Source organism: Nymphaea colorata, chromosome 6, assembly GCF_008831285.2.
Source record: "Nymphaea colorata isolate Beijing-Zhang1983 chromosome 6, ASM883128v2, whole genome shotgun sequence".
Lineage (NCBI taxonomy): Eukaryota > Viridiplantae > Streptophyta > Magnoliopsida > Nymphaeales > Nymphaeaceae > Nymphaea > Nymphaea colorata.
In genome coordinates, this window is record NC_045143.1 from 19,527,197 (window position 1) to 19,671,375 (window position 144,179).

Consider the following 144,179-nt stretch of genomic DNA (forward strand, 5'->3'; position numbering starts at 1 on the left):
GACATTACTTGTTTATGCTTGTAAAATAGTTAAAAAAATATGAAATTGGGGGAATTAAACAGGGAGCTACTTTCTCAAATCTTGAGCCTAGAAGTTCCCTTTGACTTCATTTTCAAGCAAAACATTCAAATACAACTTTTCTCAAATACAACATTCCTTCTTCTCTGTCTCTTTATACCTTTTAATTCATGCACTCATTCTTTCAAAATATTCATCGTCTATTTCGACGACCAGTACCACGTGAACCTAGCTGGCGCACACTTATTTATAATTAAAGGAGAAAGAGAAGAAAAACAAAAAATGGAAAGACGATCAATAATACGAAAAGCCAACAACAAGCTTTTGAAAAAGAAATCAAGAAAGCATCCCTCTGTAATCTATAAATTAAAACATTTCATCTTTGAACCTCCTTCGATAATACCACCGCAAGGGTTGTTCTATGTTAGAGGCACATGCTTTATCCTACCAAATCTTAATAGAGCAGTTTTCCAAACAAATCTAGCAATAGAGCATGTAAAGAACACATGCGCCTCATTTTCCACAGCAGCATTAGACAGATAACATCTTGAGCTCATTGAAATACCCTGCCTTTGCGTACAGCGCTCAAGGGGGAGGCGACCTCCACATTGAACGAACGAAGCTGGTTATGTGCACATTCCTTTCCTGTGCATGAAAAGAACAAAATATCTCCATTAAAATATAAAAAGAAACTTTTTTATAAGGGTAAAAATAGGATCTCAAGTAGTCTAAAAAATACCCCTACCCCCTTTTGAAGCATACACAGAGGTGTGCCCGCACTTCTCCAGCTTTCTTGATAGACTTGTTTTCCCATCCTTTGCGGCCCCTCATATCGAGGACGGACCAGAGGCCGATCTTGCCAAAGAGGGGAGTCACATTTCCGTTCCCATCTCGCAGATTGACCACTCTAATTAGAAAAAGGTTGTTTTCTTCCATTAGTTTTTCATCATTCAGTTGAGAGTGCGCTGCATCAAGTGAAACTGGTTTGGTGGAAAGGTAGTCGAACGGACGTCTCATGAGTATTTTTCACCTAGGCTAATCCAACCGCTCTAGTGAGTGAAGAGTGAAGGCTGAAGCTCTACCCTCTTTCCCCTCATCCCTCGAGGAGGGTCTGGGGCAACTTTGTGGTGCCTGGAGGCTGTAGGCGCTCTGCTATATATTATTTGCATATTGGTGTCCCCTTTTGCAACAAAGAGGGTAGACTAAAGATCAAAACAAAAACTGGCCGCCTACCATATCAGGCATGGGCAGTTGCACCAACTCCGTTGGGGATATCTTATTAATATTTAATTGCGAAGAAATAGAATTGATGACAATGGGAGGTTTCCAAAGCTTTCCAATGCATACACGTTTTAGGCAATGAGAAACCATAGTCTGCTTTTATGGAAGCATCCTAGTGGCTCAATAAGGTGGTCCTTGTGGAAATTGTTAAATAATTAAATGTTATCGGGTAAGGGCATTTGAAATTTATCAAAATACTGTAAAGTGAAAAACAAACATTTGTGGAAATTAACAAAGTTATATCCATCAACGTTAACATCCGAGCATTCTGCTCATGGTACCATAATGACAGTTTCGTTTTTATACCTCTATCTTGAAATCATACACATCTCATTGTGCCTGGATTATAACCGTTTGGAGGCATCGAGCTTGAAGTTGTTCTCCGCTCACTTATAGAACATGAATTTTTCAAAAAGCTATATATATATATATATTGGTGAAAGTCATCAGGAATAAAAACCAAACTCTTTAATTTTGATGTTTAAAATGTTTTTTTTTGCAATCTAATCTTACTGATATGATCTTAATAATAGATTGTTGCAAAACATATATTAAGTTGATCATTTGTTGGACTTTAATAGTGTTTTTATAATAAGAAAAAAAATGAATGGCATCCCATAGCATCAACATTTTGATAATAAAAAAATCCATGTTTTTCATACAAAAAACTTGAATCAAAGCATGTTTTATATCAAGTTATCTTATATAATTATATTAAGATGTTTATATTTTATTTAAAATAAATTTATAGCAAAAAAATCAGTTCTTATCCCTTACTTAAGCATGTGTGTGCGCGTGTATATATATATATATCTGTCTTTTAGTTATTAATTCTTTTTCTGTCATTAAGCAATAGTAAATTCATGAGCATCTGATCTTGTGTTTGGTTAGTAACAAAGTAATGGGAATATTATCAATAGTATAAATTATGACCTGAAGAGTGAATACCTTACAAAACGCTATGAAGTCGACCACTGGTATATATGATACATATCTCTTCGAATTCTTGTACATAAAACCCCACTTTTTAGACTTCATGTCTAAGTGTTGCACCGATCATAAACTCTTAACACTGACTGCATCTGCAATGTTCCAGTCGGGCGGAGACCAGCCCCAACAAACAATTTCATAATAATTCGGGCACACAAGAGGCTGCAAACTGGGCAATGGGTAGTATGATACATGAATACGAAAAAAGGGGAAACCCACAAGAATGCAAGCATTAAAAGCAAAATCATTGGTGCAGTCTCCGATGTGTGCTCCAAATTTAAAATTTTTGTCTTTTTCTTAAAAAAATGTTAAATGGAAAAAAACATGAAAACACATTTTTTTCCTTTTTATTTTATTCATTTTCTTACATTTTTTTGATGCCAATCTTTTTTTTAAAAAAATTATTTGTTGCAAACTTTTTTATGTTTGTGTTATTAGTTTTTATTTTATTTTTTTTAATTTCTAAAAAATTTACCATAATATTATTTTTTAAGATGATAGTATAATACGGAAGAAAAACCTGAATCACATAAAGTTTTTTGTGACTATAAATCTTAGAAGCAGAAAAAGGGAAAAAAAAAGGCAATTAAAACAACAGGATATACACATAGGATATACACATGTAAGACATCATAACGTCGCAAAAGATGGTGCACAGAGAGAGAGAGAGAGAGAGATTCCTTGATAATCTTTGGCTGTGGACATGACTCTGTCAAGATTACCATTCCCTCTATTATTTGATACACGAGGTCTTTTCCATTCTTCCTCATTCCCTCCATCATGCTTCCACTTAAGTCGATTTCCGGGTGGATTGCTGTTCACCATTGTCCTGTTCCCCTCCACCAGCAATGTCCGATCTCGAGCCAACAGCAGAAGCAGCAGCCGCAGTTGTTGCTAATGCCTTTCTTTCTTCCTTCTTGTAGCGGATCCCACAAGCGTTACATAGACACTGAAACAAGATCGCAAAATGAATATATATATATATCGAGAAAGAGAGAGAGAGATTGTTACATGGCCAGTAGAAGTAATTCTTTGATAAACAACAAGCATCCTAAGGCACATGTCTCACGGATGAATGCACTTCACAATAACGACGCGCACACACATCAGGCAAAGGGCTTCACCCTTGCGACTCACGGCGAGGGATTGGAACACTTTGGGTTGTACACTTCCTCAAAGCACATTCCACTAATAACATTGGTTGAATAACATGACTGATAAACTAACTCACCCTGCTATTTTACAGTTGCACTCGAGTCACAGTCGGGTGCGTACCAAACATACGTGCGGCTCTGACTTACACCCGAGCCCAGCTAAAATGTCATATTACTAAATTACTTATATAATATGTGTTGTTATGATATTTTTCTATGCAATACAATTATTTTGTATACATTAATAACAAAATTATAATAATAATATATACATGTGTATTCTATTATATATATAATAAATAATAATAATAATAAAATACTCTCACCGTAGTGCGGCACTAAAATTTTTTGGAATGTGTAACTTCGACACCTACACTCCTGCACTCAAGTGACATAGCTGATGTAGGAATGATAGATTTAGTGTTTTTTTTCCCCTCAAGGTTGTGTTTGATAGCCTCACACCCCATCCAAGTTTGTCTTACAAAGTGTGTTTTGGGAGATCCTCAATCTAGCATGGATTTTAAATCTCAGCTACATATTAAAAACTATGAGTTTAAGAACAGTTTGGAAAGAGAGGGGTCTGAATTTAAGATCCGTGATAAAAGGAACACAACATAAATAAAAACAGGAGCAACCATTTAACAACATGCGCCTAGACAACATACAACTAATCAGGCAAGCTGATCTCACTACTCAAGAGGATGGCATAACCTCTCTACCTTTAAAGTCTATATATATTGCATCTATCTTCCACACTGTCAGGGTTCAATTTCCAAGAATATGTAGCTTGAGATAGCCCGAAAGCAGGAGGTGTATCAAATACGATGAGGAGTTATCTGGTTCAAGAGGGGTTTCAAGCGTAGGTGAGCAAGCCTCTAGCTATCGTCAACTAAGACAACTGTGTCAACTACTGGCATGAAGAAGAATACTCCAGAAGTCAGGTTAAAACGATAGAATTTATAAGGACTCCAAGATTCATGACTGTGAAGCGTGTTTACCTTGGCGCCTTTTGGGCCATTCCTCCATAGCGGTGTTGATGTGGTTTGACAAAAGCAACATCTTCTCGTAGTAGTTATTCCCTCTCTTCTTCCGTCACCAACATTCTCTTTGCTATGTAAAAAGCTGCTGTCCTGCGTATTTTTCAGAACAAAGTTTGGGATGACATGGAAATTTGCATAGGCAGCAACGGTATCTGATGTTGGCACGCGACCTGAATGTCCAGTCCAACTGGAGCTCCCAATCCCAGTTGTTACCTGTCAATCAGTCGGGTTTTAACGTTAATATAAGCTCAATTTCATTACTCAATGGAGTAATGGAGTTGGGTAGGAGATTGGGCTCTCTGCTGTTTGGTAGGTTTTCCTGCTCACTTGAAAATAAAAGGGAGAAGAAAACAGAAGCTGCAGTGAACAAGACAGTGAGCTCCATGATTCAAGCAATCTTATGACGATGGTAACAGGCTTATCACTTCTCATCACAATAGGAACCAAAAAAAAAAAAAAGTTGCTACATTACTATAATTAATACAACTTGGCAGGTTATGTATATGCCAATCAAAATAATTCGTTCAAAGCATAACAAAATACGAAATATTCCTCTAATCCATGAGTTTGGATATTAATACATGGATCCTTTACATTCTGAACAACATATATTTAAGGTTCATACTAAAAACAAACTAATACTCTAAACAACACTTTGACCACAAAAGCATTTCCATAAGCACTCTGCATTAGATATATTTTAGATACGAGTATGCTCTTGCTGTCATGCATCAATCTTGCCAAGTTGGAGAGAAGTTGCTTCCAACGAATTTTAAGAACATTATGGTAGACAATTAATCAAAATGGAAAAGACAGATAGTTATGCAGAAGAAGTGAATATCGGTAGACTCAAGGTGACCCCAAAGTTTACAATACGACACATTTAAAGGAAATGTCAGAGATCATCATCATCATAATGGACAAAATTTTTCTCTCCCCTCAGTTGAATCAGTCTCACTGTTGGTTTCACTTAATTTGCTCTTGACTATCGGCTTCTTTGACAGTTTTTGCTAAGTAGGTTTGCTTACCATGGGTAGGGCAATTAAAGCAATGAACAGATGACCTGCTTGACAGTTTTTCTTTCAAGGTTTTCTCCATATTCAATGCATAACTACTTGATTGATATAACGGGACTACTATATATAATGCAATTAAATTCATGACCCAAACTTAAAACACACCTCCTGATCTGCCGTCACTCAACTTCTACAATTTTCACCTTCAATGATAGAATTGATGAAATTCTTTTAGTGTATTCAATGACGATCTTCAAATCTACGGGAGATTTAAATATTCTTTATACGCTTGCTCTTCATGGTAAGAAGGGATGCACTTAGCCTCCATTAGCCATTGCATTTCATCTCAAGTCTGTATTGGTCTTTGTCCTTTCCATTCATAAGACTTCTGCAGCACGAACCATTTTGATTTGCTGCTTACTGATAATGGAAGAAGAACTGAACTTCATAAGCCCAATCAAAGAGTTCCTCTACATATTTCAAAAGGGCATATGTTGTTGTCCTCTACTGACAATGGTCAATGGTGTTGGTCTGCATCTCAGAAATCGTTGTCGTCCAACTCGTCTGAACCAATTGGATCACCATCTCGATGTATGATCTGTCCAGTCGATGTGGCTATACTAGTGGTGTCGGTTGCTCGTGCATTTTGATTTGGAAATGGATATGGGTTTGGATATCGGATTTGGATTTGGTATGAGTGTGGGGATATGGATAATTTTGGTTTGGTTTTGTACTTTTTGAGTGTGAGTTCGGGTTAATTTTTTTAGATGCGAATATGGATTTCATTTGAGTTTGAGTCGCAGTTTGGGTAAGAATCTGGATTTGGATTTTTTATGTGGACATGGAGGTGGATATAAATTTGGATACATATATAACACTTGGGCTTGGGAATATATTTGAATATCGGTTTTGGCTTTGGTATGGATTTGAATATGGTTGGGGTGTGTCAGTTTGGACATGGGTCTTGGTTTGCCTTTGGTTTGTAATTTGGTTTGGGGGTTAAATTCAGCTGCAGTTTTTGGTTAGGATCCAAATAGGTAGAGGATTTTGGTTGAAATTTTTTTACTAGATCTGGTTTAGAGTGGCCCCAGATTGGATCTGAATATTTTCTCTGGGATCCTCGATTCCAGTCCTAGAAAAGATCCAGAAATTTCAAAAACTATATGCTTTGGACCTATGAACCGCACAGAAATGAGTCCGACCTGAATCAGTTTTCCTAAGAAGCCAACTCGGGCCATTGGGCTCGATTGGCCATCACCACCTCCCCAGTCACCTGCTTTCTCGCTACTCCCACAGTTGCCTAAATACGGCCCTGCGCGGGTCTTCTCCTCCTACACTTGCTATGCTGAGAAGTGAAGGGTGGGTCGGTGCAAAGGCTAGAGCGAGAAATTGTTTATTAAAAGAAATATAATTTTTAAAAGTATTTATATAAGATAGATAAAATTTTGTTAAAATTTTCATGCAACTTTTAAGGCCCCTGTGATTAAGCCTCAGCAAGCCCAATTTGGCATGGTTAACATTTTTAATTTGTTATTATTTTTATTTTAATAATAATATATATTTTATTATTAAAACTATATTTTATATTAAAAAACTTTTATTTCATATTTTAAAAAAAAATTTTATTTTAATCGGCCCAAGCGAACCCACGCTTGGGTATTGAGCATAGGGCCCGGGCGCTAGTGTATCGGGTGTCGAGCCAGGTCTACTGGCGGCCCCTAACTCCACACCTGGTTGGCATCCTGCTGAGCCCAATTCACTTGCATGCTTTGATGCTTGGCTCAATTTCATATGCAGCAACCTTGCCTCGAGGTCCTCCAGGCAGACTAAATGTTCGTCTAACGATGAAGCAAGAGACTTTTGGTTAAGGGGCACTTAAAATTTAAATTTTACGTTTTGAAGGTCCATCATATGTAAATAAGTAAAAATTTAAAAGGTACTAATATATGAATATGACAACAATTGTTTGTGGGTTGGTGTGGGCAATTGCACACACTAGCTTATATGTGGTTCCTTTATTTTGTTCGATCAATCTATGTGCATGATCAACCGACCTTTGTTTGTACATATTTGTCTATTCTTTAATCATGTTCATTGGCCTTTTACTCAATACTTGACAGGTACTTTTGCTTATATATATAGCAACATCTCAACCATGCACTTTTGAATTCCATTTGTGCATGTTTCCACAACAGCATTTCCTATCTCTTCTTGTGCCATCGATGGATAAACTTACTCTGATACCAATTGGTGCAGCCATTTAGTTTTTTTGGATCTTAATCCTATATAATTTTTTTTTTTTTGAGATCAACTCTACTTAACAAAGTAACTGAAACAAGACTGAATTAACCGACAGAGTAACACATAATTAGACACCCTCAAAATGATGTTCATGTGCCTATAGAGAGGAGGGATGGACGATATATATTAAATTATATTCAAAATATATCTTTTATTCTAAACAGGATAACCTAGGATCGTCAAGGAGGCAAGAAACCATCAAGAAAAGGAAGAAAAAAACTATCATGGTCCTACCAATAGCTTCTTTTAGCAGAACATAGTTTCGTGTGTCGCTGAAAGCCATTATGGTTGGAAGCATAGGAGCTTCATTTCATTTCATAAAGAGAAAAAAGAAAAGAAGAAGAAGAAGAAGAAGAAGAAGAAGAGCGCCATTTTATATTTCTATACATGGAAAGTGGCCACACCCTTATCATGCTTATCATCATCATAACCGTGGAAGAAAAAGAATATGCAGGAAATATGGCAAAACTAGACGCAGTAGTGTCGACCAAAAGGGAGAGAAAAAACTTGACAGAAAAAAATAAAAGGATAACTATAATACCTGTGGACTATTGCTGTGACAGTTGGTGGGCACGTCGAGAACGGAACCAGTGCGCAGTCTGAGCCCAGACGGCGCAAGGGTGAGTGCGCAGTCGAGAACGGAACCAGAATCACCATCGCTGCTTTCCTTCTCCTCGAGTTGCTTGATCAGATCTTGTTCCTTAAGCTCTACATTGCCGCAGTCTCCGTCGTCATGGAAATTGATTGTCTGCAGGTCGTTGATCTCTGATGAAATGCCATCATGTTGGTCTTTCATGAAGAAATCCATTTCTCAGTTCTCACCCGAGAGAGAGAGAGAGAGAGAGAGAGAGAGAGAGAGATCCAATGGTTTCGTTTAGAAGAGCCGCGGATATTGGTCTATTCCGAAGGAATTAGGCAGCGTGAAACGTATATATACATGTATAGAAAATTTGCTTCTGCCCCTGTCACTTTGTGAAAATCTCCTTGACTGGTATGGGGCAATGAATTAATTACAAGCTTCATTTGCAGGGCGACCTTCTTCATTAATCACATTTACTAAAACTCCATTAATATCAGTGTGATCATCGAATGCACGGGCTAAGGAACACTCATATATAACTGAGAAAAAGTATCGTCATTTTTTATTGAATTATGTGGACAATTGCCCACACCTGCTCAGCAAGTGTGGGTGTGTGTTGTTGGGCAAAGTTCGCAAACGGTAATATGATCTCAAATTTCAAGTAGGCAATCGGGAAAGTCCAGATTATTTGGATCCATGATCTAGGGTAGTGTCCAACAGTATCGTTCTCGTTTAATGTTAGAGCCGGCCGCATATGGATATAAATTTACAGGTACTAACTAAATTTGGTGATTGGTTCAGATCCCGAGAGGTGGAGATCGGGATCCGTGGAGAATTGGATCCCAGTAATAAACATGAGGCATGCAGTTAGCCGCTGCATCATGATCGACACGGGCGCACAGATCACTGCTCTGTGGACATCTGCTCCTTGGATCGAGCAATGGGCAGCCTACCACCGTCCATCAAACCCTGGATCGATATGCTAATTGATCCAACATCGTTTTGAGAAATTCGACCCGCCAAATGTAACGGCTACAATTTGAAATGTTCCAAGTTTGGAGGTTTCCCAATGAATGGCAATCAATGTGAGGTGCTGCTTGGCGTGGCCCTCGCGAACGAAACATTCATCTTTTGAGCCGCTGTGAGTAATTGCTGTTGGTTGGGAGTCGTCTCTCTCTCTCTCTCTCTCGACGCCCTCGCTCCTGACCACTGGGGACGTTTCCTCCTCGTGACTCTCGTGTTTTAACTAGGGTTGCGCCGACCGGTGGCTTTTTCTCTTGGTTTTTTGTAGAAATATTTGAACAGATACAGTTGTATACGTGTATGTGTGTAACACTCTGAAGATAACTATAGATCTGATCCACTTGTTAGCGATAGAGAACATGCGTTACGTATAATTTTATGAAGGACAACTTGTGCATGATCAAATTAAGTTGATGAGATGACTTAACTATTACTGGATCCCGAATTATTTGTATTTATTTATTTATTTATCTCTCTCCTCATCAATTCTTTAATAATTATAATTGAATACAAAAAAAAAATAAAGGGAAAAGACATCAAAGTCGCTCTAAAAAACTGTTGTTGAAAGTATCCTAAAAGGTAATAGTTAAAAGTACCATGAATCACCGTTGCACCATAAACCATAGCTAATGCTCGTATAGCTATGTATTAATTTTTAGTAATAGATTTTTTATTTTGTAACAATCTGATAAAATATCAAACAATTTTGAATCTATATATGGATATGCTAGATGTTGGACATTATAAAACTTAAAAATCCGTTGTAAAAAAAAAGTCACCACAGGAGAATGAGAGGCATATGGTTTATAGTGCAGCACAACAACTGTTCATGGTGCTTTTTAGCAACAATTTATGATTCTTTAAACGAGCGATTTTTAATTTTGAGTTATTCGGAATTTGATACATTCAATCCTCTCTCTCTCTCTCTCTCTCCACACACACACACACACACACACACATATATATATATATATTAAATGGTGATTTTTGCTTTTTAGAGTCACCCAGCCATCTAACTAGAACTATCAAATTTATCATGGTTAAAAGTTGATGGGTAATTTTTGTCATCTAGTATTACTTTACTTTTTTCTACGTACTTTTCTTTTTATCATCCATTTATTTTATATGGACGGCCTTGGTTAGATGGTTGGGTGATTCTAAATAGCCAAAATCATCATTCACATACACACACACACAAAAAAAAAGACCCATAGGTGCTAGACCTATCAGGAATCATTTTCACTATTGATTTTTTGAAAATGGATGGTTGAGAAAAAATCAAAGAAAAAAAGACATAGGATGAGTTCATAATGTTGTGTTGCTTCACAATTTTACCATTGAGTGAGGTCAAATTTGTAGGATTCTATGCATAATATGTAGCAAAGCTAGGACTCTGCAAGTCAGATGGGACAAAAGGAGCCTTGAACATAGGAAAGATGGGTAAGAGAGCTGCTCAGGCTTCTTGTTATAATGGAAATAGTTTCTTCTAAGATTATATGTTTCTGGCTACCTTTTCATGAAGATTCTTGTAATTTACTTGTTTGTGGAGTATTGCTTAAATTATCTGTCAGGCCAAGGCCTTAGTACACATCTAGCACACATCTAGTTATGGATTTACATATCATTTCAGGACCTTGTAGGTCAAAACCAGTAGCACTTGTCATGGTGAATGTTCTTGAAATTCAAGAAGCTTTAACCTTAGAATTTTATATGTTGGAGATGCCATCATGGATACGATAGGTTAACCAGCTTGGCAGCCTGTTCCTTCAACTTGGAGTTTCTTGTCCATGAACTGAAGAAAAAACAAAGAGATGAATATTAGTGGCCTATAGAGTACAATGTGATAATGCATAAAACACATTATATTTGATACATTAATTGCACACACTTATCTGTATTTAAGTACTTTAATACCTATTTTTGTGATGAATTGGGAATGAAGGAAGGCCAGTTCAAACTCCATCAAAATCATGGATATGCAAAACAATGGATTCATAGCTTGAACCAGGTAATCGAGTGGTCCAAGGGTAAAACCATCTAAACTATGTAATTCTAGGACTGCGGTCAAGCCAAGAAAAACATCCATACCCTAAACCAAGGTGAAAGCATCAGTCCTCTCTAGATGGCACCATTGTAGAATTGAAAGTAGATTACAATTGTGATAGGGTTTGAATCCGTGTCTAACCCAGGTACTAGTTAGGAAATGGTGTAAATCAGCTAATCATAAATTGAAGTAAAATTAATCTCATATGGGAGACATATGATGCATTTCTTTCCTCTCTAAAACTCACACTTAGCCTTATTTTCCCTCTTCAATTTTTACCTTATTTCCCAAATTGATGAATTCTCGTCCCTTGAACCCAATCATCCCTCCCTAGTGAATATTCCATTCTCAACTAGTCAAGTGCTGTTTTTATTTTTTAGGCTTTTATGTTTTTGGGTTGTATTTTGTGCTTAAGGATGAGGAGATCACTCTTCTTCAACTCAGTATGGTATAAATGTCCAAGGGTAGTCTTTCTTAGTATGAGGCACTAGCAAAGCTATATGTAGGCTCGTAGGATACTGTCTAAACCAGCCCGTCAAAAAGTCACACTGTGAATGAAATTGGACGTAGGTCCAGCTACATCTAGAACCCACATCAAACTTAGGATGGTGACTCAAGTGCCCCTAAGCCAAAAAATCCTAGCAGTGCCGGTAGCATGATGCATCATGCATTTCAAAAATAGCTGTATTTCATGCATAACTTCTTTATCAAGTGTGTCTCCAATTTTCTAGCAGTATGTATTGTGCATATGTTAGCACACTATAAATTCATTTTTCATTGCAATTAGATTTGAATTTGAGATTCAAAGTCACTTTTGAGAAATAGAACCCAGTGACAACAACCTTGCTCTTATCCATTGTCTAGAAAAGATTGTCAAAATTTATCTTGTGTTTATTCTGGGTTTGACTTTCTTAATTGGTATTTGGGAATGTGAAACAACTTTTAGTTTCTTTGCAATGTGAAAGAAAAGGGAAAAGGTTGGTCAATAGTTCTCCATCATCAATTTTAGGTTGGCTTTCATTTTCTAGGGTTAAATTTTGTCTTTATTGCTATTCAAAATCCATTTATGTAGGGATATTGTTGAACTATGAGTTTAGTTGCATATACATTTCTTTTTTTTATCTTCTCTATTGAGGTATGTTAGACAACATAAGTTCGACGTGAAAACATCAACTCGTCTCAAGGTGGGTTACCAATGCTTCTTGCTTGTTTGTGGTCCTATAGGTCAAAATTAAATGTATTAGAGGTTTGTTAATGTGAAGAGAATTTAAAGATAAGAGAAGGGATAGGCTAACACAAGAACACAAAGTATAAGTTGACACAAATTTAACAGATGAAGAATGCCTCTCCTTTGCATGTATACACATCATGGTTATGCAAATAACTCTAGAGAGTTACGATGACCTAATTTGTTAAAGATGTTTGGCTTACTACTGCAGCCTATATAATAAATTCTAATGGAAAATGGACATGGTAAGGACAAAGTAACTTATATGCTAATGAAGAGTTCTTGTTAATTCTTATGACTTTGTTAACATCCCCCTCAAACCGGAGCATACATATCCTAAATGCCTAGTTTGGCCTTCAAGGTTTGAAATTGATCTTTACTTAAAACTTTAATAAACTGATCAACTACTTGATGATGAGTAGACATGTGAGTAATTTTAGTCATGCATGCTACTACAATCAATCTTGATGTGCTTAGTGCTAATGGAGAATGGGATTAGCCACAGTATGCAAAGATATGTTGCCATCATAGTAGAAGCAAACTACTGAAATATGAAGCACTTGTAGATTTGCCAACTTCTAATCTTATCATCAGCATCACGTTTAGCTTGATAAACCCATTTTATCACTATCAGCACTATATCATGGAGTACGCCGTTAGTCCACTAGTTTGCAAGTTTTGTTCTTCTCTACCAATAAAATTTCTTTTTTCATTGAATTTATTAATTCTATGCTTTAACATGTATCATCATGATGATCTAAATGCAAAAAAGCAAAATAACAATTTTTGTATATGTCTTTGAGGGACTTTACATTTCTTAGAGGTGAGTCTAAATCAAGTATGCGTTCAAACATTTTCCTTGATGGACTGCTTGTAGAAGGCACATCCTTTGATGCTTCTCCCTCCAATTCATCAAACAACACGACTAACTTCATCATTCTCCCATATCTAGCAACTTTTTCATTAAAAATCACATTTTTTCTAATAATTAATTTCTTAGTTACTGGATTATAAAAGTCTATATCATTTATCTTCGGAGCTATAGCCAATAGATATACACTTCTCATCACTCTTCTTTTCTAACTTGATCGTTTGGAAGTATCAATGAAGACATCATACATCCATGCATGTAAATAACTTACACGAAGCCTGCAGTTCCACCATGCTTGATATGGTACCATATTTCAAACTATTTTTGTAGATACACAAATGTTGCTATTAGGGGCGGGACCACAATTTTTTTCAGGGGTAGGCCAAACGGTCCAATGACACATTTAATAATGAACATGAAGCGCGACCTATCCTACGACACATTTAATAATTGCTTTAATAATTGCTTGTAGAAAATGCATTAAAACATTCTTATTAGTGTTCATGGTGTTAAACTAGCAGTATGGATGAACTACAAAGAAGTTATTATATTGCACTGTTTCCATGTAAGGTTGAATATGGATCCATCAATATAGACAATCCTGAGACAACTGACAGTAACTTACCACACACAAGCATTGAAACAAATACTTATGGGCTGAGCAATTCAGCTGTAGAAAGAACGAAGAATGGAATTTTCATGCCTTTGATATCAGAGAAAGATGGCTACATTAGTATCTATGATGCTATCAAGTATGGAGCTCACACAGACTCCAGAGATGCCCAAGGAAGAACTGCTGCTCTCCATATTGCAGTTTTTACAAAGAACATAGAGATGAACAAGTTACTGCTAGAGTGTGGAGCAAATATGGACAAACCAGATGCCAATGGGAAAACACCAATGATGTTGGCTAATGAGCAAGGCAATAAAGACATTCAAACTCTCTTCAAGAAGTATAGGAACCTGGACCAAAGGAAACTACAGACAGCAGGGGAAGAGGGAAGGGAAGACATGATGGCCCATAAATAGCTACAAATAAGTGGAGGCTTCAGGACAGCGACTCAATGCCTGACACGGTTGGTGGCCCTTCAATTCCAAATAATAGCAGCAGAATTGGTACAGAAACCTTGAGAATTTTCAAGAAAAGGGCTTCCATTCATATGCACAGGGAGATGACAGAGACTTCAAGACAACATGGAAAACTAATAAATCTACCCGATACTTTGGAAGAACTTCTCGAAGTTGGTCGTAAGTATTACTGTTGGCACCAAAAGCAAGAAAGTTTATACTGAATTCTTCATGTCATTTTTTAAGATTCTGCTCATAGCATACAATTTTAATTAACAGAAACTGTGAACCTGAGAATAGAGCCAAAATCATGTACAAGTCCCATTAGACTGACAAGGAATTGTTACACAAAAATTGAATGAAGCCAAAGCCACAGAAGAGCAACCAAAAGCAGCCGCTTGAGTCCACAAGCAGTGGTAGCCAAAAATGCAATGACTATGGCTGAAAAACTCGTGAGCCTGTGTGCAATGGCTATGGCTGAAAAACTCGTGAGCCTGTGTGCAACTGCTAACATGTGCAAAATAATTCTTCAGATGATTTCATCCATCTGTTGTACATAGATCACAACAATGCCATTCAGGGACCTTGCAGCAAATGAGGAAGAATCCTGTGTGTTATCTATAACTGGAATGCAGCCAGATGCCTCATTAACATGATATATCGTAAGTAGAAACATCATCCGAGTTTTGCTGTCCAGTTGATTGGAAGAGGATGAGCTTCTGTATTGAAAACAAACCCGTCCAAAGGTAGGACATTGTCATTCCCAAATAGCAGATATAGATACGTCAATGTTTCTCGGAGGAAGAAGGTTTCCATCTTATCTCTCCTATGACTTATGAGAAAAATAACTAGGCAAAATTCAATAACTTGGCTTTTAAAATTTTTAGTTTCTACAATTTATAAGACTATAAATTAACAAAAGAAGTTGGGAAAACTGAAATTCCTTGAAATGCTCAATAAAAGGGCAGAGATTTGTGAGAGAGAACCAACCTAAAACAAAATAACCTAGAAGAGAATAGTTTCTGCCAGGAATTCTCACGATTCGCCTGTGCTGAGAGCGGGCGTGAGAGAGAGGGCCTCTGTGGCTGTGCTGTGGGACAGGGAGGGAGCGAGCGAGGGAGAGGACGTGAGAGAGAGGGCCCTGGCGAAATAGGGTAGGGCCAGAGAGGGAGGGAGCAAGCGAGGCGAGAGAGAGGTGCGAAATAGGGTAGGGCCAGAGAGGGAGGGAGCGAGAGAGAGAGGGCGGGGCCGGCGAGTGGCGGGTCGGCCCAAGACTATCGGCGAGCGGGTCAAGACGAACAGCCGGTCTGGCTAGTGCCTAGGCGGCCCCTCCCCTGGTTGCTATAGTTACTTTTCAAAAATGATATAGCAAGCCTTTCTTTCTCAAGAAGCGTGCCACATTGTGTATGTATTATATTTTCTTTGCAAAGAAGTTTAAACGCATTAGAAACACATTCACCTTTTCTATGAATACAAATTGTTTTCATTGGTAGACCGCTTTTTTAAACTAGCACTTTGAATTCTTTGAATTTGTCAAACGCATCAGATTTTTTGAGCTAGAAAATAGACCCAATTTATATTGTATAATCATCTTCTTCATTGAATTATAAATATCAACATGAACATGATCAAATGGTCTCCTATCTCCCCATGCTTTTCCTATTAAAAATGGATTTCGTTGTGGTTTTCCAAAAACACAACATTCACAAACTTTAACAGCAATAAAAATAAATGGCAAACCATGCACTATATTCTTTTGATTTAATAATTTCAAAACAATATAATCCAAATGCCCTAATAGTAGGTGCCACAATTTTAACTGATTGTCGACACTAACCAATAATGAATATGTGTCCATAATTGCAACTTCAAGTGGAAATAACCTATTTTGTGGCATGGGAGTTTTTACTATTATGATGCCAGCCCTCTTATTATTTATTTCATCATAAAAATAAACCAAATATTTTTTTGGATTAGCTGACGACAAGCTGGATATGAAATAAATATCTTGCATAAATATTTCTTTATGTGATTTTATTTTTACAACAATAGGACTTTTTCTTTCTACTTTTAGTTATCATCATCTAAGCTGGCCTTTAGCTTTACTGATTCATGAAACTTTTTAAAAAACTCTATCTTTGATGTCATGTGATTGCTGCAACCAATGAATAAAAACCAAGCCTCTTTTTTGCAATTGACAACACTTGTAAGAAACAAATTAGTATCATCCTCTACAATACTTGTATGTTGCTTATTTTTCTTAAACCGATTTGCCTTGATATGCTCAAATTTCTCGCAATGAAAACACTGCTTTGCTTTATAGTTTGGTCTATATGTATTTAGTTCCTCAGAGAATTCTGCATCGTGCCTTCCATGTTCTAGAGAGAGAGAGAGAGAGAGAGAGATGAGTCATCCAATTTTTTCATATTAGAATATATATATATATGACTTGGATTTTTTCAGCCAGTCAGATGCTCTGACCTTTCATGAATGCAGTTCAATGCAACTAAATGCAGGTGGATGCATTGCATCGACCTGCGGCGGGGGTAAGGAGGAATGAGTCCTTGCTTGATTATGGCTTTGAAGGATAGAACGACAAAGGTTTATTTTTTATGTTGGTGCCATGGCAAACTTATGCTTTGAGATTTTGTAAGTTGTTTCAGTTGCATTTGTGCGCCCAATCTATCGCAAAGCTATTTGAAGGCCTTTGGTGCTATGTTAATGGAGCCATTATGGAACCCAAGCTCAAGCTTACAAAGTTTGAAAATGGTGAAGTCAAAGTTCTTGAAGGCCACGAAAGATGGTAGAACAGCATAAACAATCCTCAAAGAGTGATAACAATTTTGCAAAAAAATTGGGTATCAAACTTTAAGCATCACTCTAACCTTCACATGTAATACAGTACAAGTATAACCCATCAGCAATCCTTTATCTCTATAGGATGCACAAGATATGTCTTTACAATTTCAAGACTTACAAGGTTCTATGCGAAAATTTTGCTTTTAAGACATTATGAAATTGTAATTCACATTTAACTGCAGAAGCAGCTTTAGCTACATGCACTTCTAGTACTGCCAACAAGTGAACACCTTCAGGATCTATAGCTGATCCTTTATTCCATCAAATCTATCCTTCCTGTCATCCAAGTATAGACAACTGAGATTCCTCTTTCCAACCAGTGCTGTTAATTTCCATTGTCTTGTTCCCTTGCTCAAACCATAGGCAAGAGGATAGACTCCAGGAAGAGTCGATGTGCATTTTTAGTTTCAAGTTTGGGAATTGCTCATGGACACACATAACTTGATCAGATTAATCTTTAATTCTTTTCTGACATCATACAATATACTGACAGTACTCCATTTATGGTGATCCAATTGAACCTTTACGCCTTCCTCTTGCATTCTTCCAAAAAGAGAGAAAGATCTTCCACCTTGGCCATGGACAACACCTGAAATTATTGAATTCCATATCACACTGTGAACAGCAGACTCAATGCAGTAACATTGTGATTGTGGCATGTTAAACTGAACTTAAACAAATATATTCCTCTCATAGGTTCCGTTGAAAATTTTTATTGAAAACTTGCACACATACCATGAAATGATTTTCCAACTTTTGGAGCATCAACTAGGAAGTATACTTTCAAAGTACATGTTATGGTGATATTTCCAAACGTTTCAATTTCAAGGATAGGATTAGAGCATGTCTAAACTTTTCAGAATTGACATAGCCTTCAATAAAGTCACCATAAATATCAACTTGCATGTTACTGTCAGACTTGTTCACTGTCCATGTTTTGTTGTCATATGCACATAAGGAGTACTTTATTAAGCTGATGAAAGGATATGTTTTTCTCATGTATTAGCAGATGATGAATTTACTGCTGAAGTTTCATTCAACATACTTAATTAACCATTCCCCCTCTTAGCCACTAGAGATTAGCATTCTTTTTTGGGCAGGTCATGTTTGATATGTTTCCAGAACAATGGATGGTAACCTCTTGCTCTACAATGTGGATGTAGACCACTGCAACTATTACTGACAATCTTAAGCTGATAACATCCACCAAATTATGAACATTTTTTGTACACATTTAGTTGATATAACTAAGCTGTGGACCATTTGGGCCTCACACCTGCTCTATGCTCACCTAATTATCCATTCATTATGACTGTCCATTTTAATATAATCTCATGATCAATTTTAAACTGATGTTTAGTATAGCTGTTTGAGCAAAGAAGAGAATACTTCATTTTGTCTGGAAGTTTAAACATGCCTGTATGTGGTTCTAATCTATGAACCCAGTTTTGGCTTTTCAATTTTTAGCTATACAGATCGTGACCTATGGCCTTATTCATGTGAATGATGTGAAATATTGCTTTAACAATAAATACACATGCACCTTACACTTTACAGTAGAGTCATGCTTTCTCCCTTCCCTATAACATCTACCAAAGTTACACACACGCACACACACATCTGCTATTTATATATATGGTTCTCACACCTAACTGGAGGCTTTTAAGTTAAAATTAGGAAGTAACTTTAGTAAAACAAGTTACACACATTCTTCAAGACACTTCTTATCAAAAAACATCCTCATTGTTCATGATTCTAACATAAGAGGCACTTGCCAGGATTTGGAAGTCTCTCGATTGAAGGATCCCAAGAGCATCCAAACCTTCAAAGGGACCTTTTTGACAAATTTGAACATATCTTTTTCTAAATGCACTAGGATGGCTGTGGTTCACTAACCGTGTCAACATGTTTACTCAGCAGTCAGCATCAATCCATTATAAGATTTAAATTATAGCGTCATGAAAATTGCACAGCTTGCAATTCATAAATATGGGTGCTGGGAAATTCAATATAGAAAAAACTTTGGGTTCAACACTGAAAATAACTAAACAAACAATATTAAACGTGACATGACTTAGTTTCCTTACTGTGAATATCTTAAGAAAAACAAGGGCATACAACCATAAATTAGATACTGACAGCCACAAGTACTATGTTTGTCTCTGTCATTTTCATCCTCTTCTCCCCTTAATGAAAGAAGAAAAAAAAATGAAAAGTCATGATTGTGGATAGTTAGGATCATGTGCTTACATGTGCATCTATGAAACATGGGTACAGCTACAACGACCAAGTACTTGTGTCGACATGGGTTAACAAGGGTGCGGGTACGGGTGCAGGCCTGGACACTACAACCTTAATTTTTTATTTTTTATTTTTTTTGAGTACCTTTTGTGTATATTTTAGCAATCTTCATTCAGTAATATATTTTTTATGAATATAACCAATGAATTTATGTGTTTATTTAGGTAAAATTTTATTATTATACATATAAATATGCAAGAGATCCTCGGCTAGCAAGGTGGACTCGCATCACAAGGGCACATCAAAACTTGGTTGATGGTTTACAAGGCATTACATATAAGGTTAACTTTTTAACTGGAAGGACAAGTTGCCGTTCACCTTTTGAACAAAATAAATGTACAAAAGCAGCTTATGAACCATCAATCAATTGAAAGAGAGCTTACACACACGCAACATACATGCTTTTCCTAAAACTTTCTGAAGCTAGTTGTACAAAATTAAACACCAGAACTTGGCATGTCAAACTTCACACCTAATGCCAGTATTTGAAACTCTGGACCTGTTTTGTATATAAACACAAGGTTATAGTGAGCAATGTGTATATTTTTATTGATTATTGACTATTGTGGGAGAAAGAACATGTGCAGCAGTAACATGAATATTCGTCATGTTAAAAAAAAAATCTAGAGCTATAACATATTTGGCACATTTGCATTAGGATTTTATCATGTACAATCAGGAAATTATCAAATCAAAACGATTTCTTAGCAGAAACAAATTCAAATATTAAAAGATTCATTCCAGAAGAAGTATATGAATCTCTTAACTGCATGCATTAGAAAAATGTTGAAGCAAAGGCGATCAACTTCTCAAGAAACTCCAAGGTCCACTTGCTGTGCCAATCCTGCATAGAAGGTATAAATATTGTTAAATTTATCTGTTAAAAGCTATCTCTAAGAAGCAAGACGTTATATGTACATACACGCATAGTCACAGATGCAACTCTGTATGTGTGTGCACTTCCCTCATGGATGTGCACTTCCCTCATGGACCCATAACCTGTTATTTTTCAAGTTTATTTCCCAAAAAACACATTGATGAATTTTATCTTTCAGTTCCAAATCACAGAAGTTAATGAAGAAACATGCTTTTAGATGTGCACTTAGGATTTACAAACCAAAAGGTTGAAACTCTGTGCAAAACCCTAAACCTATCATTGTAAAATTTGAATCTACAATAAAAAGAATATTTGATCTTTTTGATTTTTAGATTTCTGATAGAAGGATGCACTTGTACATTAGACTGCACTCCCTACAGCATAAAATCCTGGGGCTAGTGACATTGGCATTGCCTCTAGGGTGTATGCCTGCTTAGGCTTAACCCCAGAGGGTCTTTAACTATTTTCCTGACAGCCAAAGCTTAATCCTCTGCACCAACTCCATTCAGGCTATAATTGTTTTTCTGTTGATTCCTAGGTTTTCAAATACTTGTATGAATAAGGTCAGCTTGTCCTAAACCTATTAGGGTAGAAAAGTTTTTTTTCATGTACATATACATAAATATATAAAGCTAAACAACAGACAGTCCTTCAGAAGTCAAGCATGTTTTTGTGTGAAATGTTCCTATTTGTACTCAATACACGCCCACACCCACATAGATGTGCATATGCATGAGTATATGTATGTACATATTGGAGAGAAAGAGAGAGAGAGAAAGGGAGGAATTTATAAACCTCCACAATCCAGCAAACATTCGAAGAGTCATGTAAATTGTCAATCCAATCCAGATGCCAACAAAACCATGTGTCGCTGACAAAATCAGTAAAGCAAAGATGCTGAAAACGGCAACCAAAACCTGGAAAAAGAGAATGCCAGCTGTTTTAGTTTGTCACTATACGAGGCAGTAAGTAAAACAAGTTAGACAATGGAATCCTTAGAACATATTTTAAATTGCATTTGCAAAACTTTTTCGCATAAATATGTGAACGTCCAAGCCTTTTGATATTTACCCAAGACCATAAAATGCATCCTCAAGTCCATTGTTGGTACATTACCAAAATAAACAAAAGTATCCATGCTCACCATAGAGTATGCTGAATAAGCAAAATCGGATGCTCCAAAATTGATTCCATCGAACACAAAGGCGATTGAGTTAATAGGTTGAGTGACAGCAACAAACTGATCATTGCAAGCAGTTAGTGTACAGCCCAATGTTGGAACAGTAAATGAAAAATATGCATATAGTAAGTTTAGATTTCCAGATACTATTTGGTGGCTAGATATGGGCAGCCAGTCTGCCACATAAGGCCACAGTTTGAGGCATTGACAGGTTCCAAGCTACATAATGAGCCTGTTACTTAAGAGGGGGATGAAATCCCCAAAACTTGTGGAAGCTTTTGCGAAAAAGAATATAGCTAAGCTTCAGGCCATGAGGCTGCCCCAATGTGGATTCAATCCCGAACCATGTGCAAGGCAGAAAACATGTCCACTACAGGATAATCAAAGCTCTGATTCCAATCAGTCATTACTCAAAATACAAGATAACTGACATCACATACTATGCACATACCGGGATTCCAATATGCATAAGCTGTATAACATTAGGATCCTTTGTAAATAATCTTGACGCATACTGCAAGCCAACTCCAAGAACTACTGAAAGAATCAGCCCAAGTACAAAACCAAGCTGCAGAATTTGTGATGATTAGCAGTCAGCATTCAGATATAAAGTTTCCTAATTAACACCTCTAACTTTAATTATTTGCTAGAAATTCAATATCTCCATCGATTTGTAAGCAAATTTCTACGATGCAGCTACCCAACTCAATTCTCAATTTAGTCCAATTAAAAAAGAAAAGGTTTCATTCTTAGAAGTGGCAGTCAGTCCCTATAAAGAACACTCAATCTAGTTGCAACTTATACACAACTTAAAAAATTTCAATTGAGAATTTCAAGAATAAGTTGTTAAAACCAATGGTGAACCATTGCAGAGAACAATTGAAAAACTACAGTTTTGATGTTTCGAAAGAGTACAAAGTGCCTCTCCAAGAGGCACCCACCTAGTTGCTCATAAAGGCATCAACAGTCCTGGATGGAAGGTTAGCACTTAGAAAACCATGTTGTTGATGCTTTCAGTAACAAAGGAAAGAACAAGTGGCATGTCCAGAAACCGATACTTCATATTTTCCATTTTTCCCTTTCGAATGCATTCCTCGTTTACCTATGAGATACCTGTTTCAACTATTTTCTCTGTAACTGTAGTAGATAGAAATATATTCAAGGATGACTAATTTCATACTTTTTTCCTGTGATGAATGAAGAAATAGAAGAACCCATTCTTAAGGTCTCTATCACATATGTAGATATAGGCCTCGCATGCATGTTAATGTACTTAATAGGACGCAGCTATTTTCTCGAAATAGAATGCAATCAGATGGCTATCTATCATGCATCTCTATACAACATACATGCATATATACGTGTATACAAATGCTTAATAATCTATTTCACATGGGTACATGTAAAAGGTCACCATATGTGTCAGTATGCCAAAACTGGGACGCAGGTGCAGCGACATAGGTGGGATGTTTTGGATAGGGTTTGGGTTACACCCAATACAAAATGTAAAACGTTAGAAACTTAAGCATCACAACATCCCTGTTCAACACTCTCTAACACTTTCCCCACCTTTCAGTTCACAATCAACATGACAATTATGACTGGCCGCAAAAGAAATGGTAAACAACCAGTGACAACTGGTGATGTGCAGCAACAGATGCCAGCAGCCAGAATTACAATTTGACTGGTTTCCAGTGGCCACATAGATGCTGAAAAATCTGGTTAGGGTCTGCCTAACCCCATCTTACCAATCAACAGAGATTAAGAGAGAGGTTATTGGCGAGAGGAAGACCAGCCAGATGGTCACAAACCAAAGAATGTTCCAGCTGGTAGGCAAGCAGCAAGAGAGAGGTAGAGGATCAGCACATATGAGAGACATTGGGGGGAACAAGGATTTCACTTGTGCATTTCTTGTCATATTTTCCTTTTGTCTCATTACACATTGTAAATAAAACAATTACCAAAACATGCTCAATTTTGCCCATGCTACAAACAAGTGTTATCTTTTACAGGCATTTGGTTTATTTCACATACATATATTTCCAATATACTTCAAATACTAAATGGCGCTCACTGACACTAAATTTCACATATATTTCAAATGCAAAATATATTGATTGGTGCATTATACATACATACATATATATATATATATATATATATATACACGTTGGAGCATAGAGCCTGATCCATACTTGATAGCCTTCCCTAATTTCTGTAAAGGCATTTATGTCTTTTTTTTCTTTGCGGGTTTTGCCTTAATCTCATGTTTATGAGGGAACCGTTTTGGCTTGTATAATTTTCATGATAGTGAAAACTGCTCTGTGTAGCGGCTGTGGATGTAGGAGAACATTGCCTCCAAACCACGTAAAATCTTTGTGTTTCTTTCTCTCTTTCTCTTCTTCTGATTTGATTCTCTTGGTGCATAAAGAGAGTGTGAGAGAGCCGAGTTCCTAACAACTAGTATCAGAGCTTGGTTTGTGCTTGAGAGGAACAGTGGGAGCAATGGCGAAGGAAGAATGAAAGGTGAAGATCGAGAAGTTCGATGGCAAAGATTTTGGATTCTGGAGGATGCAGATCAAAGACTATTTACATCAGAAGAAACTACATCAGCCCCTCATCGTAGTGAAGCTGACAGCAATGCCGTTGGATGATTGGCAGTTGCTAGATAGACAGGCGCTTGGAGTCGTTTGCTTAATACTGGCCAAGAATGTCACCTTCAATATCGTCAATGAGAAGACCACCGCAGGCTTAATGAAGGCGCTATCATATATGTATGAAAAACCCTCTGCTTCTAATAAGGTTTATCTGATGCATCATTTATTTAATTTGAAGATGGCTGAGGGTGCTTCTGTCAATGATCACATAAATGAGTTTAATGTTGTCACGTCTCAATTGAGTTCTGTGGACATTAAATTTAATGATGAAGTTCAAGCCTTGATTCTTTTGTCATCGCTGCCTGAGGTTGGTGTGCGACTGTGACTGCAGTGAGTAGTTCTCACGGGTCTAATAAGTTGAAATTTAGCAGTGTTGGAGACCTAATATTGAGTGAAGATGTTCGTAGAAAAAACCAAGAGAAACTTTTGCTTTTGCCCTGAACATGCAATGTAGGGGAAGGATGAACCAATGCAGTCAAGAAAGAGGCAGATGTAAATCGAAAGGAAGAAGTCAATCCAAACCTCGAGGAGAAGGATGTTGGGGCTGTGGAAAACCGGGTCACCAAAAAAGGGATTGCAGATTACTGAAAAGGGAAAACCAAAGGTAGGAAGAGAAAACTGCAAATGCTGCCACAAAGGGCATACATGATGCTCTAGCCTTGAATCTGCATAGCTCCATTGAATCTTGGATTCTAGATTCTGGTGCATTTTTTCACTCCACTTTATGTAAGGAAAGTATGCAAAATTACATTGCAGGCAACTTTAGAAAGGCCTATCTTGCAGATGATGAACCACTAGATATTATGGGGAAGGGCGATGTCCACATAGGAATGCAAAATGAGCATGTGTGGAAACTGAAGGATGTCAAACATGTTCTAGGTCTAAGGAGAAATCTGAATTCTGTACGTTAGACTATGAGGGGTATGTCACTATGTTTGTTGGAGGATGTGGGAAGATAACCAAAGGTGCAATGGTTATAGCATGGAGCACAAACTAGGTACTTTGCACATGACTGCAGACATTAAGGACACAGTGGTTGTAACAAAATGCGATGACAACTCATTACTATGGCATTACAGACCTGGACATATGAGTGAAAAAGGAATGAAAATTATGATGACAAAGAACAAGTTGTATGATCTGGAATCTATAGAAGTTGGGCTTCGCGAGGACTGTATCTTCGGGAAGCAGAAAAGAGTTAGTTTCTCCAAAGTCGGGCGACCACCGAAGAAGGAGAAGTTGGAGTTAGTGCATATAGATGTTTGGGGACCAGCCCCTATTCGTTCCCTTTGAGCATCCCTTTATTATGTCACATTTATTAATCACAACACCCAAAAGTTATGGGTTTATTTTTTGAAAAATAAATCTAATGTCTTTGATACTTTTAAAAGGTGGAAAGCTGAGGTTGAAAATCAAACTGGCAAGAAAGTGATATGTCTACGAACAAATAATGGAGGTGAATATGACAACAACAACTTCAAAAACTTTTGAGCAAACAATGAGATTTGAATGCTGAAAACAATTCCGAAGAAATCAAAACAAAATGGAGTTGTTGAACACATGAATAGGATTTTGAATGAAAGGGTTACGTGCATGAGATTTCAGTATGGTCTGCCCAAATACTTTCAAACTGATGCCATTACTACTGCTTCAAATCTGATCAATCGTGGACCCTCTGTTCCCTTGAATTACAGAATACCTGAAGAAGTCTAGACAAAAAAGGAGGTAAACCTTTCACACTTACGAACCTTTGCTTGTGTTTCTTGTGTGCATGTTGACTCTAATGACAAAGATAAGTTACATCCAAAGTCGAAGAAATGCGATTTCATTGGTTATGACAATGATGAATTTGGTTATCGCTTCTGAGATGATGAAAAAAGAAAAATCATCAAATAGAAGGATGTAATCTTCAATGAAACAAACACTTTACAAAAACAAGGACACTACTGTGTTAAAATATAAATCCTCACCAGCACATTGAAGAGGAGTCTCTTAGGATTCCACCTCCTTGTAGAATGTGTTAAGATATTTAATGTCCTTGTAACATGTGAAGAGTCTCCTAGGATTCTATGTTGTAGTTAATATCCTTGTTATATGTGAAGTCTCCTAGGATTCTATGTTGTAGTTAATATCCTTGTAATATGTGAAGTCTCTTAGGTTTCTATGATGTAATTAATGTCCTTGGAGCTTGTGAAATCTCATAAGATTCTACGATTGGAGACTCTTAGAATTCTGAAAATGAGATTATAAATAGAGGCCGTGCAAACCATTTTGGCTACGGCTTCTTCTCCTCAGTTTCTTCTTGTTTTCATTCTCTCTCTCTCTCTCTATCTCTATCTTCCTGCGTGAGTACTGTTTTCTGGTTACAGATATTGGTGCTAGATTTCTATCATGGTATCAGAGCGCCAGGTTACGTTATCTCTACCAAACGAAATGCCCAAACAGGTCTGATCTGGTTAGAACTCTTTTCTCATCTTGTCTCTATCCTGAATTTACTTTTCTCTTGCGCAATTCTTGTTCCTTTTTCTTCTTGCTTACCTAACGACACATCTTGTTATATCGTGTCTTCTTTCCCTCTCATCTTCTACCTATATACCATTCCTTTCTGCTGTCATGGAAAACCTTTCACATTCTGGCATATCCTCAAGTTTTCTTCCTCACCTTATTACTGAAAAACTCAACCATGAGAATTATCTAATCTGGAAAAGGCAAATCATGCATTTCATAAGAAGTCAAGGCCTCTTTGGACATCTCGATGGTTCAACAAAGGCTCCACCAATATTCGTTTTACAGGAAATAAAAAATGAGGCAGGAGAAGTTATTGCTGTTCATGAAGACAGCAATCCTGAACATGCTATGTGGATGAGACGTGACCAAAGTCTGGTTGCGTATATTTTGTCCACTTTATCTCAACAAGTGTTACTTTCAGTTTCTGATGATTGTACTGCAGAAGAATTATGGGAAACCCTTGCTGATACCTTTTCCCAAATATCAGAAGCTCGAATTATGTACTTAAAGAAAGAATTTCAGAATTTGAGCAAAGGTTCAACGTCTATCATGGATTATTTGGGGCATATTAAGGCCGTCGCAGACCAACTTGCTGCCTCAGGGAATAACATTTCTGATAAGGAAAAGGTGCAACAAACCTTGAATGGCGTGGGAAGTGAGTAGATACATGTCCAATCCGAAGAGAAAGCATTGGGAAGCTGTTAAGCAGATTCTGATATACTTAAAGGGAACTTCAGGTATGTCACTTTGTTTCAAGAAGAATGATTTATCTTTACAAAGCTTTGTGGATGCAGATTTAGGAGCAACATTGACAGTAGGAGTATTACTAGATATGTTTACACCTTCGGTGGAACATATGTTAGTTAGGTATCTCAACTTCAGAAGATCGTTGCATTATCCGCCACTGAGACAAAGTATGTTGCCATTACAAAAGCAAGTAAGGAAATGATTTGGCTAAAGAACCTTCTAAAGGAGTTGGACATAAAAGTAGATGGAAGTGTTCTTTTCTGTGATAGCCAAAGTGCTATTCATTTGGCAAAAAATCCAGTGCTCCATGCAAGGACAAAATACATACAGCTGAAGTATCACTTTATTCTTGACTTGTTGGAAGGTAATGTGTTGTCACTTGAGAATATTTATGGAACAGAGAATCTAGCAAACATGTTGACAAAGTCTGTGATTGCTGAGAAACTGAGGCTATGTATGACCTCAGTTGGCCTCCAAGGTTAATTGTTGAAGAGGTGCCACACAGATGATTTGAAGGATGAGTACAAGGCTTGAATGCCACAAAGTGGGAGATTGTTAGAGTGTGAAGCCTGATCTATGTTTGATAGCCTTCCCTAATTTTTATAAGGCAATTTATGTCTTTTTTTTTTGCTTTGGGGGGTTTTTCCCTAATCTCATGTGGGCGTTGTTTTGGCTTGCATTCAATAATTTTCGTGATAGTGAAAACTGCTCTATGTGGCGGCTATGGACGTAGGAGAACATTGTCTCCGAACCACGTAAAATCTTTGTGTGTTCTTTCTCTCTTTTGCTTCTTCTGATTCGATTCTCTTGGTGCGTTAAGAGAGTGTGAGAGAGCCAAGTTCCTAACAATGTATATATATGTGTGCGTGTGTGTGTATATAGGAGACAAAAATTGAAATATGTAGGCAACTGAATGTTGCCATATGGCTAAAAAATCCCAAAAGCGGCTGTTGAAAGCCCTTAAAAAACCAAGGCTTAATAAAAACTAGTGCTAATGCACCCATTACAATGGTTTTTGGCAACTGGATTTTTATATAAAAATCCATTTGGCAACACTCAACAACTGGCACATTTCAATTCCTTCATATATATTATATTATATTATATTATATATACACCCTGCCATACCCCTATACTGGGTTTGTCAAAAATGCCTTGTCCAAATCTACACCCTTAACCACACTCATGCAATATAACTTAAAACTCAGTTAGTGTATTGGACGAGATTTTGTTACCAATTGTTTTTTGACAGAAAAAATGATGTGTAACTTGTTATTTAAACATAAAAAGTGAATGCAGTGATTAGAGTGTTAGCTCTGATCCCCATGAAGAGGGGGCACCAAAGAAGAACAAAAGTAAAAGCAAATGCACAAAAATTGCAAGGAATTCAATAGCAACAGGAAAATAAGGTTCTTCTTAATCTCCAGTTAGTTTGAAACAAAAGATAAGAGCCCCTTTTAAGAGGATCAAACCCTGTATCTGAATTGGATCTCCAATCCCCCAAACAATAGGTCCAAACCCAATCGGATGAATAATACCATAATAAGGTAATATAAAAATTGGCCTACGATCCCAAATGGATCCAAATCTGTAAACCAGTCTGCTAAGCCATGTTTGCATCAATCTCCCTGGGCTGAAAACTCCAGCTCCTGTTGAACATGAGTGCAAGAATCAGCTGGAGAATAGTGACGGGGAAGACCGCCCTTGACTTGCCTTGAGTATATACATAGAGGAATCTTTCCTTGTTGGGGACGAACTGCAAGAGAATCAATAATCTTGGGTACACTGCTTACTCTTGTGATCCTCCTGTATATGACTAGTCTTGATTGGCTGCTTGTTATCTGAAGATTCATTTGCATCATGGTAGAGGTATAAATCAGCTACATTGAAGATTGGAGAAATATTCCAATCTTTGGGAAGCTCTAAAGGTAGGCATTGTTCCCTAAGCACTGAAGGGTCTGGTAAGGGACATACTTACGGGGACTCAGCTTTTCATAGATACGAACAGAGAAATGCTTTAGATGTAATAGCTCCAGATAAGCTGACCCACCTCAAAATTGACCTCCCTCCTACCCTACTCAACATATGCTTTGTAAGATTCATAGCTTTCCTACAACTTATGTCAGATCTGCTGTTGTATGTCATGCATGAAAGCTACAATATCCAGGAGTTGAAGGTCAATATCGATAGGATAGGACACAAGTTAAGTCAAGTAGGAGATTGGCCATACACAATTTGGAAGATAGATTTGCTAGTAGAACGGGTAACCATACTGTTATATACAAATTCAGCCTAACACAGCACCAAATCCCACGTCTTGACAAGGTCACCAACCAGCAAAATGGATTCTCTAGAGTATAATTGCGCACTTCAGTCTGATTGTCAGTCTGAGGGTGGTGTCGGTCTGAGGGTGGTAGGCACTACTAAACTGAAACTTAGTTTTGGGCAGTGTACATAAAGACTTCCAGAAATGACTGATGAACCCGAGTATCATGAGTAGAAGTGATGCTTTGCAGGAGACTATGGAAACAGGCAACATCCTGAAAATAGAACGATGCCACTAAAGGCGGATCAATGGTACACCTACATGGGGATAAAGATTGCCATCTTGAAGAATCAGTCTACAATTAGTATAATGAAATTGAATCCACACATTGTCCTGGGAGCCCTACAATAAAATCCATTGAGACATTATCCCAAGGCTGGTCTGGAATGGCTAAAGGAGTATACAACCCGCTATTTTGATGCTGGCCTTTGGCCATTTGATAGACTCAATAGCTATTCACATGCTTGACTACATATTTCAGCAACTTGGGCCAATAATGACGCTCTTCCAGTGAGGCAAGGATCTTATCATGACCAAAATGCCCCAACATACTACTCCCATGAAGTTCAAAAATCAGTTGTAAACTTAGGGAGAAACTGGGAATACACAACTTATTACCTCAAAAAAGAAATTCATTATGAATGGAAAAAAGAGTGTTTGAAGCATTTTCCTTGAAAGTCAGGGTCTTTTGCATATAGCTCCTTACAACCTTCAAATCCAATAATGTTGATTGGTATGATTATTAGGAGGCTATTTTTTCCTACTAAGAGTATCAACAATTTTATTAAAAGTCCGATTGATGCTTAAGAGAGAAAATATATTATTGCAGGAAACTGACCCATACGGCATGTCAGATGCTAAGCTTCTTTGGACTATTTAAAAACTTCATATTTTGTGATCTGTTTATAAAACAAACTCTTAGATATCAAACAATGATGCTAATAGCCCAAGGCAAGTACTATGGCATAGAACTCCATATTATAGGTAGAGTAATGGCACTTGGCTTGAGAAAGCTTTTCATTGTACAATGCGACCAGTTTTCTATTCTAGATCAGGACTGCACTAATACCTGCATTTGAAGCATCGCATTCAACTTCAGAAACTTTTGAAAAATCTGGCAACGTTAACACTACGCAGAGGTCATTCTCTTTGATAAATTGGAATATCTTCTCAGCCACAGGGCTCCACACAAAGCTAGCACTCTTAAGACACTCCGTGATGGGCATCATAATTGTGCTAAAACTTCGTATGAATCATCGATAGAAAGAAGCCAATCCTGGAAACTGCAGATTTCTCCCAGAATTCAAGGAGTAGGCCAATCGAAAATTCACTGCACTTTCAAAGGATTTGCTTTGACCCCTTTCAACAGAAGCAATAAAACCCAAGAAAGTTAAACTATCAGTAAGAAATTCATACTTTTTAACATTGGCAAATAGTTTTTTGCTCTTTCAGAATGCCTAAAACATCTCGAAGATGAATGATGTGGTAAAAAACAAACTGACTAAGAATGAGAATGTCATCAAAGTAAACAACTACAAACTTACCTAAACAGGGAGTCAAGGACGCAACACTTGGATCATGACATTCATGAAGATACTTGGGGCATTTCAGAGCCCAAAATATAGGTCCAGCCACTCGTATAGCCCATCACAAGGCTTGAATGTTGTTTTCCACTCATCCCCTTTTGAACCTGAATCCGGTGGTACCACTTTCTAAATCAATTTTGGAAAATATACAAACACCTGCTGACATGTCAGGCATGTCATTGAGGCGAAGAATTGGAAAGTTTGACTGTGATTCTATTAATTGCCTAACTATCTACATACATTCACTTGGATCCATCCTTCTTGAGTGTTAGCAGGGTAGGGACTGCACGAAGACTGACTCTCACGAATGTAAACCTTTCGTAGTAGTTCCCCCACTTATCGCGACAATTCGCCGTGATCATCGGAGTGGGTAAGTTGGGTAGACTCGACCCAAGAATTAAATCAATAGCATGCTAAGTTGCTGTCTTAGGAGATAAACCATAAAGGAGTTACTCTCGCATGACGGCCTAAACTCATACAATAATGGGGCTACTTCCTCAGGTCCAAGAGATAGGGAGGCTGACATGGGTTTGGCCACTAGAACATAATAGTATCCCGTGTCCTGACACTCATCAAGGAACTCCTTATATGACAATCTAACCAACCCCAACACTTTCTCAAACTTCGCACCTACAAAAGAATGGTTTCTCTATTGGTGGTAGAACAATCAACTTCCCATTAGGGCTGCACAACGAGTCGAGCCAACTCGGGCTCGACTCGAACTCGCTTGCAAAAGCTCGGATCGAGCTCGACTCATTTATAAACGAGTCGAGTTCAAGCTGAAAGTTAAACTCGAATCAATAAAATAGTCGAGTTCGAGTTGCAAGAACTCGAATCAATAAACGAGTCGAGTTCGAGTTGCAAGAACTCGAATCAATAAACGAGTCGAGTTCGAGTTGCAAAAACTCGACTCGACTCGTTATATTAAATCAATTAGCTGAAAGTTAAACTCGTTTTTAAATTTTCTAATTTCCCTCCTTTTTTCCCTCTCTTCACCCTTTTAAATTTTCTAATTTCCCTCCTTTTTTTCCCTCTCTTCACCCACGTTTCTCTTTCCTCACCACTCATTAATTTTTTTCTTCCCTTTTTTCTCTTTTCCCAACACGCTTCCTCCTCCCCCCATCGTTATTTCCTTTTTTTCTCTTTTCCCAACACGCCCATTTTTCTCCTTTTCTCCTCCCCACGTCTTCATTTCCTTCCCTTTTTCTCTTTTCCATATACGCTCTCCTCCCCAGTCCCCACGTCGTCCCATGCATAGCCAGCTAAAAAGGAAGGCATTGTCAATAAACGAGCAGCTCGAGCCGAGCTTGAGCTTGAAGACAGTCACTCGAGTCGAGCTCGAGCTGACTAAACATGAGTCGAGCCGAGCTCGAGCTCGACTCGGCTCGTGTGCAGCCCTACTTCCCATTGAATTTGAATGAACAAGTGTTCTTATGGTGTGATGAATAGCCTTTCTGTCGTACTATCAGGGTCGTCCCAACAAGATATTGGCAGGCGGTCATCAGGGCGACATCACACCACACTTTGTCCTGGTAAAAATTCTCCAACGAGATTTTCAAAAGATACTTGTGGGTGATTGGGACCTAATTTCCTTTTTTGAACCACGAACCTTGGAGGGATGGACTCACTTCTCCATCTTAAAGTTCAGGGTTTTTGACAGTGTTTTGGGAACTGACCTTCACAATAACATCGGATTTCAAAATGTTGTTTTGTAGCCATTTAGGATATGACATGGTCTTAGACATGACACATGGTTAACAAATTTTCACTAGCGTCAGTCATAGAAGACCGTCTCCTTTTCCCCACTAGACTCATTCGTACTGGTCATTGACTCACTATGGCTCTCCTCTCGTTCTAGATTGGACTCCTCATTGAGTTCTACACAGGCAAACTCTTAGTTAGGGTGGGACATTCGGATTGAACATGTCCAACCTCCTGGCACCTAAAAAACAGATGTGGACCCTATTACGGGTTTTGGACCTAGTATTATAAGTCAGTCCTGTCTTGTCAAATTGTGATGTGGACATGGATTTAGCCCCAGAATTTGAACTTTCCAACTTTATGGAGCGTGCTCCCCGGATTGAAAAACTCCACCAAGTCTTGTAGGACACCTCGATTCTAGATATTTAGGTCTCATATTTCCTCTTTTAAGGTCGCTTCTACCCTCATGCATAATGACTAGTCCTATACAGAGATTTCACTGTGACACAATTGAAAGCATCATAAATAGCATAACGGAGGCTAGAAATATACCGGTGACATGTTGGCTCTCAGTCTCCACGAGCTGAATACACAAAGATGGATGGTGGAACTCAATTGTAGACTCTAATACAGTCCTCGATTCCTGACGAAGTTTAAGGTGTGCTTTGTATGCCCTCTCAACAAAGTCTAAAGGGACGAACTTATCCTGCATCAACTGTTGCATCTCTATCCACGTGTGAACTCTATCCTTTCCTTGCCACACCCTAGCATTCTGTTACTCAACCCACCAAGTTTGTGAGGCCTCTCAGTCTAATAGAAGCTAAGAGAACTTATTGGTGCTTCTGCTTCGGGACATCATGTTAACCAAAGGCGAACTGGATTGTGTACGTCCAATGGAAGAGTGACTCTGCATCAAATTTGCTTATGAACTGAGGCAAATCCAACTTGAGGCGATAAGTAGAAGGTTTCTCCTATGCACACCCTGGTCATGGGTCACTGTCTACTGGCGCTGGTGGATGCTCGCCAAAAGGCGTCATCCTTAGATCTACAAACTCTGACATGTGTCCACCACGGATGGCATGCTGTTGAGGGTGCCGACCTCTATCCTTGCCTGTGGGCGCTCTTCATGTTCCCACCTATGTTGTAGTTGGTTGAACTCCTTGGAGCAGCCCGTGTAGGTCTCGCTGAAGGGGAGGAAGAGTCATGAATCTGGTGCGGGGCAGAACTTAGGACTTGGTAAGCAATGAGTAGCTATCAGGGTTCAGCGGAGAGCATGCATTTAAGGCATCACAGATATCGTGAGTTTGGATAGGCAATGAGTGGGTATGAAGGTTCAGTGGAGCACATGGGTTTAAGGCATTGTACACAACTTCAAAAATCTCACGATATTTAGGAGAAAAACAAGTAAAACAAAAATGTTGAGAAAATCTGGCGAAATTTTGAAAATCTTGATACTGAACATCTCACGATTTCTCCTGATTTTTTCACTTTTTTCACTAGTTTCTTGTTTATTTTATTTTTCTAACTTTTAAGATTTTTTAAAATTTGCCAAGATTTTTTCAAAATTTTCTCTTCTACAAAGAATATTTTAAAAAAACCATTGTCAATATTTTCCCAAAACAATATTTGTGAGAATGGTTTAAGGTTTGTAGCACATGTGGAAATGGGGCTTGGCCTAATTGGTCTTAGGTCCAAATTGAGATAGGAGGGACCCTGAACTGAGCTTTGGGGTACACAGCCAAGGCTCAGCTCGATCCACAGTCCAGAAGTGCAAGGGCTTGGTCTTGACCCGGTTTAAAGTGAAGCAAAGGTGCCGTTTAGATCAAATTTCGGCCTGGGATGGTTTGGGAGAGCGCAGTGGGACCGATCCGCCCAGGTTGACCAAAGTGAAAGGGCTCGAATCCGAATCCAATGTCAGACCCAAAAATCAGTCTTTGACAGAGCCCGACGAGCCTCGTCGGGGCAAGCACTGATGCCCGACGGCACCTGCCTAAGCGGCGGTTGCTCCCCGCCTTCACGACAAGGAGATGACAGCAGTCGCCACCCGGTCGGTGCCGGTCCCACCGGTGTGGGTCCTGGCAGCACGACGACTGACGTCGGCAACAGTGGGGCAAGCCGGAGATGGTGGTGGGCAGAAACAGGGATGCCTCCGGTGAGTACCCCTTCAAACCCAAACAATTGAATTTTGATGAACACAGTTTACTGGCGGGTTTGACAATGCCCTCGTAACCTTGTTCATGATTTTGCTGCGCCCTTTCTTTTGATGTCCTCGTTGAGTTTCTAGTCTTTGAATTTCAGTCGATTGTTAGTGCTTTATCCTTTCTCAATCGACTGCTCATCCCTTTTCTTCACCTGATCAACAAAGTCATCCGCTCCCTTTGCTAAGCCAACGAGTTCTTTGTTCATCTGCATCATGCTGTGTTACAGTTGAGTAATCATGCAAAACAACTTCATCATGTGATTTTCATTGTTTTTCTGGTTTGTCTCCTTTTCGATTTCTTTGAGACCTCATCTAACACTAAATCGTTCCTCGAATTTCCAACCATCGCAGAAGTCGATGCCCTTTGATATCAATATGACACAGGGAAGGGCATCAAAGAAGAACGAAGATGAAAGAAAATGCACAAAAATCGCAAGGAATTCATAGAGCAATAGAAAAAGTGGGTTTTTCTTAGTCTCAAGGTAAGAGCTCCTTTTGCGAGGGACAAAACCCTATTTCCGAATTGGACCTCGGATCTCCCAAACAATAGGTCCAAACTCAATTGGATTAATAACACCATAATAAGGTAAAATAAACTCTAGCCTAAGATCCCAAATGGATCCAAATCTGGAATCAAGTCCACTAAGCCACGCTGCGTCAAAAAAGGTTGTAGAATAACCAGATTACTTGTATAGTTTATAAACGTACAGTTATGACCAAGTTACATTTACTTATTTTAGCTAGAAACCAGACAAGCTACTCTAGCTGCATAATTCAACATAATTGAGCATCAACATGTCAATGAAGAAAACAACTCAACAAAAAATAAGCATTAAAGTGAAGATGACATCTATCACCAAATTTTGAGTAAGTCAAACGAGATAGGGGTGAGCAGGCAAGTTGACTTGGCGAATCACAAGAGTTTTGGGCAAGTTTCCCAAAGTTACTACAGTTCTGGCTACTTCGTTGACCCATTAGAGTGCCGAGCCATGTTAAGTCAGTCGACTCAACAAGTTGACTCGGCGAGTTTGTAAACATCTGTGAGTGTGTCCTCACCAACTCCAATATTAAATATCAAAGCGAGAGACAGTTGGAGATGTGAGAAACATCATACTACCAAGATTTTTATACTTCAAGAAACAAAACAAGAAAAATATCTCTTTTCATGCAATGAAGCAGGCAATTCAGAAATCAGAAGTGCAAATGAGTGTTAACTGTTAAATATTGGTAGTTTTGAGATCCTTAGTGCTCCAAACTAAGAACTAGAATTGTACACAGAAATGGCTGGCTGGAAAAGAATCTTTCAAGGTATAACAACAGACTTCGAGTTTATTTAAACATAGTTTTATGACTCAATGAATCAGGCTTGGATGTCGTTTGATAGATTATGCTTCATGAATATGAAGAGGTAAAAATAAACAAGTTGAACTAAATTACCTGCAAGACTCTCGATGCAGTTGCTCTCGCCTTATTATGTTCTTCTTTGGCAAATGCGCCTGCAAGTATTGCCTGAGATTAAAATGAAAGCAGGTATTAGTTTCAACATGTGGAGAAAAGCACTAGCAACTAAAATTCGAAAGTATTGTAAGATGATGTGAAAGAAGAAAGAATAACAGCAGCTGACATCTAAAACTATGGCAATGCCATGTAGCTGACAGCAATATTTTGCTCACAAGGAGTATAGGAGAGCTCATGGAGGTTTGCAAATGCCAGGAGACACACAAAGACAAACATACACATGCACACAGTCCTGACAAACTTTTTAATGAGATTCTTTATTCCCATTCGAGACGTGATAAAGCACAAGTTTCTTTGGAATCAACTTGTAACTGCTGAATAATAAATATTTTAGCCCTCGAAATCCTTAAAAATTTAAACAGTATCGTCTAGAACTGGTCTTCTAATTAATAAACTATGTACATCATGTATTTTTTTTGGGCGTCCAATCATTCAATGGAATAGTCCATGATGGCAAATGCAGTTGAAATAAAAATGGAATAATTAAAGAACAGAAATATGATTGACATGATATCAGAAGGCTAGGTTGTAGGGACATGCCAAACAATAGTAGTGGATTAGAGTAGTCCTACAAATAACATAGCGTATGTTCCAGTACATTAAATTATGTAATGTAACTACAAAGGCAAACGATACAATACACCCCTAAAACTAGTTTCAGAGATGCAATTACACCATATTGGATGCAACTCATGGTAGACCTCGTGTATCATATGTCATAGTAAGATATAGGATGTAACTTATGATAAGTTTGATATGGAAAACATCCTTAGACATAAAAGTAAAATTTAAGGTTATTTGATGCAAAAAACAAAAAAAACAAAAAACAAATATGGGGCTTTCATTGTCTTTTTTATAAGACACCTTTTTTTTTTTCAAAAAGGCCTTTTTCCTTTGAACCATAATTCTTGAACAAAGCAGAATAATTTACCTGCCCAGCCACTGCTAAACCATCAGCTAGAAGTGAAGTTGCTAACCATACTTGCAAGCAGATCTGAAATGCTGCCATCGGTATTGATCCTTGACGTGCAGCTAAGGAGGCAGATAGTGTTACACAAAATGTTGCTGCTATGACTCTAGCAAGTAGCAGAAAACCTACCAATGGAATAGAAAAACAAAATTAACAAAAAAGTTTTCAAAGTACAGGATGAAGAGTTCCTTAGATAATTTGAAGCTCCGCAAAATGTAAAGACAGGGCAAAGAAGGATGGTGCTATTTTTACTTCTCTAAAGCAAAAACCTAGGAGAGCAAAGTCCTATGTTCCGTAGGAGATACATGCCATAGAAGAGATGAAGACCCCCCTTCTCACACAAGTAAAGACATGCAAATATGCAACATGATTGTAGGTGAGTACACAAGGCCAGTTACTTGACTCTATAGGCTATAGGTTGTGTGCATAAGCTTTTCTGTTTGTTGGGGAACGTAGGATGTGCAGCCTTTTCCAGTGTCCACAACAACCGTCCAGGTCATGAAAAGGCTACATAAATACTAACATTTTAAGAAACAGTATGTGCTAAGTTGCTAACTGCTTATATGGTCAAGGTGAAGAACAAGGATTAAATATGGTTTGTTGATGCAATCATGAACTCAAAAATAGGATAGGCATTGCATAATACATAAATGGTTTGATGTCAGATGTAATTCATACATAGATTTCTTATTTAAAAAGACAAAATCTTGCTGTCACTCTAATTGAATTTGCAAATTTTTTGACAGTTTACACTCCAAATGTATAAAGTTTTAAGAAAGATAGGTGGGAAAGAAAATTGTGACTTTCACCATCAAGGAAAGAGAAAAACCAAACCATGAACAGTTATCTTCTTACCACTTTTCAGAAATCTGTCAACTCTTAGTTCTTTGATGCTACTTGGCAAAAGTTGAACTTGAGTGCTTAATTTCCACAACAATATGAAGACAATCAAGTATCTGTTAGACAAACACATTGAAATAAATCATATAAGCATTCATTAGTATAACCAGAAATTTCAACAACACATAACAGGCAATACTTACTGAGAAGTAACATGAGCAATTGCAGCACCAGTAACACCTAACTTAAATATGAACATGAGAATGGGATCTAAAATAATATTTGTTGCATCTCCAACCACTAGAAAATGAAAATGAGTTAGCAACAAAGTAGTACACCAAAAAAATAAGAGGAAAGAAAATGGATCCATTTGGAAAATTTGAACATGGCTTAAGCAAAAAATTAAACTACAACACATTACATCCTTGCCATCTACTGATTTTTGTAAGCAATAGTGAAGGTCCAGCAAGCAATTTCATATTATAGGAAATTTGAGCAAGAAAACAAGAAAAAAAAAGGCAGCATGAAGTGGAAAGCACATGCTCAAGAGCATCAGAGAATTGTAAATTGCAACACAATGGCCTGAAGGGATTGCATCAATGCCCGATTAAAGAGCAGGAAGGATAAAATACCTTGCATTTATTATTTCAGGAAAGAGATATACTGAAATAAAAATTAAAGGCAGAAACTTTTAGGCCCATTTGTGTCAGTCGCAGGACAATAAGAGAAGAAGCAGGAAAAACTCCTGGTAATAGATTGGATCTCAAAAAAAAACAATGACAGACAGGAGGATGGGATTAAGCTTTACCAAAAAAATCACAAGCATGAAATAGCTTCCAAGTAACTTCTAGTTAAGTTTGGGTGCCTCATATTCTCCTTGCTGTGCCACTTGCCACACTCAACCCATAAGTTTGTTATTTTGCTGGCCAAGCATCCTATTTTGGCAATAATTTTTTGAAACAAATAGGCCTTTAAAGAATTCTATTTCCTAATGAGGAATAGTGGCAAATTTAGAAATCTAAAATATGAGCAAGTCGCTTTTGGCTCTTTAGTAAATTAGTGCCCAATATTGGTCTTGACTTAAAATTTCTTATTGTGTGCAATTTAAGGCTTTAGCCTTCATTCTTATAATCTTATTGTAAGCTATTTCAGCACAAATGAGAAGATGATATTTTAACAGGCATCGTCTCTTAATCTATTTGAAGTTACTTTAGTAGAGAAAAATAAATAGGGAGATGAAGAGGATTCAGTGAACAAGATATTCAAGCTAATGACAGTTAACACTTGTAAACAAACATTGTTGCAAGTTGCAACACTGCTATTCACAACACAGATAAAGCTGATCTTAACATTCTCTGTGATTTCTTCATGTGTTGTGAAACTTACACTACATCTAGAGAATGCAAACCCTAAGGTCATAATTGAATTTTTTCTTAATTATTTTACAACAGAATGTCACTTAACTTTATAAAATCATCAATGATGAAGTCATAGTTTGTCAATACGCACATAGTTAACTAATAAGTGATATGACCGATGTATGGTGAACTCTTATGTCCCAAACATATGAAGTAGGCATATATAACTTGTAATTAATTAAGAACGTTTTAAATTAGAACACAATGACGTACATTTTCTCTGTCTCGCACACACACACATAGTAGGAAACATAAAACTTAAGGGGGACCCAAGTATCTATGACCAGCACACATGCATGCGCACTCACACACACACACACACACACACACACACACACATATATAGAGAGAGATGGGGGTTTAAAGGGGACCAACAAATAGATCATTCAATCTCCTTTTGAACGTTTTCTAAAAGGGGCTTATTAATTTAATTAGGACTATTGAGGCATGTTATTTTCTCAAACATGGGGAAGGCTAGCATATTTATGAATTTCAGGAGTGCGGTTTTCCTGAGAAATTTGTAAGTATAGATTCTTAGTTTTGAATCCAAAGGTGCCAAGGCCCCTCTGTCTGGTTCCACCCTATGTTTGTCTGCTTAGGAGTAATTCAAATATAACTTACATTTTAATGGAAGTCTGTTTACCAATGCAATTTTTGTCCATGAATGACCTTTCTGTTCTATGAAAAACAAAAAATAAGGACATGAAAACACTAAAAAAGAAATACTAACGTTCAAAAGATATATATTGTGTGTGTACTTATATGCATATACAGTTGCCACAGATATCACAATATTTTAGAAAATGCTATCAAAATATCATGAAATAGAGTAACATAGAAAAATGGCAAAATATCACCACTCTGAAAAATATATCCAAAAAATATATCATGCCATCACAATATTTTCCCTTTTCAAAAGGCCTATTTTTAATATAAATTCTTGTTTCGTTGAAAATTGTGAAAACTATTTTGAATCTTTATCAATGTTATCGTAGGAAAAATAGAAAAAAAAACTCATTATTTCATACTTTTTTTATTAATTACCATTTTTATACATTCTTTAGTTTTTTGAATTTCCAAAATTTTCTCTAGATCTTGTCAAGTAAAAAAAAGGACTATCTAATAAATTTCCAGAAATATTTGTGACAGTGGCACGTACATAAAGGTGGGAAGAGAAAGGTTGTTGTGATAGGCCCTAATTGTTTGACAACACAGGAGCGAGAGAAAGAGAGAGAAGTTTAATTAAATGCTTTGAGCAACCTCCAGTAGTCCACCTTCTTTTTTCTACTTTTCTGATTAATTCAAAACAGATACACCTACTTTAATGACGTGAGATTCATTCTGTACAAAAGTCCAGCTGGGTCATGTTCCAATCTCCTGCAAGACCCATAACTGAATCGTGCCTTTATGATTAATTCAAAACAGTAACATCTCACTCGTGCCATTTAATAAAGCCTAAAACAACAGTGTCCCTGTCGCATGGATAAAACTGCAATCCCAGCTGGGTCATTTTTATGATTAATTCAAAACAGTTCCAGCTCACTCATGTCATTTGTATTTAAACTTTAAAGCCCGAAACAACAGTGTCCCTAAGGCATGGATAATTCATTTTAGGCATTTTACGAACTTATGGACTGACCATTAGGTTAAGTTTAGCTCCTGAGTGAGAACCTCTCAACCAAAACCATGACTTTCAAGCCCTTTATCTTAATTCTTAAAAGTGAAGCAAAAGTTGTAATCACTTTTGTATTTCTCATTTAAAAACTAAGAGCCTTGTCAGTGTGATTTTATTTGCATTGTCGCTCTGCATGTTATTTAAAAAAAAAAAAAGCAACATCCCAGCAAAAAAAGGTGACCATTTTAAGTAAAATATTCCAAAATATAAGGCTTTCCATAGACTTTCAAATTACCAGTGGCATAGAGAGGAGTCTTGGTGTCCTTAAATCCACGAAATACCCCTTGGCTGGCCAAAGACAAAAGAACTGCAGGAGCACCAAGGGACCTCAAGGTCAGGTATTTTAGTGCTGGAGGCAACATAGGAGATTCCTGTCATCAGGAGAAAAGGAATAAGTATCATTTTCCATGCCAATTACACCAAGTTGTACTATTGAGTATTGACAACATGAACAAAATAAAAAAGAAACTTAGCTAATATTTAAATTTATTCACACGTACACTATACAAGAAGTCGGCCTGGTAGAATGAGATTAAGGAGAAGAAAGAATTCATGATGCAGAGGGAAGGTGACACTGAACAGGAAGAATTACGGCCCGATCACATGAGAGGGCAACTTTTGGAACACAAACAGCAGGGTGGTACCCCGTTCAAGCTCAGGTTTTTCAAATTTTCCCGGTCAAGACCCTTTAAGCTGGGGATGCAGGCTGAACTTTATTTTTTGAGTGAAGGGATCCCTGCAGATCAGAGTGGCACATGCTGCTATCAATTTGGAGGGAGATGCAATCAGGTGGTTTCACTGGGTACAACATCAACAATGGCATCCCTGGGAGTCATGCGTGCAGGTCCTAATGGAATGCGTAAGAGCATCACTGTATCTAAAATACAACCTAGAATTTTCCCGAGTTAAACAAAAAAGGATCATTAACAAAATACCGAGTCAAACTGCCAGACCTTGACCCTGATGGAGTGCAACCAATTGGCCATGGTAGCAGAAGAGAACGGTGTGTTAACTCAGATAAACATGAGGATAAGGGGCAAACACCAGTCCATCTAAAACAGGGCAATAAGATGGTAATCCTAAAGAGTAAGGACACTGGAGCAGACAAACACGCTATAGTGATTAAGAACATCAAGAAAATATCAGCACAGCAGATGAGGAAGCGAACGAAGAAATGTCTGTACTATGATTGTGATGAGAAGTGGATGCCAGGACATACATTGAGACAGTTGCACATGTAGAAGAATCCAATTAGGAGTATGAAGAAGCATATGACCAATTACAGCAGGAACGAATTAGCAGTCAGCCAAAAATCCATAGCAATGGTCCAAAAGGCGCCAGCTTGCCCCATGAAATTAGAATTCCAGGTACTGAATGCGAGAAAGGTCATCCACCTAATAGAGACGGGGTCAAGCACTTATAAAACAGTTAGATGTGTAATGGATACATAAGATGATTTTAGGTTGTTACAGGTGATGGAAGCACATTGAGAGCGAAGGGAGATGTGGGGCAGTTCCGCTCAAATTGCAAGAAGCACGATCCATAGTGGATCTGTATGTATTCCCAATGAGGGAAGCTGATGTAGTATTAGGATTTAGGAATACAATTGTCGAGATCCTTTGGAAAGTCACATGGGACTTTGTGGAAATGATAATGCCAGCTCACTTAAGATCAATCCAAACTATCAGAGAAGAAAATGTGCAGACACAGAAGCAGCCATTAACATGAGAGAGTCAGATGGCATTCTTACTGCAGTTGCAAGCAAAAGCATGCTCAAGTATGGATGGTATAGGGAACTGAAATTTCCTTACTGACCCACTATTAGAGGAACTTTTGGATGGATATACAGAAGACTTTGCTGTGCCCAAGGGATTTACTCCTGTGCGAGTGTGGGACCATCAGACTGAACTAGAGAAGGGAGCAACCCCAATGAGGGCACGACCCTACAATATGCACAATATCAGAAGACAAAAATTAGAAGTTTTTTTTTTGAAAGGGCTGCTTGGGGAGGGTATAATCCATCCCAATCACAGTTCGCATGTATTACCAATCCTGGTTGTCAAGGAAAAAGATGGAAACTGGCAAATTTGCATACTGCATAGGTTACAGAGGTTTCAATGCAGCAATACTTAAAAATAAATATTAAATACCCAATTCCACTAGAGAAAAAACTATTTGATAAATTTCATGAAATGCAAGTGTTCTCTAAGTTAGGCTTATGTTCTGGCTATCACCACAACAGAATGACCCAAGAAGATGTGCTAAAAACCATGTATTCAGACTCATGAAAGGCATTACAAATTCTTTATTATGATTTTTCGGCAACCAATGCCCCCATTACGTTTCAGAATGTGGTGAACGAAACCTTAAAGCCCTTCCTTTGCCACTTCATGCTTGTGTTCTTAAATGATTACTCATCCATATTCCATATTCCACAGCAAGAAGTAGCAAAAACATTTGGAGCACTAAAAGGCTGTACTGCAACTGATCAGTGAGCATTAGTTGAACGCTAAAACAAGCAAGTGCTGTTTTGAGGAAAACAAGGTTGGCTATTTAGGACATGTTCTCTGCTGAAGGGAAGCAGGGAGCCAGACATTGTCATCACCTCATCTGATTGCTGCATATTGATGAGCACAAGCCCCCGACGACGATGAGCAGGAATAGTTGTCATGTTTTCTATTATAGTTTGATCTTCCCTCATATCATTCATGTGGCTGGTCCTCATGATATGGATATATGTATATATATATATATACAACTGGAAATGTCTTCCAAATGCAAAATTCTAACAGATTTTTCAAGCTTTCCAATGTGCAAAATTCTAACAGATTTTTCAAGCTTTCCAATGTGCAACATAGACAACTAGAAATGTCTTCCAAATGTAACCTACCAAGAAGATCATACCCATGGCTTCGATCTTTAAAACCATGATGATGTTAAGACACAAATTGATTTAGCTAGAGAGTACATCACAATCAAGTCCTAAAAGTAAAAGTTATCTGTGCACAGACATATACAAAGTACAGTTATACAGACCTAAATTCAGGTTCCTCTAAGCCAAACAACCTGCAAATCACAAGCCATGGAACAAAAGGTCCATGATTCCGGTACATTGGTGTAAGATGCTAACTGGTTTACCCTTCAAATTTAATGCAAACAAGCATTGGAAGATTAGTTCTTGAAATCCACCTGCCTTACCAATTGGCAATATGAGAGAGTACCAATTGGAATGCAACAGGAAACTCATAGATAATGAATTGAGTTTCCAAAGCAAGGTTAGTTTGGATGGTGGACATGCAATACTTGATTACGTTCAAAGGAAACTGATTGAAAAATAAATCCAAATAGACACTGATTTATTAACTTAGATACAAAGTTCTACTGCTTATCATCTTAAGATTTATTAAAGGTCATATAACAGTTTAGCTAAAAATCCACATATTCAACATGGTATACTTCAACTTGAACATGCAAGCTTTTCCATTTAAGATATTTGTATTCCTGAAACATAATAGAAAAGCAGCCCAATGAGTTCAAGATCAAACTTCTCAAATTTAAGGTATTATATTCCAGTTTTAGAATTCTTCAGTCCATTGCAAATACCTAAGACTACATGATCACTCTCTTCAAACAATTGAAAGCCTAAAGCTATCGATCAGACAACCATAATTCACAAAAAAAAAAAGCAAACTTTCTTTCTTTCCTTGGTGTCTCATTTTGGATGGTATTGCACACAAACAAAAGGAACAGAAAATGTAACTCTTAATAGCAAAATATTTACTTACAGAATGCACTCCCATGAAATTCAGGACAGGTTTCGCGCCAATAATAAGAAGAGCAGCTTGAAGAATGCCTAGAACTCCACCGATGATTAATGCAGAAGACACTGATGGGTAGCATCGTCTCCCATCCACCAGTTTTTGGTCCATGCTTGTGATGCATGAAGACTTATAAGATTGTGCAAAATCTGAAGCAATTAACAGCACTCAGCAAATAGGAAGCAGAGTGCATATAAATGCTAGTTATGACATGAAAAGTCACCAAGGAGCTTCATAGATAAAATCTGGTATACATGTATTTCCTTTCTCCAAACACCTTTTTCAGAAGATTATGTAATTGACGTACCAACATTTGACAACAGCTCTTTCGTTTCTTCCCCTTTTCTGATTCCTTTTTCCAACTTCAAGTCAGTTAATTCATCAGTAGATGCTTGGCATCTGGCATCTTCTTCTGCCACAAAGGATGTGGTGACACTTACAAGTGGGAAGATGGCAATCCGTGAGACTTGATTAAACGCAGCAATAGAAACTCCTACTGCAGCAAGTTCTATTGGGCCTGTTGTTTATGTCATGGGAAAATCAGGAAAATGGAACAGAAAACACAACAGCCATCATATGTCAACTTACAAAGGCAGAAAACATTGAAAAAGAGAGGGAAGAAGAGGAAGAGGAAGATATAGTATGTCACAGAAAACCCCAAAGGCAGCAAAAAATTAGAAATAAAAGAGAAATTTTACAAAATTGGATGAACATAATAATGCCTATTCTAGAGCTTGCGTAGAGATTCAGCCAGGGAAAATCTTATGGACATCCGTTATACCCTGGTGAAGACCAGTAAGCAGTAGCTTTTGATATCGAAACTGAAACAATGTTCATTAACGTAATGCACAAAGGGCATTAAGTACATTGAGTCAATGTAATAAAACACATGGTTTATAATCAAAATTCCAGGTTGCATATCTGAAAACGTATGAACTATCTCAATTGAGGTAGCATCAAATATCTCACATAGCATTTGCACACACACACACACACACACAGAGAGAGAGAGAGAGAGAGAGAGAGAGAGAGAGAGATGTGGCATCTTGAAATGAGAAAAAAGCAATTGGCAGTTTTCAGTAGATCCGTGTAACTTTCAGTAAAATGACATGCATCCACTCTTATTAACTTCATGTGTCTGTTAATTTAATGTCTTAAGTTGCATAGGCATGAATGATACTGAGAAAGATGCATCCTGAATTTCTAAGTGCATCCATGTGATAAAAACAAAAAGCTAAACAAGAAAGATAGCTTCTACAATTTTACACGCCAGCATGATTTATATAATAGAAGATGTACTGAATGTGCTTTATATGCATCTACTAACGATGAGTACCTTCAATTCTTCCAACTTAGTGTAGAAAACTATTGCAACAGGTAAATCGAGTTCAGTAATGTGCAGAGAGGATGAGGCATGAACTTAGCAGCAAAAAGCATGGTTTTTACTGTTGTCAGAAGAAAAAAAAATCAAGTTTTATAAAAGTTTGTCTCATATTTGTGAGATGGTAGGAAACATAACAATCTTACTACAAACTATGAAATATCATTATCATGAACCAAAGCAAACTGGACACTAACAATAGAAGCTGATAGATTTTGCAAGTAACACAAGCAAGAGAATAAAACCTATTTGCCCGATAAATGCAGTATCCACCAAAGAAGCGATTGGGTCAGCCGTTAAAGCCAGTGCTGCAGGAAATGCGATCTGCAGAATCTCTCTGCCTAGCTCATCCATACTGAAAATATGCCTGGTAAGAAATACAAACATTTGGTAAGCCAGACATTCTCAGTACAAGAAATAAGGTTGATCTATTAAAAATTCAGAACAGATGGCAAGAATCTCAAGACCACAGGTCATCTACCATAGAAAAGAACATCGGTTAATAACCTCTAGGAAAAGGTCAGAAGCTAGAAAAGACTTCAATGGTGAAGGGTCTGCATCACCAACTTTACCAGGTTTGTCGTTAAAATTTCCAGAAACCAATCTCTAAGAGCAGAAAATTGTCAAATGCTCAAGGGAAGTCGAGATGAAGAAATCGATGATTACCTAGCTTCTCCAAAGAGAACATGAAAAGGACCCTTTTTTTCCTTTGCAAGTGGGAGTTGACTAGCTTCATCAGATAGAACTTCCATGCTTCCTTGCTGCTTTTTTCACATTACAGGAGCGACACAGAGTAAAATAGCCAAAGAACCACCTCAAAGAGCTGACATCGGAGTTGCCGCCTGTCTAGTCACAGAATGTGTTAGCATTAGCATGAAAACATGCACTTCACCTGAGAACAGCTTCACTATTGCAAGAAAAGAAACTAGTAAGAACGACAGAATCAAGTTTGGCTAATAAGATGCCTTTTTTATATTTCAATATTGGCTTTTGTGCAGGAGGAACTCGAATCAACTTGCAGTCATCCTGTTGTTCGAGAAAGAGGATACAAGTCAAATGTTTAGGACGTACTCCTTATAGAAGGGATGTAATAGAAGACCAGGAAGCTCTTAATCATTAAATGCTACTGACGTAGACAAACATGCTTGAAGGCAGTTTCCTCTCGATAGAAGACCATCATGGAAAGCTCACGTCTACCCAGCAGCAAGTCCTTTCCTTATAACCGCAGTAGCTGGCTTGCTCAGAGCCACAATTCTCAGGATACTCGACTACAAATACCAACAATCAGAACGAGATCATCACATCAGAGACAGAGACCACCTTTTGACGCAACCACTAGCTGGAGATGAAGCATCAGGTTGCTTATCTCAGATAATATAAGGCAGCACCCACAAACGTCTTCCCATATGTGGAGCTCCAGGACCAAAAGAAAAATGTCCCTCTTCTTTTTCCTCAGTACAGACCTCCACTGCATATATCTCCACAGAAGAAAGAGAAAACCAGTACACTCAGATCCGTTCTGCTGGACCCATTTTTCCTCAGTACAAACCTCCACTGCATAAATTTCGACACGAGAAAAAAGGAGGGAAAAGCACTAAACTCAGAACGACTCTGCTGGGCCCACCAACCATGATGCAAAGGAAGATAGGAACTGCGAATCCCACCAACGCCACGAAGGCAAAACTGTTGTAGCGGGCCGGCTAAACAATTACCAATCTCTCCTTTTCTTCTTTACGAAGAAAAAAATAACAATAAGGAGAAAATGACAAAAGGAAGAAAGAAATCTATTGATGCGCGGAACGCCCGCAAATTCGGTGAAGCATGGTGTACCACAATCTGCATAGATTGAGTAGCATGTGACCAATGAGAGAAAGTTCCTTCAGCAATATATAAAAAGGAAGAATCCTTTCTTGGTTTCTTACTTTCTGCCCTTTTTCGCAAGTTGGTCGGAGAGATGAGGACAGAGACTTCACGCTCACAGATAAACTAACGCCTTAACAAATGCAAGCTTCGGCTGAACAAACCCTTTGATTACGTCCTATATCTAGCGAATTAAAGGGAGGAATCTGAAGCAGATAGCCTGCTCTTCTCTGCCGCATCGCATGTTCGCCCGAATGCTGAGAAACAGGACCCCACAACATGGTGGCGAAACCAAGCATTTCCTCTCGAAGTGTTTCTTTTTTCTTTTCTTTTCTGAGAAGCTGAAACGACTGTACGCAGCAGCAAACAGCAAAGAAGGAGAAAATGTCTGCGTTCGCTAATTGACGAGGCTGTTCATTTGGAACTGCGAATAAACAAGCAGCGTCCATTTGTTCCCTTCTTTTTTTCCCCTTTCTATCCGCTTTAGTTGTTCTTACCGGTTTCTAGCTTACCTTTCTATCGGAAAACGTTCTGCAGACACTCATCCACAATTAGCTACGTTCCTGCATTTTCTGAAGAAGTTTGGGGTTATGCAAATTCCTCGTCCAACATATTTGCACAATATCCTAACTCACACGAGAACAGTAGATCACGTCCACGGCAATTGTTTCCTCGAACTTTCACTTGATTGAAAATGATTAATCGAAAGCAACGTGAACTCAAACCCAAACGCCCTTCAGCCAGTCTGTTCCCGGCGAAGTTCCTGCTTTCCGCAGGGCACTAAAATAGGAACTCATTCTAAGCCGCCAAAGGTCCCGATTCTCATCAATCTTCCACTGCGAGTAGGATATCTGGAACAACCCGTTCTCAAACCTCCCGGATTCACGGGCAAGATCCGGAGACTCACGATCTCTTAACCAATTAAATGAATCCCGATTTCTTACAATCGGAAACCCTTCGTTACGCCCCGTTCTGGTCACTAAAGACCGAAATCCCGGCATTCCTCCGACTCCTTCTCCGTGGTCAACTAGACGTGAATCGGTAAGTTCGCCCTACGCGACGGCCCGATTCCGTCATTTCCCACGTCGCGTAATTTCCGGCAACATGACCGAGGGATCGCGGCCGAGCGTTGGTATCCGCTTGGGGATGAAGCAAAATTAAAACCGTCGGCGAAGACTAACCGTCGGAGAATACTGACCGCCGGTTTAGCACAACTTCACATCAGAAGATCCTCCCGTCCGCTTTTTCGAAACCTGGATGTCGGCGGCCTTTTCCCGCCAAACCAGAACGCGCTGCTAAACGGATCGGGTCCGAAAGCCGGGTTACATCCTAACGTTCCACTCGATACGAATAATTGAGTGAAGCATCAATTGTCCTCTCTGATCCAAATCCCTCTTCAGATTTTGGACATCATATTTTAAATGTTCGTTTCATATTCCCCTCTACAGCACACGTTAATATGCTATGGGGAATTATTTGACCGAATCTCGATTTAAATCCAGCAAAAGAGTTCGCTTCGATCCAGAGGTAATCCAATCCACTTTTTCTCTTCCAATAGAACACTGAATACAAAAATGATCCAGGTAGGATTTGGATGTTTAAATTAACAATTTTTTAATATTGTCGATTTCACTAAGAATCATTCGGTGTATATATTATCTTATTGAATGTTTGGTGACGAATGTTCAATCGAAAGAAAAATAAATGCACTTGTTTTTTCATTTGGTTGGCGTGAGCAGCAAGTGCACGTCATCAATCTTAATGGAATTGGTACAATAGGAGTTGGCAGGTGATCAGTCTCCACTTTGACCCGTCGCCCAAATTGAAGGGCGGGGAATGACATCTCGAAGCACCATAGCAAACCATGCACCATAGAAAATGAAAGGGTTGGATGGTAGCTTCCACCTTCTTAGGTCAAATCCTACTCAGCATTTCGGTCATTTAACAAATTAGATTCTTCGCACTGTCAATTGACCAAGAATTTATAGGTACATTATTTTGGAGAATGTTTTAGAACGAGCATATAAATGAGAAGAAAAATAGACTCATAGTTTTTGTTGCATCAGTAAATGATCCTCATGACTTAACTTGACACAGTATGTTCCAATAAATGATGATTTAACTTTGTTCATGTGTGTGTGTGCGCGTGCAGTTGATGCTAGTATACAAAAAATTTACATACATTACGTGTATATATATTACTTATGTGTGCGTTCATGTAGATACGATTGTCTTAAAAAACTTTTGCACACACATGCATGTGTGTGTGTATATATATATATATATATATATATATATATAGTTTCAGGTTTGGGTCTCCTTTAGTCTATTTGAAGGTTTAGTATTTAATATTAAGTGAGAAAAAAAAGATTGACTTAGAGTGAGATTTATAAAATTTATAGAAGTTAAATCCTCTTTTTCTCTTTCTCTTTCCTATAGGGTAGTTGGTCAGCTAAGTCATATAAATACTTAATAAGGTTCATGTACTTGTGTCACTATACCAATAACTAAAGTGAGTATTTGGACACACGTGAGTCCTTCTTAGCTCGAAGCTTTTTTCTAACTCAGTTTTTATTTTGTTGTTTACAGTTATTGTTTCGTTAACATATAATGTTTTTACTTATATCACTTGTTTATTTAAATGTTGTTTCATTTTAGTTTCTTTGTATTATATATATATATATATATACACACACATGTTGTATGCTCATACACACACTTTCTAAAATTACCATATTCATATCCATATCTTTGTACCTATACCAAAATAGTACCCATATCCATGTCACTTGATTGGTGACACAAAGGCACATAAAGCGGTGTATCTTCTTCTGTTTTATTCCTTCCTATGGGCACTACTCTTCTCTTTTGGGAAAGTTGAAGTTGAGCTTGAGTGAAAAAGCGAGCAAATTATTTCTCCTCTTTCTCTCTCCATGCCTGATTGGAGTATTCCAAATTAAGTTGCGACCATCGGCTTCTCATAATTAATTATTCTAAATGGCATTTCCTTGTCTCTCTCTCTTAAGTTCAAGCCAATGCAATCTTAGACAAGGCTTGATCGACAAAAGGTATTTGAGCAAACTTGAACCTCCCAAGTGGACAAATAGTTACCTGCCCATGATGTTTATCTCTTTCTGCAACACTATTCATGATTAAAACAAGATTTGATAATTGAAGATGGTGTTTCCTTGACTGCTTCTGAGATGCAAGAACATAATGTTTTGCTCTTGGCATCAGATGCAGAGCCAAGAGGTTGCTGGCAGGGGCCATGACCTCACTTTTGATTTTTTTTTAGGCTACCTTTTATAATTTGTTAAAAACTTTGATTTACCCTAAAAAAAAAATAATGTCTCCCTTCAAAATGCTTTTAAAACTTTTGAAAAAAAAAACTCTAAACTGACCATGCCTCAAAATAAAAAAAAAAAAGGTTTCTAGCTTCATCAATTCTTGGCATCTTAAAAAAGACACTCCATGCAGTGGCGGAGCCAAGTTTTTTCATCTGTGGGCACTTGCGTTGGTGACACAACTTTGGTGTGCACACTGCATATAATTTTAGAGTCATAACAATGTGAAGTTAACACATTATAATGAAAATTTTGATGGGTTGGCGTGGGCAGTGGCCCACCCCAGCTAACAAGTAGCTCCGCTACTGACTCCATGCATCATACAGATGCCGTGATCAGTTGAATTTGAAAGAGATGCCTTTTACAGCCAATGTTTTTGTCATGCATGTGTCCTACCTTGATGAGTAGCTTCAATAGAACCCTGGATTTCAAGGGTGGTGCTATGCATTTTTCATCACAGGGTTGAACTATAGTTTCAAAATTTTGTCAAGGACCAAAATATAATTTTTCAAAATTTTTATATAGATTAACCTAAATTTTTTAAAATTTACAAGTAAAATTTTCATTTTATTTTTTATATGTGAGGGGGCCATGGCCCCTGCCAGCTCCCTTGCTTCTGCCCATGCTGGCTTCTCTATAGAACAATGTCTAGAGCATGCGTTTGATTCAATGTCCATGAACTGTGTACATTTTACCGTGAAGATCTCATGTCAATCCAAAACGACATGCACTCTATGACTTGCATAAAGTGTCAAATGCTTTTATGTGAGTATTTTATGAGTCTACTTCAAAATTATGATATATTCATAAGACACTTGTTCGCGTGTTCTATGAATTTACCTCAAATTTGAGGCACTCACATCTTAGTTCTTAATGCCCAGCAGTAAGTGTTGGAGCATCTATTTGTTGAAATTCACTGCAGAGTTAGAAGTTTCTGGTCAAGGGGCACTAATACTTTTGATTTTAGTCTTCTAAATAACACCTAATGAGAAAATGGCTTTGAGCCATCAATATTTAAAATAAACAATTTGTGTGGGTCAGGTGGGCAATTGGCCACACTTGCCTGCTTCATTATTTGAAGCAAATAGAGCCCCTCTCGAAACCTTGTTTGTTAGTCTTCTTATTCTTGGGACAACAAGAATAAGTTGTTCCATTCTACGCATTCATAATATGGGAATTTGATCATCTTTCGAGAGATCATTCTTTCAAGCGCAACCAGAATCAAGCACATATGTGTGTGCATCGTATGTATGTGATGAAAATAATAATAATAAAATCCAACGGCCTCCCTCTTCACTTAAAAAATAAAAAAGAAAGAGAAAGTTGCTAACATTGGAAAACAAACAATATTGAATTATTTACTAATTAAATAACAAAACTTCAGTGTGGGCTCGTTTCATATGTCTCCCTTTTGATGGACAACATGATTTAAATGTAAGAATTTTGCTTCAACAAGTAGCTGCTTATTCTAATAAAGGTTGGTTTCACTATATATGACTCATACTACACTCTTGTTGGTCCTGATCCTTAATTAAATTCACTTCCAAACAAATCACCAACAAAAAAAAAAAAAGTGATTTTGTGGGCTTAGTAGGGTATATATGATGCTATGGGCCCTCCCTTCCCCCCACCCCTCCCATTTTTTTTTTCTTAAATTTACATGTAAATTTTATAAAATTTCAGTTGTCCTATGTAAAAATTTTAGAAAATGATATTTTTGGCTCTTGTCAAAATTTAGCAACTTTAATTCGACCCCCATGAAAAATTTCTTGATATTTCAACTAACCTTGAAAGCAGTTGTTTCACCAGTAAAGGGCTTCAATCATTTAATTAAATTTGGTCAGCAGTTGGCCCACTTAATTATGAGATGATTGAGAACAAATATAACAAGTCTAGTGCTGCCAAGATAGGTAATGAAAGTGAAATATAATGATAAGAAAATGCATGCGGGAAGAAGTGGAGATACAACTTGCACCTAATTACAATAAAACGTTGTCCATGCAAATGCAGCGTTTGGGAGCTTTGTGGAAATCATCAAGATCTTGTTTACCATGCCCGCGCTTCTCCTGCCAACAATTGAAGAAACGAAATCAAATTGTATGAACTTCTTAATATGTGGTTGCACGTCTCCTGAAAAAACCAAATAAGTACATCTGCTCTGGTTTTAAACCAACTTAGGAGGCGTTTGATGAGATCATAATTGTGGAATTTTAGAATTAAAATTCACATTTTGGATGAAATGGAAAGTGTGTTATCAAACGAACAAGTCAAAATTCTGGAATTATAATTCTACCTTAGAAAGTGGAATTATGATTACAAAATTTTAGAGTTTTTTCGTCTACACATCGTCATAATGGTTTTAATTCATCAATTTCTAGAATTTTAATTCTTGTTTTATCAAACATGTCATTTTCAATTCTATGTTCAAAATTCTATACTATCAAACACAAACGAAAACTAAGACTAAAAATTTCATTTTGAGGCAACATTTTTGTTTCCAAAATTTTAGGCCATCAAACGCACCTTCAAATATCATTTTCTTTTGCGACTCCAGAATCATGATCAAATGGGTCACTCGGATTACCCGTGTTGGGTGATCAAGCGCCGCCAGCTGATTTCGGAGCCGGTGGATGGCTGGAAAACTGCCGTTAGATTGGCCGAGTATTTTTTTTTTTTTATATGAGAAAGAGAGAGAGAGAGGAGAGAGTTATAATTGAACTTTTCCGGCCACCCACCAGCCGAGAAATGGACCGATTTAGGTCGATCGTCGCTGCCAACCTCCCATAATGCTCATCATTATCATATGGTAAATAGCTCAACAAATAAGAAAATTTAAAAGAAAAATAATGGCAGCAATTTTTTTTTTCCCAGCCATTTTGGCCGGTCGCTAGCTGGTTCAAAGATGGTCAAACCAGTAGCGCTTAGAGAAATGTTTGGTAGCAGGAAAGTTATATTTTTTGAAGGTGTTTCGTAGCGGGAATACTATACTCTTTGAAATGTGTATTGTATTCATGGAACACTCCATTTCAAAGAATTAATATTTTTTTTTTTCTGTTACCAAACACACGCCCTGTTAGGTGCATTTGTTAACATTGAACTCCGATCGCTCACCCAAAATCTCAAATTAATAAGTCCAATGTTCGACAAACATTGTTGAAATTCACTGTTTTGTTTAAATGGTAGGCTCCACAGATCTTGAACTTTCAACTGATGATCTTAAATCTAAGATTCGAGATTATCAAGCATACTCATGCTCGGCCACTGGCCTATAGTGGTGGAGGTACATGTATAGGCTGGTATGAACGATTGTCCACACCAGCCTACATAAATCATCTTATTTACCGATTGTATTTTATGTGATTTTTTACTTATTTATATATGAGCGACCCTTAAAGTTTAAGATTTAAACTGTTAGCATCCCTTAGACAATGTTTCTTGGCTCCGCCACTGGAAATCTCTAAAATACTAATCACCTTCTAATCATGAATGGTCTTTTTTTTTTTTTGAGGTATCTGACACTTCACTCTTTTTTTTAAGAACCAAGCTCTCATAAAAAGCCTGGTTCTTAATGTGCCATTCAAATTAGACCCCCATTAGGAAAGATACTTCGGGTCTCGTGGGGTGTATGTCCCACGAAGCCTAATCTGAAACTTTAAATTCACAAATTGGACTCAGGTAGACTTGGGTCCAATTATATAGGGCACCTTCACAGGACTCGGTCACTGTTTTAAGATCAATTGAAAATTTGTTAGCTATATATTTAATTCTCCATAAAAAAAAAAATCTGACTCCTCCCTTGCTATCTCCTAGGTTTAGGTTTGCTTAAACTCAGTATATCTTTAAGTTGGTGCCACACACAATCTCCATAACATGCCACCACTGATCAGCTACATGCTCAATATATTAACAAGGTGGTCTTGTTTTTCTTAGGGTTTTTTTTTTTTTTTAATTGTTCTTTAGAAACGAAGGTGATTTAATCATTTGCCTTTGTCCGCCATAAAAAGAATTTATTATCGTTCATTTTATTTAGTTAGGTGTTAATTAGTCAAAAAAAGACAGCGGCTGCAGCGTGCACAGGAATCGAATTGACTACCCAAACAGTTAATAAAAAATAAAAAACTGTAAATAAAACTTGTTTAAAATAAACAAAAAAATGTCTCTCTTATGGAACGGTAGAACACGGGCCATGTAAGCCACGGGAGTTGGCCTGGGAGGCCTCACCTTTGAAAACGATAGGCTCAAATAAAAAAAAAAATTGTGAGGCTTATTCTCAAATTATGAGAAGAAGGCTGATTGGTAGCTTGACAAAACTTTTCCGATAAGAAAAAGTAAAAAAAATGTATGCATGTTGGTGCATATATATATATATTGAAGTATGAAATGTTAGCTTTCAACAATGTCCACCGAGATATGCCTGCTGACTGTGAAGGCCATTTGTGCACTTTTCGCCTCTGTGGTTATATTTAGCATTATCTTTAAAAAAGGTGGTCGCCACTCGCCAGTGAAAAATGATGCGCACTCCCATCACGTCCACAGTAAAAGAAAGATCATGTCTTTATTTTTCATTTTTTAAATTAAAAATATCATTTGAACTCCACGCTTTGGGCCACAATTGCGAAAGGCCTCATCTTTAGGCCACTGGTTTTCCAAAAACCATCTCACTGGCACTTGTGCCTTTCTTCAATCGCTTGATACTATACAACGCGTCGAAGTGGTTGGAGCATTTTGTTATCGTAAGAATATTACATCGCAGGTAAAATACTTTAATACTTTAGTTACCATGGAACACCTGAAACCTTTATCTGGAAATGACAGGGAAAATTTAGAAATGAAGGAGGTGCGTTTGGCATGTGCAACAAATTCTTGGCAGTGTAAATGGAATATTTTCTTTGTATTCGTCCTTCATCATGATGGTGATAAATATAACAACAACAACAACAACTATTTTATATGACAAAAAGCGACCTACAGTAGACTCATCTTATCGATTATGATGGAGATGGACAAAAATGATGTCGTGTGTCTACCACACTCTCATATTAATACTGCAACATGTCACGTCAAGTTGCACAAACTATGTTGACGCTCTTAGAGAAAAGATCACGGATGCATAACGAGTCATCTTGTATACTGTATGCGCTTTCTGTGTGCTATTAACATTTACAAATACAGTAATTGAAATAGTGGTGACAGTATGTTAAGAGATGAGTGATTCGTAAATCTACTCTAAATATTAAGGCGGATTCAAGGACTACTTAAATGTCCCTCATGCCGAACTGCCCCTAAAAATATGACTTATATAATAATAATAATAAAAAAAAAATAGGATTAAGAAGAGATTAGTGAATTGAGAGATTGCACAAGGAAATGATTTTCAAAATGAATGAATGATGGATAAAAGAAAATTTTACTGATGGTATTCATGCTTATTATCCGAGGTCAGATTTAAAAAAATAAAAAATCGGACGTCATTTCTTAAAACCGAATTGATTCCATTTCTTCACCAGATTCCAAATCTTTTCCATGTGTAACTTAATTAAAATAGTTCGGTTGAATTCATGATTGGATTATATAGGAACCATATAATCTATATCCCTAATTATTGTAAGTACTTGCTTTCTTCAAAACCGTATTTTTCTATGTAAAGCACTAAACAGGTGATTGATCATAATGTAATGAAATTAACAAAGTTTCGATTGTTTTCGTCCATTGAACCAACAGAGAAGATTCCCAAGAGTATCTATGCGGATCAGGAAACTCCACTAACTACAAAAGCTCTGAGTCTCGCTTTGCCCAGTTTACCTTTTTCCAACAGAAAGAATAAAGCAGCAAGCAAAAGCTTGAAAAAGAAAGCCTACTGCGCGTTGCACCTCCTATCTTACACGAGTGCAAATTGGAATGTGATGCACTACAAGGGCATTTAGACCACAAGCTTTCCTTTTCTTTTCTGGCATGCTTTGTCCTTTTTTTTTTTTTTTTCTTTAGATTAAAGCATAGGAGAAATCATGCATGGTTTCCTGGTTCCATTTTTGTCTTTTCTATTTGGTGTGGGGTCGTTTGACAATGGGAATAGTAACAAAATGTTACAATAGAACTTTTTAAGAATCGATCCAATTATTGGAGCAGATTCATGAAATAATTTGTTACTATTTTCGTTTGCCAAACAACCCCGTTATTCTCAGTGATGTAAAAGTCTCATCATTTTTTTATTATTAAAACGCAGCGCCCCATTTCAGTGTTGTTTTGGTTGATTTAATGAAAAATCACTGATGGCGAAAATTTAAAAATTTGTCACTAAAGGGACCACAAATTGTCCTAAAAAACACCATAAACCATAGTCACATAATAAACTGACGCTAATGCCAATGTGGTGGCTCTCTTTTAGTGACAAACTAAAAAATTTTAGTCATCCGGCAACATCCAGCATTTGGTATGATTGAATTGTCCTAGTGTTAAGGGAGAACCATATGTGGCCTCAGATCTAGAACCAAACAAGAAACAGTGGTGAGTTTGTTGCTTCATTGTCGAAGAACAAGCTCCCGGCCATTCTCGGAGAGGCACTGCTTCATCAGAATTCCAAAATCTGCTGATGGTAGGCAAAGAAGCACCCTCACTGCAGGCCCATTTTCCTTTGGTGTACATAAGAAATCGAACTAATTAAGTCTTAATTATAAGCAATTAGTTCATAGAAAGCTAACTCTGTTTCTGGCATCCAAATTTTGAAAAGTAAATGGAAGTCGATCGGTTTAATCCCCAGTAACTGTGATTGGCAAATTGTTAATTAGCAAGAACACAAGAAGCGAATGAAGTTGTTGTCATAGGATGGGAACTGGAAATATGAACTATCATTTAAAATTCAAACTGTCAAGCGCACTCATATGTTAAAAAAAAAAAAAGAAACATCAAATGTGCAAATAAAGTAAATTTTGTAGGTTGGTATGAAAAATTGCCCACAACAGCTACAACATGGCTCCGCTACTGAACAAGGGTAATTCAAAAGAATACTTCAACCAAGTAGTTCGAGTACTTTCAGGTGAGCGAGATGAGATCTCACCATTGGAGTGAAGGTCCAAGTTCTCCCCTTCCCCCTATACTTTCAGGGTCTTGGACTAGTTAATATTTCCACCTAAGTTCTTGTGGTTTTACGAAAGTAAAAGGTTAGGCAAATTTAGGGGCTTGTCTTTTCTAACTCTTATTCATCTCTAAAACAAATCACAATCTTCTGGGTTTCCTTCTATATGCACAAATTTTTATAGTGAGATAAAGCACTTAACAAAGCTTTTGGAAAATTGAAAATTTTATGCTTCTACATGTTGCATGTATTTTTACAGCAATAATGAATTTTTCTTTTGAATGATGTCATTTCACAGTTTGATCACATTAATTTATGAAGAAAAATAGTATAATTTATATAATGAGTAGCATGGACTTTTGAGCATGAGTTAGGGGGTAATAACACTTAGGATTCAGATTTCAAGGTCATTAAAACCAGCACTAGTCTCAGTAGGCAATTTCTTTTAGCTAGTCTGGATGGGATTGCCAATTATTCATCCCCAATTATATATATATATGTGTGTGTGTGTGTGTGCGTGTGTGTGTGTGTGCGTAGATGTTATTGTTCGATCAAAAACCTTTTTACATGCATATGGCATGAAAAATCTAGCAAAATATTGCCCAAACCACCATAATGGTAAAATTTAGTTAAAAATATTAAATTACACGACATTAATAGAATTTTGTCCCAGATATTGTGCAAACTTGTAATGTTTACCTAGATGAAGCTAGTCCCCGACTTTACAACATGCTAAAGGTCACACATTCCACAAACAAAACGAACATCGATCATGTATTCCTTTGAGGTTTTAATTATTAGTTTTATTGCATGCCTAGTTTACAAAAAAATCAAAGTTCTATCGATATTTTACGATACAGTGTACTAGCTTTCAACTGTCTGTTAAATAGCAGATAAGTGCGAAATAGTGTAATCTTCCCCCATAGAAACACAATTCAAGAGGCATTGATTCTACCACCTGTTATCTTGTGCAACCCAGACAAATACATATATCTGTGGATATATAGTACTTGAGCTGAGAAGTTTGACGGCCCCCTCTCACAACCAACATGTATGGGGGCTTGTGAAACTTTTAATCTAAATAATATGGCTGCTGTTCTTGGAAAGCTACAATTTATGTCACATAGACTCTTCAAAAAAAAGGGGCAGAACCTGCGTTGACGAGATGCACGACCAGGTGCAGACACAGGTGCGGCTCATGCACCCCTGAATGTACCCTCTCCTATTAACTTTCAATTTTTTGTTCTCTCTCTCTCTCTCTCTCTTTGTTATTTGTAATAGTAAAGTAAAAAAAAAAAAAGCAGACTAAGCTAAAAACAATTACACACACACACAAAAGTTTTTTGAGATGTGCCGCACTGGCACTGGCACCTTGCACCCATATGACATAGGCTACAATTTACTTCTTTTTTTTTTCATTTTTTCTTAACATCTAATATGGAGAGAAAATCAGTTAAAGAAGACCCTCAAAATCTCCATTTCCGCCAAAGAGGAGACACCTAACTTCTTGCCTTGTCATACAGGTAACATAACCTGTATGACATTTTTTGTTCTCCAGCCTCCAGGTTTTTTTTTCTGTCAAATGTCAACAGTGCTTTGAATAGACTTTTTATGAACTCTAGATTATGACAAAAATGAAAGCGGCAATCAAATTTGCATGGATGGTAAGCGTTCAAGAGTTGCATCTTCCATTCTCTCTACCTCATACAATTGGACTACTTTATAAAAGAAATGACAACAGATTGAACTGCAATAGAACTATTGTTTTTATGGTAAAAGTCGAGGAACATAAAAAAAAATACTTATGAAGAACATATATAACGTCTATATAAGCTAAAAAAGGTAACTACTTGATCTGCTACTGAGTCTCGTCACTGAGTTCATCATTCTCTGCAGTAGGCAGCCATGCATATGGTTTCTTCAAAGTGTGGGCTCCATCATTGGATCTGCACAATGCAGCCAACTTATCATATTACTATTCAGTGTACTAATATGGTCAATAACAAGGCATTTATTATGCAAAAATTTACCACAAAAGAAATGCATTGAATACACTCTCTGTCTCTCTCGCACACACATAGGGATGGAGATTTCTATTGGTTCTTCTAATGTAATAAGGCACACAATCAACTTGGCAACAACAAAATCAAAGACCCCAATATTGCCGTTGAAGATAGAGTCGGTGCTATTGAAAGAAACATTTATGCTGATAAAGATAATTGTAACTATTCCACAAAATGAGGAAACTCACAATTGTGAAAATCAAGTAAATCCCAAGAATCAGGAAGCTGATAAACGTGTAAACTGAGTATATAAAGATATCTCTTGACTTGAGAAAATTAACAAGCAAGAGAATAATTTCTTCATGCATGTAGACCTAAAAAGGTTGAACCATATTACATCTTGTCTTCTCTGTTTTAGTGTGAGGCTTTTGTGGTATCAGAGCTCCAGCGTTCATCAATGACATGTCAATCATCAACACCAAAAGGGAACACCCACAACACAATTGCGGCTTCACCAAAATCAAGATCAGATGTCATACATCTGCTGTTTTTAGGTCTGACTTCCTCAATCATACCTACTCCCACCAGTCTTCAGCATTTTTTATCCATAAAATTGTCATCCAATAATTATCTACTTTGGGAGCCTTAGTTTACACCTATGCTTAAGAGTTACAATATGATGGGATATATTGATGGATCGTTCAAGTTTCCAAATGAGTTCTTGCCTGCTAAAGATGACAAAGAAACTGTTCTAAATCCAGTGTTTCGGGAATGAAATTGAGGTGATCAACTCTTACTGAGTTGGATCATCTCATCATTAACTGAAATTGCACACAGTCAAGTTGTAGGCATTGACTCGTCTTACAAAGCCTGGACCACCATAAAGCATATTTATGTTGTTCAGTCTAGAGCGAAACTGTAGCAACTCAAATCTACAATACGAAACCTAAAAAAGGGAATTGATTCTATAATAGTATATTTTCATAAGGCCGAAGGCATAGCTCATCAGTTAGCTATGGCCTCCAAGCTCGTTGACGAAGAAGACCTCATCATGAATATTCTTTCTGGTCTTCCCATAGATGAATATGGTGCTCTCATTGTGCACTCGCGTCGATCCCATAAATCTGGAAGAGTTATATTCTTTTCTTCTTATTCATGAATCTGAAATTTTAAAACCTGAAAGCTTTGAAGATCCATTAGCCAATATGGTGTATCGACAAAATTTTAAGAATCATAACTACAGAGGAAAAACTGAGCAACAAAGAGGGCATTTAGGAAGCCATCCTTAGGATAAAATGCTCACTTGTCATGCTTGTGGCAATCATGGACACTTTACTTCTCAATGTCGAACCATATGTCAAGTTTGTAGGATAACAGGACATGGTGCATTGAACTGCAAAACATACAAATTTCAAAAGGAATCATCTCCTCTAGAGGCTTATCATATGGAAACTAGGCCTCAAAGTGATGAAGATTTTTGGTATCCAGACACCAGCGCCACACCCATCATGTGACTACAGACCTAAACAATTTATCTATGCACTTGAAATATCATGGGCAAGATCAGTTGAAAGTTGAAAATGGTGCTGGTCTTCAAAACAAGAATGTTGGTAATGTTTCTCTCTAGAGCTCAGACTCAGTTTTTCATCAATAATGTGCTGAATGTTCCTACTATTTCCAAGAATCTACTATCCATGCATAAATTTGCCCGATAATAATGCTGCCTTTGAATTTGACGCAAATCGTTGTTATGTTAAGAATCATACAACAAGGAGAAACTTCTGAAAGGAGCAAATAAAGGAGGTTTATATCAGCTGAAGTTACAACAGGTTAAGTGGTATGATGCAGCTCATCAGAAAACAACACTTATACGAGAAGAGACCTCAGTTGCTGATTGGCATAACTAGATGGGACATCTTAATTTTGGAACTGTGATGCATGTTTTAAATAATTTTGAATTACCTATCAACAACAGGACCTCATAGTAAGATATGTGATGCATGTCAAAAAGAGAAAAGTCATGCTCTTCCTTTTGCACCAATGCAACACAAGATTGATGCTCTACTTAATTTAATCTTTATTGATGTTTGGGGACCGTCTGCTACTTCATCTATACATGGTTATAGTTATTATGTCAATTTTTTGGATGCTTTCTATTGCTTTTCTTGGATATAAAAACAGATCAGATGTACCCTTTTTAAAACTTTTCAAGTCATGGTAGAGTAGCAATTTGTTAGAAAAATAAAGGTCGTTCAAAGTGATTGCGAAGGAGAATATAGAATTGTCTCTAACTATCTCAAATAGATTGGCATTGTTCATAGAGTTGCTTGTCCACATGTTCACCAACAAAATGGAAGTATAGAAAGCAAACACAGACACATAGTTGAAATAGGGCTGGCTCTTCTTGCATATGCTGGTCCTTATAGATGTTGGGATTTTGCTTTTAAAACCGCTGTGTTCTTGATTAATAGAATACCTACTCGGGTTTTTAATATGAAGTCACCCTATCAAGTGCTGTTCAAAAAATCTCCAGATTATAAATTTCTAAAGGTCTTTGGATGTGCCTGCTATCCATGTCTACGTGATTTCAACTCTTACAAATTGCAGTTTCACAGCAAGCAATATGTCTTCTTTGGGTAAACAGCCAACGCAAATGGTATATTTGCTTTGACTAGGACGTGAACAAACTTCTCATTAGTAGACATGTGGTATTTGATGAAGCACTATATTCCTTCAAAACCACGGCGTCGATAGTCAAGCCTACACACAATGAAATTGCACCTACATTACCCTTAGTCATAACCATGCCTACCCAAGCTGTGTTCCATCAACCCAACTTTACTCACTTTTCCACTACCCAACCAACTTCTCCCAATCCTTCCTCAACCCTTGAACTATCAGCTCCCTCCATCCCCTATACTCATGATCCACCTATGGAGCCTGAACTACCAATAGCATTCGACCCTTCTATCGTTCCTTCACAACCACACCGCTCCCACACAATGGTCACTTGTTCCCATACTGGCTCCCTAAAGCCCAAAACTTATACGATCTCTAAATATCCTATCCATGAACCCCATTTCACTTATTTAAACCTTGAAACCGAACCTACTAGTGTGACTCAAGCTTTAAAACATCTTCAGTGGTCAACGCCATGAAAGCAGAACTTACAACTCTCACCAAAAATGAAACATGAACCCTTGTTCCTCTGCCGGCCTCTGCTAATATCATTGGTTCCAAATGGGTCTTTCATATTAAGAGGAAATCTGATGGCACACTTGAACAGTATAAAGCTCGCTTAGTCACCAAAGGCTATACCCAAGAGCACGACATTGACTACTTCAAAACCTTCAGTCTCGTAGTCAAACCCACATCTATAAGAGTTCTCCTTATGATTGCCATCACTTATGGGTGGACTATTCGCCAACTTGATGTTCATAATGCATTTCTACATGGTGTTCTCACTTAGAAAGTACATATGACAAACCTCTTGTTTCATTGATGACAAATTTCCCCGGCACGTTTGTCAGTTGCAAGGCCATTTATGGTTTAAAACAATCCCCTTGGGCCTGGTTCCATTGCCTCACCATTTTTTTGGTCTCTTTGGGTTTTGTTGGGACTAAGGTTGATCCTTCCCTCTTTATACGTTTTCGGCAAGATTCTGTGCTATATATTTTGATTTATGTTGACGACATCATTATTTCGGGCAATTGTGCTATAATGATTGAGTCAATCACCAATACTCTCGATCAAAAATTCAACATCAAAGATCTTGGACTCCTCCACTACTTTCTAGGTATACATGCATCGTTCTCTTCCAAAGGTCTATTTCTTTCTCAAGAAAAATACATACTTGATCTCCTCGGGGAGGCTAACATGGTTGATGCAAAGCCAAACTCGATGCCTATGTCGACTTCATGCAAACTGTCCAAACATGATGGGGAGCTCTTACCATAACCAACTCCCTATCAGCAACTTGTTCGAGCACTTCACTATCCCACTCTTACATGGCCTAATATCTCTTTTGCTGTTAACAAAGTCTACCAATATATGTAGCATCCCACTACAGTCCACATGACTACGGTCAAACGTATTTTACGCTATGTCAAGGCAATGATATCTTATGGTCTTCTCTTAAAACCAGCCACCAACTTTCAGATTGATGCTTACACTGTTGTAGAATCGGCCAGAAATGTTGATGATTGAAAGTTTACTAGACGATTTGCTATCTTCATGGGTTCATCTCTTGTCTCATGATCTGCTCGCAAACAGCCCACTGTTGCTTGGTCTAGTACCAAGGCAAACTATCGTGCTTTGGCTTCATGTTCCTCTGAGGTGTTATGGCTCACCTATTTACTTTAGGAATTGCACATCACTATGCTGCACATTCCACGCTTATGGTGCGATAATATCTGCACAACTTCTTTTGCTGCACATCCTGTGTTTCATAATAGAAGCAAGCACATTGAGATTGACATTCATTTTATTCAAGACCACATTGCGAAACATCATCTTGAAGTTCGTATATTCCTAGTACTGATCAGTTGGCTGATATTCTCACAAAGCCTCTAGCTCAAACTGCTTTTGAGAACTTACGCTTCAAGCTATACACTCTTCCTCAAGCATTCATCTTGCGGGGGGATAATAAGGCACACAATCAACTTGGCAACAACAAAATCAAAGACTGCAATATTGCCATTGAAGATAGAGTCGGTGCCATTGAAAGAAAGATTTATGCTAATAAAGATAACCTTAGTTTAGTAACTATTCCACAAAATGAGGAAACGATCGTGAAAATCAAGTAAATCCCAAGAATTGGGGAGCTGATAAATGTGTAAACTGAGTATGTAAAGATATCTCTTGACTTGAGAAAATTAACAAGCAAGAGAATAATTTCTTCCGTGGACATAGACCTAAAAAGGTTGAACCATGTCACATCTTCTCTTCTTTGTTTTAGTGTGAGATTTTTTATAATGCAATGAAGGACAAGACATTGAACTGAAAATTTTAAGTTACTGCATAAAAATGTAACCAAATGAAGAATGTTACCTGCAATCAATTTCTTGCTCATGTTTTTGACATTGCGGCATAAGAGAATGCCACCAAGCATTCATAACTGGTTTGAACTCACCCTCCTCCAACTGATCATGGGTGTGAAATAGCATCTGCTGCGTCTGGGCTGCCCTAGAGTTGTTTGGCAGTTTGGTTCTTGCAGCAAAATCGACTCTATGGTCTGCTTGACTACAAACCTAAAAAAATATGTCAAGTAAAACATATGAGCTCTCAAAGTTCAACCAAAGCTTTACCTTTTTTGTTGTGTTAATTTGACTTTACATGGTACTCAATGACAATACATGAGAAGAACAAACATGTTAGATCTGATAGGAGTTTTTGAGATACCCATCAAGGGGCTGTTTGTATGTTATTTTTAATTTATCTGCCACAAAAATTGGGGTATGTTCATAGAACACTTTTTCCACTTCAATTTTTTGAAAAGATATGTATAAAAGTAACATACTGGAATAGTAACATAATATTACTATTTCTTAAGTATATCACTTCTGAGTAATAAATTAAGCACCTATTGCAGAACCAAATTTATTATCGAGAGGCATAAATAAAGGAAAAACAAGTTGAGACTGCCCATTAAATTGCATTAATGCTGATAGACTAATTTGTGGGGCTCAGGAGGCCGGGCCATATTTTATTGAAAATTTTGCAAACACAAAACCAAATTTTTGGTGGTATAACAAAAAATGCATCTAGCCTTGATTTTCTTTCAATTAACTACTTCTTTTATGTATAATTTATTGGTGTTAAATGTAACATGTATATTCAAACCTGAGCATGCATGGTTTTGTTAACTTTTGAAAAGATTAAATGTTAAAAAGATGAGTGTGCTGTTGTAAAATTTTCCTATTTTTGGTTAAAAATTTGAAGCTCTTAAATTTTTCATTTGATTACAACACATTCCATCTTCATGGAATCCTATGAAGAGAGTAGGTGGATGGGATTTAGCTTGAAGACTTACCCACAATGGAAAAGGCTGAAGATAGAATGGAGAGCTCAATGTGAGTATGTAAACATATATACTGTATGTTCATATGTAATATATATGTACATATACATATATATGTAATATACAATGCATATAATATATACATATAACACGTACACGTATACTACGTGTTATATACACATGTATATGTATAGTTACAGTTCATATATATATAATATTATTATATATTATACATATATATTACATATACATGTATATAATACACTCATTGTATATGTACAATATATAACATATATTATACATGTATAAGGCTCATATTGCAAGCTTGTACTATATGCTTCCATATAAGAGAAAGAGAGAGAGAGAGAGAGAGAAATAGATATAAAAAAAATTTCATCTTTTGACTGATGGTGGACGTAGGTTTTTGACCAACCGCCTTAACTGCTTTGTGTTTTGTTCCCTTCTTTTCTCTTCTTTTTTTCCATAGTTGTTACTTTAGGCTCATGTTTTGTTCTTAAAAGTAGCATAGCAAGTGGTAGCAAGAGTTTGGTGAAAGATGTCAACTATAAAGGAATGTGAAATCGAGAAGTTTAATGGGTAAAATAGCTAGTTGTCATCGTGGCAATTACATATATGAGACTAGCTAATTCAGTAAGAGTGAGAGCAGCATTGATTGACAAAGATAAGCAGCTGAAGGGGATGACAAATGGCTGCAAGTGCAGGCTTCACTTAGGAAACTCGGCCATCCACAATGTCATCCATGAAGAAACGTCAGAAGCAATCTGAAGCAAGCTACAAAACATGTAGATGGGTAATAATCTAATGAACAAGCTACATTTAAAGTGACTTTATTACCTTCACATGAACGGCAAAGAAGATACCCTTCCACATTTCAATGAACTTAACATGCTTATTTCTCAACTTTTGAGTATGGGTGAGAAAATAAATGATGAGAAAAAGACGATGCTCTTGATTGTAATGTTGCCTAATTTGTATGATCATCTAGTAACCACAATCCTATTTGGAAAAGGGATACTTGGGCTATGGGAGGTAATTAGTGCCCGTTTGTCATATGAAAGGAATATACAGAATTATGGTACTAGTGAATTTCAAGCCGAGGGACTCATTCTAGATGTTGAGAAAAGAAGTCTTAGCGAAACTAATGGGAAAAGTTTTCAAGAAATAATTCTCAAATTACATCAAGAGGACCTCAGAACCATCTTAGTGATGTGGAGTGCTTTACTACAAATGAGAAAGGCCATATCTGAAGATTTTTGCAAAACATTAAAGGAAGACTTAGAGGACCGAAAGATAAAGGATCAAAATAATGAAAAGAAGTCAATACCTGTATTGAGTTAGAATTGATAATAAATATCTATATTCAGCATATAATGGCTGATTGATCTCTATATCTAAATCATTGCACGATTTTGGATTTGGGTGCATCATATCATCTGTGGCCATATCGAGAATGGTTCGATTCCTATTCTTCTTGTGATGGAGGAACTATCTTTATGAATAATGCTGAATGTAAAGTTCCTGATATAAGAACTATAAAAATTAATATGTTTGATGGAGTAGTAAGGAAGCTTGGTGAGGTACGACATGTCGCAGATTTAAAGAAAAACTTGATACCTCTTTAAGGTGCTTGGATGTAGCTAACTGCAAGTACACAACATCGAGCGGTTCAATTAGAGTCTCAAATGAAGCATTATCTGTGATGAAAGGACAATAAAATGACACTGCTAGGGAGCTGCTACTACAGTACCAACTGAAGACCAAATCAATGATAACTCGAAAAGGTGGCATATGAGACTCCCACATCTAGGAGAGAAAGATATCAAGGAGCTTCACAAGCATAAACTAATATAGGGGCTCAAGACACACCACTAGTTCATGTGAAGGGCAAATACAAGGAAAATAACATTGATTGAGCTTTGAATCTAGGGCTCACATAAGAAAAGATATCCTAGAACATATTCATACTTCTGTACTGGTAATGCTTACTCTTGTTACATTGTTTAACTTGGAATAACATAATTCAACGTAAAGACAACTTTTCTACATAGAGAATTAGGGAAACAAATTAATATGAAGCAACCTGAAGATTCAGGTTCCACTTTCAAGTAAGTTACGTACACCATGTTGGTGCACGAAATTTCATGCGCCAATACGGTTAAAGAACCATTTTTGTAAGGATAAAAAAGAAAGTCGAAAAAAGTAAAAAGACTTAAAAAGGCATTTTTTTTTAATGATTTAAAAAAAGTCCCTTTTTCTTTTGGTGTGTGTATCGAGGGGCGCACACAACTCTGTGTTCTTGTTAACTGCTCACTTCATCTGTAGGGATTTCCCCGCAATGGTCAAAAGTCAATAAAACTACTTCCTTGAGAAAGTTTCAACGGTGACATCCTTTCTTAGGAAGTTTGATAAGAAAATGTTACACATAGAAATTGACAACCATCAAAGAATTTAAAAATTATAAATAAGAGCTTGACTTCACAAAAAATTACAAGTAACAGCTTGGCCCGGCACAGAATCCATGTAGGTGGGTAATTCGAGTGGCCTAGCCAGCAAGTTGGACTAGACTACAATCCGGCCTTCCAAGCTCGACAAGGGTAGTGATCTGGTGCTAGGTTGAACTGACACTTCCAAGATCAGGTCATGTAAAAACAACTCAGTGCAGCCATGCCAATGGGCGATCATATAAATAAGCTTACCGGTCTAGATTTGATCATGTCCGGTTGGTTTAAGTAACCCATATATGACATTTGCCATTAATATTGGCTTCAGCTTTAGCCATAACCATTTGATTTGGATATGGACCCAAATAGGTCTCCTCCTGCTAGGTCTGTCGGGTTTACAGCGACCTAAGTCTTGCTGCATCAGCTCGATGGAATAGCATCCATTGAGCTCAGGGTGATCTCAAATTTTTGTATATGTTATAAACCAAAAATTTTTAAATTTATATATAAATTTTTTATTTTTCAAAAATCTGAGGGGGTGCCAAGGCCCCAGCCAGCCCACCCCTGATCCCATGTCTCATGTCCTCCTTATTTTGGCAAAAAACATCTTTTCTCTAAGATTGTTGTGGTAGCAAAGCCTCATATTGGTTGATGTGGGCAGTTGCCTACACCAATCCAAAAAAAATTATTTATTTATGTACAGATGCCTTTAAATATTTGTGCATTTATATATGCTAGTGACCCTTAAGAAATATAAATTCTTGAAATAATTTCCCTCAGCCAAAAAAATTTCTAGCTTGGCCACTGGGGGACAGCCATATTTGCCCAGGTAATTTGCTTTATGCTGATGATACGATTGCAGTCGATCTTTGTCAGAGTTGGAATCAAACACGGGTTTAAAAATGAACCCTAACAAATCCCTGGGTGGTAATTCCTTTTCTTGTCATCGATGAAGACTGGGAAAACTTTGTGGACATTTTCGGCTGCAAGGAAGCAAGTCTTCCTGTGGTGTGTCTAGGCACGCCATTTTTGTTGGTAAATTGCAGGTGTATCGTTGTGAGACTTGGTGAGGAAAGTCAATAAGAGATTAGATGGGTGGAAAACTAATTAAAACAGGCTAATTGTTATCTCGGGGAGGATTTGCTTGATTAAAGATGTGGTTACATTTTTGGGTGCAGACATATTTGGGGAGAATCGGATGATTGCAGGAGAACTTCATCTCATTGGGTGGAACTCTCTGTGTAGACCATTTCATGAGTGTGGAGTAGGAGTGGTTGATCTAAAGTTCTTTACAGATGATATGTTTTGCGTTCAAAGCCCCAGCCAATAATCCTGTTCGGGCTAAGAGGCAACTTTTTTTGGGGAGTGGGTTATTTTTGAAATCCCTCTTTTTCTCTCTCTCTCTCTCTCACATACTCTGGCCTAGTTTGCTTAATAGGGATAGATATGTCTATATTCTGTCAAATCGAGAGTTGGATCACTTATCTCACTTATATTTTTCATGGGGGGTCGAATTATGGTCTTAGAATAATGAAGATAATTTTCCATGTAATTAATCGATGATCACGAAGTTGCTCTTCAGTCAAGAATGGGTTCGGGGACCAAGAACATTAATGGCATAATTTTGAAAAAAAATAAACATATGATTTCACTTTTAAATTGGAAATTCTTTTGTCATAAAATGCACAAGATCAGCCTCAAAAGACATGACCTAAGTTATTGATTTTCATGCATATTTTACAACGAAATTAGACACTTTTTCTTTCACATAATTTTGAATAGTGCGTATTATTTAGACAATAAGCCCGCCTCAAGTTATCATGAACTTTAAATTAACTAGCAAATTGTTTTGCAAGCAAAAAAAATTAAGTTCTAACATGTGCATTATTATAAGTAACATCCTGTATTCAAATTGGACCAATTGTCCTGCGTTTTGGAATATAGCAGTTTCCTAGATGCAAGTGATCGGTTAAGCAGCGCAGGCCAGCAGATCAAATTCAATAACTATACATATATATATATATATATATATATATATATATATATATATATATATATATATATATATATATATATATATATATATATATATATATATATATTATGCACCATGTAAGAAGTTACTTGTTACCAAATTTATATCCAACCAGCAATCTGATCCAAAACTGACATCTACAACACGCAAATAGTCAACCCACATGCACACTAAACACACACATAACCATGCCCTAATTAATGTATTTTTCTCATGAAAGATCCAATGAATTCCAAACAAATATTTGAGACATACGCCTTGAAACCACATTCAGCTATAAGCCACTCAGACGGTGAATTCTAACCAAGAAAGAGTACTAGAGAGCGCCAGATTAACGTGCAATGTATTACCATGTCTCTCAACTTCATGTCTAACTAAGCCCATTTAAAACTATGTTGTTCATCATCTTCTAGTTAAACTTTGTTTAGATGTCGGTAGAACTACTACATTTTATTGTCTGAATTTGCACAGTAACTAATACTTTAGTTTAAAGTAGATAGTTAATTACGATATGATCAACTTTATTATAATTTCTTTTTGGACATTTTCGCCGATTCATAATCAAATACAATGTTAGTAGAAGGACTATGATATTGAATTAATCTTTACATATTAGGTTTTCCTTTCTTGTATCAGGAGCTAGGTCACCCATGCACAGCCTGTGTTAACGACTGTGTTAACGACATATACCGTCGTGTATGTCTTGTGTCTAAATACTAATGGTTGTTGTATCGGTTCATATAGACCAATATACAGTGGATCAAGGGGCTGTCGATGTGATCTATATCAGTGGCAGAGCAAAAAAATTTTGGCTGATGGGCAATAACCGATCCCTCTTTTAAGACAATGAGTGCTTGCGGGGCACTGACTTAGGTATGATGTGGGCACCACATGCGGCTGGACCTATCTGAACCTAGTTCCAGCTTAATGACAATGTAAGATTTCAAGGGCTGGTGTGGCAGTGGCCCACACAGCCCAGTCACACAGTAGCTCGTCCCTTCAAGGAAAATTTAGCTGAGACAAATTAAACATACCAAATTTTAAGTTAATTTGTTATTATAGGGGGAGAGGTCTCCCATTTAACTAATAGGTGTATTTTGGTAATTTCAAGTCCATAACGCATGGCCAAAAATGACTATTCGTTTGGAAAGTTACAAAAAGAAGAGCTGATTTTGGAAATATTCCCATAGTGCAAGGACCGTTATGGAAAAACCTCAGAAAAAAAATTGGGAGCCTAGTATCTCTCGGGAAGAAAATATTAGCATGAGCACCAGAAAATGATCTTCCCATGGAAATTTGAGGTTCCCTGTAATATTGAGATGCGTAATGCGAGAAAGTCAACCCCTAGGCATGCTGATCTTCACACTTATCGCGGTAGCTATTTGCTTCTAATCAATTATTAATTTGTTCAAATTTCAATAAAAGAGATTATAAAATAATAAAATCTCCTCTCTCAAGGCATAAAAACGGTTTGTGCAAAGATTAATGACACAAAAAATCTGATTTTCCTGTTGGCAGAAACGAGATGATCACCAACAAGGTTCATGGCAGTAGTTGTATAACCAGTGAAAGAAAGAAGATCGAACTGATTGTCCAAAAAAGAACTATGTCAAGAAGATTCATGCAATATATATATATATATAAAAAGAGCGAGAGATAAAAGAAAAAGAAAAGAGACTCATCCATTTGACATCATAATAGCACTCCTAATTTCAATATCAATATTACTTTTTAATACCATCAATATAGTACCCTTCAAGAATTTAACTGGGGAGGTGGGTAGAGGTGGAGCCAAGGGGGGCTGGCGTGGGCCCTGGGCTCACTTTAATTTTTTTTTTTTAAAATGTATATTAAAAAATTTCACTTGTTATATATAAAAATTTTAAAAATTAATATTTTGGTCATTGTCGAAACTTTAATTCGACCTCTTTTATAAAAAAAATTTATGGTTTGACTTCTGAAGGTGGATACAACATCCCACTGAATCCAACCGGTTATGCTACCTATATATATATATATATATATATAAATAAAGTGACTGAATCCAACCGGTTATGCTATATATATATATATAAAGTGAAAAGGATTGAGAGAAAAGAAAGAAAAACCTCAAGGTTGCTGCCGAAGACGTTGGTAGGATATGTTTTAAGTAAGCCAGTCCTGGAGCATGCAACGGCGGGGTCGATGGTTGGCATATCCGAAAGGGAGCCACCAGCAGCCACGTTAGTAGCGGCAGGGTCGTCGCTTTTCCCGAGAAGCAGCAGAAGATCACTTGTTTTTGTAGCAGCAGGAGAATCGGAGGAGATGTCAAGGCAGAGGGTGCAGTCGGGGGTGGTACCTCCCGCAGAGGAGGAGGCGGGCGACCCTCTAGTTGGTAGAGGAGGTCGAGTTCTTGAATTTCACGCCATTGGGGAGGCGAAGGGGGACGGGGAGATGCGATCTCACCAGCTTCCTCCTCCACATGCGACTGTCCAGCCTCTTGCTTCCCACACGGTGGGCAGGAGGAGAAAGATCTCCACCATGGCACCATAGGTTTCCCAGCGGATGGATCCATTGGGGCTGGGATTGAAGATTACAGCCAATATGAAGTTGGAAATCTCTCATAAAAAAGGAAAGGGATCAGGTGCCCGTACAAGACAGAGAGAGAGAGAGGGGGGTGAAATGAAGAAATAAATTTACTTTTCTACCCCTTGTCAGGAGAATGAAGTAGCAATTAAATTACTAAAATGGCCTTGTTGGTTTTTTCATTAGCAGTTGGCTGTCTTCCAGCCTTTCTATTTACAACTCAAAGAATGACAATATTGTCCTTATAGGTTTAGCTACAGAGTATTTTTCACAACAAGATAGTTGAGATTCAGTGGCGTTCAGAAAGCGCCTGCGAATGTCTCTTTGTGAGATATAACAAGCCCAGCCGAGGGTGCCAATGAATGTCAGGACATAAATGGCCTTATTTTCTGTCACATTTCATTAATGTCACTGAAAGGTTTTCAGTGGCATTCCAACTGTCCCAAAATACGCCTTTTTAAGTAGGCTCATAAAGTGATGGAAAGAGCTTTCAGTGGCATTTCTGCAGCGCTAGTATTATGATATTATGACATACTAAAAATGCCAATGTAAAGTTCTCTATGGTATTAGACCTCTGGTTTATGACTTCATTAGCACGTCACTGAAGCATTTTCAATGAAATTTACAAAACGTCATTGTGAACATTTTATGGTGAATTTCAAGTGACCATGAAGGTCTTCACTGACATCTAATCATAAAATGGTAGTGGTATTATTACTAAACATGTTAATGGTGCATATGTCTGCCATCATTCCTATTTTATGATAATTTGCATATGCCATTGAAGGCCTATCAAAAACATCATTAAAGATCTTTTGTAATTACGACCAAATTAGAAAGTCAAAGACAATAAAAAGGAGTTCTTTTCCTGTCAATATAAAGATCATTGTCATTAAAATAAGGTTTAGGAACATTCAAATATGTAAATACAACACAAAAAATACACAATTTCCAACTATAAATCCAACATTTGTGCGTCTACATCAAACTACAAATCGAATATTTACAAAAGAACCAATAATCCATTTATACAAACCGTCACTACTTGTTGACACTTTACTCTCGTCACCATAAGACCATTTTCAAGAATCCTGCGTGTGATGTTTGTTAGAAGCCCAACTCTATCAGATGTTTGCACCTCTGTCTTAATCCTTGCAACAAGCACAGCATGAACAAGGGATTATTAACTTAATCCACCTTTGTCACGTGCAAGTTCACTTCTGAATTTAATAAATATGCTTGAGACTCTCACTGCCAAATGAATTTAGTAATACTAAATTCACAACAAGATTGATAATAGCATTGGCAGAAGCAAAAGAAAAAAAAGTCGCGTCACATTAAGTAAGCTACCAATGCAGCACAAAATATTCTTACGTTAGTTGACAAAGATAGCAAGAAATGTTATACCGATGCAAGGTATGATGAACAAAAATATTTACAAGCGCATTGGAGCATTGGCCAACTAAAAAATAATGCTGCACCAAATTGTTTTATAACATGAAGAAACACATTAACCTATATGTGATTCACCGACAAAGCTAGTAAATGCCGCACAAATATTTTAGATCTCAAACAAAATAATTGTGAAGCTGGGATATATGGTGTATTTTCTGATCTACTAAATTAAATGTGCCCACACTATATTCTTAGTAGGGATATGCCTAGTCTGACCAGCATATGCAGTCCTAAAGTTAGTAGTAAGATAAGATTACTTGAAAAAAAAATTATTCGTCAACCATCCATGAAACACTTAGATATGTGTTTTTATCATCAACAATTCTCGAGGGGTAACAGTAACATATCCCAAGTTTTTGTAAAGGCATTTTCATGTACTTTCCTATACAATTTATGATCATTTCACATTGTCAAGAAATAAAAAGAAAAAAAAGTCCTCTACATGAAACCTATCACTCAAAAGCATCTATAACTAAATGAATAATTAGTGTAAAAGTGATATAAATCTGATTCATATTATCTGATAACATATTGTACAATAACAATATGATTACAACTAGAAATGGAACATAATTCAATAGGAGGCAATATCCAGCCAGTGTCAACAAAGAGACAATCTATAGAAAAAATCAAAGCACAAATTCAGAGAAGCTAGATAAAATAATCCATTTCTAAAAGCTGCGGCAGAATAATAGATGCAGGCAACCTAACAGTAGATAAGACCCTTGAACAACAGTCTGCTCCAACCTGATTTATCACCGTGATTGGGATCTCCACCACTAATAATATTCATTTTGAGCCATTCTAAAGACAATTGATATCGGCAAGTCTAATTCTTCATAAAAAGATTATGAAGCTTAAAGAAATAATGATATCAAATGATCAAACTGCACAGGGCCAAACACATAACAAAACAAATTTCAGAACAAATTAGAGGCATTTAGTCCCAGTCTTTATCAAAGATCATTGCACCATCAACATCCAAAGGGCACTTGTAAGTTGTAGTTGAAGCTATACTTTTTTTTTTCCTTTTTAGCAGTTGTAAAATGATGATATAGGAAATGTCTAATGTAGACACTACAATAAAATAGTCCATAAGGATTTATAGCTCATGAATGATTCCTTTCATTTTATTGAATATCAAAGTCCAAAAGTTCTCCGTATCATTAAGATATTGCTAAACTTACATGGAGACAATGGCTAGAGTTATTCACATAATATAATCCAAAGTAATGCAAGTAAAAAAAATGTCTAACCCACGCGAGCAACATAAATTTAAATTTTCCATGCACCAGATATTTCAACCATAGATGTAGGCTGAGATATGACAGAATACCTCAAGTAGAAACTCAAAAATAAGATGATAACTTCAAAGAAGAAAAACAAAGAGAAAATGCAATAATAGACCACACAGAAGAGTTACAACTTGAATGCTGAAATAACTTCCTCTTTTACCTCTTTATAATGTAAACAAGTGTGAATTGTAAAGAACTTGATTTCACTTTGAATCATACAGCCAATGTATTCAATACATTCCCCTTCAACTCATAAAATGGACAGCAATTGACGTAAGTTAAAATTGGCATGGATGATGATTGACAAGAGAAAGGAAATAAGACCAAGTAAGAGAAAAATAGACAGATAATCATATAACGAGAAATTGGATTTCCTATTCAAAACTAGAATTAGATTGTTTTGTTCAAAACTAAAAGTAGATTTTCTTTTGGTGGTTCCTTTTAATCATATAACCAGTTAGATGTTTTCTAGAAGAAAAAACGAAGAAGCAAATATTGACCTGACCTATTCTCCCCAACACTCCTCTAGAAACAATGACAACACAAGCAAAAACTTAGACAAGACCCAATGGAAGAAGAATGAGAAAGAAAGTCGAAGAAAAAGACAAAGTCAATAACACCCTCATGCATTGTTTCCAGAAGAAAAAAAAGGGAAAAAGGTTGCAAAGGCTAACTTGTTCCTCTGCTGCACTTCTATGGTTACGAATCCAGATGAAGCAATGGTAGATTCTGGATTGACAGAAGAGGGGTAAAGTTTTAAATGTCCATAGAGGTAGAAACTTCATGAGAGAAGGGAAAAGTCTACAAACACCAATCCAAAACTCTAGATATGCTCGATTGAAAGAGACAGGTGAAGTCTCCAAACTCCACAAAGGCAGAAGTTATACACACACACACATATATATAGAATGAAGCCCACAAAAACTAGAGGAAAGCCCATAAAGTTTTAGCCTTTTCAATAGCATTAAATTCAACCCTAATTCTTCCCCTTCTTTTCTGGCAGCCACAATGTGCCAACACATTAAAAGTTTATTGGCATCACCCTTCCAAATTTTATAAAGGAGGCTTTAGCATGACACCCTATGGTTAGCGCCAAAGAAGGGCACCCCATCAATGGCATCCCATTAGTGCTATACCACTGAATGCCATATATCTTTGGTGTGTGCCCACTACCCCTAGTTTGTTTTTATTTGATCTGCTTGCACAATTGAATATTTATAAATGTGCAGTGTGAGTACATATGTCAAGAGGGACATTCTAATTGTGTTATTATGCCAGATTATGTGATTTTGAAAGTAAAAAATTATTTGTCATGTTGACTTATACGGCAGAGCATGATGTGTATTTGGGCCCAAATGCCTAACTGTACGTACGACCCTCACACAATAGATGTTTTGGTCTTCTTTAGAAAAGAAACTTTTCTCTCTTCTACTTAATGTTTTCTCTTACAAGGGGTTTTCTTTTTACACATGGGACATTTTAGTCATTTCAGTTATTGAACAAAAACATGATTACTTTGCAACCTGGATAGATGACCTTCTCAAGGATCAAAGCAAATGTGATCTGATGTAAGGATTGAAGTCAGTAAGCAAACTTAGTTTAATAAGCAAGGTGGGTTTTTGCATTTTCCCCATTTGAAATGATTGAAGTCGTCTGAAAGGAAGGTGGGTTTTTGCATTTTCCCCGTTTTGCCCTCTTTATTGACTTTAATAAGCAAGACCATTGGATTGAATCTGCCTTGCTCCAGGGCTTATACAATGTTTGGATAGAAGGGAAGCAGATGATATTAATGGATGGAAAGAAAAGAGAAAAAATGAAAAACAAGGAAGGGATTGATGTTGAGGAAGGAAAGAGAGGAAAGAGAAGGGAAGGGAAGGGAAGAAATGACTATAAGGGGCCGTTTGATGGTCTGAAAATATATTTCCGAAAATATATTTCTGAAAACATATTTCTTGGAAAAATGGAATTGATGTGTGTGTGATGATTGAGAAATATATTTCCAGAAATATATTTCTATGTTTGATGATAAAAAATATATTTCCAGATTTCCAGAAAATTAATTCTTAGTTTGATAATAAGAATACATTTTTTCAGATTTACAGAAATTAGATAAATAACCACACCAAATAGATAAATAACCACACAAACGAAAGCATATTAGTTTAAATGGATAATAATAATTATTTCATATTGTGGTAGAGTTATCAAAGATAAAGGCTATTCACGTCTGTTTTAACCCTACATTTTCAACACAACCAGCAAGTAAAGAAGGTGACGGAAACATGTTTCCGAAAATATTTTTTCAGAAACGTGTTTAACGGTCACAAAAAATTTTTTGTGTTTGATGAAATCGGAAATTTTTTAAAATTTTGAATTTTTTTCCTTCTGCTACAGAATTTTTCCAGACCATCAAACGACCCCTAAAAGTTTGTTTGTATAAATATGGAAGAAAAGAAAATGAATGATTAAATCATGTTTGCTTATATTATATAGAGGAAAGAAAATGTGAGAATTTAAGTCAGTTTGTAATAATTCCCAACATTAGAATATGGTAAGAAGGCAAAAGAAATAAGAAGGTTGACATGAGAATTATAGTGGTTTGGATGAATAAGGCTACGTCCACTTCACCCCTAATGAATTTCAAAATCTATATTATTATTGTGAGGATTTTCTTTTATCCAGCAAGGAGTTTACATGTAGGCCCACTTTTTGTGGGTCATTATTATAGTAATTTCTATATACATAATTGGTACAATTTTGTTTAGAGTTTCTTTTTTTCACCAATTGTTGATTTCTTTCCATTTCACTCTTTTAACACAATGGCTAGGATTCTTCACAATCGTAAATAACTTGGTTCTTATCTCTAACATTCCGTCTCAAACTAATCTCTCAAAAATTGAGCTTCCTTATTGAAATTACTGGATTTTGGACCTAGAGAAGTTCTAGCAAATGTGTGAGCCATCTGATTTTTGGTTTCCACATATTTCACTTCCAATTCTTGATTTGTGATGCGTTCTCGAACAAAGTAATAGTCAATCTCCATGTGCTTCATTCGAGCATGAAAATAAGATTGATAAATAAATATTTTGCTCTCACATTATTGCACTTCAAAACACATTTACTTTTTAGTACTAAAACCCAGTTTAGTTAAGAGAAAAGATAGCCATAGAGATACAAATGATGCCCCAACCACTGCTTTGTATTCAACTTCTATAGAAGACTTGGCGATAGTTTTTTTACTTGGATGCTGACCAAAATATAATGTTATTGTTTAAGTAAACTATATACCCATTTGTAGATTTTTTGCCATCTAAGCAGCTTGTCCAGCCATAATCTAAGTTGAAGTTTAGACACTCTCCTTGAGCAAATACTAGGCCATAATGCAGGTTCCCTTTAAATATCTCACTATCCTCTTAACATAGTTCCAATGATCTTGAGAAGTATTTTGCATGTATTGATACACTTTATTAACTACATATGTAAGGTCTAGTCATGTCGGGGTCACATATCAGAGATCTCCAACAATACTTCTATAGAGAGTTCCATTTTCGAAAGGATTTCTGTCATATTTTGATAAAGTAGGGCTGGCAATAGCTAGAGTGTTGATTGGTTTGCATTCATTATATTAGCACATTTAAGAAGATCCATTATATGTTACCTTTGAGAAAGAAGTAAGCTTACCTCTTGCTTAATGGCTTCCATGCCCCCCCAAAAAAATTCAATGGTCTGAGGTCCTTAACTGTGAGCTCTCTCTAGAATTTTTTATTAAGGACTGTGTCTATTGAGTAGAGCTTCCTGTTATGAATATATCATCTACATAAATGAGAACATAAATGATATTTTGATGGCATTTTTTTATAATGAGTGATGAACTGGACTGACATTTTCGAAAGCCATGTTGATGCAGGGATGACTGGAGTTGATTGTTTTAGACCATATATGGCCTCTTTACGTGTAATATCTATTGAGGATATTTCTTATTGCAAATCCTAGAGTTGACTCATATAGACTGGATTTTAAAAACCCCCCATAAAGAAATGTGTTTTTGAACATCAAGTTGTCAAATCTCTCATCCTTTAGTTATGGCCATGGCAAGAACTATTCAAATAGTAACTAGTTTGTCAGTAGGACTAAATATCTTAGTATAACCTATTCCTTCGTATTGATTATACTCCTTAGCTACAAGACTTGTTTCATACCTTGCAGATTGATCCATTTGAGTTCCTTTTTATTTTGTAGATCCATTTACACCGTCCCATGTTAGAAGTACTCAGTCAAGTCAAGATCCACATTTTGCTTTCATATAGTGCCAAAATTTCTTCTTCCATGGTTTTTTTCTGTTTTAGGTTTATTCTAACTTCATAACTTCGGGGTTCAGTTTCTTCACAAGTAGACTCCTAAAAAGCCTTTGGAATTCTAGTACCATCCATTCATTGAGTCACCATGTAATGTGTTCTATAGGCTTGACTATGGACAGTAGATCTACGAGAAGTTGAATTCTAAATCAGTGTTGTTAGATGCATGTACATCAAGGCATGATGCACCTGCATCATTTTACATCAAATGATGAAACACTTTAAAAAGTACATGTGAGGCATACTTGACCTAATGCCCACACTTTAGGAGGTGACTTGTACAATCCATAACTATCGACATGTAGATCTATGACAAGTTGAATTCTAAGTCAGTGTTGTTAGATGCATGTACATCAAGGCATGATGCACCCGTATCATTGCACGTCAAATGATGAAACACTTCAAAAGGTACATGTTTGGCATACTTGACCTAATGCACATGCCTCACAAGGTGATATGTACAATCCATGATTGTGTATTTAGTGCATGATGCATCATGGTGAGATATGAATGGTCGCTACTCCCACCAATTATTAAAAATTGGGAGAAGTCTCCTGACATTTCTCAAGACCCAATATAGAAAACTTTTCAACTTAACACCCAATATAGAAAAGAGTTTCAATTTTCAAAAGGGGTTCTCCATTCTCCATCCATTCAGTGATGGTGTTAATGTGCGCCCCCCTCTTTGGCAAACTCTCTGATAGCCATTATGTGACCTTTGCTGAAAGTTTGATCTAGCTTTGGTGAATATTTCTTTCTCTCTCTCCTATCTTTCTCTTCTCCTCTCTTCTGATTGAATGGTTGAAGGATACTGACAAGAGTGGCAGATTGGCTAGTAGCAATTCTTGCCTTTTCTCCAAGCTGTCACACACTTTGCGGTTCAACTATATTGTGTTAGACATCTGCATTTGATATTATGTAGTATGAAATTTATTTTAACAAACAAGACTATTAACTTGACTTCATCCATGACTAGGTATCTACTTGTGAGTGTTTTACAAGTTTTATGAATTAAGAGTCAAAATTTTCTTTCTTACATAAACACATATGAGTTGGCAAACAAAAAAAGGCTTTAGACCTTTGATTTTTGAAAATTCATTAAATCTTATTGTATGTTGAAGAATTATGTTTTTTTTTTCTTTGTTTGCAGGTTTTTCATGTTGGAGACCAGATGCCTATAGTTAGTTTCAATTTATAGAAAAATATACATAAGTACTTTTTCATATAATTTAGTTTCCCAAATCATTTTTGCCTTTTTATTTTTTATATTTTTGAAGGATATTATATATTTCAAAATTTTAGATCTGATTTTTACACATCACATCACCACACTGTGTATCTCCTCACCCCACAATCTCAATGTGTCACTTCACCAATGCCCTTAACAACATTACCCTAGAGTAATTAGAATTGGATGTCACTGGATCTGAATTAGGCTTACAAGAGCTACTTGAATCATGATTTGAATTGGAGTGATGTTGCAATTGACTTGAAATGGAACTTGGGTTAGGCTCATGGCTACTTGAATCATGATCATTTAACTTGAATGGAGCCTAAGTCTTTAGATAGCAAGCTATTATTCTTGTCATTGTTAGGAGCTTGCCTCATTCATTCTCCTTCAAGCTCATAATGTAAAAAGGGAGAAAGGAAGGGATGAAGGATGAGATGTGGATTGTGTAGCTGGTGTGGAGACATTGTCCAACTTGGAATGAGCATGTTGCAAGAACCATTGTTAGACATCATTCTTTGTGATCGGGGTTTGTGTGCCCCTAAAATATCATGTTTTTCAATGAAAAAGAATTTCTAGATATGTAAGTTTTGTGAGTCACCAGATCAAAACAGACATAGCCTTTATCAAGTGCTCTATATTTGATAAACACACATGGCTTGGATTTTGGATCTTGTTTTTCCTGCATGACACAAGCAAAGGTAACTTATGTAACAAAAATTTTGTAAAGAGTTCATATGTAGACTTCCCATGGAGAGTCTTGCTTGGTAGATATTTATGAGACATATCACAGTTCTAAGAGCGATGACCCAAAAGTGTTTTGGAAGTTCAGCATGAGTCAATAAAGTCAATCCGGTCTCAACAACCTGATGATGTTTACGTTGCACAATTTCATTTTGTTGATGAGTGTAAGGGAAAAGAAACCATTGTCGTATACCTTGGGCATTCAAAAATTCCAAAAAATAATTTCCAGTGAATTCTTATCTATCATTGAAATTAAATATTTTAATAGTTAACCAAGTTGATATTCAACAATTCTTTTGGAAATTTTTGAAAACAAGAAAACGTCTCACTTTTGGCTCACAGAGGAAACAATCATGAAATTTTTGAAAGATCATTGATCAACAAGAGATGGTAAACAAATCCTTCCCTAGAAACATGAGGGCCTCGACCATAAATCAGCATTAACATGGTTGTTATCACCCCAAACTTTTCAAAAAAAGGCCATTATTTTATTATTTAGATTTAAAACAAATATGCAACTATTCAATCCAAAATGAATTTCTAAACCTAAATTTAGATCTAAATCTAGTGTTTCAAACTCGAAATCTAAAATCAAGTTCAAAAACGACAAAGTCTGGTGCTATAAGCATCGCGCGTGCATGCATAGACCTCTCCCTTGTTTTATGCTTCGTCCTCGCACCCAAATATATTTTGAAGCTAAAAACAAACCCTACCACCCTTTATAACCAAAAAAGCCAATTTTATATACTTTTTTAAACAAACAAATGAATTTTTTATGCTTTTACCTGAACAACCTTTATTTCAATATATATATATATATATAGCACGACCGCACGTCACGCGATCACGGTAACGCGATCGCTACATGTGGCAGCCCATTAACAGCGCCCAAGTAGGGGCCTGCAACAATGTAGCCCCCCCCCCCCCCCCCTTTTTTTTTCCTTGCAAAAACTGCCCCTTGGGGGGCTGTTTTGATTTCTCTGGGTGGGCAACAGCCTTGCCCACACTGCAAAAGGGTGTTTGCAGGGTTAATGGCCAATCCCATTTAGTCAAAACCTATTTTTTAGAAAAAAATTTAAAAAAAATTCAATTTTTTTGAAATTCGAATGAAAATGTTGTGAAATTAAAAAAAACTAAAAATTTTGAGTTTTGGCTCCAAAACTCTCTATAAATACCCCCACAATCTTCTTTCTTGGGCATGACCCAACCATGGAGAACCTTTCATGCTTCCTCACTTGAAATTTTTGATTTTCCTTAGCTCTCTCTTTCCATTTCTTTTGTCTTCTCCAACATTGGGAGCAAACATTCTTCATGTTTAAACTCTTCAAAGGAACACAAAGAGATCTCTTGGTGGTTCATCATCTTGAAGCTTCATTTTAGGCGACTCCGAGATCATTCATTTCCACTATCATTCGTATTCGATGTATGTAATCTTCCTCTTATTTTCATCTATTTCCTCACTCAAATGATTTCTTATCTGGAATCGAGAACTACGTCTTGAGTGCACCGGGAGTATGAGCAACGCAGAATAAATTTCATTTCTTCATTTATCTCCAAAATATGTTTGCTATATTGTCTTTGTTCATCATTCATGCTTGAAATGATGCTCATGCATGATATTCTAATCTTTCCGTAATTAATGAGCAAATGCACGGTGAGAATAAGTACTTGGGGTTGAGATTTCTTCATTCTTGTGTTGATTTTTGAAGTTGGGGCTTATCCAACCCGGAAAAGCCCTTCAAGAATTTATACATGTTAAAGTGCATCTTCATGTCATGCTCTCTCTCTTAGTTTATTTCTTAATCACCCGATTAGGAACCTCAAGAGTGCTTCATCATTCCCCATTTCATGTATTCTTTATTTTCTTCCATACCCAATGGTGGGAGAAATCAATTTTCTTGTAATAGTTGTGGTTTTTATTTTAAAATCATGTTTTTCAAAAGATTTTCAAAACCAAATACCATCTCTAATGCAGCCTTGAAGACTTAATTTAGGTTCTTGCATGAGCCCCAAATTCCCCTCCGGCTTACATCAAAAATTGAAATCGACTATTTTTAATTCATTTCTTGATTTTAATACTCATGAAAGCGTATGCATATATACATGTTATATACGTATGCGTGCATATGAATATCTTTCTTTGTCATTCTTTCTTTATGATTTAACATACTTTTACAAACTCTTTTATACATATATATGAATATATATGTATATTCCATTTTTAAATATCTCTCTCTCTTTATAAAATGATCTTCTTTCTCTATTTGATTTAAACATCATTTTCATAAGGTTTCACATGTATATATATATATATATATATATATATATATATATATATATATATATATATATATATATATATATATATATATATACACGTATCTTTCTTTTAAATCTTTGATTTTATGATTTTGAAGATCTCTTTCTCTTTCTCTATATCTCTCTTGGGATCAAGTCTTTCATCTTTTCCATTCTTTCAATATTTTCTCTTATCATTTAAGATTTTAATTTTTCAATGTTGTGGTACGAATGAATAATGTAGGATCAATGCATTCATGCATCTACATTTACCTAACATCACAAATGGCCACAAGATAGAGCTCTAATTAGATGGTAACCAAATTAGAGCAAAATTTTAAACCTACTTAAAGTCTTAAGAGAACACTAAAATGATTTCAAAATGATTTCCCAAGCTTTCTAAATGATATTTATAAAGATTTTTCAATTCTAGTTTTTCCTAAAATATTTCATATTCTCAAGTAATTCTTCAAGAACCTTTTCAAAAGTTTGAAACAACAAACTTTCAATATTTTTCTACACCACATATATAATGAAAAAGATGTTTAAATTAAAATGAAATGCATTAATAATAAACATAACCTTTAGATTGATTACCCTCGATAAAGGCATCGGGAACGGTTGATCATCGTACCGACGGGCGAGTCCCTTTCTCTATCATTTTCAATACAAAACCTCATTTTTCTAGAGCACTCCAAAAACAAAAAAAAAAGGGGGATTCAAACAATGGTCTAAGGGCCTAGAAGTAGAAAATTCAAACACAACTAGAGAAAAAAAATAAAACATTGTCAGAGTCAATAACATGCTGATTTTTCATGAGAAAAAAAAATGTCTATTAGGATGTCCTAGCTTAGAATGCCAAGTTTGAGCTCGATTGTTGGTTTGTTACTGAGTGGAAAAACAATTGGAGGCCAAGTGTTTTAGTGAGAGTTATTGCAAACTTAATTTGGATTCCATTGGTAGAGACTATCCCCAATAAGCCCTTCATCAAGTATTTTCCTAATATGAATATGCTTAACCAAATTTGGTACCATAAAACTCAGAAAAACATTAATTAATTACTGTAAATAGAGCTGCTATTAAAGATTTTTGTTGATATGAGGTACATGAAGATTGCTTTTTGTTAAAAAACGAGAGTCTAAAATATCATTATCTGACACGGAGACCAACATGGAGGAACTTTGTCAATCATCACCTTATTTGATCCATAGTATTCACCTAAGCTAAGCTAGTTTCATATGCCATCATATGGTGCATTGCTCCCTGTCGGGATACCAATGGTGATCTTGCTACACAGTAGCCATCCATGAAGGGAAGGGCACAAGAATACTATAACATTGCTTGGCTGTGTGGTTCTTTCTCCCACAATATTGACATGTAGGTTAAAATTTCTATTGTTACTTCAATGTTGACCAATCTTATTTTTATCATAGAACTGATTCTTTCCATGACCCTTGTTTTGATTTCCATGTTTGTTTTCATTATGAGAACAAAAGATAGTGGTCATAGTCTCATTTAAGGCTTCATGAATGGTGGGGTGGATCAAAGCGATCCTTTTCTCTTGATTTAGTATTTGGGAGAAATTTGAATGTTGTAACTTAGTAACCAAGCTTTCATATTCAGCAGGCAACCCATTTAGAGTATGAAGCACAAGGTTGGAGTCACAAATCTCTTCATTCACATCTATAGTTTTGGACTCCTTCTTGATATTGTGTAAATCCTTTCTCATTTGAAGTATACACATACCAGAAGACAAGACAAATGAATAATTGAGAATGAGCCAAATGTGGGTAGAACCAATTCTAACAACTTGACTAAGAAGAGCCTCCAACACCATGGCCTTAATCCAATTGAGGGCTAGTTGAGAAAGCCCTTTCCATGTTAAGTACTCTGGATTAACATCTTTCCCATTGTCACTAATAACCGTGGGAGGCTATTGAGAAGTTCCATCAACATACTTAAGCAAATCTTGCAAAAACATAACTGATTCGATTTGAGATAGTTCATGCAGTCTAACTTGATTGATCCTAAACTGACAACTACATTCCACTAAGCCACATGGGAAGACATAGAGGATCCAGAATACCGGTTGAGACAATGATGGTTCATCGTCATAAAGGACAACACCCACACACAACATTGTGAAACAATTATCAATGTGCATGAAACTGGAATTGATCACATTTGAACATGCAGTACACACATGCACAACAATTCCAATCAGCATCCAACCACAACCATTCAAAAATAATATCAGGCACCAAGGATGTTGGACAGATCTGATGCCAAGTTAGAGCATGGTAAGAAGACAGAAGAAAAAAGAAGGTTGACAACAAAAGTATGAAAAAATTTAAGCCAAGTTGATTATGACACATCTCATAATCTTGGCATTAGCATGAAACTAGTTTTGGAGAAGTCATTTTTCATTTAGAAACTTACCATGTAAGGACTCATTTGGTTGTATGAAATTTAGTAATTTTAGGATAAAGAGATCTCTTCATATGTCTTGCGGTCTCCTTTTAAGCAGCCAAACGTTTAAAAAAATTGATTAAAGTTCTTCATTATAGCTAGTTGTTGGAAACATACAAAACTTTTTTTGCCATCTTAATTTCATGTAAACTTGGATAAAAAAAAACCCTTCTTTATCTCCAAAATATTTCTAAAAATGTCACATTTTCATTACAGCTCCGATATCTTTCTATGTTTCATTGATATTTTGTTGTAACTTGTAAGCATTGGCTAACATCTTTCTCCTTGGTTTTGAACTTTGTGAAAATTGAGGGTGCTGGTCTATGTGGGTAAGATGGAACACATTTAACCATTCTAAAATTCTCATGTCAAGATAACAACTTTTCATTCCTTTGTATGATAGAGGATTGCTTGGGTAAGATGGGATATGGCCACCCTTCTGCAACTCTTTGTTGGTGATGACGAATTTTCATTTTTCGTACAATAGATTTTTTTTTCCTTGCGTTGAAAAATTGTTGAGTAATAATTAACGAAAAAAATGATGTGGACAATCATATATAGATTCTTCACAAGCTTGAATGTGATTGTAAAGGAGGAATATAAACAACTATTCATGTCTTATTTATCAAGGTAAAGACCAGTTCAAAGCACATAATTCTAATGTCTACAACTCAATATCATTTGGTTGTCTTTTTTCTTTTGTCCTAAACACCCTTTGTACAACCAAAACTATTCAATTTAGGAAGGTTAATTACCTACTTTATATGTATATAATATATATATACACACACACACCCCTTTAACTTGGACTTACATGGTCTTCTAAGATATGATTGTCAAATGAAATAGTATCTCCATCATTGTGAAGTTCATTTTTATCCATATCAACTTTTTGATGTTAGAATCAGTTTTCACTATACTAAAAAGGTAAATAACCATAGCAGAACTATGGTCAATAGGCCCAAAAATTGTGGCTGAAAATATTTTTTGCTATGGTCTTTATTGTGGCTGCTAACTAAAGTAGTTGTGGAAATAGAACTTGTGACCAAAGAAGTTATGTGTGTGTGTATATATATATATATATATATATATATATATATATATATATATATATATATATATATATATATATATATATATATATATATATATTATAGAGAGAGAGAGAGAGAGAGAAACAGAGTCTAACAAAAACAATAAGTGTACTACAAAACGTATTGTTTATATATATTAGAATTAAAGAGAAATTACATAAAAATATTAAAAAGCGAGGGTCCCTTGAGTAACCATAGCAGAACTATGGTCAATAGGCCCAACTAAAGTAGTTGTGGAAATAGAACTTGTGACCAAAGAAGTTTTACATATATATATATATATACATATATATATATATACATATATACATATATATATATATATATATATACATATATATATATATATGTATGAGAGAGAGAGAGAGAGTCTAACAAAAACAATAAGTGTACTACAAAAAGTATTGTTTATATATATTAAAATTATAGAGAAATTACATAAAAATATTAAAAAGCGAGGGTCCCTTGAGTACTTCTGCTTCTATATTATCAAAAAGCCCCACCATCCATTTCCTGTAGGAATTGAGAAAAAAATGAATAAGATATTTGTATATGTTTGGATAACATCACATGACTTTTTTCGGAATGAACTTCAATACTTGACTTGAAGAAAATTAGAAATGGACCGCAAGTTGCAATCTACGAATTTTGAAAATGATATCTATGTCTAAACTCAAAATCCTCTCCTCGTTGCTTTTGCTTGTGCTTATCTCAGACGAAAGCAACTCAACATACAAAGAGCCTGAGATACAAGTGAAAGCCCAGATGTATGATTCCCCTTCTTTCCCACTTGTGTAGTCCTAACTTCCTAGTGCACAAAACTTATCACACAACAGAAAAATTGAGAAGGAAGATAGAAACCGTTTACCTCTTCTTCATTTCCTTTATTTGGTAGGTTCTCCCTGTTGGTTACAACAATAATCTTTTGGGGGAATTTTCTTTTCTCCAAAGCCAACCCTTGCCATCCATGAGAGAAAACAGTTCTTTTCAAGAACTTCATAAAAACAAAAGGCAAAGCAAACTTCAGCAAAGATAGATGACTGCATAGAGAATGGATAAACAAAACACGCATCGAGAATTTAGGAATTGTACTTCTTCAATATCATGAAAATTAATAGTATGCAGTTGATAAGACATATCAAACATGAAAGCAGACACCGGAAAGCAGAATTGTCCATTTAAAAAGCATGAGCATCTTGAAAAGAAAAAGTGAGAAAAAAGGTACTGGCAAGTATAGTATCCAATAACACAACATTTAGAAAAAGCAGCACGGAGGAGCACATGTTTTTCACAAAGAAGAACAACTAAGCATTCAATAGTACCAGCAGTTTGTCTCTGGTGCACAAAATATGAGGAACAAACTTAAAAGCTCTATTTTTTGCTTTTGTTAGTATATAAACCAAGCAAGAAAAAAAAAATCCAATTCAGGACCTTACAAATAAATAACCAAGAGGAGAATGATGCTAGTGGAATAGGGAGAGTGGAGTTATTTGTTGGAAAATCCCACTAGGGCTTCACATGCCGAGTTACGTACAAATAGATTACCAACATTTTTCTTTTACTAGAGAGGACTACTCAAAATACGTTATCTTCAATAATAGGGTGCACTTGATCATATAGAACACAAGGATACTGTGCATGAAAAGGACATAAATACGACGCAGAAAATGGATCAAAAGCACAAGCATGACAAAAGAGTCACCCTTGCATGAGATCCACTACATTATACCTAAGACACCATGACCACAAAGTAGATTTATCTTAGCAAATGCAAATAAAAGAGACCTACATATACTTTTGAAAAGTATCTCATATACAATGTACATATTTTTTGAAACTAATCATGTATCCAATTCTAATTATATGTATGAAAAACATATTTTCTAGCTGTTTTTGAAGTGATGTTCTTTTTTTAGTTAGTAAAAAGTATTTTCATACAAGTTATTGAACATCATCAAGCAACAAAAAAAAAGTCGTTTATTAGTTAGAAACATGCTATAAAACATACCCAAAAAGAGTTTTGTGCAGTCATTTGCTTCAACTCCCATGTGATCCCATGTGACCACATATGTTCATGGCAATTAAGGAGTGCCATCAAAACAATTATCTCTTTTTTGAGAAAAATCATTCATATAATAAGAAGAATAATAAAACATCAAATCAAAAGTTAACAAAATATAGAAGCCAGAAGCAGCCAAAATTTACAAGAAGTAGAAATACAATGGTAATAAGAAAAGAATAACCAACAGACAATGACAAAAGTTACAATATCTACTGCTATAGACTGAGACACATGTAGAAGCTAGAATGGTTCCATAACCGTCGTATACACTTGTTGCTTGGCAATACATGTTTCTTCTCAATCCAAAGACTAGATATTGTGATATTATTTGACTTGACACCTATTTCTTAAGCACCAATCCCTCTTTAGCAAGTAAAGAAGAAAAATGAGATTTTATACATTCTTATGGTTTTCTAAGAAATATTAAGGAACAAATTAAAAAACAAAGTACAACAATCATGGCGATGAAACTATTTGGAATCCCTATGTGCATTAGATTCTACTATTAGATATTGCATGATGTCAAATTTCAACCATACACGTCAATGAATGTTACCTCAAACTTCAATTCTGTCAAGAACTTATCCAAGACTTCAACTTTCTTTAGATCAACTTTCTGAAATAATAGGAAACACAATTACAAAAATGTTAGAGGAAATAGAAATAACACAATGCCCAAATATTATATATAATTTTTGCTTGTTTTGAAGAGCTTCTAATTCATTGGTGACTCATAAAAAAGAATCCTTTAGTTTGGAGTCATTGCAAACTAGGCTGACAACACCTGGCCTTTCTAGGTTAGCTAATCAAGCTCTTGTTAGTGGCACAAGCACCACTTTTTATATTTACCAAAAATTACTTCCATGTACAGCCAGAGCCATATATAAGGCAGCACATTCCCCTAGAATAACACCATAACAAGTCAAACACATAGAGTAGACGTTCTTCTAATTAAAATTAAATTAGCAAATTAGCAATTCAAGTTTGTGATATTTCTCCAAACCATTAACCACCAACTGGTTTATGTATTGAAAATATCACTTACCTTTAGATCATCACAAGTACTTCATTGTGACAAGTTCAATCTACGGTTTCAATTAATAAAGTAACTTGAGGTGGGTTGTTAGCAAAACTGAAAAACATGAAGTAGTTTGTGATAGAAAAACTAATAAACATGAAGACAGAAGCAAAGCTGATAAATATGAAGCAGTAAAACAGATTATAGAAATTACAACAAATGTTTCATGGAACAAACAAAAAAAGAAAAGTAGTGAAAAACAAAGTTAAGCCAATTTCCAAGAGAACAATGTGGAATAGAGATTATCATGCATGGATCTAGCAATCAACAATTCTATAATTCTGTGATAACGGAAGGATCCAATCAAGAACGATAATATTTAACTTTTGTTATCAATGACAATGCAACATATTACTTACCAAACAAAAGTATAGAGGAAGTATGACTCTATCACTTGGTTCACGACATCAGTATGCTTCATCCCCAGATATACTAAGAATGTTGAGGGAGACTGATGCAATAAGAATTAAGATTAATGAATCTTAATCCAACTGCATCCACAACTAAGCTAATAACTATGCTTAACACTAACTATAACTTGGAAAAGAGAAGAACAAGGAGAGAAAAACAACAAACTATTTCTTTAAGCAAACGACTATACTAATTGGAAGAAGAGAGAAAACTAAAAGAGATTGCATTTCTTTCAACTCATTCACCGTCTACAAAATGAACCAAAGTCCCTTTATATAGAGAAAGGGATGGATTACGGATCTGGATCCGTTTACAAGTACTAAAAATCTAACTTGATCCAGTTACAAGATTTGGTTCTGCTTTCATCTTACATCAGACTCCCTTAGTTGGAAAAGAGTCATCCTCGACGAGTTTAAATCTTTCATTCTGCCAAAATGATTCTTCATCTTAGAGAGTTTGGACAAGGATTGGATCTGCTGAACAAAAGGTCCTACCATTTGCCTACATATGCTAAAGTGATGGTCTGCTCACTATCTGCTGATGATGATCAAGGTGGCGGATTCGGTGGCGGATTTGGAGAAGGAACACAAGCTTGGATATGATCTATGGGTATCCTCAAATCAGATCCAGTCTCAAATGATGGAACAAACTGATTTGGATTCCAATTCAAACCCTTAAACCCTTGAATCAGGTGATACAGACCCGAATTGGGTCCAAACTCTGATTCGGTTCGGACCGGTCCCATAAGGGACCGGCCTGAACCGTTTGACATTTCTCTTGAAGCCCCTCGATAGATCAGGATTTTTCCTTTTTGCCTCAGGCGGAAAGGTGAAGCCGCCGCGGGAGGGACGGGCGCCCACCGCCTCCCCCCCGTGATGATGGTGGGTGAACGGCGGCAGTGGGTGTCCCGCCCATCAGTCCACCTTCTTCGCCAGGTGGCAAGGTCACAGATGGTGGTCGAACAGTTTGAGGCGCCTCTGGATTTTGCCTACCAGTTGCAGAAAGAGCAAAATGGACTCCATGGGCGCCGGCGGCACTCCCTGCACCACCACCGGCCGGCGATGTCTGATACACCTCTCCTTGTCCACCCAAAGTGATGGGCAACCCTGATGTTGTGGACACTCTCTTAGCCGGACAAGGCATCCTCGTCTGTTTACCGGCGTGCAGACTAGCGACGGTCGAATCCACGGCTGAACCCACCGCCTGTCGATGGGAGGAAGACATAGACGAATGCAAGGGAACTCTGGAGCCTTGACGTCAGATTTAGAACGCCGGCCGACAATGGTGCTTCGACGGGAAACCCTTCAACCGATGCAAAGTCACGATCCCAGATTTCCCCCAAAACCCCAACGCCTCTTGTAAGGTAATCCCACGACAATTGGCCTCCTTCAGCTCCCAATGCATAGATGTTGGGGACACTGTTTACAGCAGGAAACGCCTGGTACTCTTGTGCATACTGCAAAAACGAACATAGCATTCCTTTGAACTCATCGAGCCTTTCGTCCATTCTGCTGGTTGCAGCAGTAAGGTCTCGTCTAATGTGGGCTATCTCAAATCCATGCTTTGCCACACAGTCTGCTGTAAGTTTTCTTGATTTTCTTCTTCAGACTCTGCTGTAAGTTTTCTTGATTTTCTTCTTGAGACTACATGATTTCTGCAGGATTTTCTTCATTTGCATTGGATGCAAACTCTGCAAAGTTTTTTTTTGTAGCAGCAGAGTTGTTTGCCTTTTCTTTTTCCTTCACTTCCTTTGCAGTCATAGCACGGCAGGGACGAAGCCTCGCTCTGATACCAATTGATGCAATAAGAATTAAGATTAACGAATCTTAATCCAATTGCATCTACAACTAACCTAATAACTATGCTTAACGCTCACTATAACTTGGAAAAGAGAAGAACAGGAGAGAAAAACAGCAAACTATTTCTTTAAGCAAACGACTATACTAATTGGAAGAAGAGAGAAAACTAAAAGAGATTGCATTTCTTTTAACTCATTCGCCTTCTACAAAATGAACCAAAGTCCCTTTATAGAGAAATGGATGGATTGCGGACCTCGATCCGTTTACAAGTACTAAAACTCTAACTTGATCCAGTTACAAGATTTGGTTATGCTTTCATCTTGCATCAGAGATAGTACCAAACAAGGGGCAGTTGTTGTTGTTGTTGGAGAAAAGAACATGTCGGGATCTGGCCCCATACTTTGCAGACTGATCTGTCAAGCTATCAAGGTGATACAGAGAAGGGAACCAAGATATTGGCCTTAGTTTTGTGCTTAGAAAGCAAATTTGTTTCAAAAAGAATAGATAGATTATATCCTCAATAAGGACAGACATAAACAGTTGCATGAACAATTTGCTAGCAGGTAGAGGAGGCAGGTAGAGGAGGAAGAAGTGAAGCACATGGCACCCTCAATACAGGATTTTTATATTTCTATCAGCTTTGTGTGCAAATGAAAAACCAAGAACTTGCCAGCCAGACAGTTGACTGCATTTGCATAGAGCAAATTATATGAAAAGGTAAAGTACCTGACTAGATTCCGTCAACAGATGCATTGTAAGGTCTGCCTAGTAGCTCCATCTAGAGAGAGAGAGAGAGAGAGAGAGAGAGCACGTAACTTGAAGAAGCTCCACTAGAATTTCAACCAAAAAGCATGAGTGGTGCTTGTTTATGTTTTTTCTGTGTATTTAAGGAAGGAATTGAACAGCTTCATAAGAGGAAAATTAGTTCTCATCTTTAGTGGCACTCTAAAACAGTTAGCCCACTTCTACTAGAACACCTCAAATATATGAAAAACATAACAAAAATTGGATATTTATCATGTTTATTTACACAAGAAAAATTGTGAAAGGCCAAACTCACATGTTTAGCTTTGGAAGTTCCACGCTATTATAAGAGAACTTGAAGAGAACCTTGGCCAACCCATAAATAGCAAGCACTGAGCTCTTTTTGCTATTGACGCTCACAAAAGGACAATAACAAAGTTGACATTTATGAAGTTCTCGTATTCAAACATAATTCCAAGAATCACAACACATGATGCAGCCTCAAAAACTTTATAAATAACCAGAAAATACTCCCTCATTTTCAGTTTTCTGCTTAATCACATGCCGAAAGAACAATAATTGTTATAAGTGGAAGATAATGTTTTTAGGCAGTCTGTTCAACATAACTGAATGAATTATCAAAATCTGCAGCACCAAGAAAAAAGAAGAAAGAAATTCATTTGAAACAGAATCCTTGATTATACTCCAAAGACAAGAAAGCTTGAAGAAGTAGAAGAGTACTGTTTTATAATATAACACCAAACGGACTCTGCATCCTGCAGGTAGAATCAATTGAACGAGAGAAAGAGAAATAGCTAATGGAAATGCGTCCTCCTCCTGTATTCTCCAGCTAAGGAAAAGCCAAAAAGAAAAGAAAATGTGGACATTATGCAATTGGCACAAAGTAACTTACCTGCATGGCAAAGTTCCACGATCTCATTGCACCTTAGCATCCACCCCTTCCACCTTTTCTCAACGTGCATTAGAGATGCAATATCATAGCTTGAAAAAAATCTTCAAATGAGAAGTCCTTCCAACCTACAAGCATAAACAGGAAAAAGTTCAGAGTTAGTGAAGAGTACTTCTTGATCAAACTAATGCACAAATAAACGAAACAAAGAACTTTTTTGCAGTTTTATGGCAATGAAAAAATCAAAAGAGAAAGAAGATAATGAAATAGGCAAGAACTGAGATGAAAGGGCAGAGAAAGGGAGGGTTTTCCCAGTTGTCGCACTTGATTACAAGTCTCCTCTCCACTAGCTAATGTCAGGTGCCGCTTCTCTGGCCGGTGCCATCACCGACTGACATTGCTTCTCAGCAACTCATGTTTATGGGCTAGGAATTTATATTGAGGATGGAGATAATGTCCAGCTAGTAGGAAAATAGCCTTGTTACAGCCACTGACTAGGGTCAAGGGAGGGCAGACAAAAAACTGAAAAATGAGAGGAGGTCAAAGAGGTGGAGGAGATTGAAATTTTAATAGAGGCAGATCAAAAGTGAATGACTGACAAAGAGGCAAAAAGACACTTATGTGAATGGTGAGGGTTCTCCAAACCTATGGCCATGGTCAGTGTCATGGGGATCAGCCATAGCCAAAAGCAAACTTTGTTGTCGTGTTTCCATCTTGCATTAAAGAGTTCAAACATGATAGAGCCTCCTTTAATTTATTATTCAACTTGTTCAGTTCTTCCATTAGAACTTTCATGTCACTTGCAGCATTCTCGACAATTTTCAAATATGAAATAAATGAAGGGGATTCAATGTAGGAAAACAAGCATGACAATGTAGATGGAAAACACTGCAGATGCATGGATTGACAAAAGAATTTTAAATAAGAATCATGCTGCCATTTCATTTATTATCGTGATTAATTCCATCACTAAAAAGGCTATTTTCACAGGTTTGATAATTAGGTTTGGGAGGCTATATTGATAAAGATCATGGAAACAATTAGGATAAGATAAGAAATTATAAACAAATTTTCCCTCACTTCTTGTAGATTCTGACTAGCCCTCTACAAGTTGTGTGACTTGAAAGAAATCAAATTTGGTAACATCATATATAGAGAAAGAAATAATAGTGTAATGATGCATTGAAAGCATAAGCTTGAAAATGAAACCATACATGCCAAAATGACAAGATTTGATCATGGTAGTCATCAATTTGTCGTGAAGAATATCAAATTGGAGATGACCCTGTGGATCTTCCAAAGACTTTTATGGCGTACTAAAAGTTCCTCTAAGTGAGAGTAGAGGAAATCACATGAGAAAATGTTATTCTCATAGAGCCTTAGGGCACACAACTCTATTTATTAACAGAACCATATTTATTGACTTATAAGATTCCAAATGAGGGGTTTGCCATCATAAACCAGATACGAATTCCTTTTTCTCTGTACACATATTAGATCCATACCAATTGAGATAATACAGACCCAGACATATTAAAACACTTTTGCATGGGGTATCCAAATAGATAGCGGTACACAATATATGATCATCAATATATATAGGCTTACACATATATTTCTACGTACATGTGTCCTTATGCTTAAGCCATCAAATAATGAACCAAAGATGGTTGGCCAGAAAGGTTTATTTCACTTTCAGCTGCCGCCAGATGAGAACAATGGAATGTCTTAGACTTCTTGCAAAGGTCAATCGAATATGTTTATGTCTTGGACTTCTTGTAAAGAACAGCTACACAGTGTGTCCCGTATATAACCTTCAGTAACAGCGCAAAATGTGTGAAGGAAGTAGTTCTGCAATCTATTTATTAGGATGTAAGTCAGTCTAATATATATTGATTTGTTCTGTATGACGACAAGGGCTCATACTGATGGCTACGGCCTGATTCCATACTTTTACATGTTTGGTTTAATAAGCTATTAATGCTTTACCTAATATCAGATTGACTATCAAGCAAAAAAGAAAAATTTACACGCTATACATTTGTCTTTACAGTCAGCTATATGAAAGGTGCATTAGAAAGTAAACATTGGAGAGATCTTGACATCACAACGCAACTTTAAATTGGTACACTGCTGGGCCCGGAGAAATGGAAAACCTAATCTGAAGTTCTTTTAATTAGGGACAATGTTTTCATCTTAATTTGTTAAGTGAATCTCTAGGCGATCAAATTAATGAACAAATAAATTGCCTATGTACTTGTATGTTTGCATATGTCCTCATGTCCACATTTTCAAAATAGTATGTTTGCATTTGTACTTGTACACATATTCTATATAGTTCTGTATGCTTTTAAGCACCTCTTGAACAATTGAATTAATATTTATGCATCTACTGACATTTCCATGCAGATTAATAAATTTGATAATCTATTATCATTTGTTGAACACTTCTTTCAAATAGTATATATCTTTGTAAAAGATTGCATGAGAGATCTTATACGAGTTTTAAACAAGGTAAATCACATTTTTAAAAGGACACTGTAGTTTATTTATATTTTTAATGATTAATGGTGTGCTCCTTAGGAGGAATAATATGATTGTATGTTATAAATAGGACATAAAATTATTATAATGAAAAAAGGATTAAGAATTTGTGAGAGACCTACTTGTTGCTATGTCATTAGTGACAATTACCTGCTAAATGAGACACCATTGTTGACAAATTTTACTTAATTAGCATCTTTGAAAGTTAAAAGCTTAAAGTACCAATAATTTTCAGCTGCTAAAAAGTAGACAAAGATAGGCCGCAGTTCTTTTATCTTTTTGGATGGTTATGGTTGTCACATTTTTTGCTCCAATTAATCTTTTATCTGGAGCTTGGTCTGTCACAACAACTTTTTGTGATTACCAACTTGACCTTCATGATGAATTTCATAATCAGGACAGATAAAAATTTATGAAAAATGTGTTCAATTTTAGTCTTCAAATTTCTATTATTTTTTTCTTGAATGAAAGGAATTCTTATCATTTCATGTGTCCTTCCTAAATTTTTAGTTGAGTTCAAAGAAAGCTGCCATTACCATTTAATTTCATCTTGTTAAGATTTTTAACTGGGCCCAAGTTGAATGGAAAAGGCAAACTGCTAGTTCTATGGTCGTGGCTAGTAGCCATTTGGAATTGTAAAAACAGATGTCTCACTTTTGGTGGTTAGTGAAAGTCGAGGTGCCCCCCGCTCTTTCCCCTCCTGCAGAATCCATGGCTGCTTCGGGGTCTGGGTGATCCTACAGGAAACCATTCAACTCAAGTGTCACATATGCCACATGTTGCAGTGCAGAGGAGTAGCACCTATGAGAATTAAATCGATGACATGTTGTCAGCATGACACTCAGTTTGACCAGCTATGTTATGCCCATTGAGGCACATATGTCTCATTTTCACAATTAAGTCAACATCATTGGCCATTTGGCCCCCAAATATATAGAAATTTCCCAAAGAAATCATCGGTTTTTTCTAAGTAACTAAACTTGAAATTTGGAACCTCACTATTTTGGTCTTACTTGACATCCTTAAATGTCACTATTGAACCTTTCAAGGGTACTATTCTACATTTATACTAAATATATTGCCCCTCATTATAGAAGCTTTCAAGGGCAATACTGTACATTTACACTCAATATGTTGCCCAATGCATGATTTTGGACCTTTATAACAAGTGAGCAAAACAAGGACATGAGGGCAATATTGTCCAGGGTTCAATTTCTGAGGCGTATCACCAACCGTGGAAGGATGTTGGCATATTTCTGTTATGTTTCTGTCATTGATTTGCCTTTCAATTTTCTTCCTTTTCTTCCTCACGCCATTGATTACCTAAACATTTTCTTGCTGTTTCTGGAAAGGTACCTTCTCCAAATGAGCAAAGTGCTTCCTTTTCTTTTTTGGTAAAGTCCAGGCAAAGATTTCTTTTTCAAAAAAAAAAAAGATATTTAATTTGTTAGCCCCTAGGAAGCTAGAAACAAGTAAAAAGCAATGTTTTTTTATTTATAATAAAATAAAATTATGTTAAGCACAGATAACATGCCAATTGGAACAAGAACCTAATCTCCCTTTCATTTCTCTCGCCTTGTGGTCTGGTGTGGCTTCAGGGTCTAGGTAGGGCTGCACAACGAGTCGAGCCAACTCGGGCTCGACTCGAACTCGGTCAAAAAAACTCGGCTCGAGCTCGACTCATCTCGCTCGAAAAAACTCGGCTCGAGCTCGACTCATTTATAAACGAGTCGAGTTCGAGCTGAAAGTTAAACTCGAAACAATAAACTCGAGTTCGAGTTGCAAGAACTCGACTCGTTTAAACTCGACTCGATTCGTTATGAATAAACCGGTTCACCGGTTTAGGGTAAAAACTTTTCCCTCTTCGGCGTCTTCACATTTTTACTCTTCTGTCTTTCCTTCGTTTTCTACTGCCTCTCTTTCTTCCCGTCTGCTCTCTCTCTCTTGCTGTCTTCCCTCTTCCGGCGACCACGACCTTCGGCCTTCCGTTCCATCTTTCAAACTGCGCTCTCTCTTCCCATCTGCTCTCTCTCTCTTCCCGTCTTCCCTCTTCTGTCAACCAGATGACAAGACTGCAACGCAAGCTGCCTTTACCAGGAAGCCAAAATCGGTTCGTGGTCTTCAGCCAGGTGTTCGGCGACATCGTTTGATCCTCTTCAACTTTCAGCTTCTCTCCGGCTAACTTTCTAGTCCAGCAAGCTCCATTCCTCTCGTGAACCAGGTACGTTCTCTCCTCTGCCGTTTACCCTCTCTTTTCTTCCTAACCTTTCCCCCTACCCTTTCTCCAAGTTAATCTGTTCAGGTTTTGCTAATCAATAGTATTTTCCAGGCATACTCTCCTTTTCCCAGAGTTTCTTTTGGCAAGCAGTAGGAAAATGTCTAAACATCTCACCGGTTCTGGTTTTTCCTTTTTGTTTTTTGGCTGAGCTTTCTTGTTGTGCATTGCACATTCTTGCCTGTTGGGTTCGTTAATTTCTGGATTTCCTATTGCATGTATAGTAGTTCTTTAGATATTATTTCACATATTACATGATTATCAACGAGTTGTAGTTGTCAATTAGTCACCAATCTGGTTTCGCTTCGATATGTGTTCTTCGTCTTAATCAAGAAATTTGTTTGCTCCATTAGATGCATACAAACCAGAGACGTGGATGCTTCCTCATAAAAAATGTGAGGGCTTGTCTCAGCTAAATCTTGCTATTGTAAGGTTTTCTCCAGTTCTGGTTGAGTGCAAAAAAGATACTTGCAAATTTTACTCGAACTATTGAAAGGTTGATCAGTTTGTATTTATTTACTTTCATTACCATGTGTAGGTTGGCCACGTTGATTCTGGCAAATCAACGTTGACAGGAAGAGACTGCACATTTTGGGGTGGATCTCTCAGAAGGATATGCACAAGTATGAGAAGGAAGCCAAACAGCAGGTGTAATAATTTATTAATATGTTTATATTTGCTTAATAAGTGCTATTGCACTTCAACCTAATCGCTTTTCTATTTAATTTTTACATTGAGTGCAGGGGAAAGGCTCATTTGCCTACGCATGGGCATTAGATGAAAGCGTTGAGGAAAGGGAAAGAGGAATAACTATGGCTGTTGCAGTTGCTCGTTTTGAATCAAGGAAATTTCATGTTGTTATGCTTGATTCACCAGGGCATAAAGATTTTGTCGCAAATATGATATCTGGTGCTACACAAGCAGATGCTGATCATGCTGTGATACTTGTTGTCGATGCATCTATTGGTTCTTTGAGGCAGGTATGGGTTTAAATGGAGTTGGGGGATAGACAAAGGGGCATGCACAACTTATCCCAAGTTTTGGTGTTGAACAGCTGGTTGTTGCTGTTAATAAGATGGATTTTGTAGGATATTCTAAAGAAAGATTTGATTCCATCAATATGCAGCTGGGTGGATTTCTCGGATCTTGTGGATTTAAAGAATCACATATTTCATGGGTACCTTTAAGTGTTATGGAGAATCAGAATCTTGTTGCAGTTATAACTGAACCTCTTTTCTCATGGTGTGTGTGGTATTTTTGTAGTCATGTTTCAAGTGTTATGCTGCTTCTTTTCATCAATTAGGTAAGGTTACAACAGTTACTCCAACTAAAATTGGAGGGACTCTGTTTTTAATATTATTTGGCATTCATATGATGGACTCTTTGCTGCATATCTCTGTAAAATAAGTTTTGTTTATGGTCTGAGTTACGTTCCATTTATACACCTAATTTTGCCACATTATCTTCTCTTTCTAAGATTCTATGGTACACCTGATCTTTCTAACTTTTGCCTGCTTATCTTTCTGTAATTTTCAAATGTTAATTAATTTTATATTATTCTCTGCTTCCATCTACCTTGTTATGTTTTCGTTCTATGCTGCTTTTACCCCTTGTTCTCCTTGAGTGCTTTTTGCTTGAGCTGAGCTGAGTTTTTGCATGATTTTCAAATGTTAACAGCATTCTTATATCTGCAGATGATGACGATGATGTGCATTGATGATGATGAAGAAGACGTGGTTCTCATTTAACTTCCATTAATTTCCATTAATTGATACAAGTTAGATGCCCAAACGAGTTAAAGGATTTAAATGCCTAAATGAGCTAAACAAGTAAATGCCTAAACAGCTAAACAATTTAACGGGTAAACGAGCTAGACGAGTTAGCGCCTAAACGAGCTAAACGATTTAGCGTCTAAACGAGCTAGACGAGTTAGTGCCTAAACGAGCTAAACGAGTTAAAGTTAAACGAGTAAATGCTAAACAAGTTAACGAGTTAAATGGGTTAATTGAGTTAAATGGGTTAATCGAGTCGAGCTCGAGCTCGACTTTGTGTAGTCGAGTCGAGCTCGAACTTGTTCTAAGAAGCTCATCTCGAACTCGAGTCGAGTTCAAGCTCGAGTAATTTTAACCAAGTCGAGCTCGAGCTGGCCAAGCTCGGGCTCGGCTCGGCTCGTGTGCAGCCCTAAGTCTGGGTGGAAGACAGTATACTTGTCAACTAAAGTATTGTGCTCGACACCATTTGCAAACTAAGAAGATAGTGCTTAGAGGAATCAAACTGAAAATGTGGAGTTTCACCAGCGTTAACCCGTACAGGAATGTCAGGCCCCTTGAGAGGAAGTGCATATAAAGCAAAACAAATTAAATGATTTGTTTCTGCAAATATGGGCTCCGATATATTAATAAAAATATTTGAAATAAGTTGTATTATTAAGTTGTCTTGATTTTCTCAGCCATTGATAAACTCACACGGTGATTGATAGCTATCAAAAATCTGCATGAGCTTTCTAGGAATTAAACAACATACGTGAGACTCTGGTACCAATAGCATTGGAATCGACATTGTCTTCAAATTAAATGAAAATTTTGTTCAACCAATTTAAGGCAAGGGGGAGAGAAAGAAAGAGAGACAAGGGTGCATAATAATAGCATTTTAATGTACTTTTATTATATAATATCTTTTCCTTTTTAGTATACTATGTGAAGGAAACACACTAGTGGCCCATGTAAGTTGTCGTTGGATGCCACTTGCAGATTTGGTGTGGCTTGTTTTGACGTCACGTTAGCTGCCATAATAGGTTTAAAGTTTGGATCATAGAACCGATGTTCTGGTGGATGTCTCATGATTTTAAAGCATTTTTCTTTGACATGACCTATGCCACGACAACGTTGATCTTAAAGCATTTTTCTTTGACATGACCTATGCGACGACAATGACTGCATGTAGGTTTATATTACCAACTTCCTTGACCTTTCTGAAATCTGAAATTGGTAGTATCACGGTTGGCCGCCTTGTCATGGTTTCTTTGTGAGACTTTCCTTGTGAGACGGCTAATGGAGTAGTCCCTTCATTTGGTGTGCTGAAGATCCTAATTTATTACCAACTTTTTCGACCTTTCTGAAATCTGAAATTGGTAGTGTCACGGTTGGTCGCCTTGTCATGGTTTCCTTCTGAGACGGCTAATGGAGTAATCCCTTCATTTGGTGTGCTCAAGATCCTAATTTCCGGTTGTTTTTTCTTCTTGCAAAATTAACCCATAAATCTTCATCACTAATTTCCCGTTGTTTTTCTTCTTGCAAAATTAACCCATAAATCTTCATCACATTGGGTAAGGGGTCTAAAAGAAGAATTTTTCCTCTCATGACATTATATGAGTCATTTAACCTCATCAAAAATTGAATGACTGTTTCCTTTGACTTTTTCCCTTTGAATATGGTCTGCATAGGCTCTCATTGCCCCCACACGAGCATTCAGGAAGAGGAGAATATGAACCCAATTCGTCCCACAAAGTCTTTATTTTTGTGAAATATAAAGTACTATAAACGAGAGATGAAACTTTGGATTTGTTATATTGTAAACTAGAGATGAAACTTTGGATTTGAGGAGAATATGAACCCAATTCGTCCCACAAAGTCTTTATTTTTGTGAAACGAGAGATGAAACTTTGGATTTGTTATATTGTAAACGAGACTTTGGATTTGTTATTTATTTTTGTGAAACGAGAGATGAAACTTTGGAGATTTGTTATATTGTAAACGAGACTTTGGATTTGTTATATTGTAAACGAGAGATGAAACTTTGGATTTGATATATTCTTTCTCGCTGTAGTTGCATAAATAACGGTACTTGTAATATCTTTGCTAATTGAATTCAAAATTCATGATAAAACAAGATGGTTATTCAAAATCCATGATAACATGGTTACATTGAACCCAATGTAACACAAGATGGTTACATTGAACCCAAGGAAGATAGAATGGGTCTGTTTTCATATGGGTTCAGTAATTAAACCATCTAACCATAGACATGGCCCTACTCCATTTTTGCTGAAATAGCCATAGACATCCATTTTTGCTGAAATAGCCATAAACATGGTCCTACTCCATGTACCATAATTATCCTCAATGACCATAATTATCCTCAATGAGAGGTTGAGACACCAACATTAGGTTCCATAATTATCCTCAATGACCATAATTATCCTCAATGAGAGGTTGAGACACCAACATTAGGTTTATCTGAATGTAATAAGGATTAAGGTTTATCTGAATGTAATAAGGATTGGACATCACTAAGGATTGGACATCACCTGGGCAGGATTAGACATCACCGAACGGCTCATTTTTACTCCTTCTGGTATGGATATGAAGGACTCATTTTTGCTCCTTCGTTGTTCATGCTTTAAAAAGCTCTGCTTCAAAGCTCTGTCGTCGTTGTTCATGCTTAAAAGCTCTAACCATATTAGAAGAGCATCACGAGGGAACAAGAGTGGCGATGAAAAAGAATACTTGAAGTTTTTTATTTGTTAATTAATTTGAACGAGCTTAAAAATATATATATAATTAACGTCTACAACGTTAACGTCTACAAGCTTTCTTTCTTTCCATTATCAAATGAAGGAAGCTTTCTTTCCATATGATAATGAAGAGATAATGAAGGATTGACGGAGGTGAAGGAGATAATGTCATGAACTTATAATGTTCAGCTCTTGGCAAAGCACGAACTGACGTTTTCTCCTTTTGCCGATACGTTGGGGAGGAGAACAGCCGGAACACGGTATCGGCCTGCCCCCACGACGCTCAGCGGCGCCCGGAAACGACGATTTCCGCAACGATCCCCCAAGAAATCATGACCCTTCAAGCCGATTAAAACTACAGCATTTGCACATACAATCGCCATATACGAAGATAACTCGCATTCCATTATTTTTTCAGCAAGCAAGCAACTACACAGAGGATCGACCAAGAAAAGCAAGCCAAATCCATCGTCAGATTCACATTCATCTGGTCTACATCCCCATTGAACAGACAGAAATAAAAGGAAAAAACACCAACTTCAGCATTGTCATCAGCAATATAACACAAAGCATGTCAACACAACGTTCGACGCCTACAGAAACATCTGAAGAGACACGCCTAATTATTCACGACGACCAGCTAGATACGAAGTTGAGCATGGAAGGTGGTGCCCCCTCATCTGTGCTCAACTATAAGAACCCCCCGTCCCGTACCCGGTACGCGCAGGGCCATGAGCAGCAGGAGCGGTGCCGGTACCCGTCGTCAGTCCCGCGGACTCCGTTGCCATCGATGCCCCCGTTGCCGCCCCGTGATGCTGGCCGGGCACCGCGCTAAGCCCCGTCGGGTGGCCCACCACACCCGTGCCGGTCCTCGCGCGGCTGGCCTCCTTCTCTGCCGCGTGCTGCGCCTCGGCGTCCTGCTTCTCCATCTCCGCCCTGCTTATCCTCTCCTCCTTCTTCTCCGTCGCCATCTCCTTCTTCAACGGATCACTAGTCGTCATCCTCTCCGCCTAATCACCCAAGGACAGCCATGATCACAATCATTAACGAAGTATAAAAGCACATTAAGGAAGAGAAAAGAAGAAGGGGTTACTTTCTCTTGGATGGTGGCCTTGGTTTTGTCCATCCCAGACTTGGCCGACGCCGCGGTGTCTTTCATGGTTTCCTTGGCGGAAGCCGCCGCACTCTTCCCTGTCTGCATGGCTTCTCCTGTCGCCGGCCGGAACGAGAGACGAACCAACCACAACACTGATCGAACAGATGAAAATACTTGACAAACCGCGCTAGAGTTGTACCCTGCAGTGATTGGAATGAGAGAGCCGTGAAAATTACATACATATATATAGAATATCATTACATTGGTAATGAGAGGTCGTGAAGACACGTAGCAGAGTACGTGGTGAAAGTTGCCGCAGCATGCTGCTTCCTTTAACGTGTTGTGTGCTGAGTGAATCTGAACGACAGGGCAGAGAAAGAGGAGCGATTGAAGATGACACGTTGATCGATCAGGTTTGGCTGGCAACTCCACAGAGGGGAAAATCATGGCGGCCCTTCTCTCCACACCTGCCGTTGCTCCTACCTCGTTCCCTCTCTCTGCTTTTCCATTCGCGGCTCTTCACAATTTGCACTGTTCTACTGTATTATGTACTGGCAGGGGTGAACAAATTAAGCACTGTTTGCTTTGCTTTTGCAGAAATCTTGACTAAACCTGAGTAACCTCAACTCAACATATCTGACTAACCAATCAAGCTGAACTAGAAAAGCTCGAGCTGACATTTTCTGCATGTGAAATCGAGCATTTGAAGGATAAGAGACTAAACTTGCTCAATTCCAGATAACTTTCTTAAAATGTCAAACTTTAAGTTTTGAAACTATGAGTCGAAAATATTCATTATATTTTAATTTTAAGAATTCATATTTAAAGGGTGGGAGGTTTTGACTTCATATTCATGAAATAAAAATATATGGAAGAATGACAGTCATCTTCCAAGCAAGAAATCTTAGCTTTGATAAAATCAGGTATCTACAATCATAGAATCTTAAATTTCATTCTCATATAGAGGCATTCATATGCCTTCAAAAAACACGGAAAACAAGTTCAATTTTCAATTTTTTTTTTTTCATTTGGCTGCTTGAATTGAGAAATACATACTACTAAATGGGCATACACGTGCATGGGTAAACGTTTCTGTACGTTTGGGAAAAAAACAACTGCAAGAAGTTGAGTGTCCTAGGAATCCTTGCTCTTCCTGTGTGGTGTAAGCACCCCAAACTTGTACAAATTTTCTAAATTTATTTCAAAATCATTTTCTAGACCTGTCCCAGATTTTCAAAGCATTTTGAATGAATTGGCTTCGCTATATCCCATTTTGCTGGATAGTGGGAGTCCAAACTCCGGATCCAAACGTGAGGATTAAACCTAAATCTTAGGCAAATCTAGGGACTAAGTTTAAATTTGAGAACTAAAACTAGGACTTAAACACAAATATCAATTTCAATTTTAGATCCAAATCTTGGGTCATTTTATAGGTTTAAAATTGAAACTAAATTGAAACCAACGCTTGAAATATAGATCCAAAATATAGGTCCAAATAGGGAAAACTAGATCCAATCCAAGAACTAACGTGTATGTCTAAATTACTGGATCCATGGATAAAGCCGAGATCCAGAATAGCAATTTTTGGATCATTTCCAAGATCCAAAATCAAAATGGATCCATGTTCCCGAACATCAAATCAATTTTAAATTGTTTTCTTAATATTTATTTACAATCCAAAAATTGAATTCTCTAGATCCAAATACAAGACGTTATTCATGCTTGAATCTGGGACCCAAAATATCAAATTCTATGTGGAAGTTACTTTGGATTCGAAATCCAAAATGGAAATTCAAATCTAGAATCAAGACATATTTGGAATCCAAAAACTAAAACTGGAACAGAAAGTCAATCTTGTTTTTTTAAATGTAGAACTCAAAAACTAAAATTTTGGATGAAAAGAATTTGAGGTCTCACTCTTAGAATCTGAATAGGATTTTTCGAATTAGAATACTACAATATATAATGGGCAACCAAGCCAATAAATGGTTGGCGGTCCGTTCTAGCTGACCCAGCAGATTGACCCAACCAACCTGCCCCAAACGGGGGCTACAGCACGGTGTGGTCTCAATGACCAGGCATGTATAATTCTAATAACAGTCCATTCGTTGGGTTAGCATGCCAAGATTGGCATAGGCCAAGACATTTTTATAGGGGAATCAAGATAATTCATCAAGATTTCAAAAGATTCACTGTTTGAATTGATCAACGAACATATGCAACAATGGCGTTATCCATGATCAATTTTTGTTTCCCAAGTATTATAATCACAACAATATCTCTCAACTAATTGGCTCAGCACCAATAATATATCTCCTGGAATTTTCATCCAATTAGAGAGAAGAATTTGCCAAGATATTCCAAGCCTCCTACTGGCTGGATCATTGGTCCATGGATAAGATGGACAGACAATCTCTTGCATGGGGTGCCATTTTGCTTGTGGGAAGTCTCTCACCACATATGGTGAGAGAACTCTATAAATCCCTATGGCAGCACACGAGCCTAGTCAAGCTTGGGTTCGAGCTCAACTCAATTTAGAAAGTTTAAGCTCAAACTTGACTCGAATTCGAGTCAAGCTCAATAGAATAGGTTCGAGCTCGACTCAACAATACAACATCAAAATTGAGCTTGACTTGTTTCATTCGTGTTAAGCATGTCTCATTTGTTGTAACTCGTTTAGTTGCTATTGATTTAACTATTCACTCATTATAATTTAACATTGATTATATAGTCCAGTTGAGTTGAGTTGGGTTTAAACGAGTCAAGTTCTTACAACTCGAGCTCAATACATTTAATATTTCAAACATAAATTTGAACTCGAGCTGACTTGTTTATAAATGAGTCGAGCTCAAGTTGAGTTTGGATGAGCGAGTTTCAGTTGAGCTCGAGCTAACTCAATTCGTTGTGCAGCCCTATAAATCCTGTTTGAACCTCAAAGGGGAGAGGCTATGACAGACCCTTAAACTTCATTTGCTCTCTCAAACTCCCTGTTTCTTTCCCCAAACGTCCCCCTTTCCATATTTCAGGTACCCTCTTATTCACTCTAACATCTCCCCTTCTCGTTTGAAAGAAGTCGGCTCTCGGATGTTCCTCTTGGATTCTCACCATTGAACAGGAAGACTTGGTGAGATCCCAGGCCAGGGGACCATTATTTCTTCTTTATGAATGTTTCTCAAGTATATTCTTAAATGCTTTCCTACCATCTACATGTGAATGGAATGCATGAACTGTTGAGTCTTTGAGTTGAAAATATACCAAGAGTGCATGGTTTAGGTGGTGGAATGGGATTTTATTTCTTATTTGAGAAGGTAGGGCATTGTCCAACCCTAAGGCTAGACAATGAGTCGAACCAGATCATGCTCGCCTGGAATTCGCTCATCAAATTTCGACTTGAACTTGACTTGTTTACAAACAAGTCGAGCTCCAGTTTAAATGTATGCTCGAAATGTTAATCGAGTCAAGTGTAAATTTGAGTTGTAAGAACTCGATTAGTTTTCGGTTCGGCTCCACTACATAATGAATGCTAAAATATAATGAGAGAATAGTTAAAGAATAGCAACTAAATAAGTTCATCTAGTTAAACGAGTTAAAAGAAACAAGATATGTTTAACATAAATGAGTTAAATGAGTCGAATTCGAGCTTGACATTATATTATTGAATCGAGCTCAAGCTTGTTCTATTGAAACCAACTCGAGTTTTATTACGAGCAAGTTTTTTGAGTCAAGTCAAGCTCGAGCTGGCCCCACTTGAGTTCAACTCGGCTGGTGTACAGTGCTATCCAACGAAAATGTACATGTTAAAATGCATGGATTTCAAAACATCAAACCAGCGATAGTGAGCAGCTCTATGGACGGCAATAGCCACTCCTCTCTCTCTCTCTCTCTCTCTCTCTCTCCCAGCGACCTCCTCCAGCTCTCTCTCGCTCGGGCGGGCGGTCTCCTCCGGCCCCTCGGGCGACCTCCCCCGGTGACCTCCTCCGGCCCCTCAGGCAACCTCCTCCGGCCCTCTCTCGCCCGGGCTGGCGGTCTCCTCCCGTCAGGCGGTCTCCTCCGGGCCCCTCAGCGACCTCCTTGGGCGACCTGCTCGGGTGACCTCCTCGGGCGACCTCCTCGGGCGTTCACCTCTGGCTCCTCTAGATCCTCGGGTGGACTCCTCTGGCCCCTCGGGTGGACAATTCACCCATCCGTTCAATGCCCTGAGCAGCCTCCCGCACCCCCCTGGCGCCCGACCGTCGTCCTCCTGCACCCCCCCTTGGCACCCTGAGCAGCTCCTCTCCCCAAGCGAGACCGGTGCCCTCCCGCACGGCGTCCTTCTTTCCCCGAGCAATGCAGCTCTTCCCCCTGCCCTCTGTGTCGCTTGGGGCGTGCTGGAGCCGTGGGGCGTCTCTCCCTACACTTAGAGCGAGCTGCACAGTAACTGTTTGTTGAATAGCCTGTGAGAAACAAGTTCCTTTTTCCTTTACTCTTGCACTGTGGGGGGTGTCATGGCAACCCTTCCTCCTCCCCCGCCTTTGCGACCGCCCTTGGGGGCTTGGGTTGGGGGTCCTAGTCTTTGTGGTATCAGGCCGGGTAACCCCCTCCCCTCTTAATCGCTTGCTTTGTCGTGCAGCAATCGGTTTTCTTTGCTCGCCTGATGGAGTCCGTCAAGCTAGGGTATTGTCTTTCAGTTGGCAGTCTACTATCTTCAATTGCGTTTTCGCCGGCACACTTCAGCTGAGAGATGCTCGCGGACTCCTCCAGGCCTTCCTCCCACCCGCGTGTTGTTGTTTTCTCCTTTTGCAAATGGGTGATTGTTCCTTGCGGCCGAGCCTCCCCAAGGTGGTCTCCGTTGGTAGGCCAGCCCCCTCACCGTGGTGTGTCCCCTCTTCTCGGCGTGCTTCGAGGCTTCGTCACCTTCTTCGGTCTGTCGCTTCTATCCGCGTCAGATGGGGCCAGTGATGGTGTCAGAGGTGTGCTTCCTTGAACGGCCGCCGGGCCGTCACGTGTTCTCGATGCCGTTTTCCTGCTTGTCAGAATGATCGTCGCCTTTTTGCTCAGCGGCATGGTTTTGCAGCGGTCACTTCTTCCTTCTGGGTCCAAGTTCCTCTGCAAGTTGTTCAGCGGTCACCTTCTTTGGACGAGAGCTCTATGTTCTTTGGCTCTATCAGGCTTCCTTGGCCTGAGCCTGCTTGTCCTGGTACGCGGGGTCCACCTTTTTCGGTACAGGTTCCGCAGGTTTTCAGCCCAGGTGATCCGCCGCACCAGTGCTCTTCAGTGGTAGAGCTACCGCCTTCTCAGCTTCCGCCCTTGCTTCCCTCACCGCTGGCGCCAAACCTCTCCTCAGCGAAGGAGTCTAGCCTGCTCTCTGCCACGCTCCTCTGAGGTACCCTGCTCGCCCTTTCCATTTCCTGCTTTGCGAGTTGGGGCTCCACGCGAGTCCACCTCGGGATGCCCCGACCCGATGCTGGTTGCTGCTCAGTCTCACCTTGGCGACGTCTGGTCGTCCGCACCGTCTCTTTCGGCTGCCCGCCCGTCGGCAGGGGGTCGCACCCTTGAGGCTGCTGTTGTTGCTTGCTCTCGTCCGACTGCGGCCTGCGTTGTCTTGGCATCTGGCGTCTCGGCACCCCCAGTCAGGCGTTCTCCCTCTGTTGCCTGTACGTTGCTTTTACCTTGGTTACTGGCCCCCCTATGCCCCCCTTACACCCAGGACCTCCTCCTTTACCTATCTGCCTTGGGTTTTTTCTGTTTCTTTTGACAGTAGCTTTAGCTCTCACTGGTCTTCCCTGCATATTCTACTCCCTAGACTCAGTCGCGGCTCACCTCAAAACCTCGCCTACCTGCCTCTCCCACCGGTTAGCCCTGCCCTCCCCCGCATCCCTTATGTTGGCTCTTTTTCCCCTACCCTGCGGTCTGAGTTTGCGTTCACCTCTGCCCCCTCGTCCTCCCCTGTTCAGTTGTCTGGCCCCACCACGAGTCCTGTGGGTCGTCACTCCCAGCCCGATAGGTTGCCACCTGTTGCCCCTTGTTGGATATTGAGTTGGGCATTTCCCTCCCGGATGCGCTTGACGCTCTTAAGGTCTCTCTTGCGCCGGAGCAACTTGATTTGTTGCGCTCCTCTTTTGTTGCCACTATGGCACCGGCCTCCTGCTCCAGCCTGGCCAGGTTGCGGCGGGAGTTGCGTAGGATTGGGGCTTCCGCAGCCTCCATCCTCCCCCCTGGTGCCGCCAGGGCGGCCAGACGTTCGTCGCTTCACGTGGTTTCCCCATGAGGGTTGCATGTTGGAATGTGCGGGGCCTCAGTGCCCGTTATCGGCGTAGGTATCTCTCTTCTTGGATCCGTCAGCATGGACATTCGGTGCTTATCGTGGTTGAGACCAAGATGTCTGTCATCTCTCATGCTTGTGTTCGTACTTTGTTGCGTCAACCGTCCTTTGGGTTCCTTCCAGTTTGTGGAGCAGCTGGCGGCATCCTGCTGGCTTGGTCTCCACCCCTTACGGGGGTTGTTGTGCATGTCGGTAGGTACTCTATCTCTGCTTCTCTCAGCGGATTCTGGCCTAATGGTCCGGTCTTGGTTACTGCGGTTTATGGCCCTTGCGTTGGGGTTTTGCGTGGGCAGCTGTGGGCTGAGCTGCAGCAGGTTCGCCAGCTTGCAGCTTCCCCAGCTTGCAGCTTCCCCTTGGCTTCTGGCAGGAGACTTCAACTGTTTGCTTAGCCCTGCTGACTCATCCTCCCCTGTCACTTCTGGTCCGTCTATGTCTGCTTTTCGATCGTTCGTTGATGAGTTCGGTCTTTTTGACGTGTCTTCGACTAACGGTACGTTTACTTGGTCTAATAATAGGAACCCTTCGATCCTTCGTAGGTTGGACCGTATCTTCCTCTCGCTTGAGTTGTTCTCTGTTTTTCCTTCATCCTCTTTGGTTCTTAGTCCGAGGCACCTGTCTGATCACGCTCCGCTGTCCTTTCCCTTCTTCGAGGTAGGGCTGGTATCGGGCACGCCAAGTTTCATTTTGAACTTTGGTGGCTTCGTGATTAATCCTTTGTAGCTACCATCCCTAATTGGTGGGCTCGTGCAGTCAATGGTAGGTGGGCTGCTTTCAGGCTCTCACGGAAGTTGCACTCCATCAGGAGGGAGGCGCTCGCCTGAAAGCGCATTTTCTGGAGCAGCAAATTTTTGGAAGTGGCCGATTGGGATGACTTGTCCCTCCAGGCCTCTGATAATGTTTCTGCGGATCAGTCTTCTCGTCTCCTTTGTCTGCAGTGTCTTGCCCAGGAGTGGCGGATTAGGGAGTCTATCCACTGGCAGCAACGCTCTAGGCTGGGTTGGCTCGCGCATGGGGACCAAAACTCTAGATTCTTCCACTTGGCCGTCTCTTAGAGGCGCCGTCAGACGTTGCTCCAGTCCATGGGTATCGGGGGTAGGGTTTTTCTTGGCGATGACATCCTCCCGGCCCTGAGCGCTCATTTTTAGGATTTCTACTCTAAACCTCTTCGCTTTCGTGCCACGCTGCCGGATTTTCACCTCTCCTCTCTCTTTGTCTCTTGTGCGATTGCTCTTGAGCGGCCCTTCCAACACCAAGAGATCAAGAACGCGGTTTGGGCCCTTGGCTCTGGTAAGGCACCCAGCATTGATGGTTTCCCTGTCGAATTTTTTCGTACTTTTTGGGAGGTTTGTAGCGCGGATGTGTTTGTGTTTTGTGATGAGTTTGCCTCCAATTCTGTTTTCTTGAAGGAATTCAATCAAGCTACCTGGGTCCTGGTGCTTAAGCGCCCTAACCCTACGGACGTCACCCACTTTCGCCCGATCTCCATCCTAGGCACACCTTTCAAGATTATTGCTAAGTTGCTCTCTTTGCGACTTGCGCCTGTCATGTCTTCAATCATTAATCCCTTCCAGGTTGCTTTCGTCAAGGGTCGGCGTCTGCAGGATGCGGTTGTCCTAGCCAATGAGGTTGTTCACTCCCTTTACTGTCTACGGCTACCTTCATTCATCATTAAGTTGGACATCTCTAAAGCTTTTGACTCGGTTAGTTGGGAGTTCATTTCTGACCTCCTCACCCGTCTTGCGTTTGGTCCTTCGTTTAGACAATGGATCATGTCGCTTGTCACTGGGGCCCAGCTTGCGGTCTCCTTCAATGGGAAGTGTGGCGATTTCTTCTGTCTCGAGCGTAGCTTCCGTCAAGGTTGCCCGTTATCGCCCTTGCTTTTCAACTTGGTTGCTGAGAGCTTTTCTGCGTTTTTCCATCACGCAACGGTCGTTGGCTTCCTCACACCTCATTCGCTCTCCCACTTACCGTCCTTCTCCACCATTCAGTATGCTGATGATTTTCTCCTGTTAGGCAGTGCTTCCCGCCAGCAGATTGTGAGAACGTGGCTCATCCTTCGGGTCTTTGAGCTCTTCTCGGGTCTTTCTATCAATTCTGCCAAGTGTCACCTTTCCCTCATTCACGCGGATCCGGGCACGGTACTTCTCGTGGAAGCTTGCTTTGGGTGTAAGGCTACTAGCCTGCCCATGGACTATTTGAGGCTTCAGATTACGTTGTCGCCTCCTGCTCCTTCTTTTTGGGATGGGGTGAAGCAGAAGCTTACTGATCGCCTTTAGTGTTGGCAGGAAAAGCTGCTTTCTCTCCCAGGTCGGATTACTCTGGCTAAGCACTGCCTTGCGTCGGTCTTTCTCCATGCTTTGTCTGTCTTTCGGCCTCCTGTGGCGGTTTTGCGTAGGTTTGATAAGTTTATTCGTAAGTTTGTTTGGGATGGTGATCGACCTTCAGATCGCCTTGCGCATTGGGATGTGGTTGTCTTTTCGCGTCTTCTTGGGGGTGTTGGGGTTACCAACCTTAGTCGGGCTTGCGAGTCTTCCCTGTGTTCTTCGTGGTGGCGGTTAGCAACTGAACATTCTCCCATCACTCAATTCATTAGTTCAAAATTCGACCTGCCTTCCCTTAGCGTATGGCATAGTTCTATCTCTCACACCTCCTCCTCTCACTTTTGGTCTGACATGCTTTCTGTCATTCTTTTTTTCCTCCGCCTTGCTGACCTCTCATCGTCCACATCCCCATCTTGGCCCCTTTCACCTACCCGTGAGTTCACTTTTTCTTCTTGCTACATGGCCTCCTTTGGTCCTTCTGTCGCGTCACTCCCCCCCTCCCCCCCCCCCCCCCGGGTCTCTTTGGTCTCTTGGCTCATCTCCTCGTGCCATTGCTTTTGTTTGGCTACTTTTGACTGGCCATATCAACACTTTTGATCACTAACAGCGCTTTGGCATCAGTTTGGCTAACCAGTGTCCCCTATGTCTTGTTGCGACTGAGTCTCGGGTCCACCTTTTTACTTCTGGTCTTTTTTTCTCTAGTGTCATTGCTTGTACTTGGCCTTCCCTTGTTAGTAATCTTCCTAACCCACCATCCATTCGCTTCCTGGGGTCATGTCTGGAGGCCGTGGCTCATTTCAGCTTGGTGGCGCATTTGGGTGGAGCGCAACAACAGGGTCTTCAGGGGCACCTTCTCTTCGCTAGATTCTGTGGCTCGTTTTGTGCAAAGGGATGTCCAATTTGCCATTCGGTTAAAGCGCCGCCACCTGTCTGCGGTTGGGTGACTGTGTCACTTCGTCTTTTTCCCTTCTCTCTTATTTTTCTGTGCATTGTATTGTATATTTCTTCTTCCTACTTGTGTTTTTTGCGGTATGTTTTTTTTTTCGGATTGTTTTTCTATTTATGGGACCTCTTGTCCTCAAATTTTGTTATATATTCTCATTTTATCGGCACTCCTCTCTCTCTCTCTTTATATATATCTCTATCTCTCTCTCTCTCTCTCTCTCTCTCTCTATATATATATATATATATATATATATATATATATATATATATATATATATATATATATATATACTTCTGCTGCTTTTTTTTCTTGTTTTCCTTGATTCCTTAAGTGTGATTCCTTAAGTGTCAATGAGGGGCTCCCCCATCTCCAATAAACCACTCCTCTCTCTCTCTCTCTCTCTCTCTCTCTCTCTCTGTTGACGTCGGCTCCATCGCCGACATTTTTTTCCTTTGTTTCCCTAAAGGCATGGATATATGAGGGGCTCTTTGCTTCTACAATTTCTTTTACTAATTTGAGATTGGGAATTGGCTACTCTGATGGTCACTTGTTCGTCATGGCAATGAATCAGGGAGGGCGACCATCGATTTTCTGGATCGTTCAGAAAGTAGGTAAACTAACAATAGTGAATGTATTATAGTATTTGATCATTGTTGATTAGTATTTGAGGACGATGCTTTTGGTTGGACTTGTTCATTGCACACCAAATGTTCGAGAAAATGCCTGACTGAAAAAAGTTGAAGAATTGAGGTGACCTGTATTGCCTGCAGATGAAGAATTGAAATGTGAAAAAAAGATGAACAACCCAAAGTTCCAAACTATGTGAAAAGTGGAAGCAGTTGGAAATGTTGATTGCCTAGTAAAAAAATCAAGTCCGTTACTCCACCTTTTAATTGCATTCTCCCACAGAGATACTTAACAAGGTATACTAGAAAAGAAAGGTCCCCATCTGCCAATTTCTTGACAAGTTTTTATCTGTTGATTATAGATGTACAATTCCACAATAGTTGATTGCAGAACTAAGTTGCGATTGCATGGGAGTTATTTTGTCTTAGAGAATACAAAAAAAATATAGTTTTTTATTGATTAAGGGTCATTGGCATATTTTTCAACATTTACATATTTGACGAAATATTGGCTTTATTGTAGCAATTTTCATCCATTGGAAAGGAAGAAATATTGACTTCAAAGCTGTGGCGATTGATTAGAGTAATAGGAGCAGGAAGGAGTAAAGGGAAAATCATGGCCTTTTTCTTTTTCTTTTTTTTTTTTGTAATTCAGAAGGAATTCAATTCATGGCCGCCCCTGTTTGGGAGTAAATCTTAGAAACATTATTATTGCCTCTTTGTTTCCGCAGGAATAAAAAAAATGTGATTTAACCTCATAATTAGTGATGGCCAAAAGAAGAAGGTATTTGTTGGTCCCCTAATTGCACATGCATGTTTTTAGGTGCCAATGTTTGTAACTGGATGTGCAGTGGGAGAAAATCGTTGCTCAAAAGCTCTTTTCAGTCATTCAATGGTTGATCAATTTAAATAAGCCTACGCATGTAAATTGGCTTGATCATTTAGTTACAAAATTCAACCAATTCTAGTATCAGATTATGCTTTCTACAAAAATTGACTGTTACCACATCATCCATGTAGGTCCCCGTAGAGGCCAATAGAAATACTTGTGAAAAAAGTGAGAAAGGAATAATTTTAAACAAGCTATATACATATAAATCCATTATATTGATTTAAAAAAAGAATCTGTATACTTTTCAATCACAATGTAGGTAGAAGAATAAAAATGAAAGGGCATCATTAGTTTAAGATGTGCATCTTCCAACAACCCACTACCAAAAAATTGGAAAATTTTAATTTTGTGGAACTCACTACACTTATGTTTAGCTTATAGTAAGCATATTGGGACCATTGAAGATATACAGTAAAGACAAAAAAAATTGAGCTACCATAGGTAAGAAACAAACTCAGAACACATTTTTAAAGGAATAGCCTTTAAGATCATTCTTAGGGTCTGTTTGACTAGGTGGAATTATACTGTATATATGGAACTTTAATTCAAATTTTCTAAAAAGTTTCATATGAAACAAACACAGAACTTTAGTTCTGGGAGTTTAGGGGAAGATATGAAACTTCAATACCAGCGTTAAAGTTTCACCTAAATAGTTCCCTTGTCCTTCCCCTTCCATGCATCTCTTCTTAATGAGGTGGTATTTTAGTTCCATCGTAAACAAACATGAAATTAAAGACCTGAAACAAAAGTTTCAGTCCATCAAACAAAATGGGCATGGAAGTGGTACAAAACTTCTATAAAAATGTACCTGGTACTAAATGCCCAACAATTTAATGTCTGGGTATTTGGTTCAGCTATTCAGACGGGCCCTTAAGGTCAGCTAGCTTCACATATGTCATGTACTCCTCCAGCATGAGAGGTGGGAGCTGCTATCTTCTGGTTGAGGTTGTTGTTGTGCCAATCACTTGAAATCGTTGCAGTAGTGCTTGGAATCTTCTACAAGTGCATCGTATGTGCTGCATTTATGCTGCTTAACCTATGGTGCAAAGAAAAGGATAAATAGGCAATTGAAGAGGAAACAGGAAGGCAACCTTTCAAGAATGTCATGGCCGAAAGAAAGAGAAGGAAGAGGGTGAGTGATAGCCTCTCCATGCTTATAGATATGTTCTTCTAAGAATTGGCAAGGTTAAGAAAAGATCATTAAGGTACAAACATGATTCCAATGAATTTAGTCTCTTTGAGTTAGCATGTCCAAGAGCAGTCAAAAATTCAAATTCCCATTGACCAAACAAGGTCATAGCAAGAGTTTACAAAACTTTCGTTGGTCAAGAAGGATCCTAGTATGAATCTCACAAAATGAAAGACATGAGCATAATGTTAGACTTCTTAGACTTATTTCCTTTATTGCAGATGTTGTTTTAGATCTTATAGAAACTCCAAGAGTATAAATTTAGTCGATCAAAAATTAAAATCTTACATATTCATATGCATTAAGCAAAGAGCATAAGATGACTAAAGTATTGTCGCTGAACAACGAGAAAACTTTTATGTTTGAAAGAGTAAACATACTGGATCGCAAAGGCTTGTTAGCTAGAAAATAGTGTTAGTAAGCTCAAAGGATAAAAAAGAGGCTCCAACCTGAAATGGGAAGAAAGTCGCACAAAATCCAATCATGGGAGACAAGCTTCCATTTTTCTTTCAGGAGTTTCAGCAACTACTTGGCTTGCAGATGGACCAAGATTCATCTTCCTTCTCTAGTCACAAAATCATGTACGTGGGATGTTATCTAGAGAAACTTTTTGGGTGGCCGTAATTCATGTCCAAATGATGAACAATGAATTTAAATAATTGAACTCATAACAAGGATCCTGATACCTACAAAAGAAAGTCTCTTTTCCTTCATTAAATTTTGTTTCATCCTAAACTATTATCAGAAACGAAAAAGAATGGGGCTGCCGGAGAGCAGCCGTCTTCTATACAGAATGTGTGTGTGTGTGTGTGTCTGTGAGAGAGAGAGAGAGAGAGAGCGAATGAGATAGGGACAGAGAGAAGGGTGAGGGGTGAGAAGATCTTAGGAAGGGAGAGCGTGAGAGCGGGTGGAAGGAGAAAGTGAGGAAGGGGGGAAAAGAGAGAGCACGGGCAGAACACCCCCACCCCAGTTTTAAAATCTCGACCGACAGATTAAAATCAGAACGGACGGTGATCCACCTGCTCGTGAGATCCGTGGCTTATAGCCACTTGTTACACCCGGCTCTCTCTCTCTCTCTCTCTTCGTATATATATATATATATATATATATATGATTTGCTATAAGTAGCCTTTAATATAATAGCTCCATGATTTAAAAAATTATGGAATTTTAAGCAGATTGTATTTTGCCTTCAAGTAGAATTTGATAAATTCCATAGAAGAAAACAAACAAAATTTCAAATTCTATGAAATTTTATCAAAATTTTAGAAGGGATATTTTTTTTTTCCATATTATGGAATCCTTTGCCTTTTAGGTCAATAACTGCTTTTCAGGTTCTTCTAACTTTCAGATGATCCTACATTATTGTTATACGCATATTGTGCGTTCGTGGCCAGACATATGAACTTTCTAATTGATCCATAAGGTATTTTCTTTATGTTATTAATCTCATTTTAGTCTTCATTGATGTACATCATATATCCCCGACATCTACATTGCCGCACCCAAGACAATCACTGACATTAGAGAGAGGAGTACACTCAATAATAATATACTGAATCCACACAGATTCATTAGGTCTACCTTTGCCCATTCTTGTCTAAATGATAGTCCTGCACATTGACTGGCTCAGGAAGACGCCTTCTCGGCAACTCACCCTCCATCCATCTCCAATTGTCAAACCAAAATTAATTTAGCTTTATCTCCACTCCCTACCTACCATCTAATGAAATGTCTACCTCATCCCAACCCCTTCAAGACATTTCTCAGCCGTTCTCTTCCAAGTCCATAAACCGTTGCCTTGAAGATACTTTGTCTTCAAAACCAATGACAGGAAAGAGGTGATTATTTTTAGTGTTAAGAAGACCATACATGATTTATTAAAAACCCATAAGTTCCTAAATCTCCCACCACCTTCTTCAATAGGATGACACGTGGTCTGCCAACCAAATGTAATCGTCATATTCTATTTTGCGCACTGGATAGAAATCTCGAGTATTCGCTACTCACGGCAGCAATCACTGTATTTGGAAGTCTGAAACATGACATCCAATAACTAATGAAGTTGTCCAGGACAAAGTTGATCAAACATGCTTTCCTTGAGAATTATAGACAAAAGTTTGATTTCAAGATGTCCCATCACTTTTGATTTAGATGGTTCAAAATATTGAACCCAGAGTCTAAAAATTAAGGGTGTGAAAAAGAAAGAGAGCAATCAAAGATTAATGTGGTTCGGTGTGAACTCACACCTACATCCACTAGAAAATTAACTATCGATAGACCTTGCCTTCCTCAACATTTATACTTTTTGTTGCAACTATCACCATTATTTTCACCTCAATAATATTGGATTTACAACCATTATTTCCATGTTTATCCTTTTGATTTATAGTTGTGCCCATACATTCCTTATATTTTCTATCAACAGATTTGGAATGTGATATGTTAGCTGTAACCGACGGATTCTCATCCTAATTTGTAGCTCCTCCTCTGCTGCTTTGGGTATCAGCCCCCCTTAAACTGGGCGGTAGCATGGAAATCCCGAGTTTGCTCCTTAGATGTTCAAAGGTGGTGAGAAGGCCAATGGCGAATTTTTTTTCTAAGAAAATGATAATCTAACTCCACATGCTTTATCTTTAAATGAACAACCCTTCCATTCCTGGAGAGCAGACATGCTATCACAGTATAAAAATAGGTAGATCAGCTAAGTAAAGTTCAACATGTTTGAGAACATAAGAGATCTATGTAAGTTCAGCGACAGTAGATGCCATGAATTGATACTCAGCCTCTATAGTTGACACCATGCTACAGTGGGTTGCTCCTTAGCAGTCCAATAAATACACTTAGAACCCAGATAAGTGGCAAAACCAATAGTTGAATGCCTGGTATTCTTGGCAACCAACCCAATTTGAGTCAAGTTCAATAGAGCCATGAACATGTTATAAGAGCCTTTTTGTAAGCTGAAAACAACTTGTCATTGGGGACTACATATATTGGATAAGAAAATTAACTGAGAAGGAGATGTCTGGTCTTGTAAATGTCCAATATTGTAACCCTTGGATCAAGCATCAGTACACCGTGGGATCTGCAAATGGAGCATCGTCTACTGGCGCTTTGTAATTTTGTACCAATGGTGTAATAATTGGTTTGCAAGAGAACATGTTTGCTTTCTCTAGCAAGATATACCCATATTGGCATTTGATTGAGAAAGAGCCCTCCATGCTTTTTAACAACCTCGACACCAAAAAAGTGATAAAGATAGCCCAAATCTTTCATTGAAAATTCTTTGCTCAAGTCACAAACAAATTCTTGTAATAAAATTAAACTATTGTTTGTCAGAATAATGTCATCGACATATAGGAGCAATAAGATAGTGCCTTCAGCATCATTGCAAATAAATAATGATGAATCAAAGACGTTTGAAAAGAAGCCTTTTGAAAGTAAATAAGTACGAAAACGATCATACCGTGCTTGCTGAACTTAGGAAAGCCTATAGAGTGCTTGATGAAGCTTACAAACATGATTATTGGCCACGGTAGGAGCCTCATTCAAAAGTACTACTTGTTGTAGTCTAGAGATCATTCATCTAAATCAACCACATTAATACCACCGATGAAAAATGGCAGATTGAGAAAGCCCCTGCCATTACCATTCAAATCAAAAGGGCTGTAAGATAATGGCATACCTGGCTCCCTAACATCTTTAATTAGGGCTCCTCCCTAAATCGACATGCCATTTTTTCAACTCAAAGCAATTAGTGATGTCTTGCAAAATCTTTTCTTACCATTCTTGTCCTTCTTTGGCTCCTGAACTTTAGAAACATTCTCTCCTTGCAAGATAATGGGCACCTCATCTTCCACCTAGCCTCAAAAATTATTCATCGCAAACATGTTTCCGCTAACCTTCCTTGTTAAATTACACACCAACACACCATTTTCCTCCCTCAAAGCATCTATCAACCTCTGCACACCTTTTAGAAGAATCCCTTGTATTAGGAGTAGCAGCCTCTAGGATTTCTCAGTGTTGTCTTCTAAGCACCCCTACTTCATCCAACCTTCTTTGCATTCCAACTTCAGTGCGGGGATCTTCCTTTTCCTCCTGTGACATTTTATAGCACTCAGACATATGTGTTGTTGCTCTACGGTGGAAGAAAAATTTGACTGCAGTCTCACACAACACCTCTTGATTCCAAAACTCCGCTCTATCCAATTCAATTTCGACAATCTAGGAATGAAACACCAAGGAACGTCGTCTAGCAAAACCCAATCAGAGAAGAAACTTTGTTTGGATGTTGGCCTCTAGAAATGACCCACCCAATCCCTCGGCAGCACCCCTAAAAGGCACAGCGGATGTAGGCACTTCTAGATTGGTACCATCAAAGAATCTTCTACCTGCAAGGAATCACCCACTCACCGGCAACTCGTGGCCAGAAGTGGGCCCAACAAATGACACGCCCCTTTCCTCAATATCAGATTTCAAAGATCATTCACGATAAAAGCAAAATCCGCACCTCTTGAAGATGAACCTCCCACGAAACATCTAATGGCGGTGCATTTGAAGGGAGCCTTCATCTCTTCCTCCTCTGAAACTCTAATTATGTGTTTACCATTCACCATTGTCTTCAGTAAGGGGAAAGTAACATCGGAATCCTCCTGCGGTATCGATTTCAGAAGATCAACCACGAGGGTTTCGTCGATGGTTTTCCCGGCAAAGATCGTCCATCGCCCCGTCTAGGGTTCCCTCCCGCGCATGGAGTCTCTCTCTAGAAGCACTCTTCGAAATCATTTTCATCTCATGTGCAAATGAAAACCGCATAAATTGAGGCAAAACAGCCACCTTTCTTCTTCCCCTCATTCATATTTATTGTGTTTTCCCCCTTCATGGAGATGTCTTGAGTTTTGAGATACACATTTTAGCTTTTAGTTGATCATTAACAAACTTTGTTGTCTCTCACAGCACTTGATAAGGCCTTTACATTAATTTTATTTGTTTTGTCATGTTCATTCCCAGCTTGTGGGTGATGATAGCGCTTGATATGGCCATTCTCTTTTCCACTTAGAGTTTGAAAATATGCATGAACAAGAATATTTTAGTCTAGTAAAATGAACTCAATGTCCTCAAAATAAAGAAAGAAACTTGATTAAAATGGTAAACACCTATTTCGTTAATATATATCTATTTGTGGATCAAACTTCAATTGTAATCTGCTAACTAATATGGGGGATGGATTTGCATGATCAGATTATGCAAACATTGGACTTCTCAATTGCCAATTAGTAGAGTAACTAACGAGTTTCAAACAACAACAACCAAACACACACCTACATATATATATTTATTTATATTTATATACATATATCGTGAAAGAGAGAGAGAGAGAGATGATGCTGCTGCAGGTTAATTATCATGAGCATAATTAACTATCTAAATTGATATTTTTTTTATGTATATACATATATATAATATATATAGATATTGACAAAGCGGGTGGTCTCATAGAAGATCATGATAATCATATTTGATTGTTCCCTTCGATTACCATCACAATAAATTAGTGACGAGCGATTCATTATTAAGTTAAACGGAGTGTATTCCCTGTCGCAGTCCAAAAAGTCGTCCCACCTACCAAAAAAGAATGATCTATTCTATGACAAAAACAAATTAGAAACATCGGTTTCATGCCTCCATCGAATGGAGGCAACGGTGGTGATGGATGTGAAGAATCTGTTTTCAAAATTCTACTAGCTAAAGGACTCAATGACTAGACGTTTTCCAATGTTTGGATCTAAGAAGACACCAGTCCTTTCTTGAATGTTCTTGACCTTGTCCATGCTCTAACGGCTATTTGGCTGCTGCAACGGCTAGTGGGACTAAAGTCTCGTGTTCAATAACGTCATGCTTACATTTGCACCAAGCTTTTACCTCCACAATAAGTCGTTGGAAAAAAGAAAAGGAAAAGAAGAAATAAACGGATGAGCTTTTGGCCATAATTCCAAATACAGGACTGCCCATCTGGACGATTGTCGAAGAAGAGTCTATATGCGCCTTTAGCAGGAAAATGTCAATAATGCCCTTTCCTTTTATAAAAGAATAATAAACTGAAAACTCTAATGTTGAAAATGAGATGTGAAATATATTAAAAACTATTTGGGTCCAACCGTGAGTAGAGGTGAACAACTACACACATTAAAGCTAGCTCGTGAATCACTTAATGAGTCGAGCTTGAGTTCATGAGTTGACTCGTTCAAATAATCAAGTTAAGTCCAAACTTAACACGTAATTATCGAGTCAAGCTTGAGTGTTAATCGAGTTTGTCGAACCTTAATTGAGTTAAATTCAAGCTCAACACGTAACTGTCAAGTCGAGGTCGAGCTGTTTTCATCAACCTATTACCTATTTTTGAAGTCGAACTAAGTTTTTGAGCTCAAGCTGACTAAACTAGAGCTGACTCATTCGGTTTTCATAAACACGGACTCATTTCGATCCCCGCAGCATCTCTCCTCACCTGAAAAATTAGAAACGTAGACATTCTTTCAGGTTGACATGACTATGTAGAGGCTAACCATTGGAAGTTGTGATCAATGTACGTCTAACCAGGAAAAGCTTTGGACTCCGGTAGAAGTTGGAAAAGAAAGGCGACAATAGTGGTAGCTTGGGCTTATGTGAGTGGCATTCAAATCTCTTGTTCTTTTCTTTTCTTTTTTGTTTTTTTTGTTCCTAATATAGAGGCCAAGCGTCGAGGGAAAATTTTCAGTATTGTGAACTCTGGAGTACAGAAGAGAAGTAAAGAGTGAACTTGAGTTTAGGAACTACGTTGTCCTTGTGGGGAACACCAAGCAACTGCATCTACATAGTTCATTTGATTTTTGAAAAGGGGGTGTTTGAGTAACACTTCAAAATCAAGTTTTGGAAGTAAAACTTGCTTTTACCTTCAAAATCAGGTTTTTGGAGTGTTTGGGTGTTATCAAAATTAGGTTCAAATAAAACTTTATTTTGACAAAACCTGGTTTGGTGAAAGAGAGTGAAAAACACTGTCCCTTTAAGTAAGTTATTTAAAAACATAGTGTTGATGATGGGACTAGGGACTTGTAAAAAGGTAAGTTTTTAATTCGATTCTCTTGAGCATTATATTCATGTGTTTTAAAGTGGTGCCACATCCAAGTTGAAGGGTGCACCGCTGATATCATTGACGTCAAGGTAGCTTAGGATCCCAACAACAGGGTTTGACGTCAGTGTAGTTGAGAACTTGTTCCACTAATACTTGAAATCAAACGAGAGACGCCAACCAATAGGAGATCCAATCCAAGTGCGCTTAGCATACCTTTAAATGCAAAACAACATTTATATCGTGTGAGTGCATTGACTTTATGAGAAACTGAGTTTAATAAAATGTTGTTCTAAAAAAGGAGTGAATCACTTGCCATTTCCTCTCCCTCCTTGTTTACAGTAAAAACCAGTTTTTAAAAAACCTTGGTTTTGAATAATGTTATGATTTTTGTCGCCCAAACAAAAACCAGGGACAAGTCACCCAAATACATGCATAAACCAAGTTTTCAAAACAAAGCTAATTAAAAATAATTGGTTTTCACAAAACCAGGTTTTCCAAAAAAGCTATTTTTCCAAAGTATCATCCAAACGCAATCTTATCAGTTGTCAGAACAAAAGCTCGTTTTCCCGGAACATTCCTTGAAGGCATCATCGAAGCGCAACCTTATTTATTTTCTTTGGCTTCATTTTTCTTTGCACGTCGAGCCGACAAGAGTACAGACTGCCCTTGGAATTTAGATCTGCCGTGCAGTTCACGTGGCTGGACGTGTAACTGGATGCTCTTAATAAAGTAAACTATGGGGGCATTGAGTCCCAAATATAAAAGCTATTTTGCCGTCAAAGATTGCACTTACAGTGGAAAAATATATCGCAATATCGAAAGAATTTAGTGACATAAATATTTCTCGATAATGTACCGATATTATGGGAAGATATTTCATTTTTCCATGCAATGCATATGACCGGTAGCATGTATTATGCTTTTAATTGAACAAAAAGACTGTTCATGTACAACAAGGAATCTGAAGAAGTTTGAATCTCGTGGTTGTTGTCATGTTTTCATTCTTTAAGTTTGGATCTCGTGGTCACTTCCAAATAGATGTGGTGATAAAGACGACACCCAAGCAGAAGAGGTACCATGTCTCCTCTCAAATTCCAAAGTAAAAACTTAAAATCTTAAGGGTATATGGTCTTGTGAGTTTCCTTCTAAGTAAATATTTAAAGAATTCATTTATTCACGACCAGGAAAAACATAAACAAGAACGTGTCCGTTCATCAATCTCTTCCGTGTCAATGTGACACGTTACCTTTTACATGACGTCAGCACAGAGTCATCATCCGATTCACAATCCCGTGCCGAGCGATTCGAACTGATCCTGTCACGGTCAGGTGACCGTCCGGCGAACAGACGGCGAAGCTCCAAGTCTCCAACATTGATCGCTTCGTCTTCTTCTTCTTATTTCTTTTAAGTGTAAATTAACCACTTCTGAAACGAACATAATAAATGCAGAAGAAAAACAAAATCAGGAAAGGAGAGATAGGATGAACTTGAAGAAAACTCGTCTTGGGGAAGACGGAAAAGGCGAAGAGAGAAAAGGAAAATCAATAAAGAAAGGCGTTGGAATGAATGCAGATATTTAATTTTATTCAACTTTTTTTGGTACGAAGGCAATTTCTGGCTGCTTTTCACCTGCTTTTGTTTTAACTAAAGCCTAAAAATGGAGGAGGAAATTGGACGAATAAAAAAGTAAAAAAAGGGAACTCGTCGTATATATATTTTTTCTGCCTTCTTCGTTTTCGCAAACTCTCGTAAAAAACAAAGAAAGAAAAGATTTTCCTCTGAGGTATGATGTGCTTGATTTTTCTTGCAATTCTTTCTGCAATTTTTTTTTCGGCTTTACTGGGAAATGGATCTGAAATTTCAGTCTTTTTTTCTCTGTTACAGGTGTGCAAATCTGGATTCGAGTTTGGTTTCATCTCTTTTTGTTTCTTTTTTGTTTTTGGAATTTTTGTTTCGATTTCTTTTCGTTTCTTGCTTTGAGTTCTCAGGAAGGAAAAAGGAGATGTCCTTTTCCTTTTGATTGGGCGGAAATTAGTAATTTTTGCTCCGGAATGGGTATTTTACTCTTCTGATTTATCTTCCATTTTTGCTTCTTCCGAAGTTAAAAATTTCTCTGCCAGCGGCTTCTCTGATCAGAGTTTGGCCTTCTTCTTAGGAGTTTAGCTCAGTTTTTTTTTTTAACCTTCCTTCACAAGCAAAAACTCACTCTGCAAGTGCTTCATGGAGCAAAATTTCAACTCTTTTTAGGCCTTTAGTCTCATTTTTTCCGTCCTTCTCTCCTTCCCCTCACTAAACTCGCCTACAGAAGCTCCTCTTCTTCTTGATCTTCTTCTTAGTAGTGCAACAATTTCCTCATTTCCGTTTTTCTTACTGTTCTTAAGCAAGGGAAAAAGAGCAAGAGGATACCTCGTGATCCTAGGAAGAAAAAAAAAACACGCTTCGAAGTTTCTAGGGTTTAGGGTTTCTCTCCAAATTTCTCAAAGGATTTGGCGTATCAGCTTCCATCTCCTCTTTCTTTCTCATTTGGGATCAGCAGAAGCTCTTCTCTTCTTTGTTTTCCCAATTGGAAGAGAAGAGAGCTCAGGTGCGGGGGTTTTGGAGTCAGAAGGAGGAGGTATGAACGGAAGCGAGGGACGGCCCACGCTTGCTACCGCCTGAGCAGGGGATGATGGCGGGGAGGGAAACGTCGTTCAGCGCGGCCCTTCAGAAGGGCAGCGGCGGTGGCGGCCCGGTCTCAGCGCAACCGGGCGCGCCGGTGCAGAACATGCGCCTATCGTTCAGCTCCGACGGCACGGCAATCTACACGCCGGTGAGCGCCTCGTCTCCGCCCTACCAGGCGGAAGGCTCTGCTGCCATGATGCAGCAGCAGCAGCAGAAACCGCAACAGCAGCAGCAGCAACCGCAACAGCAGCAGCAGCAACCGCAACAGCAGCAGCAGCAGGGATTGGGAGCAAGCATAGGGGGCGGGCCGCCGGTGAAGAGGAAGAGAGGACGACCCAGGAAGTACGGACCCGACGGGAGCATGGCGCTCGCACTCACTCCGGTCTCAGCCTCTGCGCCGCCAGCGGCGTACGCCCCCTCCGCCACCCCGACGTCTCCCTCCGTGAAGAAGGCAAGGGGCCGCCCGCCTGGTTCGGGCAAGAAGCAGCAGTTGGCAGCTCTCGGTCCGTACTCCTCTCTCTTTTGACTGGTTGACTGACCGCATACTGTGTGTGTGTGTCAGTGTGTTGTGTGTATTCGCATGCATGTATTTATATATACGTGCATGTGTGGGTCTGCACTCTGCAGACTGCAGGCATCAGGTAAGTGGTTACATGGTGTTGTTTTTTTATATTAGCGTCCCCCATGGTAGGGCTGCAGGGAAATATCTTCTGTGCATCTTGCTCTAGTTTGTTTCCGCCTGCAACTTGCCTAATAATTCATTTGAATCTATTCTCTACCGCGGACATTACTTACGGAGAGCTCGTGATGATGATGGTGATGATTGATCTCCTGCCCTACCTTCTTTTGCTTTGTTTGCGTCCCTTTTCTTAAAAAAATGGATTCGTTTCGTTTCAGTTTGTTCTTTTTCTTTTTCTTTGGGAAATTCTTATTTGCCTTTAAGATTGCTTCATTTGGTCTAATGTTTAATTCTCGACGGAAAATTTCTACCCAAGCAAAACCTTCCAGTTCATTTGTCTCTATCTTCCTATGCCTTGAGAGATTCTTGACTTGGTCTGGTCTGAAGAAGTCATTCGAGAATTTCTTCCAAGTAATAAAGTAATACCTCAGTTTATTGCTTGTGTTTCTATTCGTCTCTATTTTGACGTTAGCCGTCTTTGTAACATAAATTGTATATGTAGTTATCCCTTTCACTGTTTTTTCCATCATGGTTTGTATTTACCATTGTAAGTAACTGCTGAGTGTTTCTACACGAAACCTGAGGCACAGTTCAAATAACAAATTTCATTTCTACAATGTTGTAGTAAAAAATGAGATACAGTACCCAGTGATGCAGGGGAAAGATCAGTGCTTTTGCTTCGTTTCTTATGTGTCTACCCAGGAGATTGGTAACAGTTTTGGAAGCATTAGGTGGCATGTGGCGACCTACTCCTGTGAAGCCTGACATATTGTTTTAACCTCATTTTTATTGATTCTTTTGGACAAGTACCGTTGCTGTGTGGTTCTTAAATGAAGTTTTCTTTGTGAATGACAGGATCTCCTGGGGTTGGTTTTGTGCCCCACATAATTGCAGTTAAAGCTGGAGAGGTTTGTGCATCTTGTAGCTTTTGTCTCAAGCAAAAAAGTACCAAAAAAGACTGTTCTCTTTGTCCTTTCGCCGCAAATTTGATAAGGCTGTCTTTATTCTTTTGTAATCTTATGCTTGCATCATAATATGAAAGCAGCAATCAAACGTTTGTTGTTACCTTTTATGGTTGAGCTAGGTGTTCATTTAAATCCATGTAATTTATTTATATTTACGCCAGGCATGCATTTGTGCGTTACAAAGGATGTTTCAATCTTAATGAGATTGACTTCCATTATTAATTAGCAGCTGAAGTTTCGTTGTGAGCATGCCCATGTGTAATTTTGCTCTATTTTGTTCGCAATGCTTGATGCTTTAGAACATCTTGTCCAACAGTGCAGGGTTGTAGAGTTTATGAGAAGTCAATTGAATTGTATCCCAGTTTCCTTTATTCCTCTTTACTGTCTGATTCTTGACAAATACAGTTCTGGATGCCATGGTTCTACCAACATATTTTATTTACTTTGCATACGAATTGGTTCGGGAGTTGGAATGATCATAATCTGCAACCACAGTGAATTTGTAAATTTTGCTCTTGGGACAGACAAAGATACATGAATTTACCTATATAACTGATCATTTAAAACTATTGCAATAGGTTCATTTCACATGATTGAGAACATGATTAAATTAACATATCCCTTTAGAAAATCGTCTTTTTTCTCTTTTGTTATTTTACATTTTTCCAAAAATCGTTCACATTTTCCTGAAATTGTCTATGATGTGTACAGAATCTTATAGTTTATGAATCTGAAATGTACATATATTCATGTTTCTGCGAGTTTTTGGTGTGGGGGGGTGGGGGGGGTGGAGGGAGCAGAGCTGCTTTACGTTCACACATCTTTGTATGTACCATTATCATAAACATTCTGATATTATCACCAAAAATAGATGTCACAGAATTTTCTCCTTAAAAAAGTCTTTCTATATGTATTTTATTGTATGTTTTCTGATCTTCTTTTAAGTTTTAATAATTATGCTTATGATTTCATAAATTTTCTATTATTTCTTATATTTTCATTTTTTTAATTTCAGAAAATTTCTGCAGTAAAACAATTGCAAAAATTATGAGAAAAGCACACAAATAGATACCCGAGAAAGATGTTTGTGAAATGGTATGCACATATGAGAGTGCTTGTCTGCGTGTTCATGTGTAGGTCTACAAAAGTTACCCAGAAAATCAGAGGATTCTGGAAAAGATGTACAAGAACAAATATAAACCGTAAAAGACTATATAAGAAAAAAATAAAATTATTTGGAACATGTCCTTTTAAATCATGTTTATGTCGTATCATATGAAATTCTTGCAAGATTTCAAATTATTAGTTAATACTTGGAAATAAATCTCCATGTGTGACCATACATACTTACACGGGTATGTTAATTGCTATAATGATAATGTATTAGTTTTATTGTTGTCGAAGACATGTAAAATATACTACAAACACTTGCTAGCTTGATTGCACGAGGCAGAAAGATTGGTGGTTTATATGAAATCTGCACCTTTGAAGTAATTCTGGCCTGAATGTGGTTTTAGCTAATAGAATGCTTAAAGACGGGCATGTTATTTTGTGTCGCCATGTCACATCCTTCTACTACCCTGGAAGTTGTTCTAGACTTTTAATATTACTGGAATGACTGCTTTCATTCTAGGGGTCACTATGTGAGGGTTGCCAAGCTTAACAAGGTAAAGTTCATGTCAATTAAACCTCTACCGGTGTTTGAGTATGAGTGATGTCAGGGTTTTGGTCACATTTGGTCATTGGAAGTTGGAACCCTAGGGCCTGGAGATCAGTTTATGCAAAACTCGCCCACATATGGTCCATGCACACACACATCAGGGAAGACAGGGAGAGAGCATCATACAGGAGGAAACTAATAAAAAACACATAAAATAATCTGTTAAATATGCAGTGAACCAATGTTAGAAAGCTTAGCATCAGCACCCTGAACCCTAAGGTAAGCATGAAACAAGTGAACTGGATTTTGCCGGATATCCATTTTATTTATGCATGGATCCTTCATGGTTATGGTATCTTATTTCAATTGTTGGCTTTGAGTCTAAGAAGTATTTATTACAATCTAATTTGAAGGTACTGGTTTCTAGTTTTTGCGGGCTCCTGAGTCGTGACTGTCCTTTAGCATCTTGTACGATTGTGGTTCAATTTTAATTAGGAACTATGTGCTATTATGCTATTTACATCCAAAATCAGCTTTTTTTTTATGCTTGAAAATTTAGAACGTGTGTATTTGTTGACTCTATGTTGTGATTCTTCTTCCTTTTTCTTTAGGATGTTGCCTCAAAAATAATGGCATTTTCTCAGCAAGGATCAAGAGCGGTGTGCATTCTTTCAGCAATTGGAGCTATTTCTAATGTGACTCTTCGTCAACCAGCTACATCTGGTGGCACTGTTACCTATGAGGTTTGTGGAAAAAAGTTAACATAGGCAAAGTTTCCTTGTATACCTTGTATTTACCTGTAATTGCATTAAATTGAACATAAGTGCATCGTAGAAAAATGATATTTGGAAATTAAAGAGCACCTTGTAAAGTAAAGCTGTCTTCCGCTCCTAAAATAAATTATGAGTATCACATACATTTCTTAAAGTGACAGTTCAGACCTTGATAGTCTAAATTGAACTTTGTAACCCTAAAGGCAGCTAATTATTTTACAGAAGTGCCATTCCTTAAGGTGTTAAAAATCATCTCGTGTTAAAAATCATCTCGTTCAGTTGAATGCAACTAAGCTTTTCATTTCCAGTCTGTCTTACCTTTCTTGTTTTTTATCACTTATCTTTCCTGATTCTTTTGTCTTTCATAATAAAGTTAAGAAATCACGTTTGGGACCTCAATGTGAAGTATCTGGCAACTGAAATGATCAGTTAGTTGTACGAGAGCTTTTGATGGCTTCAAATTAATTTCAAGCTGAGGTATAGCTTTTCTTTTCAGTTACAGGCGTGCGCCTCTGACTAAAGGCTCAAAAAAGGCCCTAAGGAGGGGACTTGAACATGGAGAAGTCATCCAAACCTCACTCACGTTTGATTTCCTTGGCACAGTTTGTACAGTTTGGGTACCACGTACCTCTGTGGTGCCTAGAAAATACTAGGATGTTCAAGTGGGAGGACGACATGACATCCTTAAGATTTAAACAAATTGAGGAAATTAAAGCAATATTAAAAAATGATGAGGACGGAAAAATGAGCATGAATCCTTGAAAAACTACTTGCTTCAACCTGGATATTTTTATTGAAAACAATTTTAGTTTAAATCATTTACATAAATGGTTTATTTCTTAGTTTGAAAGCTACCTCATGAATGTCGCCTAGCAATACTTTCCTGAGTCATCTTCATGCTTTTTCTGATATGATCCCGATTGTGTGGTGATTTGCTTGTTAGTGATTGTCTTATCCATCTGTTTCAGTAAGATATCATTAAGGGACTTTTTAAATAGGTCTTAGGTAATAGATGTTGGACACATGAAAAGATTGGTTTTACTATATGTGGTTTCCGCTTGGGGATTCCAAAAGTACACTTAAATAAATTGTGTTATATCAAACACTGTGGCTATCACAAAGCTCAAGTGGTGGATTGTACTGCTTCAGACTTGAGTTTGGTTGGACTTGGACCAAGTCAGTTGAATCTGCAGGGAGCCCAACTGTAAGCTGAAGTGTTAAAAACTTAAGATGGCAAAGCTGATGGGAAACCTTGCAGATGAATTTGGAGTTTATGTATATATGAGTTGATGGTGGTCCTTTGCATGTGGATGTCACTTGTTTTTCGTACCCTGTGTCATTGTTTAGATCTTTTCCTTATAGCGCATTTAAATTTTGTTCAGGGAATAAATTCGGTTGTTTCATGTAGAAAATTCAAATCTGAATTTTACTGCCGTCAGAAGAACACTGTATATTTAGGTTGTACTTTCATAACTAGAGGTAGGTTTGATTCTACGCATTGTCACAAAAAATGTGTATGGGTATTCTACGGTGAGGAATTTCTCGGGTATAATACAGCAAAGTTGTATATCTCGAGAATATCTCGGCGAATTTTTAAAAAATTTAAAACATTTAATAAATCTTTAAAATTATAAAAAAAATAAAAAATAATAAAAAAACGAAAAAAACGGCAAAAAAGTGGAAAAAACGGGTATAATACTATAATACGGGTATTGTATGGGTATTATACACGTTTTTTGTTTTTTGGCGTTTTTTTTTTAAAATGCGCTTTTTTCACGTTTTGTACGGCTGACTTGTTTTTCACGTTTATACGCATTTTTTTCGAATAAAACACATTTTTTGTGACAATGATCCTACCGTTATCTAGTGGTACCACCTTAAAGAGTAGAAGAAACACATTTTAAAACTTTAACAAAGCAGAAGCTAAAGGAACTAGTTATTCCTTGTCCATGAACAAAACAGAAAAGACAGTGTTTTATGTTCTTGGATGATTCATTTTACTCGATATATTTTATTAGCTAGGTCACAATATATGGAAGAATGCTCGTAGGGGGTCACTTTCTATCTGCAGTTACTCTTTCCCCACTATCTCTCCTCCCACACCCAACCAACACCCCAACACCACACCCCAAACAAAAAACACCCTCCTTCCTTTTCCCCTTGTATTCATATATACACACAAACGTGATATTTTCTCAATAGAAAGTTTGACAAGAAATCAACCTCTTGGCAAGAACTGCCTATGCTATTCTAGCAAGCAATACTTCATCTCTTTGTTTTGATGTCTTTCTGAACTTGAGTGTAGCCTGTGTCCATCGTTATCATGCATTTTCTTTTACTTTTATGGGAAAAAATTCACTGGTCACAAATGGTCGTCTTATATTACCTGTTGATGAATTTCAACTATTCTGGAATGGAACAATTTCTTTGGACACCTGATAGTGCTTTCTAGAAATACAATCGTTTACTTGGCAGTTGGTTAATATTAGGGAAGTCTTTGTACAGGGAAGGTTTGAGATCCTCTCTCTTTCTGGTTCCTTTTTGCTGTCCGAGAGTGGTGGGCAACGCAGCAGAACTGGTGGATTAAGTGTATGTCTTGCAGGCCCTGACGGTCGAGTTCTAGGTGGTGGAGTGGCTGGGCTTTTGATAGCAGCATCTCCTATACAGGTTTTGTTATAGATTCTCTCACTGTTTCTGAAAGCCGTTGGTGGTGGTGATGGCCGTGCAGCTGCTGCTGCTTCTTTTCCCTCCCTCTCCCTCTCTCCCCTTTTCCCTCTCTTCATGAAGGATGTGTCTGTGCACGTGGACACATGCATTTCTTCTAATTCTCAAATTAATTTGCCCTTTCAGGTGGTCATTTTTCACAAAAGTGTTCTCATGCGAATCATTTATTACTTTCTATGATGTTCTGGAGTCTTTTTTACATATTTCTTGGTTCGGTGCATTGCTGTCAGATGTTTGAAGAAATTGGGCGTGTTGTGCAGGTGGTGGTTGGCAGCTTTCTTACAGAAGGTAGGAAACCTGATCCAAAAGGTGCAGATCTATCCAGCCCCAACAAAATATCCCCAGGTGGTGGGGCAGCTACCGGTAGTCCACCCTCCCGAGGAACATTAAGCGAGTCCTCTGGTGGCCCTGGCAGCCCACTTAACCAAAGCACCGGTGCCTGCAATAACTCTCAACAGGGAATGGTCAACATGCCCTGGAAATAGTTGTGATGCCTTTAGGAAGTAGTTTTAGATGGCTTTATCATATTTCTAGAAGGTGAATCCTCTTATCTGGTTCTTGCTGTGTCCCCACCTGCGGTCATATCTCTGTAACTTATGTACAAACCTTGTACAAGCCCAAGGTTCATGGCTTGATGCTTATCTTGGTGCACGGACTAAGGTTTCTCTGTTATGTTTTGATATGAATTAGTGTTTTAATCACATGAAGCTAGGTCTAAATAAATTGTCTTTTGTATCTCATAGGCAGTAAGTATATAAGCGTGAAATTTTCTTTTGTTTTTGCTTCAAGTGGTCCAAGTCGTATCAACTAGAACAGCTCTCTCTCTCTCTCTCTCTCTCTCTCTCTCTCTCTCTCTCTGTGTGTGTGTGTGTGTGTGTGTGTATATATATATTTCTGCATGTATGGCATTTTGTTAATGAACTATGTTGCGGACAGGTGTTCTATTTTTTCGTGTTGAGTCGTCTGTTGTACAGAAAGAGAGAAGCAGGGACATTATTTGCTTGTCAAGCTTCTTCTCTTTCTTGGTGGGCCTTAATGCGTTGTATTCCATTTGGATGGTAACTCCATCAATCATAGTCTTTACCAGGATCAATCATTGAACAGGTCAGCCAGCATGGGAAGCTGTCCTCTGTTGGACCAATCAGGCAGTGCCTTCTGTTAGCTTCTTTCCCAATGGCAGCTTAAAGCTGCCTACCCAACCTGAATGGGTCAAGACTTCTGAACTGAAGTAATAAGAGTTAAGTGAGCATGATCAGGAGAGTGATAATCGGTGTAATAGATAGACATCATCTGGGCGACTGCTACATATTGTCGTTCGTGGTTGTTTGTCAACAAGAAAAGTTTCTTTGAGACATTCACGAAACCAGTAAGAAAATGTCCCTATTGTCAAGCGGCTCCTTTGGGATCAAGGAAAAACAAAAACTCAATGGTTGGGTTAAAAGTGCGGCCCCTTTGAAGGGGCCAAGGAAGAAGAAAATGTCACGGGTTGTGGTAAAGTGTGCACAAGTGATTCTACCATTTTACTCATTGTTTCGCTGCTGTTTTTGAAAGACTTCTGGCGTTTCCTTCTAAGTTATTCGAGGGAGAAAATCAAGGCAAGGCTTACTATGGTTGCAGAACAGCAAAAGGTGCGATAACACTTGCGGCAAACCTATTAGAAAATTCCGGCATGTGCAAATGCTACTGCATGTAATGACAGAGATCAGCGTCAGACTGCGTGTAGCTGTTACCACATGCCATTTGAATTTCAATGTAGAGAATAACAAACGAAAATAAAATTTAAAATCGGTAGGCTATAGCAATTTGAATTTCAATACTACAGTGTGAGTGGATTCCGTGATTCGTTGATATAATCCTACACCATATCAGAATCCTCTTTCTAATTGGATTTTGATTTTTTATGCATTCTGGAGGTTTCTGGAGCTTTAATAGGTCATGTTCATGTAACTCAAACTCGAGTTGCTTTTGCTTAAGTTGAACTATCAGCTTTAACAGGTACCATGAATATTAAACTCTTAAGCCTTATTTCACATGAAAACCAGCTCACCTAGGCAGACACCAACATTCTCATGAGATTTATCATGTCAATTCCAGGACAACTATATAAAGGTCGACTTGGGTTTGAGCATAACTGAAGCAGAACGTACATTGATTGATCCTACTGAACTTTGTATTTCAGAATTCCATAGATCGAAATTTTGTTACCTTCAATATATATAGTCGTCTTCTTACAATACAAACTTGAACTTGACTCGTTTAGCATAAATTTAAACTTGAATCACATTATTAGCTCAAATTTAAGTTGAGCCGTTTTAGTGGACTCATTGTGCATCCCTGAGTTTTTCAATCCAAAAGAGAGTGGAAAGCGCGGTGATGTCTTTGAGATGGAAAATTTTCTGCAATTGCTTAGCTTTTAGTTGGGGTTTGGAAAGCGGGTTTGTTATTTTTATATTTTTTGACTTCACTCTTGTGAATGAGCTAAGTAATAAGCGGAACTCGCCATCTATTTTTACTGTTATATATTTAGCAACTCTATTAAAATATTGGTCGAGTTGGATTGGAAATGACGGTGGTCGATATTTTTTTCCGGAAGCACCTAAACCGAATATTCAAGTATTCAAACACTCGAGACAGAGACGCGTAAAATCTGTGATGTCGTTGGGAAGGTGACCTAAAAAGTAAAAAAAAAATCATCACCTTTCTGAAATTATCTTTAAAGTATGACACTGGATGGAAATTTCACTTTCGAAGCGTTGAAAGGAAACGTGGTGAAGTATTGCCATGGACGACCAAGCCTCATCTCTCTCTCCTCTTGCGTTTCCTCCGCCAATCACCTTTCTTACTGCAACCATCGCCGCCACGGCGCCACCTACAAACGTCACCCAAGGGAAGAAATGGAAGAGCAATCGGTGGCAGTGTTCGGACGGAAGCTGGCGCTATGGCACACCAAGACGTTCCGACCTATCATGACTCACGAGGAGCTGGAGCCCATCATGGCTACCCTCGGTTTCGTCGCCCACGCTCCCTCGACTCCTCCTTCCGCCACCGCTGCCGGCGCCGCTAGCACGGCGGGGCGTCTTGAGTGGACGGAGTACAGCTTCCGGGGGAAGAAGAGGCAGCCGGGGACGGTGGCCAACTTCTCTCCGGCCGTGAGGCCGAGAGTCCGCCTTCCGTCCCTGAGGTTGGACGGCCTCCACGTCTTCACGTACCGCGCCTTCTGCGAGGCCGTCGCCTTCCACCTTGGTGCTGTTGACATCGCCGACATCTTCCACGTAAGGCAAGTGAACATCTCGCTCTCTCTCTCTCTCTCTCTGTATGTGTGTGTGCGAGATGAACCAGTCCGTTGACTAGGTTCGGTCTACTTTTGTTGACTGGCTTAAGAGAAAAGCTCCAGTCTAACCCTTCTCAATGATGTTTTCGGGACTTGATGTTGACTAAAAACGATGAAGGTTCGAGCTTAGTTGGCTGCTAACAGGGCTAGCGGGCGAACCTAGCAGCTGGACTTGTCTTGCTCATGCTCGTTCTCTAGGAACGAAAACCAGTCCTAAATGCCTTTCCAACGCCTCATGAAGAATCATTTAATTTTCCTAACAATGACTGCGTATTTAGTTTCATTTGAATTTGACGATCTCTATTATAATATGCAAGTGGTACAGGGAATATGTGTAGCCTTTAATGTGTAAGCAATTTACTCTTACATAACACAAGAGATTTATGCATAATATATTGCATACTCAGAAGCTACAGCTCCACTCGACTTTTTTAACTCGACAATACAACATTGTGCTTGTTTATGTAGATAAGCATGTCCCTTTTTTTAACTCGACAATACAACATTGAGCTTGTTTATGTAGGTAAGCATGTCTCTTTTTTTTAACTCGTTTAGTTGCCACTAGTTTAACTATTTTCACAACATTTATTATAAATGAATCGATTGCTAACAACTCGAACTCAACTCGTTTAACCTTTCGAGCATACACTTGAACTCGAGCTCAACATATTTATAAATGAGTCGAGTTTAGACAAATGAGTTCAAGTCGAGCTCGAGCTGACTGACTCATTTTGCAGCCCTACACCTACGAGTGAGTTCGAGTCCAGCTCGAGTGTATAGTGCTTAAGGATGCTCGAACCGGTGACCGGCCCTCTAACAGCTACAAACCTATGTGTTTAACCGTGCGGGCAAATACCATTTTTTTCTGCAAATTGTCAAATAAGCATTGCCAAAATAGCCGTTGTATGCTGAAGATGATATACATTGAGTTTCGAACTTCCTGGCCAATTTGAACAAGGTCAAGGTGCTTCAAACTTATCAACCTTAGAAACATTAATGAATATATAGTACCTAAACAATGTCATAACTCTTCATCTTTCAGGTTCACCTAGAGCTTTTCTATGGCGTTCTCCTAACTAAAAGCCACGGTGCTTGGTTCTTTGTAAGCATTTACTTCTTCATAAGGTGTAGGTTCATTAAGTAGTAACCTTATCCTTAGATGCTTTCGTGTTTTGAAGTCTCTATTCAGCAGCTGCTTCTTTAATGTTTTTTTTTTTTCTTTTTAATTGAAACCCCATGTCCCGCGATTTGAAATTAGAACAGAAGTTTGACCTGAACCGAAGAAATTTCCCTTTTATTTAATCATGTTAGTGAAATTAATCAACTAACCGCCTCTGCCTTAATTTCAGACCTTAGTTGCATTTGTCTATAAAAGTAGGCCTGTTTTCCAGCACAGGAGGCCAGGCCTCATTTATGACCGTTGAAAGCTAGCACATGGTGCGCTAGACCAGTGGAATCTATGAGATATTCTTTTTCAAATTTAAAAATCTATGTATCTTTAAAAGTGGGGATCGAAGTGCCCTTCCATCTTTCTATATGACGTCGACCTTCACTTAATAGAGTGGAAGAGAGGCTGATGACTTCACCATATGCCACAGTAACCTCGTTGAGCCACTGCAAATTAATGCAATTCTATATTAGTTTTCAGAAGTTCACTGGTTCTTAGGGATTTTTTTTTAAATAATTTTGCATAAATCAAATCCCGTTTTTTGCTGCCCGAACTTTTTCTCCTTGTCAAGTCTGATAGAGAAACTTACTTTGTTGGTAAAAAATAATAATAATAATAATTTTTTTAACTGCATGAGAAAACGTCAAATTTTTTTGAACTACAGTGGAGAGAATTTTCCTCTAAGGGCGCCAAGAGAAGGAGGACTATTGTAGAATTTCCAAAATTTTTGTAGGGGTCAAATTAACATTTTTAAAAATAAGTAGTAAAGCTCTACTTGAAGGGGCCATGGTGGCTATGGCATCATTAAGGTGAAAGGGCTCAAACTTGAGTACTTATAAGTTGGCATGAAAATGTAGAAACTTTGCCTAACTCCAGTTTATGTGTCTTGAAGAAAAAAAAATAAAAAAAAAAGCTGTCAGTAACTCAAAGAATTAGCCGCAGAAATATTTGTATTTGGTGTATGATTTACTTATGGACCCAATGCATGGAAAGATTTGACACTTTTTTTTTGGCATTTTGAACATTGCATTCCTTTATGTCCCTGCAAGTCCAATGAGGCCAATACCCAATTAATGGGATATTTCAACAACCTCTTTGCGGTCTACCCCAAGGATTATAGCTTAGTTGGTCTTGGACTGCTTTCATCAAAACGAAATGTTATCCTAAAGATGATACGCCCTTCGGGCTCATGGAATAGAATGGAGTGTAATACCAAGTTAACACAGAGATACCAATCTTTGATGATACGAGCAGCGGCAAAGCTAAATTTTTTTTATCGAATTAAAGTTTTTAAATTTTTGCATGGACCGAAATATTATTTTTCAAAATTTTTATGTAAAAAAAAATAAAATTTTCTAAGATTTACATGTAATTTTTTTTTTTTATAAATTGAATTGGGGTCAAAAACCCATGCTGGCCCCCTTGGCTCTGCTCCAGGCAGAGGAGAGCTTCCGCTCTCATCCAGCTGGATATTTTATGAACTCCAAATGGCCATATCATCTCAAAGGTACTCCCCAGTTGTGCCCTATCTGCCTTTAGGAAGGAGTTCTTTTTTCGTTAGCTTTTTGGTGGAAGAGAAAGTAATGGTCGCTTTGTCTGATAGTTTATGTGGTTCCATTTACAGAGGAATGCCTCTTCATCCCGTGAACGACCGGCCATTGGAGCAGTTTCGCAGGGTTAATGAGGAGGAAGGGCAGTATTACTACAGAGAAGGCACGCTAGAACAGGAGTCCGTCTGGAATGCTAGCGCCGGTATCAGCGCCAGCACCTCCTTCGTCTTAGCATCTACCAGCAACGCCATCGTCACTAATACTATGACAGGCAGTGCAAATAATGCAGCAGCTATCGGTTGTTTGGTTGCCTTGAAGGACATCATCGTGTGAATTTCTGTCACAACCATTCTAATTCATCGAAATGTCTTCCTTCTCCTGTTGAGTGATCCATCGACTCGATCGGGCATCAAGTTGAACAAATTAAATTTGAGCAATTACATTTTAATGCTCCGCTTCTATTTGTTCCTTTTTAAATTTTAACTCAAACAAGGTCATATTAGCTCATGTTTGAGAACTAAAATGCCCATTTATATTTATTTTTAACTTCTACAGGTCGGGCGTGAGTGCAATTTACATATATAGTTGTGCAAGAACCAGTGCATAGCAGAACCAAGCAGAGCATATGGAAAGGCTATCGCGCGCGGAAGTTTTGTCAAAAAAAGAAGAAAGCTTGCGTATTTCCTTTACTTAGAAGATGAAAATATATACATGATCCGGGCACACCGTATAATTATTCCTGAACACATGAAAGAATCGCTTTGATACTACATGGAATCCTGTTGTTGTTAAGATCGACGATGCCTTCCATAGTGGGAGCGTGGGCCTGATGGGATAGGTGTAGGTCCCCTACAACAAGAGGATGCTTAATCAACCTTTTTTTTATTCCTATTCACTCTCTCCCTCAGGCTGGCGAATATAAGTCTTGAGTTCCTGGTTCGACATTTAGTTTATCAAACTTCTCTTTGCTCAAGAGTTTAAAGGGCATTTGACAATAGGAACATCAACACTATGTTCAATGAATCTATAAAAAAGATTGGAGTATGTTGGTGAAACTGTGTTTCAATATTTTGTGAATGTGCCTCAATCTTTAGGAGATACTCATAAAACATTGTGTTTAGTGTTTTTATTGACAAATGCCCTTTAGAGAACAAATCATCTTATTGCTCTTGTTAAGTTATATGTGCAGTTTTAGTGACTCCAACTTTGATCAAATTACACACTAAATGATAATCAATCCTATATGGTTTAGTGTGCTTATGACATATAAAAACCCTTGGCATCGCCAAGGGTGAGAAAGTATATATATATATATATATATATATATATATATATATATATAGAGAGAGAGAGAGAGAGAGAGAGAGAGAGAGAGAAGTAAGAGAGGGAGGGAGTGAGTCGCATACTTGCAGAGGGCGGGTGGGGGTTTGGAGGACGGCAAGACTTGCATATGCATGCCAATGGTTAGTGAGAGTGTGCTGGCACCAGTGTAATATATGTGTGTGTGAGAGAGAGAGAGAGAGGGGGAGAGAGAATGGGGAAGGAGAGAGGCAGGCTGCAAAGAGAAAAAGAAGGGGTTTAAACTTTTGTGTCATTGAATTGGAGAGGAATCTGGCTCCTAGTACCCAGCCTGGGACAAACCTGACCCGGCCAAAACTTTGTGGATGGTTGGAATTGTTTGGACTCTTCCAATTGCAGGAGCCATCATGTTGAGATACAAAATTAATTGCCGCACATCTTGCTACATGTGATGTTCCAAAACATTATCTTTTAAGGCAAGTGTTGGATGTCTGACATACATTAGTTTATTTCACTCCCATGACACGATTAATGATTTGTCTTATCCTGGAACCTTTTATTATTCTTTTTTTTAATGATCTTGTTAAACTTTAACAAAGTTCAAATGGATTTTATTTTAGAAGATTGATCTTGGTGGCACGAACATTTGAGTGTGTTGTCCCAATCAGGCTTGATTTTTTAGAAAGTGGATTGTTCACACTTCTTGAAGATGCTCAGATTACATCATCTTAGCACTTGCATATGTATCTTGTCTATGAAAATCTAAGGGGGTGTTTGATTGGGTAGATTTGTAGAATTGTAGAATTAAAATTCTCATTTTTTAAGAAATGAGAATTGCTTTATCAAACAAAGAATTTTGATTTTGGAATTATAGGCTCATTCTTGAATCAAAATTCTAGAATTGTGATTTTCCCATAGAGGTTGGGAATTTATGATTTTAGAATTTTTGAATTTTTTCATCTCTCTGTAGAACACAAGTCATGAAGGTTTTAAATCATGAATTCTAGAATTTTAATTTCTATTTTACCATTTTCAATTCTGGAATCAAAATTCCACACTATCAAACAAAAAAGAAGCTGG

The 144,179-nt window shown here is 38.0% G+C and overlaps 5 protein-coding genes and 2 long non-coding RNA genes across 12 annotated transcripts; 4 read left to right on the plus strand and 3 right to left on the minus strand.

The window, feature by feature from the left end:
- Positions 1-17,524: 17,524 nt before the first annotated feature.
- On the minus strand, positions 17,525-48,780 carry LOC116256046 (protein DETOXIFICATION 42-like). Of its 4 annotated transcripts, none has more exons than XM_050078341.1 (15): positions 48,497-48,780; positions 47,843-48,018; positions 47,422-47,543; positions 46,103-46,312; positions 45,763-45,944; positions 42,213-42,348; positions 39,088-39,184; positions 38,900-39,000; positions 38,006-38,169; positions 36,994-37,065; positions 22,283-22,399; positions 21,796-21,891; positions 21,447-21,568; positions 20,542-20,618; positions 17,525-18,062 (listed from the first exon to the last, which is right to left on the minus strand). In XM_050078341.1, the coding sequence occupies exons 2-14, from the start codon at positions 47,926-47,928 to the stop codon at positions 20,576-20,578; spliced, it is 1,548 nt and encodes a 515-aa protein (XP_049934298.1). In that variant the 5' UTR covers positions 47,929-48,018; positions 48,497-48,780; the 3' UTR covers positions 17,525-18,062; positions 20,542-20,575. The 4 variants fall into 4 exon arrangements, with proteins under 4 accessions (XP_049934298.1, XP_031488046.1, XP_031488048.1 ...); XM_031632186.2 differs by having other exon boundaries at positions 48,248-48,779; XM_031632188.2 differs by having other exon boundaries at positions 47,843-48,022; positions 48,248-48,779.
- A 12,530-nt stretch (positions 48,781-61,310) lies between these two features.
- LOC126410185 (uncharacterized) lies at positions 61,311-74,503 on the minus strand. The gene is made up of 3 exons (XM_050078479.1): positions 74,080-74,503; positions 66,505-66,704; positions 61,311-61,398 (listed from the first exon to the last, which is right to left on the minus strand). The coding sequence occupies exons 1-3, from the start codon at positions 74,164-74,166 to the stop codon at positions 61,311-61,313; spliced, it is 375 nt and encodes a 124-aa protein (XP_049934436.1). The 5' UTR covers positions 74,167-74,503.
- Positions 74,504-101,642: 27,139 nt separating this feature from the next.
- Positions 101,643-102,305, plus strand: LOC126410194 (uncharacterized). The gene is made up of 3 exons (XR_007573753.1): positions 101,643-101,724; positions 101,836-101,945; positions 102,041-102,305. It is a non-coding gene; the product is annotated as an uncharacterized LOC126410194 (long non-coding RNA).
- Positions 102,306-106,225: 3,920 nt separating this feature from the next.
- Positions 106,226-124,075, minus strand: LOC116255397 (11 kDa late embryogenesis abundant protein-like). Of its 3 annotated transcripts, XM_031631199.2 has the most exons (5): positions 122,966-124,074; positions 118,801-119,028; positions 107,207-107,589; positions 106,904-107,106; positions 106,226-106,820 (listed from the first exon to the last, which is right to left on the minus strand). In XM_031631199.2, the coding sequence occupies exons 3-5, from the start codon at positions 107,226-107,228 to the stop codon at positions 106,497-106,499; spliced, it is 549 nt and encodes a 182-aa protein (XP_031487059.1). In that variant the 5' UTR covers positions 107,229-107,589; positions 118,801-119,028; positions 122,966-124,074; the 3' UTR covers positions 106,226-106,496. The 3 variants fall into 3 exon arrangements, 2 of the variants coding, with proteins under 2 accessions (XP_031487059.1, XP_031487058.1); XM_031631198.2 differs by lacking the exons at positions 107,207-107,589; positions 118,801-119,028 and having other exon boundaries at positions 123,692-124,075; XR_007573758.1 differs by lacking the exons at positions 106,226-106,820; positions 106,904-107,106; positions 107,207-107,589 and adding an exon at positions 118,626-118,729 and having other exon boundaries at positions 119,631-124,075.
- Positions 116,841-117,823, plus strand: LOC116255398 (uncharacterized). Its single transcript, XR_004172852.2, has 3 exons — positions 116,841-117,081; positions 117,245-117,397; positions 117,624-117,823. It is a non-coding gene; the product is annotated as an uncharacterized LOC116255398 (long non-coding RNA).
- A 3,860-nt stretch (positions 124,076-127,935) lies between the features above and the next one.
- LOC116255782 (AT-hook motif nuclear-localized protein 10-like) lies at positions 127,936-136,539 on the plus strand. The gene is made up of 6 exons (XM_031631787.2): positions 127,936-128,072; positions 128,174-129,453; positions 130,485-130,537; positions 132,866-132,997; positions 135,533-135,694; positions 136,012-136,539. Exons 2-6 carry the CDS (start codon positions 128,955-128,957, stop codon positions 136,234-136,236), a joined length of 1,071 nt encoding a protein of 356 aa, XP_031487647.1. The 5' UTR covers positions 127,936-128,072; positions 128,174-128,954; the 3' UTR covers positions 136,237-136,539.
- Positions 136,540-138,546: 2,007 nt separating this feature from the next.
- Positions 138,547-142,343, plus strand: LOC116256496 (uncharacterized). Its single transcript, XM_031632878.2, has 2 exons — positions 138,547-139,028; positions 141,875-142,343. The coding sequence occupies exons 1-2, from the start codon at positions 138,646-138,648 to the stop codon at positions 142,131-142,133; spliced, it is 642 nt and encodes a 213-aa protein (XP_031488738.1). The 5' UTR covers positions 138,547-138,645; the 3' UTR covers positions 142,134-142,343.
- The last annotated feature ends 1,836 nt before the right edge of the window (positions 142,344-144,179 follow it).

Excerpts from the sequence above, each read along its gene's own strand:
- LOC116256046 (XM_050078341.1), bottom strand. The coding sequence starts at position 47,928 with ATGGAAGTTCTATCTGATGAAGCTAGTCAACTCCCACTTGCAAAGGAA. Across the intron at positions 39,185-42,212 it reads GACTCCTCTCTATGCCACTG|TGGTTGGAGATGCAACAAAT; the intron begins GTAATTTGAAAG and ends TTCATTTTCTAG. Across the intron at positions 39,001-39,087 it reads ATTGCTCATGTTACTTCTCA|ATACTTGATTGTCTTCATAT; the intron begins GTAAGTATTGCC and ends TTTGTCTAACAG.
- LOC126410185 (XM_050078479.1), bottom strand. The coding sequence starts at position 74,166 with ATGCCAACCATCGACCCCGCCGTTGCATGCTCCAGGACTGGCTTACTT. Across the intron at positions 66,705-74,079 it reads TCTTCGGCAGCAACCTTGAG|GTTTGTAGTCAAGCAGACCA; the intron begins GTTTTTCTTTCT and ends ATATTTTTTTAG. Across the intron at positions 61,399-66,504 it reads GAGCAAGAAATTGATTGCAG|ATCCAATGATGGAGCCCACA; the intron begins GTAACATTCTTC and ends TGCATTGTGCAG.
- LOC116255397 (XM_031631198.2), bottom strand. The coding sequence starts at position 123,797 with ATGGTGAATGGTAAACACATAATTAGAGTTTCAGAGGAGGAAGAGATG. Across the intron at positions 107,107-123,691 it reads GGGAGGTTCATCTTCAAGAG|GGTACAACTCTAGCGCGGTT; the intron begins GTGCGGATTTTG and ends CAATCACTGCAG. Across the intron at positions 106,821-106,903 it reads AGGCCACCATCCAAGAGAAA|GCGGAGAGGATGACGACTAG; the intron begins GTAACCCCTTCT and ends TTGGGTGATTAG.
- LOC116255782 (XM_031631787.2), top strand. The coding sequence starts at position 128,955 with ATGATGGCGGGGAGGGAAACGTCGTTCAGCGCGGCCCTTCAGAAGGGC. Across the intron at positions 130,538-132,865 it reads TTGCAGTTAAAGCTGGAGAG|GATGTTGCCTCAAAAATAAT; the intron begins GTTTGTGCATCT and ends CTTTTTCTTTAG. Across the intron at positions 135,695-136,011 it reads TAGCAGCATCTCCTATACAG|GTGGTGGTTGGCAGCTTTCT; the intron begins GTTTTGTTATAG and ends CGTGTTGTGCAG.
- LOC116256496 (XM_031632878.2), top strand. The coding sequence starts at position 138,646 with ATGGAAGAGCAATCGGTGGCAGTGTTCGGACGGAAGCTGGCGCTATGG. Across the intron at positions 139,029-141,874 it reads GCCGACATCTTCCACGTAAG|AGGAATGCCTCTTCATCCCG; the intron begins GCAAGTGAACAT and ends TTCCATTTACAG.